The sequence below is a fragment of the Sus scrofa genome, chromosome 6, assembly GCF_000003025.6.
Source record: "Sus scrofa isolate TJ Tabasco breed Duroc chromosome 6, Sscrofa11.1, whole genome shotgun sequence".
NCBI classification, from domain to species: domain Eukaryota; kingdom Metazoa; phylum Chordata; class Mammalia; order Artiodactyla; family Suidae; genus Sus; species Sus scrofa.
The window spans coordinates 105,493,079-105,612,073 of NC_010448.4; the positions used below are offsets into that span (position 1 = coordinate 105,493,079).

General features: G+C 39.9%; 1 protein-coding gene across 3 annotated transcripts; it reads left to right on the forward strand.

Annotated features, from left to right (window-relative positions):
• Positions 12,866-107,616, forward strand: YES1 (YES proto-oncogene 1, Src family tyrosine kinase). Of its 3 annotated transcripts, none has more exons than XM_021096153.1 (12): positions 12,866-12,950; positions 74,981-75,253; positions 79,382-79,481; positions 82,549-82,647; positions 84,832-84,935; positions 85,020-85,169; positions 86,989-87,144; positions 87,312-87,491; positions 94,403-94,479; positions 95,359-95,512; positions 103,162-103,293; positions 104,301-106,707. In XM_021096153.1, the coding sequence occupies exons 2-12, from the start codon at positions 74,989-74,991 to the stop codon at positions 104,507-104,509; spliced, it is 1,626 nt and encodes a 541-aa protein (XP_020951812.1). In that variant the 5' UTR covers positions 12,866-12,950; positions 74,981-74,988; the 3' UTR covers positions 104,510-106,707. The 3 variants fall into 3 exon arrangements, with proteins under 3 accessions (XP_020951812.1, XP_020951811.1, XP_020951813.1); XM_021096152.1 differs by lacking the exon at positions 12,866-12,950 and adding an exon at positions 13,006-13,238 and having other exon boundaries at positions 104,301-107,616; XM_021096154.1 differs by lacking the exon at positions 12,866-12,950 and adding an exon at positions 13,565-13,585 and having other exon boundaries at positions 104,301-106,897.

A 118,995-nucleotide genomic window follows, 5' to 3' on the forward strand; every position in this document is an offset into this window, starting at 1 on the left:
TTTTGGCACTGGCCGCATTCTATCTTAACACACCTTTTGGGCTCTGAAACTCTGCTTAAGCCCTCATCTGTCCTTTGAGGAATGACTTTATAGAATTGTTTTTCCTAATTATGCACCGCTACCTTTTCAAAGCTTTTTTTTGTTTGTTTGTTTGTTTGTTTTTTGGTCTTTTGTCCTTTTAGGGCCGTACCCGAGGCATATGGAGGTTCCCAGGCTAGGGGTCTAATCAGAACTGTTGCTGCTGGCCTACACCACAGCTCACAGCAATACCCGATCCTTAACCCACTGATCGAGGCCAGGGATCAAACCTGCAGCCTCATGCTTCCTATGCAGATTCGTTTCTGCTGTGCCTGACGGGAACTTCTCAAAGCCCTTTTTAACAGCCTTGCCCAACTCAGATTTTCTTTTTTTTCTTTTTTTTGTCTTTTTTTTTTTTTTTGTCTTTTTTGCTGTTTCTTCTGCTGTTTCCACAGCATATGGAGGTTCCCAGGCTAGGGGTCTAATCTGAGCTGTAGGAGCCTAGCCGCATCTGCATACAACCTACACCACAGCTCACGGCAACACCAGATCCTTAACCCACTGAGCAAGGCCAGGGATTGAACCTGCAACCTCATGGTTCCTAGTTGGATTCGTTAACCACCGAGCTCCCCAATTCAGATTTTCTAACTTTAAATTCCCAAAGGTTTTCTTCTCTATGAGGGGTGTGTGTGTGTGTGTTTAGGGCCACACCCGTGGCATATGTATTGAAGTTCCCAGGCTAGGGGTAGAATCAGAGCTGCAGTTGCCAGCCTATGCCACAGCCACAGCAACTCGGATCTGAGCCACGTCTGGGACCTACACCACATCTCAGCTCATGGCAAAGCCAGATCCTTAACCCAATGAGCAGAGCCAGGGATTGAACACATGTCTTTAAGGATATTGGTTGGGTTTGTTACTGCTGAGCCTCAACGGGAACTCCCCTTTTCTGTGTTCTTCAATAGCATGTATCAAATATGAGCTGTTATTCATCTTTGTATATGTTATTCTAATTGTTAATCTTCTAAAACCAGAATATAATTTTATATTTCTTTGTTTCATTTAGTACAATAAGCATTTCTTGAGTAACAATAATGAATTTCTACTGTTGACTCAGTAAAAGAAACTGGGAAATTATTTCAATGTCCTTATTTTTCATAAGCTACACAGTGAGGGATAGGGGTTTACTTGATAGGGGTTTTGAAGTTTATAATGTGATTTTTCTAAAATATGTTTTATAACCTATCAAAGGGCTAAAGTTCATGTCTTATTTTAGGCTTTATACAAATGCTTTTTTTTTTACATCACTTCTTTGTGGGGAGCATTATCTCAAGCATGGTTCCAAGAATAGGATTATAGTTGGGTTGTTGTTTTTTGGTTTTAACTCAACCTGGGGTCTCCTTTCTCTTGAAGTTTCAGGATGAATTTACAAAATTCTGTCTAAATAGCTACTTTGTTCCTGGCCCATTAGGCATTAGCTTCAGGATTTAAATTTAACAATTTGTAGCAAAGGCTTAAAAAAGAAATGTGAAAATCTGCAAATAAGGAAATGGTGAAGATGAGCTGAACCATACAAGGTAAAAGAATAAATGTTGCTGTGTTAAATCTTCTAAATAGTCTATATTAGTAAAGCAGATTCTATAGCAGATGGAAGCTAAAAAATAGAAATGTCTGGTAAATAATTTATTTCAAATAATCATAACAACAGAAACCATACTAAATACACATATATACTAAATGCTGTGAGGGAGATGCACTGGGGGAGGGGCAACACTTCAGAGCCAAACAATAGGAAAAACTACCAGGCTTGGCTCAGAGAATCTGGGGCTTAGCTTAAGCTAGTTCATTTTTTGTTAGTTTCTTTGTTTATATATTGATTTTTTTTTTCATTATAGCTAGTTTACACTGTTCTGTCAATTTTCTACTATACAGCATGGTGACCCAGTTACACATACATGTATACATTCTTTTTTCTCACATTATCATGCTCCATCATAAGTGACCAGACATAGTTCCCAGTGCTACACAGCAGGATCAAGCTAGATCATTTAATACTGAATTATTTTAACTGAGTTGCAGATTTTAAAAAGGAGAGTGGGAGTTCCTGTTCCGGTGTAGCAGATAAAAGATCCGGCATTGTCTCTACTGCAGCTCAGGTCACTGCTGAGATGCAGGTTCGACCCCACCCTGGTGCCATGGGTGAATGATCCAGTATTGGTACAGCTGTGGCATAGGTCACATCTGTGCCTTGGATCTGTTATTATTATAATCGTAATTATTATTATTATTTTTTTTTTTAGGGCTGCACCCATGGCATATGGAGGTTCCCAAGCTAGGGGTCCAATTAGAGTCACAGCTGCTGGCCTACACCATAGCCACAGCAATGCCAGAGTCCACTGAGAAAAGCCAGGGATAGAACCTGCAACCTCATGGTTCCTAGTCAGATTTGTTTCCCCTGTGCCACCATAGGAACTCCTATCATTATAATAATTATTTTGCTTTTTTTTTTAGGGCCGCACCTGTAGCATATGGAAGTTCCTGGGTTATGGTGGAATCTAAGCTGCAGCCCTGGCTTAGGCCACAGCCACAGCCATGCCAGATTCAGCTGCATCTGCAACCTATGCAGCAACTCACAGCATGCAGGATCTTTAACCCAGTGAGCAATGCCAGGAATTGAATCCGAATCCTCAAGGATACTAGTCAATTTCTTAACCCAAGCGGCAATGGGAACTCGCTGGTGCTCAGATTTGATTCCTGGCCCAGCAGCTTCCATATGACACGGGTGCAGCCAAAAAAACTTAAAAATATAAATAAACAGCAGTTATCGTCATGGTGCCCCAGAAACAAATCCAACTAGGAAACATGAGGTTGCGGGTTTGATCCCTGGCCTCACTCAGTGGGTTAAGGATCCAGTGTTGCCCTGAGCTGTGGTGTAGGTCGCAGACATGGCATGGATCTGGCACTGCTGTGGCTGTGGCATAGGCCAGCAGCTATAGCTCCAACTAGACCCTAGCCTGGCAACCTCCAAATGTTGTGAGTCTGGCCCTAAAAAGCAAAAAAGAAAAGAAAAAAAAAGTATATTTATACATACACAAATAAATAAATAATTTTAAAAGGGAGTAATCTCACAGATTGCGATGGAAAACAATTAAATAGTTACCATATAAATCAGGGCAAGTGCCCAGTAAAAACACTTAACAAATGATAGTTTCCAGTTTTTCTTGCCAAGAGATTGGAATCTCCTTGAGAAGCATGTCAAAAATATTTTGTGTTTGTTGAATTAGCAGAAGAGGGAGTATGTGTGTGTGTCACAGAATACAGTTATCATCAAAAAGAAAAAAGATAGGAAGACAGTGAATTCAGCCTTTTGTTGCTCTTGTTTTAAGTTATTGCATTGACTTCAGTGCTTAGTCTAAATTCTGCTTCTTATTTCTCAGGCTTCTTATTGTTTGCTTTCCTTAGAAGCTGATTGGAACGATTCTGATCTAAGGAAAAACACTAGACATTTGTGGCCAAATTCAACTGAACTAAAATTGAAGAAATCTTTAATAGAATGAAACAAAGTACAGACAAAAGTGCCCACTTACAATTCTTATTCAACATAGTATGGCAGTCCTAGACAGATCAGGCAAGAAAAAGAAATTAATGTAATTCTCAATGGAAAGAATAGAATACTAGGACAACTGATTACCCATTTGGAAAACAAGAAAAATAAGATCAATGCTTCATGTCCTACAACATCAAACATACACAAATGGACTAAATTTTTTAATGTAAAAGAAAATTAGAAAAATACTAGGAAAAAATGCAAATAATTTTAGGATTGGAAAGGACATTTTTAAGATTGGTGATTTAAAAGGGGAGTTCCCCTGTGGCTCAGCACTTAACAAACCTGACTAGCATCCATGAGGACCTGGGTTGGATCCCTGGCTTCACTCATTGGGTTAAGGATCCAGTGTTGCCATGAGCTGTAGTGTAGGTTGCAGATGTGGCTCGGATCTGGCATTGCTGTGGCTGTGGAGTAGGCTGTTGGCTACAGCTCCGATTTGACTCCTAGCCTGGAAACTTCCATGTGCTGTGGGTGCGGCCCTAAAAAGACCAAAAAAGAAAGGAAGGAAACAAAAAGGATGAAATTGATAAATTGACTAAAATGCTTCTCAATTTTCTCTGTATTAAAAGAAAATCTACAAATAAAGTTAAATGGCGTGTCAAAACTGGGGGGAAATGTTGCTATGGTTTATAAAAAATAAAGAATTCAAAATAGAACTCTTAGAAATTCATAAAAAAAAAAGACAGGGAATTCCCATTGTGGCTCAGTGGTAATGAACCCAATTAGTATCCATGAGGATGTGGGTTCAATCCCTGCCCTTGCTCTGGGGGTTAAGGATCTGGCGTTGCTGTGAGCTGTGGTGTAGGTCACATACTCAGCTCAGATCTGGCAAACTGTTTTGGCTATGGTGTAGGCCAGGAGCTGCAACTCTGATTCAACATATACCCTGGGAACTTCTGCACATATACCATGGGTGTGGCCCTAAAAAAGAAAAAATAAAGAAAAGACAATCACACCTAAATGCATAGTTGGTAAAGGACAATTCACAAAATGAAAAATGTGAATGGCCAGGAGTTCCCTTTGTGGCTGAGCAGTTAACAAACTCGACTAGAATCCATGAGGATGTGGATTCAATCCCCAGCCTCACTCAGTGGGTTAAGGGTCTGGCATTGCTGTGAGCTGTGGCTGTAGGTCGAAGATGAGTCTCAGATCTGGGTCTGTGATGTAGGCCGGCAGCTGCAGCTCCGATTCGACCCCTAGCCTAGGAACCTCCATATGCCGCGAGTACAGCCCTAACAACCAAAAAAATAAATAAAAATATGAATGGCCAATAAATTTGCACCAAATCTTCAAAAGAAATTTTTCTTTCTCCAAATGGATAGTCATCCCAGTATCCTTCTCTTTCCATTGGAAAGTACATTACAGTACTTGTTTCCTTACATATATGTACTTTAATCTTAACCTTTTCATCTACTCTGTGTAGCATAAATGGTGTTGGATGTGCTAACTAACCTTATTGTGGTAATCATTTCACTATATATATGTGTGTGTGTGTGTGTGTATCAAATTATCATGTTGTGTACCTTAAACCTACACAATGTTATCTGTCAGTTCTATCCCAATAAAGCTTCGGAGTAGGGGAGGCTGGAGATTACATACTTAGAGAGGGGTATACAATTCTGGGACCAGAATTTCTTCCAATCAAGATATAATTTACATGACATAAAATTCAGTCTTTAAAGTATAACAGTGCAGTGATTTTTTAGTATATTCACAAAATTATACATCCATTACTACTCTCCAGTTACAGGATATTTTCATCACCTCTAAATAAACCCCATACCCACTATCAGTTGCAGCAGAATTAATATTTACTCCCAGTCCAAACATCTTTCCACTGTTGTAGCTTTATAGGGATTTTCAAACTGATTGTATAAGGTAAGTAAAGTTTAAAAAGTGCTTATATGCCCAATGACCAAATTTATCAAATATTTGCTAGGACTTTGCATAATTCTGTGCTGTTAACAATCTCAAGATTTTATATACATTTCTGTATTCTTTCTGTTTTGGGGTGTTTTGTTTTGTTTTTAATATTTACCAGATTCTTGAGGGTACATGACAAACACTTAGAAACTGATCCTATGTACTCTAAACAGACTCAGGAAATGTTTTGTTCTTTGAATGTATAGCTCATCATCTCAAAGGAAATGAGACTGGTGATTTTTAAAGAGAATATGTGAGGCTTGGAGACTTTAACAAAAGGAGGATTTTTTTTTTTTCTCTTTCAAGGTTTTCAAATAAAATCCTCAACTAGACAATAGGTTCTTAAAGACGTCTTAGGAGAATCTAAATATTTTCCCGAACACAAGTTCAAATAAATTTTAAAAGGGCCTCACTATAATATAACCAACATTGCCATTCTGGTCTTCAAAACATCCGTTCCTTGGTTTCCAACTCTGCTTCTACTCTATCTCGTTGGAATTAATTTTATGTAAAACAAGCATGAGGGCCTATTTTCTACTTTATGCCAAAATTACCAGGTGTCCAAAAAGAAAGTCTCTACTTTAAAGTTAGTCATATTTGGATTATTTAAATAATATCCTCTAAAGTGCGAATCACTGTATACTCTTTTATTCTTCAGTGCATGGCTGTTGATTCTTTAGAAAACACAGTTTCGAGTATTCAAAAGGACACAGGCCCACAGGAATTAGTGACAAGAACTCAGGGCTCAAAATTTTTTTTTTTTTATTTTTCTACTTTCCCAACACATTATTTTTTTCCCTACTGTACAGCACGGTGAACCTAGTTATACATACAAGTATACATTCTTTTTTCTCACATTATCTTGCTCCATCATAAGTAACTAGACATAGTTCCCAGTGCTACACAGCAGGATCTCATTGCTAATCCATTCCAAAGGCAATAGTTTGCATCTATTAACCCCAATCAAAATTTTGAAATGGTTGTAGATTTAGTCCTCTATAAAGAAATGAAAATGACAATAAAGCTAAAAAGTAATTTTTAAAATAGTAGTTAGTTCTTTAAAGCAAAACAAATATTATTACAAATTAAATTAGGTATAAAAAAGTAAAAACTGATTTTACTAGTGTCTAATGAAAAAGTCCAAAAGAAAACTATGTATTTTTACATTAAATCTGATAGGCTATTAATTCCTTTGTCTACGTTGAAAAAAAAAAAAATTCACATAGGAGTTCCCCTGTGGCACAGTGGGTTAATGATCCAGGGTGATTCTGATGATTTAGTAAATGATGCAGGTAAAGCACCTAGCATACGGTGAGGCCTCAGTAAGAAACAGTCAGTTGTTGTTATCAGTCCTAGGCTCTGTACTGCCAATCACATTAATTCATTGACATGACCTAAGACATTTCATCAAAGCATGGATGTTATATTAGATATTTGTTGTGTACTTTATTCCCTTAAAAAGAAGAGCAATTAAGTAACTATTTCAAGTATTCAAAAGCCCTCTTCATAGACAAGTAAAAGAAGCATAAATACACTTTTCTAAAGGATTAAGTGAATTATGGTTCACATCCCATAATAAGATCTTATCAGATTTTAATTGCTGCAACACAAATGCAAAAAATAATCTTTACCACTGAAAATACAAAAAGAAGGCCTAACCTTAAAAAATATATTAAACGGGTTTTCAAAAACAAAGATTTATTCTTTTTTTGTGTGTGTTTTTAGGGCCACACTGGAGGCATATGGAAGTTCCCAGGCTAGGGGTCAAATCAGAGCTGTAGCTGCCAGCCTAGACCACAATGCCACTGCAATGCCAGTTCCTTAACCCACTGTGAGACTAGGGGTCGAACCCACATCCTCATGGATGCTAGTCGGGTTCATTGCTGCTGAGCCATGACGGGAACTCCCCTGATTCTAATTCTTTGTTTCTTGATCTGATATCAGTTAAGAGATAAGAGCATGACTGATTTACAATTTCTTTTCTAAACCTAGAAAGTATGTAAACATTCTAACTTTAACTTCTTGCCTTCAAGCAAAGTTATGTTCTACTTTTTATAACCCATTTGTAAAAAGTTCCAGGAAGTAGCAATCTGGTAGCAATTTCAGTCTTGTTCAAACTCAGTGTCAGAGACCTTGACTTATTATGACCACATATCAGCTTAATGTATCAGGCTAAACACTTGGTAATGGCTACAGGAATTGCAAATATAGATCTTGGGAGGAAATTACAAGTCTATAAGGCAGAGAGATCAAATTGGTTTCAACTATCAATTTCAGGTGTTTGCTGCCTGAATTGTTGAGAAAGATTTTGAGGATAGAGTTAGTGCTCTGGGAGAAAGGGTGTGTGCTGTGCTGGGGTCGAAAAGCAGCAGGTGGAGGGGCTGGTTTGCTAGCTCTACTTTTGGGGTCTTATATATGGCTTACAGGCGGCTCAAGGCTACTAGTTTCCATTGGGGTCCTACAGTCTCTCATCTCCAATTCTCATGATGCTTCTGCTTCATCCTCTGTCTGAAAACCAGCACCCCCACCCCTCGCCCACCCCCGCTATGTGCAGGGGGCAGGAAGTACTGCCCTCACAGCATGAGTAAGTAGCAGAAACTAATAGTGGCTCTGATTTGCAAAGAACAGCTCTCTCTTTTTTTTTGGTTTTGCCCACAGCATGCAGAAGTTCCCAGGTCAGGGATCAAACCCATACCACGGCAATAACCACAGCCACAGCAGTGGCAATGCTGGACCCTTAAACTGCTAAGCCACCAGGGAACTCCAAGGTTTCTTAATTTAAGCAGAAAGAAAATTAAAAAAAAATTTTTTTTTTTTTTTTTTTTTGGCCACACTCGTGGCATGGAGAAGTTCCCCAGCCAGGGATCAAATTGATGGTTGAAACCAATTTGATATCTCTGCCTTATAGGCTTGTAATTTCCTCCCAACAGCTGTGGCAATGCCAGATCCTTAACCCACCACACCACGTGGGAACTTCCAAGAGAATTTAAGTTTGGAAGTTCAAAGAATGGACAGGAAGATTGGTGGAGCAGCCTCAGACAGGAACCAAGGAAGGTGGAGTCAAGTTCAGATCCTGGCATAGGGATGGTCCCCTTGGGATGTAGGGACCAGCAGCACTGGACATTTGTTGCCTACTGCTACTGGACTCCCCTACCCCTGAACACTCACCTTCTGCCACTGGACCTCTCAGTCACCTTTGTGTCACTCCCTTAAAATTAAAAAATTCCAAGCTGGAGTCTGAGAGTAGTGGCGCTCAGACCAAAGCGCTACACTCTGGCTATTGGGGAGGACTGGTTTTCAAAAAAGAGGAACTTGGGTTAAACAGACACCCTCAAAAGGTATCCACTGCATTCGATATTCTGCCAGGCAGGGGGTGTGCATGTGAGAAAATGCCAACTGCCATCTAGCTTAGAAACTACTTTCACAGAACAGAGCGAGGAACTGAGTTGAGAGCATGAAAGTTTGCAGTTAATGGCTAAGGCTAAGAGCAGGCAGAGTGGTTCCAGGAGGAGCTAGAGTTGCTGACACTAACTAGTAGGGACTTTGCTAGATATAACACACCTGGGACCAAACTGCAGGAGAATTAGGAAGTCAGAGAAATAAACTGAAATGACCCTGAAATATATTCCAACAGCAAAGACTAGATTTCCAAAAAAATAGTCCTCAAGCTGAGGAGGCACACCAGGTACAGGCTGGAATTCTAAGACTGTAGATCAGGTAGCCAAGGAGTTGGATACTGGAGAGAGCAATGAAACAGCAAAAAGATGGGCTGGATTTGCTGAAGCTCATACAAGATCGCCATTTTATTTGTTCACTGTAGAAAGTGTCCTTACACATCCAATAAATTCATTCTCTGGTTTTTGTTTGTTTTGGCCACACCTATGGCACGTGGAGGTTCCCAGGTCAGGGTCTGAACCTGCCCCACAGCTGCCACAATGCCGGATCCTTAACCTGATTCACCAAAAGGGAACTTCCTGAATTGGTTCTCTTAGACTTGCCTAGTTGAACACCAGTCCTTGAGGCGATGCAGGCATCAGGGACATCACAAGTTGATGGGTTATTGCTCTTCTCCACAAGGGTTGGCAAAATGAGCCTACCATTTGAGGGTGAATACTTTCCACTTACCTGATTTTTCAAATCTTTGCTTAGAGGGCTCTTCATATTTGCCCTAATTGGGCTTAGGAATAGTTTTGGCCTGGTGTAGATAATCTGAAGCACTGACTGGACTTGAGGAGATCCAAGTTTGGGTGGTTGGGTGGTTAGTTCAAGTCTGGTGGAAGGTATTTGCGGGGAGGGGTTGGCAGCAGAGATTGTTATTAAAGAGCAGAGACCAAGGCGGCTCCTCTAGTTACCAGGAAGAGAAATCATCATCACAGCCTCGGTGACGGAAGCTGCAGCAGATGATTGACAGCAGAGAGGTTTCTTCCAAACAAACACTTCCTGGCAAAATCGTAAGTTCCAGGGTGAGAGGGAGTGGACCTAGCTAAACTCCAAATCCTTTAAACTTTCCATCAGCCAAATAATTGTAGGCATTAATAAACTTAAATGATGAATTTCACTTTTGTAGGGACTTATATTTCATTAATTTATTTCAAGCTGTCCCCTAGCTTTCTCATGTAGCAGACTGGCCCAGAGATTCCATGATTTAGGTTCCTCATCACTCAACACATATATACCAGATATCTATGCCGTGGGGGAGGGACACTGGGTGTGGGGGGTGAGGGGGCTTCATCATTTGTCCTTTTCACAAATAAAGAGATTGTCACTTGAAAGCAATTTTTATTATACCAAACTCAGTGAGACTTTGGAGATTTTTTGTCTCTTTTGTTTTTATTTTTTGCTTTTTAGGGCCATACCCATGGCATGTGGAGGTTCCCAGGCTAGGCGTCTAATCGGAGTTGTAGCTCCCAGCCTACATCAGAGGCACAGCAACGTGGGATCCGAGCTGCATCTGTTACCTACACCACAACTCAGAGAAACGCCAGATCTTTAACCCAGTGAGCGAGGCCAGGGACTGAACCTGCGCCCTCAAGGATTCTAGTCGAGTTAACCACCGAGTCAGGACGGGGAACTCCTGTCTCGTTTGTTTTTAATATCCGTGGGAGTCAGTGAACTACTGAGTTTAAGACTGAAGCTTAACATTTGTACCTAGATGAATATTCCAAAAGGGAAAACAGGGTACCTTTTATGAGGTAACAAAAATAATCAAAATGAAGGTTAAGAGAAGAAAATTCAGTGATAAATATAATACTTTATAGATTTTGACACACACCTCCTCTTCCCCTTAAACCTTTGTACCGAATATCTTTAAAGTCACTTCACCCCTTAAACTGAGGTAAACAAGTATTATAGCATTGATTTTTTTTGAGGCTGTGAGTTTAGGACAAGAAAAATATCTCAGGAATCCCCACCATGGGACAGTGGGTTAAGAATCTGACTGCAAAAAAAAAAAAAAGAAGAAGAAGAAGAAGAAGAATCTTGACTGCAGTAGTTTGACTTCCGTCACCACAGAGGTCCAGGTGTGATCCATTTGGGGTGCAGTGGTTAAATGATCTGGCATTGCTGCAGCTGTGGTGTAGGTTGCAGCTGTGGCTGATACAGTCCCTGGCCTGGGAAATTCCATATGCTGGCCATACAATTGAAAAAATATATCTCAGAATTCCCTGTGGCTTCTGTGTTAAGTATCCAATGCTGTTACTGCTGTGGCTTGGGTCACTGTTGTGGCTTGGATTTGATTCCCCCACGGGTGAACTTCCAAATACCACCAGCATGGCCAAAAACAAATCTGTATGCATTTTTTTTTACATGAAAATTTTATTGCCCAAGAAAATTAAGGGCAAATGATGTTTCAGAAGCTAAATCAAATAATAAAGCACCATGTTACATGTACCTTTTAATGTGAATGCCTATGCTTATCTTTGGTACATTTAATGAGCTGAAATTTTTTTTTCAAACCCTTATATGCATTTACTAAGTTCCTAGAATATCAGAATACTGACACGTGATGGTACTACTTCATATTTGTCGAAGATGTTTCTGAATTTCGCTAAAAACCACAAAGGAAACCAACAGCCCCAACATTGTTGTGATAATCCCACCAAAGAGGAAATACGAAGAGGAAGTTAATCTGAGTCTGAGAGGGCAGAAGTGATTTTAGCAGAGGATTCAGCCCTTTCAGACACTGAGTGACCCTCAGTTTTTTTTGTTTTTTTTTTTTTTTTGGCTTTTTGCTATTTCTTTGGGCCGCTCCCGCGGCATATGGAGGTTCCCAGGCTAGGGGTCTGATCAGAGCTGCAGCCACCGGCCTACGCCAGAGCCACAGCAATGCGGGATCCGAGCCGCATCTGCAACCTACACCACAGCTCACGGCAACGCCGGATCGTTAAGCCACTGAGCAAGGGCAGGGACCGAACCCGCAACCTCATGGTTCCTAGTCGGATTCGTTAACCACTGCACCACAACGGGAACTCCCTGACCCTCACTTTTAATCTCAGCTTCTTCGGGACCCTCTCCTTTTCTTCTCCATCGGCGACTCACTACAAGGCCAGTAGGAAAAGGTGCTTGGATGCAGGTGAGCAGGATTCCAGTTGGGGCTGCTCCGCGTTCGTCGGGGTGGCAGTCTCAGTTTCCACAACTGTCGAACAGGACAATACCTGTCCAGTTCCTTCGTTGGGATCTTGCCACGATCGCCTAAGAATACGGTCTCCTAAAACAAGCCAAAGCCACCATTACTGGGAGAGTCGCCAACAGAACTCGGCTTGGGTTCCCTCTCTCCGCAAGGCTGGTTCGACCAATAGTCAACAGGAAGCTCCTGGGGCTGGGACAGGATCCCTGGATCGGAAGGAGGCCAGACGCGAACGTTTTTTGGACGGCAGTCAGGACCGTGATGAGGGTGTTAGTAACGCCCCTCTGGCTCACGCGGCTGGCTGAGATTTTACTACCAACGACAAAGGGTGCGGAAGCATAGCGCTGAGGGGCAAGCACCCAACTCACCATTTCCCCCCTCCCCCGTGCCTACCCCGCAAAGACAAAGCCCCCGGCAACTACAGAGAGCCTGGCGAAGATAAGGGGAAACTACGACGGGGTGGAAGCGAACTCCCGCTCCATCTCCCGCCGCAGCCGAGCGGGCGGCCACAAGGTCCGCGGGTGGGGAGGGGGCGCTGTGGTACTGCGCTCCTCGTGGAGAAGCGCCTCCTCCTCACGCCCCCTTAGCCTGCGCCGCCTCGGGAATCCGCCCCGGACCCCGCCGCCATGTTGGGTCGGGAGAAGTAACTCGGACTCGCCGCTGACCCCGACCGCCGGAGGGCGGCCAACAGCCCAGGAGGGGCGCGTGCGGAGGCCGGAAGGCGGGGTCGCTGGAGCTCCGCGCCGCGCGAGTTCCGGTGACCGGTCGGCAGCGCAGGTAGTCCTCGCCCCCGCCCCCGCGCAGGGGGCGGAGCCTGGAGTGAGGGCGGGCCCCGCACGGGGAGGAGGCGGAGCGTGAGGCCGAGGGGTGGGAGAGCCCGGGAATTCCCTCCTCCTGAAGTAGCGAGTCCTCCGCTGGCTGTGCAATCGTTCCTGCCGCCGGGCGCCTGGGACGAGGAGGTGGAGGAGGGAGAGGGCCCCGCGGGCCTCGCCTCCGCCCGCCGCCCCCTCCCCGCCAGCCCTCCCCGCCGTCGCGGCGACTCATGCGAGCGCAGCTGGAGGGCAGGTAAGGACCTTTCGGGGCCCCGCGGGGGGAGGTGGCCGACCCCGGCCCACAGCAGTAGGCCCCGGCGCCCGGAGGCGCCGCTGCTCCCCGCCCCCGCCCGCTCCGAGTCGGGAAGTTGGGGAGAAACTTCTCCCCTCCCCCGGCCCCGCTAGCCCGGCGGGTGTGTCTCCTTCCCGGCGCTACCTGCTTGCCCCCAGCCTGGGTCTCCGCCCCGTCCAGCCCTTCTCCATCCCGCCCTAGTCCGCCCTAAGGTCCTCGCTGCGCTGGGACATCCGCACAAGCGTCTATAAGGTCGTGCGGGCCGTCGGCCAAGGGGGCAGCGAGGTTTATTTTGGCCGAAGTTAGGGGTGAGGGCTGTGGCCTCTTTCCGACCCAGGGGTCGGGGGTCTGCGCGTTGGCGGACGCCGGGTGGCAACTGTGCCGGGAGAGCGGGCGTGGTTGGGGGGAGCGAGTGGGTGAGCCTCTCGCTGCACTTGGTTTGATTGAAAACCGCAACATGTTAAAGTTTTCCTTTGTTTTGGGTTGGGGGTTGGGAAATATGCCGTTCTGCGGGCACTTTTACATTGTTTTGCAGTTCTGCCTCCCATTTGGTTCGGTTCTCTGTCCGCATGTGTTAAAGAAAATTTTGTTTTTAATATGTTTTTCTTTTTGGTAATTGCTTTCCGCTTTTGCTTCATTGGACATGGGGCAGCGTTGTTTTAAGAAGCTCTTCGAAAATCAAGTCCGATGTAGAGACCGCTTTAATTTTTGCTGTGTGGTGGTTGAATTATTTTCTGCTTAATTAAAACAGGCATGGAATGACAATTCATAAATTATTAAAGAAATGAAAAGTTGAGTCTCCATTCGAATAAAACTTTATGTTCATGCCATTATCATGGGAACATACATAGTTTCCACTGGTATGTGTGTTCACATAGATGATTTCACATATACCTATATGTGATTGTAGTATATTCGTGTATTGCAGCTGCAGGATTGCAGTACCAAAGTTATCTTGATAATTCTAGTGTGTTTAAACCATCCTGTTAAATGTTTATAGTTAAATTACATGAGGAGGAAAATATTACTATATATGTACATGTAAGTGTGCATTTAAAGCAAAGAAAGTATGTGGCAAATCTAATATCTTAGCTAGCACAATGGTTGGCACACAGTGGACAGGAAACAACATTTTGAATGGACAGGTAATGGAGTGTCTTGTATTAGAAGCCAAGGATCTTGTATGTGTCACATGATTTTCATATATTGGTCTATATTGTATGTCAGTAAACCATATTTCTGTTTTGTTAATACTCTAGACCCCTGCCATAGCTGACCCTTTAATAAAAGGAAGTTTAATTGTACTTTAATTTTTGGACATTAGCTAAACCTCAGTGGAGATTTTGAATGCTGGTTGAAAATTCATTGGTTCCTAAACTTGGGGAGAAAAAAAAAGACTGCGATCTGATTCCAAGTACAAGACAGTACAGTTCATATCTATGTTTCCAGGATAAAATATGAAAGCGCTCTTAAAATATGTATTCTGCTGTAACCACCATAATGTTATAATAGCTTTAATTTTGCAGTATGCTTTTGCTGACTTCATAAACCACAAAATTGACTCCTTTCTGTTCAACCAAAAGTGAAATTACAGCTTTGACCTATCTTCTGGGATAGGTGGAATTTGTCTTACAGCTGATGTATAATATTAATGTATGGTTCAAGTTTTTTTTTTTTTTAATCAGTAAATCCTCAAATTGAAAAATAATCGTCTATGCAAATCAATCTCCTTCATGTTATGTAACATTAAAAGAATAAATATCCTAAAGGAATAGTAATGACCCATTGTAATGAAATATTACCAACACATGGTGTAAGACTTGTTTATGTAGAGTTGCAATTTGCATCTTTTTAGGCAGTAAATAGTTTATTAATGTGAGTAATTTTTCTTAATATATTTAGCTCTTAACCTAGTGATTCTGTTTAGCATAGATATCATTAGTTCCTATTAGCATTATATTTAAAAAGAGCCTAATATAAAAAAATTTTGGTACTATTTCTTTTTATAAAAAACTTTTAAAGAGAGCGGTATTAAGGTTTGAGGTCCAGGAATGCAAACTTGGGTGATAAAGCTATGTATTTTTTAAGAATCTGCAAGGAAGTGATTTCTGTAAAAAGTACTGATAAGAGAGGAAGGAGGAAGTTGTGATTGGGACCTGGCTCCTGAAGTGGTGGCAAAGTTCTACCTGATGGTGGTTGCAAGGGTGTTGGCTTTCGTGTGTAATTCATTAAGCCGTATGTTTATTCTGAGTGCCTTTCTGTGTCTGTAGTTTAGTTTATATGAAACTGCCCCCCCCCCCTTCAAGACGCCTATGTGTAATGTACTTTGTAAGGTTCTTCCACTAAAGGACTTAATATTTGGTGACTGACTTAAGAACACTGCCTGAGCTGCCCTTTGCAAACAGGATTAGACCTGTTAAATCACAACTAGCATATGCCAGTAGTTAGTGTATGTAACTACTTTCACATGTGAATAGCATGTTAATTATGTTAATATTTTGAGGGAAGACTCCAGGTTTTACTAACTTTAATTTCAATTTTTGTATGTTGTGACAAATGGTAATCAAAAAATGTTTATTAAACTAGTGGACACTGTTCTGTCATCAAGTATAAAATATCCCCTATTTTTCTGAAGATTGTGTATGGTAACATGACAGTTAAAACCTACAACTTAACTGTGGCATCAGAGTAGTAATTCTTTCATTTGTTTTCAGTTTCCTGACACAGTAATTGTTCAGGTCAATAATTGCAGCCTGTGTTTTGATATTCTTAAGGGTATCTTAAAGTTCTCAGCATAAAATAAGTTTTTGTGTACCTAAAGGAATAGTATGTTTTGTTTCAAGTGACAAAAATGCTGTGAATCATTGCCTTATGCTACTTTACTTGCTTTATGTAATGGCTTGCTGTTTTAGTTGTTGATGTTGCTTTGCATTGTTGTAGAGTTGAAGAAGAGATCATTATGTGCCAAATTCTTACACTGCAGGAACTTTCAGTCATGTTATAAAGGTGATGTTTGTGGCCCTGGCTTTGTTGTGTGAATATTTACAGGAAGTTTTAGTTAAGATCTTCCATTGTTCAGAAACCTACATGGCTTAGGTCACCTTCAGTTCACATTTAAACAGGTCTGTAATACAAATGCAAGTTCTTCTAGCGAGGTGAAACTGCTTTTCTTTAAAGGAAATCATCTGTTTCTGTTAAAGTATCTTGGTATCTCATTGGTAGTGTGTGTGGCAGTTTGTGTGGCCGTGGCGGGGTACGTATTAGCTCTTTTCTTCCTCTCAGCTGCTCCAGCGCCACAATTAGGCTGCCTATTGCTCAGCTGCAGCTGCTGGGTGATTATGATCCATCCAGCTCCTGTCTAAACTCAGAGGCAGATTTAGCAAAAGGAGCTATAGTAACAGCAGAGGGTGAAAGAGAAGAGCCGGTGCCTCTGCCAGTATCATTTTAACAAGTCTGTGTGCCAAGGAATCGTTGGCTGCAGCAGCACTACTGTTGTCTTGGAACTGGCAGACTTGATAGCAACACATCCTGGTCTGGGTTGGGTTTACCTGGTGTTGTTCTTTAAGATCTTAATGCTCATTCTGGGAAAGAGAGGGAATCTTGTAATTTCAGAGTACAGGATAATGTACTTGAGATTACTGATGAGCCAGGCTATGCCTCTGCTCCCCCTTTCCCCCATCAGTGCCCTTCACTTTTCCTTGTTTGAGTATATATGTGATTTCAGGTTCTCTGAACCATATATATTCTGCGATGCTTTAAGCTGTGTCTCCTAGAAGTGCTGCTCTGTTACTGTTATCTGGTGGGTGACAGAGCTGATGTACAGATTCTTTGGACTCCCTACTTTTCTTCCAGGAAGTGGAAGACCTTTAGGAGGGAGTATTCTAGAACTAGCTGCACATGACATATCCCGTGGCTGCTTGAGTTTTGTAAGTAGGAACTCTAGATTACTTTTCCTATTGTTCTTTCTTCATTCCTGGGGTATGAGAAGATGGATATCAACGAACACAGATACAGCATCAGCAGCAAGCCCCAGACTAGAAGGTGCTATAGGCAAATTTTGTTTCTTCTGAAATGTTGTTCAGTTTATAGTCATGGCAAGTGAAGAGCAGCAGCATCTTGTTGTCTTTTTACCACTAGAAAATCTGGACAGTTCTCCTGCTAATTCTGGCTTTGGAATTTAGTGGTTCAGGATTTAGTTAATTTGGGAATAAGAGAGTATTGGGAGAAGTAGCTCTCAGACTTGTGTAACCGGAAGGAAGAAAGAAGCCCAGAAGACTACACTTAAACATTGCAAGTATACAGAGTCATCGTGGCACATGCCTAACAAGACAGTGGTGTATTGACCCCCTTCCTTTTTTTTTTTTCGCTTTTTAGGGCTGCACCCATGGCATATGGAAATTCCCAGGCTAGGGGTTGAATCAGAGCTGTAGCTGCCAGCCTGCGCCACAGTCACTGAAACATGGGATCCGAGCCTCGTCTGTGACCTACATCATAGTTCTTGGCAATGCCAGATCCTTAACCCCCCGAGCGAGGTGGCTGGGGATCCAACCTGCATTCTCAAGAATGCTAGTCAGATTCATTTCCACTGTGCCACAGCAAGAACTCCTGATCCCTTTCTTTGTGGTCCCACAAAACCCTGGTATCTAAGCACATTTCTCTCTCTCTGTATTCCAATTATTTCTTCCCGTGACTGTGATATACTTGACACTGTGTCAAGGAAATGTTTTATATGAATTTTTGAGAATAGTTCCTAGTATAATAAACCCTTAATAAATTTTGAATTCTATACAGAGATGTGGTTCTGTATATATTTATGAGTTTATATATACAGACTTTCTCCACACACAACATGTTTTTAAGGAATACCTGTACTAAAATTTGACAAAAGTAGCTAAATGCTACTTTAAATGTGAACTTAAAAGTCATTTTGATACCTCTGACACAAACCAGAAACTCTTTGTAGTTGAAATGAAGCTAGTCTCTAGTAAAAATTTATTTTAAATAAATTTTTTTTAAATTAGTGCATATAGAAAGCCCAAGAGCCTAGATTTTAAAAAATACATTTAGTATCCTGTCATGTTATTAGTGACAGTCATTATCATAATTATGACATAATTTTCACATATTCCAAAGACAGAAAGAAGTAGTCTTGATTTTCTTGATACAACGTGTGAAAAAAAATGCATAGTTCACAGGGTATGTCTGCCGAATTGTTGGGGGTGGAGACAAAGTACTGGGAGGAAAGACTGACCACTGAAACTTAAAGATTGGTTTCAGCCTCTGTTTCTAGCAGTGTGTAGACCTCAGGTTTGTTTTCTTTCTTTCTTCCTTTCTTCCTTCCCACACCACAGTAGTGACACGAGCCACTGCAGTGACAGTGATCCTTAACCTGCTGAGCCACATGGGAACTCCAGGTTTTCTTAAACTGATTACAGAGGCTAGTCACTTCTCTAATTTTTTAATAGAACTTTTAGTTTCTTAGCATTAAGTAGAAATTGGGGTGGAGTGGAGAAAATTGGTGGCTTTTGCTGCATAAGTTAATATAACTCTTCCATGGCAAGTTTGTTGATTTCTTGGTTCTAATGCAATTAATATTTTCCACATTAAGGATACTGTTAAAATAGTGGGAAGTTCCTGTGGTGGTGCAGCAGAAATGAGTCCGAATAGTATCCATGAGGATGTGGGTTGGATCCCTGGCCTCGCTCAGTTGGTTAATGATCTGGCGTTGCTGTGAGCTGTGGTATAGAATATAGACGTGGCTCGGATCCCACGTTGCTGTGGTTGTGATATAGGCCGGCAGCTACAGCTCCGATGGTAGACCCCTAGCCTGGGAACTTCCATATATCCCCGATGTGGCCCTAAAAAAGGAAAAGAAAAGAAAAGGCAGTCAGGCATTTGAAAAGCAGCAAAGAGGGTAACATGGAGCAATAAAGACAGGACTAAAAGGTAGAAGACCATCTGGATTTTAATTCCACTTCTGACAGTGAAGAGCTATGTAGCCTTGGTCAATTCATTGAACTCCTTAGGCCTCAGTCTCACCATTTAAGACAGGAGGTTGGGCCAGATGTTTTTTTAATATCCTTTCAGCCTTATATAAATGTGTGTTTTTACTACAGCTGAAGTCTTTATATTGATAAAATTTTAAGGAAATGTTTTAGAGTCTAGAATTTGAAATAGAATTAGATATCAATAGGAGTTCCCGTCATGGCTCAGTGGTTAACGAATCTGACTAGGAACTATGAGGTTGCGGTTCGGTCCCTGGCCTTGCTCAGTCGGTTGAGATTGCTGTGAGCTGTGGTGTAGGTCACAGATGTGACTAGGATCCTGCGTTGTTGTGGCTGCGATTAGATCCCAGCCTGGGAATCTCCATATGCTGTGGGTGCGGCCCTAGAAAAGACCAAAAAATAAATAAATAAATAAAGACATAGAACTAGATATCAATAAGTAAAAGAGTAAAAAACTGACTGCATAAACTTGACACCGGACTTTTAGTGTTATTCCATTCATTAAGTGGACATTTTTTTTCTTTTTTTTTAGGGCTCTACCTGCGGCATATGGAAGTTCCCAGGCTAGGGGTCTAATCGGAGCTACAGCTGCTGGCCTACACCATAGCTCATGGCAATGCTGGATCCTTAACCCACTGAGTGAGGCCAGGGATCGAACCTGCAACCTCATGGTTCCTAGTTGGATTTGTTTCTGCTGCGCCATGATGGGAACTCCCTAAGTGGACATTTTTTTAATTCTAAATTTTATTATATTTATAGTTGTACAGTGATCAAGTGAACTTTTTAAAATTTTTTATAATTTTTATTTTTTCCATTATGGTTTATAGTGTTCTGTCAATTTCTACTGTACAGCAAAGTGACCCAGTCACATATATATATATATACATTCTTTTTCTCATATATATATATACATTCTTTTTCTCACATTATTCTCCTTCACGTTCCATCTTAAGTGACTAAATGTAGTTCTGTGTGTTATGCAGCAGGATCTCACTGCTTATGCACTCCAAATGCAATAGTTTGCATCCATTAACCCCAGATTCCCAGTCCATTCCCCCCTCCACTTGGCAACCATAGGTCTGTTCTCCAAGTCCATGAGTTTCTTTTCTCTGGAAAGGTTCATTTGTTCTATATATTAGATTCTAGATATAAGTGATATCAGATGGTATTTTTGTTTCTCTTTCTGACTGACTTCACTTAGTATGAGAATCTCTAGTTCCATCATGTTGCTACAAATGGCATTATTTTGTTCTTGTTTATGGCTGAGTAGTATTCCATTGTGTATATATATATACCACATCTTCTTAATCCGTTCATCTGTTGATGGACATTTAGGTTATTTCTATGTCTTGGCTATTGTGAATAGTGCTGCAGTGAACATATGGGTGCATGTGGCTTTTTCAAGGAAAGTTTTGTCCAGATATATGCCCAAGAGTGGGATTGCTGGGTCATATGATAGTTCTATATTTAGTTTTCTGAGGTACCTCCATACTGATTTCCATAGTGGTTGTACAGTTTAAATTCCCATCGACAGTGTAGGAGGGTACCCTTTTCTTCAAGTGGACATTTATTAAACTGGTGGCCTAGTACTATGGCAATTTTGATATTATAAAAATGATTGTAGCATGACTGCTGCCTTCTAGGAATCCATTGTTGGGTGGAACTGTCTATAATTAGGAGTCTGTTGTAAATTTTTAGATTGATCTTTTCAGTGTGATAATCCATTAGAATACTTCTCTGGTTTTTGGTAATATTAGTGTGCGATACATCCAAAACTTTAATAAACCTTTTTGCACTGGATAGCTTTAGCTTCAAGTAAACCAATTCCGTTCTCCAGGCAGGAAGACTTAATTTGGTGTTTTTTCAGATACTCATTTCAGATATTTGTGATTCACAAACACAGGCTCCACACATCTGTATAGAAGTTTTACCATAAGAAGACACGTTTGAAAGCAAGGGATTAAGTTTTTTTTTTTTTCAGATTTATTTTGCAATAAAATTAGAAAAGTAAGGAGTTAATTATTCATTAAAGCACATGATTGTGATGTCACCTAAAAAGTAATCATGCCTGGATGACAGCTTTACCACATTGTATCAAGAAAATAGCCATTAACATTAAATAAAACAGGAGTTTCTTCCCTGGCCCAATCGGGCTAGGAACCGTGAGGTTGCAGGTTCGATCCCTGGCTTCCCTAAGTGGATTAAGGATCTGGCGTTGCCATGAGCTGTGGTGTAGATTGCAGATGCAGCTCGGATCTGGCGTTGCTGTGGCTGTGGTGTGGACCAGCTGCTACAGCTCTGATTAGACCCCTAAACCTGGGAACCTCCATATACTGTGGGTGCGGCCCTAAAAAGTTAAAAAAAAAAAAAAAAGTAAAACATGTACTTTTTAAATTGACAAAAGCTCAGACTAATTGTTTTGGCATTGAAAAATGGTTAGCTTTTTAAGGTTTGAAAACTAGATTTTGTGGAAGGAAGAAAAAGAAATTAAAATTATAAGTTTGAAAATAAAAATCTTTTTCCCTTGGAGTTCCCGTCGTGGCACAATGGTTAACGAATCCAACTAGGAACCATGAGGTTGCGGGTTCAATCCCTGCCCTTGCTCAGTGGTTTAATGATCCGGCCGTTGCCGAGAGCTGTGGTGTAGGTTGCAGGCGCGGCTCGGATCCAGCGTTGCTGTGGCTCTGGTGTAGACTGGTGGCTACAGCTCCGATTCCACCCCTGGCCTGGGAACCTCCATATGCCGCGGGAGCGGCCCAAGAAATAGCAAAAAGACAAAAAAAAAATCTTTTTGGGAGAAAGATTTTTTTTTTTTTTGCTTTTTAGCATATGGAAATTCTCAGGCTAGGGGTTGAATCAGAGCTTCAGCTGCCAGCTTACATCACAGCAAGGTTGGATCTGAGCTGCATCTGTGACCTACACCATAGCTCACGGCAATGCCAGATCTTTAATCCACTAAGCGAGGCTGGGGATCAAACCTGTATCCCCATGGATACTGGTCAGATTTGTTGCTGCTGAGCCACATCGGACCTCCATGATTAACCTTTTTTGGTTAGATTTCTAGACAGCCATTGAAGTTTACCTGTAAAAACCCAACATACAGATATTACAGTGTTTCAGTGGTAAATATCTTCTGATTATTTCAGGTTTGGGAGTTTGTTTTTTAACTCTTCTGAGTTCTTTGAACAAATGAAATACTTGGCCTACTAAATGCTGTGATTATTCAGTGGATGATCCTGTAACCTTGCCAGTTACCATCCTTCCCCACCTTCCCAGCTCCTCCCTAGTTAAAAATCACTGTTGTAATTAGAATGCTTGGACTCTCTCTTGCTGCTAAGCTTAATTTAAGGACAGAAGCTTCCCACCTGCTTGCTCGGCACTGTGAAACTTGCCTCCTACTCTGACCCTGTAGGACACTGTGAGGAATAGAAGCATTTCAAAAGATGGAGATTGAGAAACCAAAAAAAAAAAAAAAAGTAAAGTAGAAGGGGGAAAATGAGGAGTGGATGTAATATGGAATTTATGATTTTCTTTTTTTGCAACCTTTTTTCCTATTTCCCACTCGTTCAACTCCTTCTCTTAGGCATTGGGTAAGGAAAGTTTATGACAGATGCTTTGCTGTATGTATATATGCATCATCACATTTAGTTTAAATCTTTGAAGTGTCTTTCTAAAATACACAGAAAAATCATGTGTAAGATAGGTTTTTTGTTTTACACACAAAATGAGGATCAGGGAGTATATGTAATTAGCTAAGGTCACATGACTGGTTGATATGGTAGAACTGAATGACAGCAAGACTGTTCTTTAAGACGGCTTCCTTAGGGATGGCGGCAGTGATGGAAAGGAGGATTTCCTTAAACTACATTTGTGTTGGGGCTGAGAATTTTCAACCCTTAATACTTTTCCTTTTAATGGAAGTAACTATGTGGTGCCTATTTCAAAATAGGTGTCATGGAGTTCCCGTCGTGGCGCAGTGGTTAACGAATCCTACTAGGAACCATGAGGTTGCGGGTTCGGTCCCTGCCCTTGCTCAGTGGGTTAACGATCCGGCGATGCCGTGAGCTGTGGTGTAGGTCGCAGACGCGGCTCGGATCCCGCGTTGCTGTGGCTCTGGCGTAGGCCGGTGGCTACAGCTCCGATTCGACCCCTAGCCTGGGAACCTCCATATGCCACGGGAGTGGCCCAAGAAATAGCAACAACAGACAAAAAGACAAAAGACAAAAAAAACAAAAAACAAAATAGGTGTCAGGGTCAGATGTGGTATGATGGATTATTACAGTAACTAAATGTAGCAAATGCTTTCCTTTTGTTAGTTTGGCTTTGTAATGGAAAATTAATACACAATTTTCAAAGCATTCTTTATCTTTTTGTAAAATGAGATGTATGGCCCAGATTAACAAGGAGACAGTGTTCACATGTTTTTCCAATCAAGTTTTTTTCTATCTAAATTTATCAGAAGAACAAAGAAGCATGGAAACATACTAACTAAACTGTAGTAATGCTATTCTAAGTTTGAGTTTGTGAAGTGTATATATAATCTCTGTATATAGTCAACCTCTCCCTCTCTCTCTTTCCCCCCCTTCCTCTCCCTCTCTCACAGTCTATTTATCTGTCTATCTGCAGTTTGTGCTCAAATCAAAAGCTGGGTCAAACTGTACAATATTGTCTTCTAATGTGTATATAATTTATTCCTAGGTGAGTCAGTAGAAATAGCTGGAAAGTTTACATTGTGTGAATTGTCCTCCATCACATTTCAGGCACATGGTGCAGAATGAGAGCATACTTTCCAGTTTGCCCCGTCAGTAGGATGGAGGTTTCCTGCACCTTGGTATAGACTTACCAACAGTCAGAGCTGCACTTCCTTCTAGAGGAAATCCAGTAGGATTCTTCCATACTGACTTGTTCCTTTAAATCTTATTGTTCCATGAATTCCTCACTCTGGATGGAGAGTCTCATCTAAAGCTCCAAATGGAAACTTTGCTCCTTTTTTGCCACTATGTTGAGTTCCATTGACAATGATTTCCTTCACCACCTTAGAAGCCTTTTCTTTTTTAGCTGCCTTTTATTTCTTCCATTGTATCTAAGAATGTATTCTTTGTCCTCTCTAATAAGCTGGAGCATTGTTTTCTGGTGGGAATACAGCTTGATTTTGTAGCATTATTATCCCACATAGAACATTTACAGTACAACTCCATCACGTATCACTCCCAACAGTTCCGTCACACTGCTTGTGTTTATTGAGTCTACATAATGGTTGGCAGATAGGTTTTAAACTATAGTGCCACCTCTAAATGGTCGGAATGACTGCCACTATAATGTAAGTTCCGTGAGGGTAGACATCTTTATTTACTGAAGTTATCCCAAGCATCTAGAATAATAACACATAGTAGGCACATATTATGTTTTTTAATTAAATTTCTTAAATTTAATTAAAAAAATTTTAAACGTGGGAAAGTACAACAGTCCACTGGCAGTTTTGCCTACCGTGGCTATGGGAGGAAGAAATGTCAGCAACTAGTGAGCTCCTCACTGAAAACTCATGCAGTAACCACTGATGTTTTTCACTGAGGTGCTAAACTATGGCATTAGTGCTCAGGATGGAGCAAATAAACATTCTTTACTAGAATCTAATGAAGAAACTGAGGTTTGATTTAGCAGTGACTTTGTTTTTTTAATTTTTAAATTTATTTTGCTTTTTAGGGCCATACCCATGGCATATGGAAGGTCCCAAGCTAGGGGTCTAATTGGAGCTGCAGCTGCCAGCCTACACCACAGCCATAGCAACTCAGGATCTGCCTGCATCTTCATGGATACTCATTTTCACTGAGCCACAATAGGAACTTCTATTTTTTATTTTTTTAAATTAAAGTGTAGTTGACTTACAATGTTTCTTCAGTTTCTGTTGTATAGCAAAGTGACCAAGTCACACACAGTTCCCTATGCTATACAGAAGGGCCCCATTGCTCATCCATTCCAAATGTAATAGTTTTCATCCAAAAACCCCAAACTGCCTTTCCATCCCACTCCCTCCGCCCCCTACCCCAACCACAAGTCTGCTCTCCTTGGCGGTGATGTATTTCTGTTTTGAATTTAGGATCATCTGTTGATTTAGTGGTGACTTTAATTGTTAAAGAGAAGTAAGAAAAGTTCTTTTAGTAAGTAGATTTCTTTATATCTTAACTCTAAATAGATCTCTAACAACCATGCTTCTTAAAAACTCTGACACATATCAGTTCCCCCTTACACTGACTGAATCATATGCATGTATCTAATTGTAAATAGAGTTGGGAAGAATAGTCCTTGGTTGGCAGGGAAGCCTTGTTCCAGTGACAACTCCATATCATTGAAGGGGAAAATGAATTTTTGGTAGAGAAGTAGCTGTCTCTGCCGTGGAAAGGAATGGGAAATAACCTAGTAGCTGAATGGGTTAGACATATGGAGATAAAACACTATTTAGTTTATAAACATGGTTAGAATATTCATTTGAAAGGTATCTTAGATAGTATCTGCTTAACTCAGGCAATAATATTAGTATAGAAGTGAAGTAATGATGATAGTTTTAAGATTCTGATGGGCAGTATACCACATAATGGAATGAAAAATCTAAAAATGCTCCAGACTTTTTGGTATGGAAAGTTTGGGAAGCCAACTGATAGGGTGCAGGGGTCAGAGCAGAATGGAGCTTTTATCTGCGTTTATGTAGCACTTTGAGTTAACTGAGAAAAGATAATAATTGGCCATGTCAAAGAATTTGGTGGATGTAGTGGCAGCTAGGAGATTATGTCCAAGCTATATCCTCCTTTCCTCAATCTCACCTTATACCTCCTCTTTTCCCTATCTCCTTAAGCCACTACTGCTGGGGCTTACTTTTTGATTAATTTTTTTTTTTTAATGAAAAGGAGTTAGAAGGAAGACCTTGTAATAAAGGTCAAGTAGAAGAGAGGGTCAGGAACCCCTTAGGTTATTGTCAGAGGATGAATGGGATTTTTAGAGTGATTGAGGGTTAGCAGAAGGAAAAACTAATGACAGCAGAGATGATTCGTAGAGATAAATTCACACTAGAAATAAGAAAGAAGCCACAGATCCACAGCTTCAGAAAGTTGAAATAATAACGAGGAACATCTAGCATGAATTCTTTTTAATCTCCTAACTTTTATAACAAGAGGATGTTCTTTAATAGAAAAACTGCAAGAAAGAGTAAAATAGTAGATAGAGGGCATCTAGCTTTAACTGATTCCAAGTTTCTAGGTCCAGAAAAATTCCATTTGAAGGTTCTGAAAGACATTTCTGATATTCCCAAAGGCCCACCAGCAATAGAAAGAAATGGAGACAGGTAGACCTTTCAAAAACAAAAACACACACACAAAAAAAAAAAAGAAAAGAAAAATGATTAAATGATTCCTTAAAAGGTGAATTTTAATAAATGCAGACACTGAAAGTTGCCTTTGAATCTAGACAAAATTCTGTATCAGTTTATTAAACATTTACCATTAAGAACAGTTGAAAAGTACAGTGCTTTATTGAATTGTTGAATGACCTTTTTGGAGTTTGAGTAAAGGCTGGGTCTACATCATCTGTCAGCAGTACTTTCCTGTGTTGGTGAATACTTGGACCTGATAAAGCCTACTTTCCTTAATAGTAAGGGTTAGTGATTCCGTTTCCGCTTTTTTTTTAATCTCTTTTATTTTCCTCTTTCTGTAAATAAGTCTTCTAATGGCACTGTAGACACTTTGTTTCATCTATTTGATGATATTCAGTCAGGAATATTAACAGATTTAGAGCTCTTTTTATGTATTTCCAGATTTTTTTTTAAAAGGAAAATTAAACTGGAGTGTATAAGCATGTGTGCTTACCCCATATCTGTGAACGTTGTTTTTGTTATATATGTGAACAAAGTTACCCCAGAATTATCTTAATTTGCTTTTTCAGTTGAAGAATACTGTGCATTTTTCTTTGTGGTAAACTGCTTGCTCATCACCTTTGCCAATTTTGCTGTTGGGTTGTTGTCTTTTTCTTTCTTTCTTTTTTTTTTTTTTTTTTTTTGGTCTTTTGTCTTTTTTGTTGTTGTTGTTGTTGTTATTTTTGCTATTTCTTGGGCCGCTCCCGCGGCATATGGAGGTTCCCAGGCTAGGGGTCGAATCGGAGCTGTAGCCACCGGCCTACGCCAGAGCCACAGCAACGCGGGATCCGAGCCACGTCTGCAACCTACACCACAGCTCACAGTAACGCCGGATCGTTAACCCACTGAGCAAGGCCAGGGATCGAACCCGTAACCTCATGGTTCCTAGTCGGATTCGTTAACCACTGCGCCACAACGGGAACTCCTGTTGTCTTTTTCTTAATAGGTTTTTTTTTTGTTTTTTTTTGGTCTTTTTGCCATTTCTTGGGCCGCTCCCACGGCATATGGAGGTTCCCAGGCTAGGGGTTGAATCAGAGCTGTAGCTACCGGTCTACACTACAGCCACAGCCACACCAGATTCAAGCCACGTCTGTGACCTACACAACTCACAGCAACACCGGATCCTTAATGCACTGAGCGAGGCCAGGGATCGAACCTGCATCCTTGTGGATACTAGTTGGATTCGTTAACCAGGATTCATTAACCACTGAGTCACAATGGGAACTCCAAACCATTTTGTTTAATGAAAGGATTTTCTTCCTTTTTTTTCTTCATATGCTTCACAAGGTGCTGCCCGTGTGTGCTGCTAAAGCAAGCAACTGAGTTAGTTATTCTCAATATCTTTATTTTTACAGATGAAGAAATAGGCTTTGAGAAGTTATAATTTGTTCAGGTTACAAGCTAGGCCTGTCATTAAATCTCTGACTCTAGAGCCTCTTAGCCCTGAGGTTGCGATTACTAGTGGGACAAATTTCCTCGTTTTTCTTTTTTTCAAAATTTCTCAGCTATTCTTACTCATTTACTTTTCCGTATGAACATTGTGATTTTGATCTAGATAATGACTTACTCAGGTAAGAATGGACAGCTTTAAAATAATCTTACTAACTAAAAATAAGTGGTATTTTTCCATTTATTGAGATCCTTTATATCCCACAGTTTTATTTTAATATAGATTGAACATTTTTTGTTAAGCTTATTCATAGGTATTATTTCATGTGTGGTTTTAGAAAAACTTGTTATTTGAAAATAATTGCGGTTACAAGATCTGCTAAAATAGCACAAAGAATTCCTAGAGCTTCCTTACCCAGATTTACTAGTTGCTAACATTTTGCCACATTTGCTTTTGTCATTCCCTCCTGATATCCTTTTTTTTTTTTTTTTTTTTTTTTTTTTTTTTTTTTTTAAATGGCCATACCCAGGGCAGATGGAAGTTCCTGGACCATGGATTGACTCCAAGCCCCAGCTGCAACCTGTGCCTCAACTGTAGCAACGCTAGGTTCTTACCCTACTGCACTACTGCGGAAACTCCCATTGACCGCTTATATCTATGTGTGTGTGTGTACATCCCCCCACCTCGAAAGTCAGTTGCAAACATTAGTCTCATCACCATTAAATACTTTTGGTGTATATTTCCTAAAAACAGGGATATTTTCCTTTCCTCTCACAGTACAATCAGTTGAATTCAAGAAATTTAACATTATAATATAGTTGCTGTGGCTGTGACATAGGCCGGCAGCTGCAGCTTCGATTCAGTCCCTAGCCTGGCAACCTCCATATGCAGCACGTGCAGCTTTAAAAGGCAAAAAAAAAAAAAAGTGTTATTTCAAATAGAGGAAAATAAATTATTAACAAAGAGTAGCCCTAGGAAACTAATGCAGCAGTCTATAATGAAAATTTTTCTCCTTTTCTTCCTTCCTTCCTTCCTTTCTTTCTTTTTTTCTTTTTTTCATCTTTTTAGAGCCGCACCCACGGCATATGAAGGTTCCCAGGCTAGGGGTCACATCTGAGCTATGGCTGCCAGCCTACACCACAGCAATGCAGGTCTGACCTGTGACTTACACCAAAACTTACTGAAACACCAGATCCTTAATCCACTGAGCGAGGCCAGGGATCAAACCTGCATCCCAAACCTGCATCCTCATGGATGCTAGTCAGTTTTGTTTCTGCTGAGCCATGATGGGAACTTCTCAAAATTTTTCTAGTTGTCCCCACAATGTCCTTTATTAGGAGAATCCAGAATCCAACCCATTGCATTTAGTTATGTCTCTTTAGTCTCCTTTAAATAGTTTTTCAGCCTTTATCTTTCATAATGTTGATATTTTTGAAAAGTCAGAGTATTTGTTTTGTATAGTGTACCTCATTGAGGATTTGTCTGTGCTTTCCTTGTGATTGGTTTAGATTCACATTTGAATTAGGGCAGGAATACTCTGTGGGGTATTGTGTCCTTCCTAGTACAGCCCATCAGGAGGCACACTTTGTTCATCTTTCTCGTTATTGGCACTATTAACTCTGCTTAGGTAAGGATATCTGTCAGGTTTCTCCACTGTAAAGTCAGCATTTTTCTCTTTTTCATTAATAAGTGATATACTGGAAAGTAGTTTTAGACTCTGTGAACGAGTCTTGCCTGATTGATTATTAAAGTGATAATCGCAAAATAGTACTTCTCTTTCCTTCAGCACTTATATTAGTTGAGATTCTGTAGGAAAGTCTTCCTTCCTCCCTCCCTCATTTAATCAGAGTGATTTTTCGATTTTCTTTTCAGTCAACAGATTATAATCTTTTAGTGTCAGTCTTCATTTTGATGCTCAAATTCATCCTATATTTGGCCAGCAAAAGCATCTTCAAGATGGTTCCTGTATACTTTTGGTATATCTGCATCTGCATCATTTTTTGAATACTACTTACTTTTTTTGGTGTAAGATGTCCCAGACTCTGAAACTGAGCAGAGGGCTCATGTGCCTGCAGTGCAGAAAGCCGAACTCTGATGGCAAGAGTTTACTGCAGAGTAAGGATTTGTTGCAGGGCACCAAGCAAGGGAGTGGAAGACAGGTCTCAGATCTGCTCCAACTTGGTCTTTGAGTTTGGGGTAGTTTTAAAGGGGGAGAACAAAGAGGCTAGAATTAATCATGGTCTTATGACATTTCTTAATCATAGTTTTGGAAGTCAGGATGTTTCTGGTTTATGATTCTCTGGCCAGGTGGTCCATGGCTCTGGGATCTGTTAGCTTATCTTGCCCTGGAGAAACAACCTGAGTTTGTATGTTACTGGTGATATCTACAACAGAAATTTAAGGTATCTGACTCTAGGTGATTAGTGTTCAGTTAGCACAGGATCGAGGTCAGAGGGGACAAGAAGGGGAATAAAGTTTTGGATAGAAAGAGATTAATCAAACTTGGTAGAATTCCCTGGTGGCCTAGCAAGGATTCATCGGTGTTGTCACTGCACTGTCTTGGGTTCAGTCCTTGGCCTGGGAACTTCTGTCTTCTGCCTGCCCTAGGAGCAGCCAAAACAAACAGACCATCATAAACTTAGTAATAGAACTTGGTTTTTAGGGGGACTTGGCTTCATTTCCTACTCCTGTTTTAACTTTGCTCAAATCTTTGAGGGAATGGTGCAACAGCTTCTCTGGCTACTTCCTGCTGAAACAGGGTGGAGTTCTGCCTCAGCTTGGGGAATAGAAATATTGTATATCAGGTTTCAAAACACTTGGTCAAATAGGATTATAGGTCACTGTGAAACAATACTATTCACTTAAGCAAAGTCATAGTAAACGATTTCAAATGCAAATGCAGAAAATAAAAGGTAAAGAAATTTAGCAGTTTAATATCCCCCCCCCAGAAAAAACCCCGTTTGTTCTCTTAACAAAGAAAACAAATCCAGGTTTTGCACCATTTTACCTTTAATATTAAAATTCATTGACTCAGTCAAATTCATTCTAATCTTACTCTTGACCACACAAAGAATTCCTTTCTAAAGATTCTTTATTGGAGTTCCCGTCGTGGTGCAGTGGTTAATGAATCCAACTAGGAACCATGAGGTTGTGGGTTCGATCCCTGGCCTTGCTCAGTGAGTTAAGGATCCGGTGTTGCAGTGAGCTGTGGTGTAGGTTGCAGACACGGCTTGAATCCCGTGTTGCTGTGGTGTAGTTTGCAGACACGGCTTGAATCCCGTGTTGCTGTGGAGTAGGCCAGTGGCTATGGCTCTGATTTGACCCCTAGCCTGAGAACCTCCATATGCCACGGGAGCGGCCCAAGAAAGGCAAAAAGACAAAAAAAAAAAAAAGATTCTTCATTTTCTCTTAAAAATTTTCTATATCTATATTGTCTCCTGTTTTCTTTCCCATTTAGAAATAACCAGCTTTAGGAATTCTCGTCGTGGCGCAGTGGTTAGCGAATCCGACTAGGAACCATGAGGTTGTGGGGTCGGTCCCTGCCCTTGCTCAGTGGGTTAACGATCCGGCGTTGCCGTGAGCTGTGGTGTAGGTTGCAGATGCGGCTCGGATCCCGCGTTGCTGTGCTCTGGCGTAGGCCAGTGGCTACAGCTCCAATTCGACCCCTAGCCTGGGAACCTCCATATGCCGCGAGAGCGGCCCAAGAAATAGCAAAAAAAAAAAAAAACGACAAAAAAAAAGAAAAGAAAAGAAATAACCAGCTTTAGGACCAAGTTACTGTCTTTGCCTTAACAAAATGCATTTCCATCTCTTGTATCTTCTTTTCCCTTGTGTACAAAGATGTTTTCCTTATTAATTTTTAGTTTTAATTACTTGTATTATAATTCCCAACTCTTTAAAACGTTAATTTCTGGTGAAAACTAAGAAGCAGTTGTGGACTGTTTGTCATACCAGCATTTCCTGATTGGCAAACTTATTAACATGTTTTATAACCTCTAGAAACATAGTTTTTCTCATAGCATGATTCCTCCTTTGGTTCTTTCCCTTCCTCCTTTTTTTTTTAGGGCTGCACCTCCGGCATATGGAAGTTCCTGGGCCAGGGATTGAATCCTAGCTGCTGTGGCAATGCCGAATAACCTACTGAGTTGGGCCAGGGATTGAACCCCTGCCTCTGCAGAACCTGAGCCACTGCAGTTGGAGTCTTAACCCACTGTTGCCACAGCAGGAACTCCAAGAAACTATTTTTTTTTTTTTTTGTCTTTTTGCTATTTCTTGGGCCGCTCCCACGGCATATGGAGGTTCCCAGGCCAGGGGTGGAATCGGAGCTGTAGCCACAGGCCTCCACCAGAGCCACAGCAACGCGGGATCCGAGCCGCGTCTGCAACCTACACCACAGCTCACGGCAACGCCGGATCGTTAACCCACTGAGCAAGGGCAGGGATCGAACCCGCAACCTCATGGTTTCTAGTCGGATTCGTTAACCACTGCGCCACGTCGGGAACTCCCAAGAAACTATTTTTAAGTAGACATACCTAAAACATAATTATCCCTGGAGAGTTCACCCTACAAGCTCTTCTATCTCTAATTCATTATGAAAAAAAAAATGTCATCCTACCAAGGTTGCAAATAGTGAGACTTCACATTAACTACAACTTCTGTCCAATTGCTCTGAGTTGGGATGTCCCATGACACCTCTTTGGGTGTGATAATTTGTTATAATGGCTAACAACTCACGAAAAGAGTTTATTTGCTGGTTGCTGGTTTATTATAAAAGGATACAACTGGAGAACAATCACTGGAAGCGATGCTTAGTGCAGGGTATGTGGAAAGGGGTGAGCTTCCAGGTGAGCCGAGCTTCCAGGTGAGCCACCCTTCCAGAACCTCCAGGTCCCTTCAGCATCTGGGAGGTCTCTGAACACCTCCAATTAGGATTTTAACGGAGACTTCCTTACATGGGCTTGGCTGATTAAAATCATTGACCATTGGTAATTAGTTCAATGTCCAGCTTCTCTTCCCTCCCCTGAGGTGGAAGTGTGTGGTGGGGCTAAAAGTTCCAGCCACTTCTAATCCTCTGGCAACCAGCCCTCCACCCTTACTCAGGGGTGGTTGAAGGGTTCTAAATAACAAAAGGTATTCCTTCCCCTTTATTGCTCTTATCACTCAGGAAATTCCAAGGGTTTTATGAGTTCTGGGCTAGGAATAGGGAGGAAAACCAAATACTTATTTCTTCTTATTAATCTCATGTCAGTAGGTAGCTAGCTTCTGGCCACATGGTGTTGAGCAGTTGAAATGTGGCAAGTTCAAATTGAGATGTGCTGTAAGTGTAAAATACATCCAGATTTTGAAGACTTAATATGATAAAAAGAATGTAAAATTGTTCAACCTTTTCTTTGATTACAGGTTGAGATGATAATATTTTGGATATATTAAGATTTATTTTATGATTTTTATTTTTTCCATTATAGTTGATTTACAGTATCCTATTAATTTCTACTGTACAGCAAAATGACCCAGTCATACATATATATGTATATTCTTTTTCTCACATTAAGATATTATTAAAATTGATCTTGCCTGGTTATTTTTTGACTTTTTTTTAAATTTATTTTTTATTGGAGTTCCCATCGTGGTGCAGTGGTTAAGGAATCCGACTGGGAACCATAAGGTTACAGGTTTGACCCCTGGCCTTGCTCAGTGGGTTAACGATCCGGCGTTGCAGTGAGCTGTGGTGTAGGTTGTAGACGCGGCTCGGATCCCGAGTTGCTGTGGCTCTGGTGTAGGCCGGTGGCTATGGCTCTGATTAGACCCCTAGCCTGGGAATCTCCATATGCCGTGGGAGTGGCCCTAAAGAAAGGCAAAAAGACAAAAAAAATTGATCTTTTATTGATTTCTTTTTTCCTTTTTTTAGGGCCACAGGTGTGGCATATGGAAGTTCCCCCGCTAGGGATCAAATCAGAGCTGCAGCTGCTGGCCTACACCACAGCAATATGGGATCCGAGACTCATCTGTTACCTACATCACAACTCAGGGCAATGCCAGAACCTTTAACACACTGAAGGAGCCCAGGGATCCAACCCACATCCTCGTGGATACTAGTTGGGTTCATTACTGCTGAGCCATGATGGGAACTCCATTTTTTGCCTTTTTTAGTGTGGTTACTAGGAAATTTAAAGTTCTGTATGTGACTCCCTTTATATTTTTATTGGATAGTACTGCTCTAGAGTCAAGCTGTCTTGGAGTTATCTGTGATTTTCGGCAAATTACATAATCTCTATGCCTCAATTTTCTCATCTTTAAAGGCAGTGTAAAAGTAGCCTTTAACTCATAGAGAAGCGTGTGCAAGAGTACCTAGAACAGTGGGTGTCTGTAACTATTCCCAGTAAGAGTGCTAACTGCTTCAGGGCTGGGACTTTGTTTACTGCTTTATCTCCACCTTTTAGGCTCTCAGTAAATATATTTTGAATGAATGAGTGAATATGTAGAATTTTAGAGTAACCTAGGTAATGATTGGGAAGGAAGTCCCTTCATAACACAGAATGTCTGTTGAAAAATACACAGCCAACAGAATTGCATCCTTAAAAGATAGATGGCCTTAGAGTTCCCACCGTGGTACAGTGGATTATGAATCCGACTGCAGTGGCCCAGGTAGCTGTGGAAGTGCCGGTTTGATCCCTGGCCTGGGTTAAAGGATCTGGGCTTGCCACAGCTGAAGCCTCAGGGTCATCCCTGGCCCAGAAACTTCTATAAGCTGCAGGTGTGGGCCATTAAAAAAATAAGACAGTGGCCTGGACTTCTTTCTTAGGAAGAATCTCTGTATTAGAAGGTTAGAAAAAAGAAATCAGATGTTTTGATATTAAAAAGGAAATATACATTATTATTTGCACTACATTTTCAGAACTGGCCTAGACGCAATAAAAGTTCTCTAAATCTGCCAAAAAAAAAAAAAAAAAAACTCAAAAAATCCCGAAACAAACACCCTCCCCCCAACGGTACTGTAGTCAGTGATCACGCATCTTGCAGTGGGTGAGGACAGAATACTGCTGCTGGTCCTTGGTGGCTATGGTAAATTAAGGGCTTTTCAGCACAGTTATTTCCCCAGAAAAACCTCTAATTTGCTAAAGCGGATGTTCACTAGCGTCCAAGAGAGGTTGAGTGTGGGAAGGTTTATCTGACTCAGACCTCTTCACTAGATCTTTCCTATTTCACCAGCTTCTTGACTCCATGGAGACCCCAAACCAACTCTCTCAGGATTTGGCTGTTAGCAAAAAATATCTGAATGCCTTGGAAAAGGTTAAAGTGTATAGAACTAATTCATTCTTTTTTTTTTTTTTTTTTTTTTGGTCGTTTTGCCATTTCTTGGGCCGCTCCCTTGGCATATGGAGGTTCCCAGGCTAGGGGTCTAATCGGAGCCGTAGCCACCAGTCTATGCCAGAGCCACAGCAACGCAGGATCCGAGCCGCGTCTGCGACCTACACCACAGCTCACGGCAACGCCAGATCCCTAACCCACTGAGCAAGGGCAGGGATCGAAACCACAACCTCATGGTTCCTAGTCGGATTTGTTAACCACTGTGCCACGACGGGAACTCCAGAACTAATTTATTCTTGACAGGTGTCAGATAATTTACCCGTAAAACATTTAACACTTAAGCTTTTTTTTTTTTTTTTCATGAAATTTTTGACAGAGTTTAAACTCTTCATGTTTATTGACTTATTTAGGTCTCCCATCTTTTTACTGAGTCAATTTTATTAATTTCCATTTATCTAGATAGTCATCCTTTTCATCTGGGTGTTAAAACTTTGTTAGAAGAGGGAATTCCTGTCCTGGCTCAGTGCATCTGACAAGTATCCACGAGGTCGCAGGTTTGATCCTTGGCCTCCCCTCAGTGGGTTAAGGATCTGATGTTGCCAAGACCTGTGGTGTAGGTTGCAGACACAGCTTGGATCTGGCATTACTGTGACTGTGGTTAGGCCGGCAGCTGCAGCTCCAATTCAACCCCTAGGCTGGGAACTTTCATATCCCCTGAGTGTGGCCCTAAAAAGACAAAAAAACAAAACAAAACAAAAAACCCCTTTATTAGAAGAGAGTTGTTCAGAGTTCCTGTTTATAGTTTTTTCAAATTCTCTGTTGCTCCATCATTCTTCTCACACCTAATACTATGTGCTTTCCCATTTCATTTCTTTTTTTTTTGGCTGCACCTGTGGCATGTGTGAGTTCCCTGGCCGGCAGTCGAACCTGTGTCATGGCAGCAACCTGAGCTGCTGCAGTGACAATTCTGGATCTTTAACCCACTGCACCACAAGGGATCACCTCCCTTTTCATTTCTTAAGACTAAATCTAGTAATTTATCTGTTTCATGGATTTTTATTTATAAATCATACTGAAAGTTTTTCAAGTATAATAAATGAAAATTTAAAAATTAGAAATAATAGGAAAATAAATCTCTGTATGATTTACAAATAAAATACTTCTTTGGGGGTTTATTTTTTTTTCTCCCAAATTGTAAATACTTTGGTTGTTTTTTTCCTTAGTAGGTGTGTAGGCTATGAATTTTGCTCTGAATACAGCCTTTGCTGTAGCTCATTGATGTGGTAGAAAGTTATTTTTATTTTATAATTTCAGTTTGTATTTCTTCCTTGTTACAAGAGTATTGAGGATCATGAAAAACCTTATGTATTCATCTTATTTAGGAAAACTTGAAAGAACACTCTTGTGTACCATTTCTTTAGGATTTATAGCACATTGTATTTGTTGTCAGTACTCAAAAATGATGAGAGAAAATTATTTCCAGTCAGAAGTAATTTATCCTTATATAGGTAACTTGGTTCATGGAATTTTAAATACCTACTCTCCAAATAATACTGTAAAATATGGACTGTAATAATACAACTCAGCTTTTTTATATAATTGCTGTAAAAAAGCAGTTAATGTTAATACTACTGTAGTATTCTGGTAAGAGCACAAAATAGTATCAGGATTGCAGAAAATCTTATCCTATTATAGGGTTTTTGTGGCTCTAGGTGGAAATTTCCCTCCTTTATATGATAAACCTTAAAAATCAAGTGCATTCTTTTATCTTTTAAATGAGATGTTTTAAATGTAGGCATATATACATAGTTATTACATACATGTTTTTAAAAATGACTTTAAGGAAGTTCCTGTTGTGGTTCAGTGGGTTAAGAACCCAGCTAGTATCCATGAGGATGCAGGTTCTATCCTTGGCCTTGCTCAGTGGGTTAAGGATATATATAGCATTGCTGCAAGCTGCAGCATAGGTCACAGACGTAGCTTGGATCTGGCATGGCTGTGGCTGTGGCATAGGCCAGCAGCTGCAGCTCCGATTTGACCCCTAGCCTGGGAAATTCCATATGGCACAGGTATGGCCATAAAAAAAAAAAAAAAAGAGAGAAATCTAGCAGTCAACTTTCAAAAAGCATAACTTTTGTCTCATTAATGGAAATCTTTTCTATCAGAATATTCATATGCAGTCAATTTTCATTATTTTCAGTAGTTATGTTCTAGCAGGTCACCTTGAACACTGATTTAGTGAATGCTGAACCATTGTTCCTAGAGGAAACACGGTTAGGTTCCTGCAAGCCTCTAGTTAGAACATTTTGTCAACTGATTAACTTGTAATCTGTTTTATGTGTGACTTATGTGTAAAGACCAATGTATATTGTTGATGCCGTAACATGGAACTCACAAATAGCACTGTATCTCATGTTTGAATGAAGATTATCCAACACACATTTTCTCCATCAGGCGCAACACATTTGTGCTTAGAAATGCTAGACTTTAGCACTCAAGCAGTAACACCTGAGATGCCATTTGAAACAGTGATATCACCAGCAAAAAGCATAAAAATACGAAAGAAAAAAAAATGGGAAAAAAAGGTGGCATTAGATAGACTATGGAGAGAACGCTTGTTTACAGTATTAGAGTCTTGTTCACCCTAAGCCGGGCATGTTGGATCTGGCAACTTACTTTTCACAGTTCTGCTCATGCCTGCAAATGTCTACCAAAAGCACCATAAGTGTATTTTGGGAGTTAGAAATAAATCTTAATGAGCAGGCTAATTTGCAAATGTGGAACCCATGATAATAAGGAATTATTAATAACTTTTTTATGGCCCTACCTGGGGTGTATGGAAGTTGCCCAGCCCAGGGATTGAATCTAAGCTACAGCTGTGATCTAAGCTCTAGCTGTGGCAATACCCATTCCTTTAACCCACTGTGCTGGGCTAGGGATTGAACCTGCAGCTGCACAGCAACTCAGGCCACTGCAGTTGGATTCTTAGCCTACTGTGCTACAGTTGAAACTCCCAATAACATTTTTTCAAAAAATTTTATTACAGTTGTTTTACAGTGTTCTGTCAATTTCTGCTTACAGCAAAGTGACCCAGTCATACGTATGTGTACATTCTTTTTCTCATGTTATCCTCCATCATGTTCCATCACAAATGACTAGATATGCAGTTCCTATAACTGGATATAGTTCCCAGCAGGACCCCATTACTTATCCTCTCCAAATGCAATAGTTTGCATCTACTAACCTCAAACTTCCAGTCCATCCCACTCCCTCTCCCTCACCTGTGGCAACCACAAGTCTGCTCTCCATGTCCATGAGTTTGTTTCTTTTCTATAGATAGGTTCATTTGTGCCGTATTTTATTTTTTGTAAGATTTTAATTTTTTCTGTTATAGTTACAGCATTCTGTCAATTTCTGCCGTATAGGAAAATGACCCAGACACACACACACACACACACACATATACATTCTTTTTCTCACATTATATTGCATCATGTTCCATCACAAGTGACTAGTTATAGTTCCTGTGTTATACAGCAGGATCTCATTGCTTAGCCACTTGTTTGTGCCATGATTCCACATATAAGTGATATCATGTGGTATTTGTCTTTTGCAGACCTACTTCACTTAGTTTGAGAATCTCTAGTTCCATCCATGTTGCTGCAAATGGCGTTACTTTGTTCTTTTTATGACTGAGTAGTATTCCATGGTGTATCAACTTCTTAATCATTTTCTTTTGATGGACATTTAGGTTATTTCCATGTCTTGACTATTGTAAGTAGTGCTGCAATAAACATAGGGGTGCATGTATCTTTTTGAAATGTGGTTTTTTTCTGGATAGATGCCCAGGAGTGGGGTTGCTGGGTCATATGGTAGTTCTATGTTTAGTTTTCTGAGGTACCTCCATACTGTTTTCCATAGTGGTTGTACCAGTTTACATGCCCACCAACAGTGTAGGAGGATTCCTTTTTCTCCACACCCTTTCTAGCATTTGTTATTTGTAGACTTAGTGATAGCCATTCTGACTAGTGTGAGGTGATACCTCATTGTAGTTTTGATTTGCATTTCTCTAATAATTAGTGATGTTGAGCATTTTTTCATGTGCCTGTCGACCATCCATATGTCTTCTTTGGAGAAATGTCTTTTCAGGTCCTCTGCTCATTTTTCAGTTGGATTGTTTGTTTTTTTGCTGTTGAGTTATATAAATTGTATACTTCATATATTTTGGAGATTAAGCCCTTGTTGGTTGCATTATTTGAAACTATTTTCTCCCATTCTGTGGGTTGTCTTTTTTTTTTTTTTTTTTAATGGTTTCCTTTGCTGCACAAAAGCTAGTAAGTTTGATTAGGTCCCATTGGTTTATTTTTTGTTTTTATTTCTGTTGCTTTGGGAGACTGAGCTAAGAAAACATTTGTGCAGTTGATGTCAGAATGTTGTGCCTGTGTTCTCTTCTAGGAGTTTGATGGTGTCTTGTTTAAGTATTTAAGCCATTTCGAGGTTATTTTTGTGCATGGTGTGAGGACGTGTTCTAGTTTCATTGATTTACATGCAGCTGTCCAGTTTTGCCAGCACCAGTTGCTGAAGAGACTGTCTTTTTCCCATTTTACATTTTTGCCTCCTTTGTGGAAGATTAATTGATCATAGGTGTTTGGGCTTATTTCTGGGTTCTCTGTTCTGTTCCATTGGTCTGTATGTCCAATAACTTTTTTTTTTTTTTTTTTTTTTTTGGTCTTTTTGCCATTTCTTGGGCTACTCCCTTGGCATATGGAGGTTCCCAGGCTAGGGGTCTAATCGGAGCCGTAGCCACCAGCCTGTGCCAGAGCCACAGCAACGCGGGATCCGAGCCGCGTCTGCGACCTACACCACAGCTCACGGCAACGCCAGATTCCTAACCCACTGAGCAAGGGCAGGGACTGAACCCACAACCTCATGGTTCCTAGTCGGATTCGTTAACCACTGCGCCACGATGGGAACTCCCAATAACATTTTTATAGTGGTGAATGTTTGCAGAATATCTTCTGGGCTAACTACAACAAGGGATAAAGATCCTGTTTCAGATTCCTTGCATGTGGCATTCATTCTGTATTCCCATGCTAAGCAACGCCCCCTCGTCCCTCTTGCATGTGGCATTCATTCTGTATTCCCATGCTAAGCAACGCCCCCTCGTCCCTCTCCATAGAGGGGGATAAAGGAAAATGCATCCATATTTGTTCTATCAAGGAAGTTAGACACTCATTTAGTCTCCCATCGTTAGGTCCTGATGATTTTGGTAATTGCTGTGCTGAGATCATCCCTGCCGCATTCCCACTCAGGGGGATATTGGAAGAACAGTTGGGTCCAGAATGTCATCCAAAGAGACTGGCCATAATGCCAACCACAGCCTAGTTACCACCAGGTCTCAGACTTTTTACAGTGCTGCTCTCTTCTTCCAGCCACTTAGTGCCAGGCCAGCCTTACTTGTTCTTATTTCTTCTTCATGGCTAGTACTTCTCTTTTGCTATGTCTTACTGGCTTATTTCCTTTCAAGAGCTAGTTAGATGAATGAACTGTTAATTCAGTTGACTCAACTGCTTTGTTTTATTAGTTAAATAAATTAAAGCATTCTCCTAATTTAGCAAAGTTACAATTGCTTAGTACAGAATTAACTTTAAATCATGACAAAACTCTAAACCCTAGCAGATCAGTATAATTTTAATAGTGTATTGATTACATGTGTGGGCTCTGTGGAAGGCAGAATTAGGGCTTCACAGAGTTATCCCATCCTCATTCCTAGAACCTGTGAATACCTTAGGTTACATGGCCAGGGGAAATCACAGATGCAGATGGAATTAAGGTTGCTAATAAACGGGATTTTAACATAGATTAGGGAGTTCCCCTATGGCTCAACAGGTTAAGAACCCAACTAGTATCCATGAAGATGTGGTTTTGATCCGTGGCCTGGCTCAGTGGGTTAAGGATCCGATATTGCCACCAGCTGCAGTGTAGGTCACAGCTATGGCTCAGATCCAGCGTTGCTGTGATGTAGGCCAGCAGCGGCAGCTCCAATTCAGCTCCTAGCCTGGGAATGTCCATATGCCACAGGTGTGGCCCTAGAAAGAAAAATGAAAAAGGAAAGAAAAAGATTAGGGATTCCCTTGTAGTACAGCAGGTTAAGGATTTGGCACTGTCACTGCTGTGGTTCAGGTTCAATCCCAGGCATGGTGCAGTTTCCATCTGCATGCTAGAAGTGCAGCCAGAAATAAATAAATAAATAGATTAGCCTGGATTGTTCAGATGGGTCCAAAGTAACAACAACAGCTTTTAAGAGTGGAAGAGGAAAGCAGAAGAGTCAAAGGAAGAAATGTAATGGCAGAAGCAAAGTCAGAGGGAGGCATTGTTGCTGGTTTTGAAGATGAAGATGGCAGTCTATGAGCTACAGAATGCAGACAGCCCTTTGAAGCTGGAAAGGGCAAAAAAACCCAATTCTCTTAGATTTTCCAGAGGAGAATGCGGCAGCCCTGCTGACATTTTGATTTTAGCCCGGTGAGATGCATGTCAGACTTCTGAACTGTAAACTAATAATTTTCATCACTTAAAGCCACTGTGTGGAATTCCCATTGTGGCTTAGTGGAAACAAATCTGACTAGTACCTATGAGGATATGGGTTCAATCCCTAGCCTTGCTCAATGGGTTAAGGATTCGGTGTTGCCTTGAGCTGTGGTGTAGGTCACAGAACCGGCTCAGATCTCACACTGCTGTGGCGTAGGCTGGCAGCTGCAGCTCCAGTTTGACCCCTAGTCTGGGAACAGCACATGTGGCCCAAAAAATTAAAAATGTAAAAAAAATAAAGTCACTAAGTTTGTAATTTGTTAGGGCAGCTGTAGAAATAGAAAACACTGAGACAAGATCTACTGAGTTCATTCTCAACTTTTGGCTTTGTCACTTAATTAGTTTTATCACAAGGAGCCAAGTTAGCCTCAAAGGCCTCAGTTTCCTCTTTGTAAAGCAGGGATAATAATAGGACATATCTTCAGTGGCTATTATCTGGATTAAATAGTGCACCCAACTTTTTACTTTATATTTATCATTTAAATTGTATTATGAGCATGTAGAAAATTTACAATTAAAAAGAAAAAATAAAAACTTTAATACAAGAAGAGATTAGAAGTTATATTTAGTAAATGTCCAATTACAAAAAAAGTTATGGGTATAATATGGCAAAGTATATCTCAAAATGGGCATTTTTTTTGCCAATATGAAAGTCGATTAAAAGACCTAGTAATTTATCATGCTTATTTTATTATCCTTAAAGGAAAAAGCTCAAAAACTAAGTATATTACAAATATTAATATCAGGTGAAAAATTAACCACCTTGAGATAACAAGCTGTGAAAAAAAATCTCTGTTTCGGGGCAGGAAAGCAGATATTAACTCACTTCTTACTGTTTTTTCCTGGTTTTTCCAATCAACTAAGTTGAGCTTTCGAATTCAGTTTTGTTAAAACTTTGCATCCATATTTATTGCTAGAGAGCTGTAAAAGGTTATGTGATGATTTTTCCTGCATGGTTTTTCCACTTAAGTTTTCTGTTTAATTTGTGATGAGGTATGGGGAAGGCATTTAGAGTGTACTAGTTTCTTTAAACTTTATGTTTTTGAGGTCTTTTGACTTTCTCTTTGGATCTCTAGCTAATGTATGCCATGTAATTTGAAAACTTTCTTAGAATAGTCTTAAATCCTTTTCTTTATTAAAAAATGTTTACTTTTATAGTCTGTTTTACATCAATTAGCTCTTGAGATCAGAAGTTTAGGAAGTTGGAAGTTCCCCTGTGGCTGCAGTGGGTTAAGGATATGGTGTTGCTGCAGCTATGGCACAGGTTGCAACTATGGCCAGGAAGTTCCTGGCCCGGGAACTTCCATGTGCCATGGGTGTGGCCAAAAAAAAAAAAAAAAGTTAAGTAGGTTAAAAATAAATGGACAATAATCCTTTTTATATATGCTGATACCATGTTTTCCATTCATATAAAATTTAAAGTCAAAGCGTAACTTAAAACTCGACCAATTACTAATATACTCTTATTGTGGCTGATTCACTCAAATAATTCCCTTGAAACATTAATAGCTATCACTTGATGGGAGTAATAAGCATCAAGTGTTTTGATTGCTTGGACGCTCTCATTCTCTAGGACCTTCTTCTTCACCACCTCATGGTTAGAGTAGGATCTGCCATTTCTGTTGGTGGTCCCACCTCTTGGCTAGAGAGCACTGACCCAGAGAGACAGGCAGCTGACCCAGTCTGGGCCAGGATCCTTTAGAATTTGGAATTGATACTTACAATCCCTCTGGCTTTTAAAAGAAGATCATAACCCTGGAGCCATTTTTTGTTTTTTGTTTGTTTTTTTAATATTTTTTGCTTTTTAGGGCCGCCCCCGTGGCATATGGAGGTTCCCAGGCTAGGGGTCAAATCAGAGCTGTAGCCACCAGCCTACACCACAGCCACCTCAGATCCAAGCGGTATCTGCGACCTACACTACAGGTCATGTCAATGCCAGATCCTTAACCTGCTGAGTGAGGCCAGGGATGCAGCCCACAACCTCATGGTTACTAGTCAAACTTGTTTCCACTGCTCCAAGATGGAAACTCCAACCCTGGAACTGTTGACAGCCATGTTCTGCCATGTGAAGTACAGAGCCAGAAGGCCATTCTGCTGCAGTGGAGAAGAATGAGAGAGATGAACAGAGTAGCAGAGGTGAAAGATGGAGAGGAACTGAGACAAACAAGGAAGGGAATGGAGACAGAGGGGAGTAGATAGGCGGGGAGGAGAAGAGGAGATGAGGAAAGAAGAGGGGCTTGGGAGGGCCTGGGTAGAGAGAAGAACCCAGGAGAAGGAGAGAAAATGAACTAACTTTTTATAGCTTGGATTCCTGATTCTAGTTTTTTCTTATGAACTTGGATTGGATTCCATGAGAGACTGCTGTAACCTTTATTAAAAATCCCCTTTTTGCTTCATTTACCTCTAGTCAGTTCTGTCCTTGTAACTGGAAAAGTTTTTTGTTTTTTTGTTGTTTGTTTTTAGGGCAGCAGGTGTGGCATGTGGAAGTTCCCAGGCTAGGGGTAGAATTTGAGCTGTAGCTGCTGGCCTATGCTGCAGCCACATCTGAACTGTGTCTGCAGTCTGTACTGAAGCTCACGGCAGTTCGGGATCCTTAACCCACTGATTGAGGCTAGGAATCAAACCCTCATCCTCATGGATACTAGTTAGGTTTGTAACTCGCTGAGCCACAGCAGGAACTCCCGGAAAAGACTTAAGTAAAGCACTTTGTTTTGTTAGGGTATGTGCTAGCTGTTCTGCACTCAATATCAGTTAATTTTTACAATTTTTGCAAGATAGGTATCATTCTTCCGGGAGAAAAAAAAAAAAAAAAAAAAAGGAACCAGGGTTTAAGAGAGATTAAATAGTTTGAGCAAGGACCTCAGTAGCTCAGTAGTTCGGTAAGTGACAGAACCAGGATTCAAATGTAGGTCTAATTCCAAAGTTAGTTCTTAATCGTTTCTTTCTAAAAATATTTATTTATTGGCGATCATCCATGGGTGAGACACTAGGCCAGGCTACAATAGAGACAAGAAGAATTTTCTGTTACACAGTTTACATTTCGAGGAGGGTGGAGACAAACAGTTACTTCAGTGACAATTTAGTAAATGCTGTGGGGAACGAATAATGTGCCATAAGAACACGTGAGAGGTCGGGGAAGATGATTTGGACATTAAAGCTGGGGGCTGAAGGTTGAGTGGTTTTAAGCCAAGCGTAAGGAAAGCAATAGTTTGTGACAAGCATTTATGAAAAGAACATGATGCATTTGAGAATCTAAAGGAAATTCTGTATGCAGGGAGCATGGTATGCAAGGAGATGGATGGAAAAAAATGAGCCAGGAGAGGTAAATAAAGCAGATCTTGCCAGGTCTTCTATTTCATATTAAGGAATTTAGACTTTATATTGGGAGTAGCATATGGACAGGACCGTTGAAGGCTCCTAATCAGATTTTCTCTTTAAAAGGTATAAACATCCTTCACACTAGCCAAAAAAGACTGGAGAAATAAATTCTAGCACTAGAGGCATGAAGGTCAGTGAAGGAAGCTTTTGCAATAGTACAGTAAGTGATTAGTAGCCTATGGAAGTGGTAATTAGTTGAGGGAAAAGTGGAAGAATGTTGGAGATTACAGAGCAGTGTGGTCATATCCTGGTGACTGGATGTACAGGGCATGGGAAGGGTGTGAGTTAAGAATGACTCTCAAGTTTCTGACGGAGGCAGCAAGATAGACTGGAGCAGTGTACCCTCCTTTCATTGACACTCAGGTGACAGAGAAGGAGGAGTGGATTTTGATGGGAAAGATGGCAAATCCATTCGGGACATGATGCCTTTGAGATTCCTGGAATATGTTCTGGTGGATGCCCTGGACGATGGCTGTCCCAGCTAAGATGGCCTTCTGTGGAGAAGGGGCTATTTTGACAAAACAGAACTAGTCTTTCGTCTTCACCCTTTATGTTTCTGGAGGGGAACGCCTGTAGATATCTAATACGTTTTTATATTTTAGAGGATCTGAAAGGCTTTTTCCATTAATTTAAAAAGTAAATTCCTCTTCTTATGAATTGCTAGAAAGTCATTGCTTGTCTTTGCCATTCGACTGTATAATTACCATTATTCTATAGACTTTATTTTTAGAAAAAAAAAAAGACCTATTTAAAGAGAAAATTGGTACTTCCACATATCCTTTTACCTAGTAGATACCCAGAAAATTATACTAACTTCATTGAAAATCAGTGCCAAGAAAGGTGAAAAATAAGCACTTATTAAATGCAAATTGTGTGCCAAAACCATAGTTTAAAAAAATTTATTGCTGACAAGATAGAATCTTCCTCATGGAACTTAACTTTTTTGTTTGTTTGTTTGTTTGTTTTCTAGGGCCTCACCTGTGGCATATTGGAGGTTCCCAGGCTAGAGGTCCAATCGGAGCTACAGCTGCCGACCTACGCCACAGCAACACCAGATCCGAGCTGTGTCTGTGACCTACACCGCAGCTCACGGCAATGCTGGATCCTTAACCCACTGAGCAAGGCCAGGCGTCAAACCTGCAATCTCATGAATGCTAGTCGTATTTATTAACCACTGAACCACAATGGGAACTCCCTCATGGAACTTAAATTAAAATTAAGATGTCTTTTAACATATTTGGTAATTCAGATTTTGAAGCAAAACTTGAAAACACTACACTAGACTCTAACAAAACTACAATAACTATTTACTTCATGTCGTCATATAACATCTTGTTTGAGAAGGGATATTAGGCAGCAAAATAAGCTAAAAAGGAACAGTTTTAAAAGTGGTTGTAATTCTTCCATACATCTGAGATTATTTTAAAAAATAGGGTGTTTTTTGTTGTTTTAGTTAAACGGTGGTTTTAAACATATATAATATGCACAAGTTACAGTTAAATTCTTGGGTACCAGTCAAAAATTGTATTTTTAAAAACTTCTTTCTTACTACTAGAAATACTAGCCTGAGTTTGAGAGGTGAGGATTCAGCTTCTGCTTATTCCTGCTAAAAGGCTAGTGATTTAACAAAATACAAGAGCTGCACTAAATGGCATCAAAAGTTGGAAAGATTTCTAGAGTGGCAGCCGATTGAACTGATTCACTTCTCATCTTGCTTTCATTGTCATGTGATTTATTTTGATTTTGAAACACATCCAACTATTCCTGCTCTCACTTCTATTGCCAAAAGCTCCCTCTTTTCAGATCTGCATTAATTTCATGTTTATGATTATATATTTGTTTTGTTTTGGGTTTTTTTTTGGCCAGTTAAGCTTTTAAGGTTTTTTTTTTTTTGGCTTTTGTCTTTTTTTTTTAGGGCCACACCCACAGCGTATGGAGATTCCCAGGCTAGGAGTGGAATTGGAGCTGTAGCCGCTGGCCCCAGCCACAGCCACTGCAACACAGGATCCAAGCTGTGTCTGCGACCTACACCATAGCTCACAGCAACATCGGATCCTTAACCCACTGAGTGAGGCCAGGAATCGAACCCGCATCCTCACAGATACAGTTGGGTTCATTAGCCACCAAGCCATGATGGGAACTCCAAGCTTTTAAGTTTTAAATCTGTTGACTAATATATTTGAAACTCAAGATTTTGTTACAGTAAAAGCATAGTGAAAATAAATATCACAGGGATTTAGGGAAAACTAAAGAGCTTTGGGTCAGTTTTATAAACTGATGTTTCTAAAAATGTGTGTATAGTTATTTAGTTTTAAAAAGTTAAACAGGGAATTCCCACGTGGCTCAGTTGTTAACGAATCTTACTAGGAACCATAAGGTTGCGGGTTCCATCCCTGGCCTTGCTCAGTGGGTTAAGGATCTGGCATTGCAGTGAGCTGTGATGTAGGTCACAGCGCAGCTCGGATCTCGTGTTGCTGTGGCTGTGGTGTAGGCCGGTGGCTACAGCTCTGATTAGACCCCTAGCCTGGGAACCTCCATAGGCCACGGGTGCGGCCCTAAAAAGACAAAAGGAAAAAAAAAAAAAAAAATCCATACAGTGTCTGAGGAACATTTAACTTCCATAAGGACTTAAGAGTAGTATCTTATTGTTTACTGTAATTTCTAGGTCAAAAATCTTGACAAAGGGCAGTAGGTAAGGTGTGAAAATCTGCAAGGATAAAAAAACCTTAAGATAAGTATAAAATCAGCTTATTTTTTCAAGAGTTCATTGCATTTGTACACAGACTGATGCCTAGTAAATATTTTACAAGTACCTTTCTACTAACAGGCTCTTTTATCCCCCCCTCCCCCCAAAAGTGGGATGTGGAAGTTCCTGGGCCAGGGATTGAGTCCAAGCCACAGTAGTGACCTGAGCTGCTGCAGTGACAATGCCGATCCTTAACCCACTGTACTACAAGGGAATTTCCACTAACAGAATTTTAATAATTACTTGAAGTGGCCAAAGATATATAATTTTTCTGGGATCTTCATAATTAAACTCTCTTCTATGTTGAATTTAATAATTTCTTTTAAAACTTGGGGCTTTGCATTAATTTTTAATTTGTTACTATATTTTCTAACACAGTAAGTTTTAAGTGTGCTTTACAATTCTTTACATTAGGTCCTTATGGCTAATCCTTTGCCAGACTTCATTAAAGAAACCGTGAGTAAACCACCTGGAATTTAGAATGAATTGGCTTTTTAAGGTCACTTGTTTGTGTTTGTAAAGTACAAAAAGAGAAAAAATGATGGTAGAAAATTTTTATCGGTGAGACTGCAAACTCAGTTTTCCATTGCTCACACTTTCTGTTCTCATTTGCCTCTTGGAAAATTAAGTTCTTTGTTTGCTTTTACAAGACAGAGTACACACCCGTCAGTGTGATGTTTCCTCCCCTCCGTCTGTTTTCTATTCCATCTTGGTCCTGCCTATCTTTTGTGCTTTAGGCCAAAGAGAGGGGATTTAAAAATGAAAGGAGTTTCCATTGTGGCTCAGTGGTGATGAACCTGACTAGTATCCTGAGGATGCGAGTTCAATCCTTGGCCTCTCTCAGTGGATTGAGGATCTAGTGTTGCTGTGAGCTGTGGGGTAAGCTGGCAGCTGAGCTCCGATTCAACCCCTAGCCTGGGAACTTATATGCTTTAGGTGCAGCCTTAAAAAATAAAAATAAAAATTAAAATGAAAGAGAAAAAAAATCATAGACTATGTTTATGGTCTGTAGAGCACTGTGACTTATGGAGATTGATCATTTCATATTTTATGAAATTAAGTCTATAAATTTATTTCCCTGGGATTTCTTAAAGATTTAAAACTCTTAGTTGTAAATTGGAACTCTCTGGGCAAAGAGCCAAAGTAGGGCTTTTTTTTAAACCCCCTTCCTGGAAATAGCCTATAATGTCACAGTTGGTTAGCTTGGTAGAGTTAATTTATAGAAATAATGTACATTTAATTTTTTTAAGAGTTCAAAAATATGTTACGTCATCTGAGAATTTTTAATCGCTACTAATAATAAAACAACATGGTTGTGGTGGAGAGGGGCTGGATGCTGTTTTCACAGTCAGATTTGTGCTATGGGTGGAGCAGTGAGGATGGCTGCCAATAATGTTATCATGTTTTTAATATTTTTTAAAGGGCTGATGTTTAGTAACTTACCAAAGAACAGAAAATGTTCAACAAAAGCTTCCCTAGGGGCTCTCGGGGTGGTGAGAAGTGTGCAGAGTATAGTGCAGACCCAGGTCCCTAGTGGTGCTCACTTCCAGCTTTGTCTCCTTGAGCCAGTGACTTAACCTGCTCAGACTCCAGGTTCTTCAAATATAAGATATTGAGATTGTGCTTACTCCCCCCCATAACATTAGGATTATTACGGGATCAAATTAAATAATAAAAAAGTACTTTGGAAACACAAAACACTGTCAAATTGTAAAATACTATTAAAATACTTTAACATAGTGTATCCTATAAAGTGTTACCTGCTAATGATTGAGCCTCATGCATTTAAAAAATTATTTCAAATTTTACTCCAGCTCTACCAAACATAGTGTTACATAGCAAGTTCTGATACAGTATAGAGGTCATTTTGATATATGACTGCCTGATGTAAAGTTGAGAAACTTTTGTCTGATTTATGGATAAGTTAAGGAAATAATTGAAAAATCTACAAGTATGTCTAGAATACTTGCTGTGCTTGACCCTTTGGGGAGAAACAAATGTTAGGCAGGTTGTTGAAAAGAACTAGTCAGAATTGGGTTACAATTCATTGATTTATTCTTTCAACAAAAATTATATGAACATCCATACGTCTAAAGCAGTTTGTAATAAGTGGAAGAAAATATAAGATCCTTATAGTATAGCTCTGTTCCCTGTTGCTGCTGTCATCTTTCCCCTTCTTACTCTTCCACATTGTACGTCAGCACCAAACTACTTAAGGTTTCAAGAGCCCACTTTGAGAGTTCTCATTGTGGCTTAGCAGATTAAGATCTGACAGGTATCCACAAGGATGCCGGTTTGATCCCTGGCTCTGCTCAGTGGGTTAAGGATCCCTGGTGTTGCCACAAGCAACAGCATAGGTCGCAGATGCAGCTTGGATCTGACATGCCTATGGCTCAGACCTGCTGCTGCTGCTCTTATTCGATCCCTTGCCTGGGAACTTCCATATGCCGCAGGTGCAGCCCTAAAAAGAAAACAAAAAAAAGAGCCCACTTTGTTTTCTCTGGTCTGTGGGCTTTTGCACATACTGCTAGTTCTGCCTAAGAGACAGTCTCTGCCCCCTGATTTGTATAGTTAGCGTTTTTTGTTTTTTTATTTTCCCCAGCCCCAGGTCTGTGTTTTGGGAGATTAGCGGGTGGTAGGTAAGGCAGGCTGGGAAAGTAAATTGGGGATGTTAACCTGGAATATCAGGTTAAGGAGTTGGGATCTTGTTCTGTAAGTAGTAGGAGACCATTGAAAGATTTATCCTGAAGAGTGTTCTAAACAGAGATTTCCTTTATAAAGATTAAGTGGTTCACTTCTTAGAACCTCCTTGGATTGGATTAGAGGTTGAGAATCACCATAGATTATCCAGTGAAACAGAGTTGTGGAAACAGATGATTAGGATCTGAAGGAAAACAGAGCAAGCCTTCACTCTATTTTTTTAGGGCTATACCTGCAGCATATGGAAGTACGTAGGCTCGGATCAAATCAGAGCTGCAGCTGCTGGCCTACACCCCAGCCACAGCAACTCAGAATTTGAGCCACATCTGCTACCTATACTGAAACTCTCAGCAACGCCAGATCATTAATCCACTGAGTGAGGCCAGGGATGGAACCTGTATCCCCATGGATACTAGTAGGGTTCTTAACCTTCTGAGCCACAACAGGAATCCCTAAAAAGTATTTATTGATGCTTATTATGTTCAAGGCTCTGTTCTAGGTTCTGGGAATACTAGAGAGAATGTCTTATAGATTAGCAAGAAAAACAGACAATCCTATGAAAAAAAATGAATAAGTGTTTTTTGTTGTTGGTTTTTTTTTTTGGTCTTTGTCTTATAACTGCTCCCCATGGCATATGGAGGTTCCCAGGCTAGGGGTTGAATTGGAGCTGTAGCTGTCGGCCTACGCCACAGCCATAGCAACTCAGGATTCGAGCTGCGTCTGCGGCCTACACCACAGCTCACGGCAACTTCAGATCCTAACCCATTGAGCGAGGCCAGGGATCGAACCTGTGTCCTGATGGATGCTAGTAAGATTTGTTTCTGCTGAGCCGCAATAGGAACTCCTGACTAGGTGTTTTGAATAGACATTTTACGGAAGAAAATGACCAATAAACATCTTTGAAGGTGCTTATTACTTCGGTAATAATTATGAACATAAAATTGGAAACACGGTGAGACCACCACACACCCTCCAGAACAGATTCATTTTAAAAGGTTGAAAATGCCAGGTATTGGTAAAGATGTAAAGCAGTGGCAACTCTTACAGTCTGCTGATGGGATTGTAAACTGGTGCAGCCATCCTGGAAAACTGTTTAGCAGTACATACTCTGATCCAGTAATCTACGGCAAGGGGGTTGCAGGCAGTTAAGTATACTTCTTGATCTGAGTGGTGAGTGTATTGGTGTTTGGTTTGTGCTAATTCATTGAGTTGACCATTCTATTTATTTTTCCGTATATGTTTCTGCATATGTTTTCTGCATATTTTCAATAAAATTTAAAAAAATTTGCTCATTCTTATATTCAGTATTGTTGAGTTAGAGATGGTGTGACTTAGACCAGGTTAGTAGTGGAGGTGGAGAGTTTTCAAGATTCTGGATATATTTTAAAAATAGAGCCGAGGAAGTTATTGAGAAGTTGGATGTAAGATGTGAAATAAACAGGATAATAGGGATACTTCAAAGTTTTTGTCCTGAACAGCTGGAAGAATGGCCTTAACATTTACTGAGATGGGGAGGATTGCAGGGGCTGATTTGGGGAGAAAGATAAGGAAATGTTAAATTTGAGGTGCTTTTAGACATCCATGTGGGATTATTGAGTAGATATTTTAAAAACTATTCTTGCATGGCCAAAAAGAAAAAACAAAACAAAACAACTGATCTGAAGTTCAAGAGAGAAAATTCAAAGTCTGTAAAGTTATAAATTAGGTAACCATTGATGTATAAATGGTATTTAAAGATGTAAGACTGGATGATTCCAGCAAAGGAGTGAGTATTGATGGAGAAGACCTTCCTGCAGCACTCTGTGCTTAGATGCGGGAGGTGAGGAGGGACCAGCAAAGACGACTGAGACGACGACGACGATGGGAAGACAGGTAGGAGTGGTGTGTCCTAGAAACCAGGTGGAAAGGGAAGGATCGCTGAAAGGTCAGGTGTGGTGAGAACTGAAAATTGATTTAGCTACATGAAGTGAATTTGGGACCTTCCTGGGCAGTGTTGATGTAGTAGAAGCAGCAGGCATGGTCGGAAGTCAAAATTCAGATTGTAAGTGAGTATGAGAAACACAGCAATGTTAGAATATATTTGGCTAAAATAAGTGGGATGTGTGGAAAGAAAAGAAGAGGGAAAGTTGAAAGGGACAGGATTATGAAAAGCCAGAGGAAAAGAATGCATGACCATCTTAAATAACTGATAGCATTTCTTATTGTTGTCACTACCTTATCAATTCTCTATTTTTATAGGATTTTGAAACAAAAGGATTTGAAGTGCTATAATTTGTTCTTCTGGGAGATAAGAAGACAGCCATATAAGAAATAGGAAAGGGGCCATTTTACTTCTCTGCTTCTCAGAATTTTCCCTATCCGCAAAGCTCTGTTGATATTTTCAATTCCACTCACCTTCTCTTGCCCATTATCCAGGGTGTGATGAGAGATCAGAGTAAAACTTTGTATTCGTTAGCTTGACTCTACCGTCTGGTAATGGCTGGTGACTTGGTAGAGCTAGATCAGCCTTATGCATTTATCTTACAGATCTCTGAATTCATCTCTGTTTTTTTTTTTTTTTTAAATCTAAGGCTGAAATTTTTTTTTGTTTGTTTTTTTGTTTTTTTGCTTTTTAGGGCCACACCCACAGCATATGGAGGTTCCCAGGTATCGAATTGGAGCTACAGCTGCCGGCCTACGCCACAGCCACAGAAACTCAGGATCCGAACCGCATCTGTAACCTACACCACAGCTCACGGCAATGCCGGATCTTTAACCCACTGATCAAGGCCAGGGATGGAACCTGCAATCTCATGGTTCCTAGTTGGATTCATTTCCACTGTGCCATGATGGGAACTCCGAAATTTGCTTCATTTTGAAAAAGTTTTTACTTTTAGTACGTTTTGCTAACCTGTATATATCTACACTAGGTACTAAAGTTAGAGCTTATGCTATCCTGGTAACTTCTAGGCCCGAAGTCTCTTGGGTAAGCACCTCATGGCCAAACTATAACTAATCAGCAGGTTAAGGCAAAGAGATAGCAACTTAAATAGAATAGAAATATTTGGAGTCCCTGTTGTGGTGCAGTGGAAAGGAATCTGACTAGTATCCATGAAGATGCAGGTTGAATCCCCGGCCTCACTCAGTGGGTGCTCTGAGCTGTGGTATAGGTCGCAAACACAGCTCAGATCTATTTACCAAGAAATAGAATATTTCTTTCTTTTCTTTTCTTTTTCTTTTTTCTTGGCTGTGCCTGCGGCCAGGGCCAGGGATCAGACCTGCCCCACAGCACTGACAATGCTGGATCCTTAATCCGTTGAGCCACCAGGGAACTCCTGCAACTTACATTCTTTCACTTTGACTTTTGTTCATGCCAGTGCAAACTCAGAAATAGGTGAATCAGGCAGTGGTTGGGGGCAATTAAGGGAACCTGGAATAGACCACAATGAATCAGAATTATGAGTAAGTAGGATTAGAGGTGGAGAACAGCCATCCCAGTAGAGAGAAGTAGTTGGCTAAAGCATCAGGGGTACAGAAATAGAGATGCTGAGGGCTCATATGCTAAGGAAGCAGTAAGCTGGTAACAGTAAAGCAGTGATTACTAATATCAAGACCTACCTTTAAAGTGGAACACTGCCAGCCTTTTGGGATTAATCTGTATGATTATTCTGTAGTTTCTGATTTTTCTGAGACTCTTGCCTCTTCCATCTTACCATTTTTATCTCTAGAATGAAAGCCTTTATTGAGGCCAGAAGAGCCTAACATAAGCTGAGTATAAATTTTAGGCTTACCAAGTAGGTACATAAATGATACTTTAAAAATTGTATTTCTTTCTTGAAATTAAAAGAGAAAACCACCACAGAGCACTTTAATCAGTTACTGTAAAACACTTAAAATGTTAATTTGTTTGAAAGTTGTTATTATATAAACCTACACACAAATGATTTAGAAATAATACCCTCTGCATTTTAATAATATTAAGGCCAAGGAATGAAATGTTCTTGTAGGGATTAACTTTTAACAACATTTTAAGTGGCCATAATGGATTTACCATCCTCACCCCCCCCCCAAAAAAAACCCTGGATATCTGAACAAAAATATGTGGAACAACTGTTTTTAGACATTGTACAACAGCAATACAGGACTGTAATCCCTGAAAGACAGGAAATAAGGTAAACTGCACCTTCACCCCACCCAGTCACCCCAGCTGTCTGCCTGGAGGCATAGTCTGAATTGCAGAGCAGGAATAGGGATCTTGGGCAAAGGGGAGTGGTCTTAATAAGTTGAGGAGACAGATCAGAATTCATGGAGGCTGAGGCAGCTCGAAGCTGTAGGGCAGAATTCCATAAGAAGGACACTATTTAGAAAAATAATAACACAAGTCTGCATAGGAATCTGACTTTTTGCTGAATTCTGGAGTGTACATGCAAAGAATGAGACTAAGACAAAGAGCAAGCAGGTTGATGGGAGTTGATGGCCCTTTGAAATCAGGGAAGGTTGAAGCATTCGAGTTTTTGCTAATGGAGTTTTTGCTAACCGTAGAGGAAATGTCCTTGTTGATTACCTTGGACTTTAAATAGAAACCATAAAAGGGTGGTCATGCTACCTAGATTAATAAAGGAATATTATGAATAGCTTTATGCTAATATGAGTTTAATAACTTGGATGGTTTGGACAAATCCTGAAAGATAAAAGTTACCAAAGTAACACAAAAGAAATCAAGAATATGAGTAGCTTTATATGTTAAAAATATTCAATTTATAACCCAAAACTCCAGGCCCAGAGAGCTTCACTGGTGAATTCTTTTGAATGTTAAGGCGGAAATAATATTAATCATAAACTCTTTACAATGATAGAGCAGGAAGGGACCAAGTCCCAACTTCATGAGATCAACATTACCCTGATGCCAAAAACAGACAAATGATAAAAAAAAGAGCAATATAATATCCCTCTTGACCATAGACATAAAAATATTGAAGAAAATATTAGCCTTCAGGAATATATGAAGAGGGTAATACTGTGACTTACTTTTATTCCAAGAAAGCAAAGGTGCCAAGGTGGGGGTTAACACTCAAAAATCAATTAATGTAATACATTTACCTTATCAGTTGAATAAGGGAGAAAACTCAATTGGCCATATAAGTAGATAAAAATATTTGACAAAATAGAACACTCATTTGTGACAAAAACTTAGCAATCACAGAATTTGAAGGCAGAGTTCCTCAGTCTGATGAAGGTCAGCTACAAAAGATCTTACAGCTTGGAGTTCTCTTGTGGTGTAGTGGGTTAAGGATCTGGTGTTGTCACTGCAGCAGCTTGGGTTCCTGCTTGGCACAGGTTTAATCCCTGGCCTGGGAACTTCTACCTTCTGTGGGCACAGGACCCCCCCCCCCAGATAAAAATCTTACAGCTAATACACTTGATGATGATAAACAAAATGCTTTCTCCCTTCAGATCAGGAAGAGGCAAAGATGTTTTTTCCCCTCACTCTGTTCAGCACTGTGCTAGAGTTAAGATAGGGGGGGGAAGTATATACCTTAGAAAGGAGAATGAAAGTGTTTATTTCATATTACCTTGAGTGTAGAAAATCCTATGAAATCTACAAAAAGCTACTGGAACTAACATGAGCTTGACAGGGTCACAAGATATGAGGTCAGTACATAAGTATCAAGTATTATCAGTATATTTATATAGGTAATGAACAATTAGAAATAAAGTAATGCCATTTATAGTAATATCAAAAAAACATTAAATGTGAGGAAAATGTTTAACAAAAATTGGATAAGACCTATACACTAAAAACTATCTACAAAACATTGCTGAGAGAATTTTTTAAAGTTCTAAATAAATGGGAGTTTAGTTGTGGCTCAGTGTGTTATGAACCCGACTTTATACATGAGGATGCAGGTTCAATCCTTGGCCTCACTCAGTGGGTTAAGGATCCAGCGTTGCCATGAGCTACGGCATAGGTCACAGACACGACTCAGATCCAACATTGCTGTGGCTGTGGTGTAGGCTGGCAACTGCAGCTCAGATTCAAACCCCCAGCCCAGGAACTTGGATATGCCATGTGTGCAGCCCTTAAAAAAAAAAAATTCTAAGTAAATGGAGCACTACGTTCTTGTATCAGGAGATCAGTGTTTTTAAGATATCATTTTCTGGAGTTCCCGTCGTGGCGCAATGGTTAACGAATCCGACTAGGAACCATGAGGCTGCTGGTTCGGTCCCTGCCCTTGCTCAGTGGGTTAACGATCCAGCGTTGCCGTGAGCTGTGGTGTAGGTTGCAGATGTGGCTCGGATCTTGTGTTGCTGTGGCTCTGGCGTAGGCTGGTGGCTACAGCTCCGATTCGACCCCTAGCCTGGGAACCTCCATATGCCGCAGGAGCGGCCCGAGAAATAGCAAAAAAGTCAAAAAAAGAAAAAAAAGAAAAAAAGATGTCATTTTCCTCCAGGTTGATCTGCAGATTCAATATCATGCTAGTTAAAATCCCAGTAGGCATTTTTGCAGAGATCAATGAGCTGATTCTATAATACGTATGGAGGTGAATGACCCTCGTGCACCAGCAGACTAACATCCAGGCCAAATCTGGCTGCCTGCCTGTTTTTGGAAATAATTTTGTTACAACTCTGCCACACTTAGCATTTGTGTGTTGTCTGTGACCACTTCTGCATTAAAATGGCATGGTCAAGTAGTTGTGACAAGGACCATTTGGTCTGCAAAGTTTAAAATATTTACTCTCTGGCCCTTTCCAGAAAAAAATTTGTTGACCCCCCCCTCTCTAAAGTATCTAGAACAATTAAGAAAAGATTTCTTTCTTTCTTTTTTTTGGTCTTTTTATGGCCACACCAGCAGCACATGGAGGTTCCCAGGCTAGGGATTGAATCAGAGCTGGAGTCGCCCGGTCTATACCATAGCCACAGCAACTTGGGATTGGAGCCATGTCTGTGACCTACATCACAGCTCATGGCAATGCCAGATCCTCAACCCACTGAGCAAAAAGCCAGGGATGGAACCTGCATCCTCATGGATAAGTCTGATTTGTTTCTGCTGAGCCACGACAGTAACTCCAAAAAAAGATTTTAAAAACCTGGAGGATTTATTTTATCTAGTTTCAAGACTTATAAAGCTGTAGTAATGAAGACAATGTGATAATTTTTTTAAATTTTTAATTTCATACTTTTTATTTTTTTTTATTTTTTGTCTTTTTGCCATTTCTTGGGCTGCTTCTGCGGCAAATGGAGGTTCCCAGGCTAGGGGTCTAATCGGAGCTGTAGCTGCCAGCCTATGCCAGAGCCACAGCAACGCAGGATCCGAGCCGCGTCTGCAACCTACACCACAGCTCACGGCAACGCCAGATCGTTAACCCACTGAGCAAGGGCAGGGATCGAACCCGCAACCTTATGGTTCCTAGTCGGATTCGTTAATCACTGCACCACGACGGGAACTCCATACTTTTTATTTTATGTGGGAAAATTTTTATTGGAACTTTGTATCTTACAGTTTTTTTAATTTTTTAAAGTAATTCGATTACATGTGTAGTTGTACAGCTATCATCACAATCCAGTTTTCTTTTTTTGCTTTTTTAGGGCCGCACCTGCGGCACATGGAGAGTCCCAGTCTAGGGGTTGAATTGGAGCTTCAGCTACTGGCCTGTGCCACAGCCACAGCAACGCCAGATCCGAGCCGTGTCTGTGACCTACACTGCAACTCATGGCAACACCAGATCCTTAACCCACTAGGTGAGGCCAGGGATCTAACCCGCAGCCTTAATGGTTCCTAGTTGGATTCCTTTCCACTGGGCCAGGACAGGAACTCCTGTACCACATCTTCTTTATCTACCCTTATGTCAGTGCACATTTACATTGTTTCCATGTCTTGGCTATTGTATATAGTGCTGCAGTGAACATTGGAGTACATGTGTCTTTTCAAGTCATGGTTTTCTCTGGATAGATACCCAGAAGTGGGATTGCTGGATCAAATGGTAGTTCTACTTTTAGTTTTCTGAGGAATCTCCATACTGTTTTCCACCGTGGTTGCACCAATTTACACTCCCACCAACGGTATAATAGGGTTCCCTTTTCTCCATACCCTCTACAACACTTACTGTTTGTAGACTTTTTGACAATGGCCATTCTGGCTGGTGTACGGTGGTACCTCATGGTGGTTTTGATTTGCGTTTCTCTAATAATTAGTGATGTTGAACATTTTTTTTTTTTTGTCCTTTTGCCATTTCTTGGGCCGCTCCTGCGGCATATGGAGGTTCCCAGGCTAGGGGTCTAATCGGAGCTGTAGCCACTAGCCTACGCCAGAGCCACAGCAACACAAGATCCGAGCCACATCTGCAACCTACACAACAGCTCACAGCAACGCCGGATCGTTAACCCACTGAGCAAGGGCAGGGACCGACCCCACAACCTCATGGTTCCTAGTCGGATTCGCTAACCACTGCGCCATGACGAGAACTCCTGTTGTCTTTTGATGTGTTTTTTGGCCATCTGTAGTATGTCTTTGGAGAATTGTCTGTTTAGCTCTTCTGCCCATTTTGTGATGGGGTTGTTTGTTTTTTTGGTATTGAGCTGCAGAAGGTGTTTATAAATTTTAGAGATTAATCCCTTGTCAGTTGATTCATTTGCAAAGATTTTCTCCCATTCTGTGGGTTGCCTTTTCATTTTATGTAGGGTTTCCTTTGCTATGCAGAAACTTTTAATTAAGTCCCATTTGTTTGTTTTTATTGTCATTTCTCTAGGAGGTGGATCTGAGATGTTTCTGTGGTTTATGTTGGAGAGTGTTTGGCCTGTATTTTCCTCTAAGAGTTTTATAGTATCTGGTCTTATATTTAGATCTTTAATCCATTTGGAGTTTTTTTTTGTGTATGGTGTTAGGGAGTGTTCTAATTCCATTCTTTTCCATGTGGCTGTCCAATTTTCCTAGCACCACTTATTGAACAAGCTATCTTTTCTTCACAAATCTTGCCTCCTTTGTCATAGATTAGTTGGCTATAGGTGTGTGGGTTTAGTTCTGGGCTTTCCATCCTGTTACACTGATCTATATTTCTGTCTTTATGCCAGTGCCATGTGGTTTTGATGATTGTTGCTTTGTAGTATAGTCTGAAGTCCAGGAGCGTGATTCCTCCAGCTCCATTTTTCTTTTTCAGGATGTCTTTGGCTATTCTAGGTCTTTTGTGCTTCCAAACAAACTTTAAAATATTTTGTTCAAGTTCTATGAAAAATGTCCTTGGTATTTGATAGGAATTGCATTGACTCTGTAGATTGCCTTGGATAGTATAGTCATTTTTGATAATATTTACTCTTCCAATCCAAGAGCATGGTATATCTTTCCATCTATTTGTGTCATCTTTGATTTCTTTCATTAGTGTCTTATAGTTTTCAGGGTATAGGTCTTTTGTCTCTTTAGGTAGGTTTATTCCTAAGTATTTATTCTTTTTGATGTGATGGTAAATAGGATCATTTTCCTAATTTCTCTTTCTGATCTTGCATTGTTAGTGTATAGAAATGCTGTTGATTTCTGTGTATTAATTTTGTATGCTGTGACTTTCCAAATTCATTGATGAGCTCTGACAGTTTTCTGGTAGAGTCTTTAGGATTCTCTAGGTATAGTATCATGTCATCTGCAAATAGGGATAGTTTTACTTCTTTCTTCCCAATTTGGACTCCTTTTATTTCTTTTACTTCTCTGATTGCTGTGGCTAGAACTTCTAAAACTATGTTGAATAGTAGTGGCCAGAGTGGACATCCTTGTCTTGTTCCTGATATCAGCAGGAATTCTTTCAGCTTTTCGCCATTGAGAATGATGTTAGTTGCGGGTTTGTCATATATGGCCTTTATTATGTTGAGGTAGGTTCCCTCTGTACCAACTTCCTGAAGGTTTTTTATCAGAAATGGGTGTTGGATTTTGTCAAAGGCTTTTTCTGGATCTATTGAGATGATCATATGGTTTTTATACTTCAATTTGTTGATGTGGTGTATCACACTGATCGATTTGCAGATATTGAAGAATCCTTGCATCCCTGGGATAAATCCTTGCATCCCATATACTTGATCATGATGTACAATCCTTTTAATGTGTGGTTGGATTCAGTTTGCTAGTATTTTGTTGAGGATTTTTGCATCTATGTTCACCAGTGATATTGGCCTGTAGTTTTCTTTTTTTGTGTGTAGTATCTTTGTCTGGTTTTGGTATCAGGGTGATGGTGGCCTCATAGAATGAGTTTAGGAGTGTTCCTTCCTCTGCAATTTTTTGGAATAGTTTCAGAAGGATAGCTGTTAGCTCTTCTCTGAATGCTCAGTAGAATTTGCCTGTGAATCCATCTGGTCCTGGACTTTTGTTTGTTGGAAGTTTTTTGATCACAGTTACAATTTCAGTACTTGTGATCAGTCTTTTCATCTTTTCTATTTCATCTTGGTTTAGTCTTGGAAGATTGTACTTTACTAAACATTTGTCCATTTCTTCTAGGTTGTCTATTTTACTGGCGTATATAGTTGCATGTAGTAGTCTCTTATGAGCCTTTGTATTTCTGTGATGTCCCTTGTAACTTTTTTCCTTTTTCATTTCTAATTTTATTGATTTGAGTCCTCTCTCTTTTTTTCTTGCTGAGTCTGGCTAAGCGTTTATCAATTTTTTTGATCTTTTCAAAGAACCAGCTTTTAGTTTCATTGATCTTTTCTATGGTTTTCTTTGTTTCTATTTCATTGATTTCTGCTCTGATTTTTATGATTTCTTTCCTTCTGCTAACTTTAGGTCTTATCTGTTCTCTCTCTAGCTGCTTTAGATGTAAAGTTAGCTTGTTTATTTGAGCTTTTTCTTGTTTCCTGAAATAGGCTTATATTGCTATAAACTTCTCTTTTAGAACTGCTTTTGCTGCATCCCATAGGTCTTGGAGTGTTGTATCTCTATTGTCATTTGTTTCTAGGTATTTTTTGATTTCCTCTTTGATTTCTTCAGTGATCCATTGGTTGTTTAGTAGCATGTTGTTTAGTCTCCACATGTTTGTGTTTTTTGCAGTTTTTTCTTGTTGTTGATGTCCAGTCGTATAGCATTGTGGTTGGAAAAGATGCTTGATATGATTTCAGTGTTCTTGAAGTACCAAGGCTTGATTTGTGGCCCAGAATGTGATCAATCCTAGAGAATGTTCCGTGTGCACTTGAGAAGAATGTGGAATGTCCTATAAATACCTCAAGTCCATCTGGTCTAATGCTTCATTTAAGGCCTGTGTTTCCTTGTTGATTTTCTCTCTGAATGATCTGTCCATTGCTGTAAGTGGGGTATTAAAGTCCCTTGCTGTTATTGTGTTATTGTCAATTACTCCTTTTAAAATTGGTAGTAGTTCTCTTATATATTGAAGTGATCCTATGTTGGGTGCATACGTATTTACAATATCTTCTTCTTGGATTGATCCTTTGATCATTATGTAATGTCCTTCCTTGTCTCTTATAATCTTTATTTTAAGGTCTATTTTATATGATAGGAGTATTGCTGCTCCAGCTTGCTTTTGATTTCTGCTTCAAGTCTGAAGGAGAGCCTTGAAAGTAATCTTGGTTGGAGGTTTTTCCCTTTTATCAGGTTAAGTATATCATGCCACTTCCTTCTGGCCTGCAGAGTTTCTGCTGAAAAATCTGCTCATAACCTTATCGGGGTTCCTTTGTGTGTTATTTGTTTCTTTTCCCTAGCTGCTTTCAGTATTTTTTCTTTGTCTTTAATTTTGGTCACATTGATTAGTATGTGTCTCGGGGTGTTCCTCCTTGGGTTCATTTTATATGGTACTCATTGCACTTCCTGGATTTGAGTATGTGGTTCCTTTCCTGTGTTAGGGAAGTTTTTGGCTATTATCTCTTTGAATATTTTTTCTGTCCCTTTCTCTCTCCTCCTTTTGGCACCTCTATAATATGGATGTGGTGTGTTTAACGTTGTCCCAGTGTTCTCTTAGGCTCTCTTCATTTGTTTTCAATCGTTTTGCTCTTTTCTGTTTCACAGTAGTCTGTCCTCCACCTCACTTACTCATTCTTGTGCCTCCTGTATTCTGCTGTTGGTTACTTCTAATGAATTTTTTATTTCAGTTATTGTATTTGGCATCTCTGCTTGCTTAAGTTTTAAATTTTGTATTTCTTTGCTCAGTATTTGCTGTAAATTATCAATCTTTGCCTCTACTTTATTTTCAGTGTCTTGCATCTGAAGTCATTTTCCTGGAGGCTGATAATCTCCAGATCACCTAGCTGTTTTTCTGGGTTTTTTCTTGCTGCCTTATCTGAGTATAGTTCTGTGCCTTTTCATTTTTATAGGTTTTTGGTGTGGTCTCTTTTTTGCAGATGATAAAGTTGTAGCCTCTATTTCTTCTGAAGTCTCTTCCCCTTGTGGCTGAAGTTGGGAGGGACTGGTGCCTGCCAACTGGTAGGTGGGGATGATTCTTATCCCTCTGCTGCGGGGGTGGGGGGTGTCTGTGGGTGAGATTAGAGGCTGCTGTGTGCCTGGGGGATCTTTAGGCAGCCTGTTTACTGATGGGCAGGGCTGTGATCCCACCTGGATTATTGTTTGGCCTGGGGCTTCTCAGCACTGATGGGTGGGGCCATATTTTCCCAAAACGGCCACCTCTAGAGGAACACATGCTGATGAATATTCCCGATACTTTTGCGTCCAGTGTCCTTCCTCCACAATGAGCAAGAGTCACCCCCTGTTTCCCAGAAGATCCTCAAGAACTGCAGTCAGGTCCGACTAAGATTCCTTTGGAGTCTCTGCTTTGCCCTGGGACCCAGTGCACATGAAAGCATCTGTGTGCCTTTCAAGAATAGGGTCTCTGTTTCCTCTAGTCCCATGGAGCCTGCACACAAGCCCCACTGGCCTTCAATACCAGATGCTCCTGGGGCTCTTTTCCCAATGCCAGATCCCCAGGTGTGGGGACCTGAAGTGGGACCCAGAACTCTCACTCTGTAGGTGAGTGTGTGTGTTACAGTTACTTTCCAGTCTGTGGGCTGCCCACCTGGCAGGTATGGGGTTGCTTATATTGTAGTCACCCCTCCTACCGTGTTGATGTGGCCTCCTCTTTGTCTTCTGGAGTAGGATATCTTTTTGAAAGTTTCCAGTCCATTTAGTTGAAGGTTGTTCAGCATTTGGTTGTAATTTTGTTGTTTTTATGAGAGAAGGTGAGTTCCAGTCCTTCTATTGACAGTATGATAATTGACATAAGCATAGATATAATAATGCAGTGGAACTAAATTGATCCATATATTCATAATTAATTGAGCATGCAGAAAAAAAAAGCTGAAGCTTCTAGATGAAAAGAGGAGAAACTATTCTGATGAAGCATTCTCAAATAGGACACATAGATCACAGACCATAGAGTTAAAAAAAATTTTTTTTTTGGCTGCCCCACAATATGCGGAAGTTTTTGGACCAGGGATCGAGCCTGTGCCACAGCAGCGACCTGAGTTGCCACAGTGACAGTGCTGGATCCTAAACCTGCTGTGCCACTAGGGAATTCTTAACAATTCTAAATTGGACATCAGAATTAAAAGTCATGGAAGTTCCCTGGTGGCCTAGTGGTTAAGGGTCTGTCATTGTTGCTGCTGCGGATTGAATCACTCCTGTGGCTTAAGTTCTATCCCTGGCCCAGGAACTTTTGTATGCTGTGGATATGGCCAAAAAAAATTTTTTAAATCATGTCCAAGAATATAATTATTCAAATTTAAGGCAACCTATAGGCTGAGAGAAAATATTATATTGGGCAAACCACTTGATTCTAGAATAAGCAAAAAATGTGATAGTATTATAATAGTAAATATTTCCAGAATATAACAGAAGACCACCTAATTAAAAAATTGATTCGAACAGATACTTCACCATGGTAGATAATGAGTAGCAAATAAGCACATGAAATGATGTTTAATATCAGGTGCTTAGTCATTAGTGAAGTGCAAGTTAAAAGGACAACAATAGCACTATACACCAAAAAAAGAACAACCTTACAAAAACAAGTATTGATGAGGATGTGAAGCAACTGGAACTCTCATTTTGATGGTAAGAATGCAAAATGTTAAAAGTGCTTTGAAAAAGTGTTTGCAGACTTCCCAGACAACCCAGCCATTTCACTCCTGAGTATTTGTTCAAGTCAAGTGAAAACTTATGTTAACAGGAAGGTCTGTATGTATGTGTTCATAGTGGCTTTATTTGTGATTTTCAGAAACTGGAAACAACTAAAATAAATGTCCCTCAACTGGGGAATGAATGAACAAACAATGGCATATGCATACTATTCAGCAATAGAAGGGAATGAACCGATTCCTCCAAAAACATGGGTGGATTTCAGATGTATTATGCTAAGTGAAAAAAGCCAGAATCAGAAAGCTACGTGCTATGTGGTATCTGGAAACAGTGAACCTATAAGAAAAGAAAACAGATTAGTGGTTACCTGTGGTTGAAGGGAGAGGATAACTACAAAAAGTGCATGGAAGCATCATGGGGTGGGAGTAGGGGTGAGGATGGAACTCTTCTTTATCTTCATGGAGGTGGCAGTTGCATGACTGTATACTTGCAGACCTTTACACTAATGAGGATGAGTTTTACACATTTATGCCTTGTTTTTTTTAATAATAGGATTTTAAAAGAGTGAGAAATTGGCCTGTTGGTGCATTAAGATATGAAAGAATCATCATGGTATCATAGTGGTAACCATGCACTTTTAAATTGCCATTGATCAAATAAAAGTGTAGAAGTAATATTGAACTTTAGAGGGCAGACTCGAGGTTGAAATGCCCTTGAGAGCACTGGCAGATTATTTTTATTTTTAATTTTTTGGGGGGCCACACCTGCAGCATATGGAAGTTCCCAGCCTAGGGATCAAATTAGAGCTAATGCCGCAGTCCTACACCACAGCCACAGCAATGTAGGATCCAGGCTGCATCTGTGACCTGTACCACAGCACATGGCTATGCAGGATCCTTAACCCACCGAGCAAGGCCAGGGATCGAACCTGTATCCTAATGGATGTTACCACTGAACCAAGACTGGAACTTCCAGCACAGGCAAATTAATGGTTGAAAAATGTTTGGCAGTGACCTAGGTCCTGACTATTGTTTATATCACTGAACTAGAATCAGTGGTAAATCAGCAGTTCTGATTTTGATAATGTCATGTTGTAAACGTGTGTAGCATAAACTCAGCCATATGCATTTTTATTGTCAGCTCCTTTTTTTTCTTCGCCACATCTGAAGCTTGAAGAAGTTCTCAGTCCAGGAATTGAATTTGAGCCACAGTGACAATGCCAGATTCTTTAGCCACTAGGCCATTGGAGAACTCCCACCAGTTACTTTTTTTTTTTTTTTTTTGTCTTTTCAAGAGCTGCACCGGCAGCACATGGAGGTTCCCAAGCTAGGGGTCAAATTGGAGCTGTAGCCGCCGGCCTGTGCCAGAGCCACAGCAGCATGGGATCCAACACCACAGCTCACGACAATGCTGGATCCCCAACCCACTGAGCAAGACCAGGGATCGAACACACGCAACCTCATGGTTACTAGTTGGGTTCGCTAACACTAAGCCACAAGGGCAACTCCCATCAGCTACTTTTTGATATCAAAAGATTTCAATTGTCAAAGTTTTTTTAGATAGAATAAAATGTCGAAGAGCTGTACAGACCATTTGGATCATATCCAAACCCAAGTGAGTTTCTGAGAAGGAAAAGAAAGACATAAAAGTGTTGTCAAGAATATGAAGAATGGAGTTCCTGTCCTGGCTCAGCAGTAACAAACCCATTGTCCCTGGGTGTCTCTGAGGATGTGGGCTTAATCCCTGGCCTTGCTCAGTGGGTTAAGCATCCTGTGTTGCTGTGGCATAGGCTGGCAGCTGTATCTCCGATTCGACTTCTAGCCTAGGAACTTCCATATGCCGTGAGTGCAGTACTAAAGAGACATTAAAAAAAAGGGGAAGAATGAGTTCACACTTATTACTGGTGGGGACGCAAAATGGTACAGTCACTATGGAAAACAGTTTAGTAGCTTTTTATAGTAAGGGTATAGCGAGCACAGCGATTGAACCTGTGTCCTCATGGATTCTAGTTGGGTTCATTACTGCTGCACCACAACAAGAATTCCTGTCTTTTTCTTTCTGATTTACCTCATTTATGATAATCCCTAGGCCCATCCATGTTACTTACTGCACCTGGCATTATTTCAATCTTTTTTATGGCTACCTGGCATTATTTCAATCTTTTTTATGGCTGAGTAACATCCCATTGCATGTATATGCCATTTCTGTATCCATTCCTCTGTTGATGGGCATTTGGGTTGCTTCCATGTCTTGGCTGTTGTAATAGTGCTGTTGTGATCATTGGGGTGCATGTGTCTTTTTGAATTAGAATTTTCTCCAGATATATGCCCAGGAATGGGGATGCTGGATTATATGGCATCTCTGTTTTCATTTTTTAAGGAACCTCCATTCTGGTTTCCATATTGGCTGCACCAGTTTATATTCCCACCAACAGTGTATGAGGGTTGAAAAAGGGGTTTAATATATTAACCACTGTCATGTGATTTGAGTAGTTTATTATTTAAGATCCTTTCAGCTACAAGTAACAGAGAACTAAACAAAAGCTGGCTTTTACAGTAGGTATATATCTCACATAATAAGATTCCTGGAGCTAAATTGTGTATTAGAGTTATTAGAGGTTTGTTTTTTTTTGTAGTTAATTTCCTAAGCAGCAGCATCAAGGACCCGAGTTCTTTTCATCTTTCTGTCCTACCATTCTCAGTATGTTGATGTCCTCCTTTCAGATGGATTCTTTATAGTCTGAAATTTAGTTATCAACAATGATAACATCTAGGGAATGAAAATAGAATATATCTGTCTTGTATTCCTTTTTACATATGAGGAAAACTCCCTAGAGTTTTTCTCTAGGGAGGAAACTCCCATGTGCTCTTGGCTTAAACACAGTTAATTGGCAAAGGGATAAGACCATATGAGTGGTTTAAATACGTCATTATTTACTACCTGTGGCTGGGCAGATACAGGACTTGCCAAGTGGGAGGAAGGTGAACAATATCAGAATTCTTTTATCAAGGCAGGAGGAAAATGGCTGTTGAGTAACCAAACATCTGCTGAATTATATTACACTAAGACTGCAAAGGAAGGATCCTTGAACTAGACAAAAATCATAGAAAATGTTTTGTTGAAAAGCATTTGTTTCCAACTTTCAAAGATGTTGAATTCCAGAATTCTCCATATTTTCATGGTCTAGTTATTCATTTATTACTCAGCTTTTATCTTTGTAACACTAAGAAATGTTCTTGTGAAAAAGTCATCGGTGAATTCTGAATTATCAATCAGCTGACCTCTTAAAATCAGTTTAGGAGTTCCCCTTGGGGCTTAGCAGGTTAAGAACCCAGCGTAGTATCTGAGAGGATGCAGGTTCAATCCCTGGCCTCAAAGTCTCCTTGTTGCCATTGTATTTTTCTGTATCTTATTAAAACATGTATTAAATACTTCAAAAAAGAAGCATTTGTATTGCCCACATTTAACATGTTAACATTTTTCTCTTGTTTGCTTCGTGTTTCTTTTAAGAAAAAAGATATAGTTGAAACCCTTCCCCAACCCATTCCACAATCTGGAGTTAATGATTATCTTTTCCAATTATGTTTTTATATTTATGAAAGTGCTCCCAACTCTTTATTTTTTATATTTTTATTATTTTTTTTCTTTTTAGGGCTGCACCCATGGCATTTGAAAGTTCCCAGGCTAGGGGTCCAGTCGGAGAGAGCTACAGCTGCTGGCCTACACCACAGCCACAGCAAGGCCAGATCCAAGCTGTGTCTGTGACCTACACTACAGCTCATGGCAATGTTGGATCCTTTACCCACAGAACGAGGTCAGGGATCAAACCTGCATCCTCCTGGATATAGTCGGGTTCATTACCATTGAGCCACAACGGGAATGCCTAAATTTTTTTTTCTTTTTTTTCTGCCCCACAGCATATGGAGTTCCTGGGCCAGGGATTAGATCCTAGCTGCAGCAATGCTGGATCCTTAACCCACTGTGCTGCACTGGGCTCAAACATGCATCGTAGTGCTCCCAAGAAGTGCTCCCAACTCCTAATTGCTGCTTCCTAATTTCCTTACCTGTCTGTCCATCATCTGTAGGTGTCCTGCTTCACTGTATTAATTTTTTGCACCCTTCTAAATTTGTACCTTGGGTGAGTTCTGTTATTTTGAAAAAGTGTGGTCTTGCTGTAAAAATATTTTTAACTTTTCTCTGGTTTCTGCCAATGAGTTCTAGACTTATCAACTCCCCCTGCCCCCACGGCACTAGACTTTACAACATTATGCCTCACAGGCACCTAAAACTAACATCTGAATTGAAACTCATTGGTCCAGAAAAACCTGTTTTTCTTTTCTCTCCCTTAGTTATGGCATTGCTTTCCATTTAGTTCATACTAGAAACTTTAAAGTCATCCAGCCCTTTAGCCCTTAGCACACACATAGTAACTACGTGCAAAGTGTTCAGTTAGTTGTGCAGAGCAAATATCTGTACAATTTTCTTCACATCTCCTCCACCCATACCCAGCTGATCATTAAACTTGATTATTCCACTTGGTGTACGCTGCTCATTTTTCCCTCATCTTCAGTCACATGATGTTCCTACTTTTTCCTTTCTCACATGGGTCATTGCGGTAATCTTATAACTTGACTAACTGCCACCATTCTTTCTTTCTTTCCTTCTTTCCAGTCTTTAATTTATACTCTTACTATAGTTATTCTAAAACACATTTTCTGCCATTCATCTTTTTAAGAATCTTAACTTTCCAGTGCTCCCTGGATACATCTAAAAGTTACTGCTTGGTAAATAATCCTCTGTGTGTGTAAATTCTCCCCTACTTGTAGCCATGTGTCCCACCATTCTCAAACACAGCCCCTTGTACTCCTGCCACAGAGTTTTCTGTTCCCCAAATATGCCATACTTTTCCAAACATCTGAGCCATATCATTTTTCCTGGAATATCGTATTACTTCTTTCCTAAATCTCTAAGTGTTCAAGACCTAGCTCAGATATTGTGGTCAACACAACTTCCTTGCCCAAGCACTCAAGCAGAGACAATAGCTTCTGGTGTATTCCCATAGTGTTCCATATATACCTCCGCTCTGGCATTTTTCACAATACTGTATTTTTGTCTGCACTGTTTTGTAACCTTTTTTTTTTTTTTTTTTTTTTAAGGAAAGGAACCATTTCTTGCTTAGCTTCAAGTAACTACTGTGTTATTAATAAATATATCAGTAAGTTAGTAGCTTGTAACTTGAAAGAGGCTTTGCCATGTAAATATTTTTAATATTGTTACATTTTTAAGACATCCCATAAAAATCTGTTTAACTCATTGCACCTGAAATTTACTTGAAAATTAAGTCACATTCTACATTTACAATAATGTTTCTAAAGCAGATAGGCAGGAGTTCCCATCGTGGCTCAGTGGTAACGAACCTGACTAGTATCCCTGAGGACGCCAGTTTGATCCCTGGTCATTCTCAGTGGGTTAAGAATCTGGCGTTGCTGTGAGCTGTAGTGTTGATGGCAGACTCGGCTTGGATTTGACATTGCTGTGGCTGTGGTGTAGGCTGACAGCTGCAGCTCCAATTCGACTTCCATAAGCTGCAGGTATGGCCCTAAAAAGGCCAAAAAAAAAAAAAAAAAAAAAAAAAAAAGAAAGAAAAGAAAGGAGGAGGGCAGCAGGATGACTCTTGTGTATTGATACTGAGGTGCTGTTGGAACGGGACAGAAAAGCATGGCCTTTCCTGGAGTTTAACGGAAAGGACAGGTGAGTGGATGTGATGAGGTGGACCAAAGATTGTGAATTAAGAAAGGAGGTTGGAGGGCAGGTTAACCGTAGTAATGGAAAACTGAAGGTGGAGTTCCCGTTGTGGCTCAGTGGTTAACGAATCTGACTAGGAACCATGAGGTTTTTGGGTTCCATCCTTGGCCTCGCTCAGTAGATTAAGGATACAGCGTTGCCCTGAGCTGTGATGTAGGTCGCAGATGTGGCTCGGATCCTGTGTTGCTATGACTCTGGCGCAGGCTGCTGGCTACAGCTCTGATTTGATCCCTAGCCTGGGAACCTCCATATGCCGTGGGTGCGGCCCTAAAATGGGCAAAAAGACAAAAAGACAAAAAAAAAAAACCAAAAAACAACCAACAACAACACTGAGGGTGAAGGGGGAAAAGGTGTGACTTTTGAAGGAAGAGGAATTAAGTTAGTGACGTCTTGTGGAGAGAAAAGATGTGAGCCAGGATCCTGACTGTGGAAGAAGGTAAAAATGAGGGATTAAAGAAGCTGGAAATGGAAGTAAGTGTGGACAAATAGTTACAGTAACCTTGGCTATGAATTGATGTTTTCAATTGATCTGTTACCAAACTTAAAATAGCATAGGAGTTCCTGCTGTGGCACAGTAGGTTAAGAATGTGACTGCAGCAGTTACCCTTGTGGCTCAGTGGAAGCAAATCTGACTAGCATCCATGAGGACACAGGTTCGATCCCTGGCCTTGCTCAGTGGGTCAAGGATCTGGTGTTGCTGTGAGCTGTGGTGTAGGTCTCAGGTGTGGCTCGGATCCTGAGTTGCTGTGGCAGTGGTGTAGGCCAGCAGCTACAGCTCTGTTTTTACCCCTAGCCTGGAAACCTCCATATGCCTAAAAAGACAAAAGACAAAAAGAGGAGGAAAAAAAAAAAAAAAAAACATGACTGCATGCAGCAACTTGGATCACTGTGGCGGTATGGGTTCAATCTCTGGTCTGGTGCAGTAGGTTAAAGTATCTGGCATTGCTGTAGCTGTAGCTCAGATTTGATCCCTCGACCAGGAAGTTACATATGCATGGGTACGGCCATAAAAAAATAGTTACTGGCTTTAGTAATTTTTTTCTCCATCATACAAATGCTGTTCTTTCAAAGTATATATAATTGTTAATATATTTTCTTAATATTTAGACTTTGAATATAGGTAATATTGAAAATCTTTTGTATAGATTTGGTTTTTTTTCCTTCTTAAGTTGCATCCTTAGCATATGAAGTTCCTGGGCCAGAGATCAAATCCAACCTGCAGCCATGATCTGTGCAACAGCTCCAGCAATGCTGGATCCTTAACTACAGCACTGGGCTGGGGATCGAACCAACATCACCACAGAGACAATGCTAGATCCTTGACCTGCTGTATCACAGTGGGAACTCCCTAGATTTTTAAAATATTTTTGCAATTAGCATATTTTGTGGATATATATTGATTGTTGACTAAAAATTCACTTTTCAATCTTGGATATTAAGTGAAAATAAATTTGCCAATCTGATAAGCAAAAATGTTATCTTTTAAATTTTGCATTTATTAGAAGACTGGGATGGTTAGACGTAATCCTCATATGCTAATTGGTCTTTCATATTTCATTTGTGAGTTGTCTTTTTTTTTTTTGCTCTTTAGGGCCGCACTTGAGACCTTTGGAAGTTCCAGGCTAGGGGTCGAATTGGAGCTGCAGCTACTGGCCTACACTGCAGCACCGTGGGATCTGAGTTGTGTCTGAGACCTACACTACAGTTCACAGTAACACTGGATCCTTAACACACTGTCAGACCAGGGATCAAACCTGAGTTCTCGTGGATACTAGTCAGGTTCATTACCACTGAGCCACGACAGGAAATCCTGTGAGTTGCCTCTTGATAAGCTTTCCGGTCTTTCTAAGGGGCTGTTTTTTTTTGTTTTTTTTTTGTTTTTCCCATGTGTAAGAGTTGTCTATCAGTTTTCATATGTGTACATTTATGTGTGTTGAGAGAGCAGGTAAGAACATGAGCAACCAAGATATTTTTCCTATTTCTTATGTCTTTAGCGTCACTCAAGAGTTTCTGTTCCCACACCCACCACCTCTTCTTGCCCCCGAAATTAAAAACAATCATATGTTTTCGTCTTTTCCTTTAAGGTTTCTACTTTTATGTTATGCCTTAAGACTTTTCCAGCTACTAGATGGTGAAACGACTTTAGGTTCTTCTAACACTTTTAGAAGCAATTGTCTTTTATGTATTTAGCTTTTATTCTTTCATAGTGTTTTGAGTACATATTTGTAATTCCAGTAGCAGTCATGTTTCAATTTGGTGCTTTACTGTCTTCAGGATATACTCGTTTAAGATAGAATCTCAGAGGTGGAGGGTTTTCAGATCACTGAGACTGTTTCTCTCTTAGTATTCACAGCTACATTTTTTAAATTAAAAAAAAATTTTTTTTTATTTTTGCCTTTTTAGGGCCATACCCCTGGCACATGGAAGTTCCCAAGCTACAGGTTTGAATTGGAGCCATAGCCACTGGCCTACGCCACAGCAGCATCAGATCTGAGCCTCGGATTCGACCCTACACCACAGCTCACGGCAACACTGGATCCTTAACCCACTGAGTGAGGCCAGGGATTGAACCCGAAACCTCATGGTTCCTAGTCGGATTCGTTTCTGCTGCACCACGGCAGGAACTCCCCAGATACATTTTAAATTAATATTATGTAGTCAGGTTTATAAAAATGTCCAGTCTTGTCAGAATTGATGAGGTAGTCATCTTATCACTCACCTATTTCCTTTTGAATGCCATAAAAAGAAGGGGAAAACTGTAAAATAAGAATGACCTTTAAAAGTACATTAATGATGGAGTTCCCGTCGTGGTGCAGTGGTTAATGAATCCGACTAGGAACCATGAGGTTGCGGGTTTGATCCCTGGCCTTGCTCAGTGGGTTAAGGATCAGGCGTTGCTGTGAGCTGTGGTGTAGGTTGCAGGCTCAGCTCGGATCCCGAGTTGCTGTGGCTCTGGCATAGGCCAGCAGCTACAACTCCGATTAGACCCCTAGCTGGGAACCTCCATATGCTGCAGGTGCGGCCCTGGAAAAAAATTGCAAAAGGACAAAAAAATAAAAAAATAAAATAAAAATCTCCCCAGAAGTGCATTAGACGTTTTAAGGAAAAAGATACTTTACTGGTTATAATGAAAGCCTGAATGGTTATTAAAGTCACATTTGTAATGATCATCACTGAATGGATAAATTTTAGCAAGTAGAGATGTGAGGAGAGTATTATGGACAGAAGAGGTTTTAGGAGAGAAGAAACTCACAAAAATGGGAAGCAGGAATTTTTTTTTCTTGTGTGCATAAGGTAAGTGAAGAAATAGGAGATAAAGTTGGAAAGATAGATTGGAGTCAAATTTGGTAAGCATGGGGCAGGGGGTGTATCTCTCAACAGGGAAGAGAAAAGCTACAGCATTGTCTTGTGTAGTAGCCACTAGCTACAGTGAGCACCTGAAATGTGCTTGGTCCAAATTGAAATGTACTGTAAGTTTAAAATAAACACTAGAGCAAGTTCTCTTGTGGTGCAGTGTTAAGGATCCGGTGTTTCCAGCGTTGTCACTGCTGTGGCACAGGTTCAGTCCCTGGCCCTGGAATTTCCGCATGCCACGAGTGTGGCCAAAAATAGATAGATAAATAAACACTGGATTTCTAAGATTTATATTTTTTTATTTTTTATTTTTTACTAAAACAATCTCATTAAAAATTTTCATATTGATGACATGTAATAATTATATTTTAGATACATTGAGTTAAAATATTGTTTGCCTGTTTGCTTTTATTTTTTTTAAATGTGTTTTTACTAGAAAATTTAGGATTGTGGATGGCTCAGATTTTATTTCTATTACACAGTGCTAGCATAGATAGAAGGAAAACAACCAGAATTTGCTGGTACCTACTCTGTGCAAGAGATTGTCTAGAAATTGTAATATAAGCTTAATCTTCATAGAAAACCTGTGAAGTAGGTGATAATATTGTTCTCCTTTTTCGAGTAACTGAGGTGCAAAGAAGTTAAACAACATACCTGAAATCACTCCACTAGGAAGAAGGAAGCCAAGATTCAGACTTTGGCCGCTCTGGCTTCATAGCCCATGGTTTCCTCAGTACACTAGTGGCGTGTTGTCATTGAACCATTAAAGGGGAATGAGCTGGAGAATGACATGACTGGAATAATACGTTACCAGACATATTAAAGATAAATGAGGGAAAGAGACTTCATTTTCAGCTCTCCAGTTTTTATTTTGTTGTTGTTACTTTTTTTGCAGGAGAACAATGCCTTGTATAAGGACAACTTTTGAATTGGATCTTTTTGAAGGATCCTTTATATCAACTGCTTCTCCAAAATTTGCCATATCTCTTTTGCAGATTTGATAATGGGCTGCATTAAAAGTAAAGAGAACAAAAGTCCAGCCATTAAATATAGACCAGAAAACACTCTAGAACCAGCCAGTACAAGTGTCAGCCATCATGGAGCAGAGCACACTTCAGCAGCACTGTCCTCGTCCACCAAGAGCACGTCTGTTAATTTCAGCAACCTTTCCATGACGCCATTTGGAGGATCCTCAGGGGTGACACCTTTTGGAGGAGCATCTTCCTCATTTTCAGTGGTGCCAAGTTCATATCCTGCTGGTTTAACAGGTGAGATTTAAATGGGCATTCCTGTTGTTGGTTTGAGAATGTGACCTTGGACAGAACACACGCAGTGTTTACCTGCTATAAGGAAAATAACTCACTAGAGGACTTGATGTGAAAATTAAAGTCTGCAACATAAAAATTAAAGTCTTATTGTATACATGGGTATTATTCTGGGAAATTTGGTGGTAATCTGATAGGGAATGTGTACTGAGGTTTACCATTATTTTATTAATTCAATTTTCTAGTAATTATTGAGTGCCGACTGTGTGGCGGGCACGGGGAATATATAAATTAAAAACATATCCCTCCCTCAAGAGTGTTACAACTTATCAGATTGTAAAGTGCTTGCTACTGTTAAGGTATTAGAGTGTGGTTACTTGATAAATGTTAAGTAAATGTCAGTTTAGTGACAATAATACAGTTTTTTTTCTATTAGATACTACTGATTTTTGAAAAAAGAAAAATCCCGAGGCTCAGAGTTCAATTGATTTTTTTCCCCCCAGAGTCCAGGTAACGAGCAGGAGAGCACAGATTCTAATGTCCTATTCTAGAACTTTATTTATTACACTATGATATCCTTTCAGAGAACAGTGAGAAGTGATGGCCGACAACCTTTTTTTTTTTCCTCTCTCTTTTTTTCTTTTTGAATTATAGTTTTGTCTGGATTGGGCATATTTTATTTTTATTTTTTTATTACTCAGTGAATTTATTACATTTATAATTGTACAATGATCGTCACAATCCAGTTTTAGAGGATTTCCATCCCACACCCCCAGCGCATCCCCCCACCCCCAAGACCATAAGTTTTCCAAAGTCTGGGAGTCAGTATCTGTTCTGCAAAGAAGTTCATTGTGTCCAGGTTCCACATGTAAGTGATAGCATTTGATATTGGTGTCTAATTGTCTGACTGACTTCACTTAGCATGATAATTTCTAGGTGCATCCATGTTGCTAAAAATGCCATTATTTCGTTCCTTTTAATCGCTGAGTAATATTCCATTGTGTATACGTACCACATCTTCTTGATCCACTCCTCTGTTGATGGACATTTAGGTTGTTTCCATGTGTTGGCTATTGCAGATAGTGCTGCAACGAACGTTGGAGTACATCCGACAACCTTTCATGGAGCCAGAAATGCTCTAAAAAGTAGTCAGATTGTTCTTTTGTGAAGGGTCCCCTATCAGGATGCTTTTCCTTTGAGTACCAAAACCCAATTGGCTTTAAAAGGTAGGGTGAATTCCAGGGTTCTTTGATTCAGCAGTTCCTCAGTGTCATTAAGGACTCAAGTTTCTTTGGTATCTCACTGTTGCAGCCCTTGGAGTGTCCACTCTGTCCTTTGGCTTGGCAAAACAGCTGCCAGCATCAAATTGAGCATCACATGGACAAAAGAGGAATCTATTCTGTAATTCTATAAGCATGGATTATAATTTTGTTCCTTCACTCTCCTCACCTCTGGACCAAAAGTAGTGACCAGAGAATGCCATGCATTAATTCTGTTAGACTATTCATTTGAAGAACTATGGACATCAAAGAGTCAGTTACATTCTTTTTTTTTTTTTTTTAAGGGCTGCATTGCAGCATATGGAGGTTCTCAGGCTAGGGGTCTAATCAGAGCTAGAGCTGCTGGCCTACACCCATAACCACAGCAACACCAGATCCAAGTCGAGTCTGCGACCTATACCACAGCTCATGGCAACTCCAGATCCTTAATCCACTTAGTGAGGCCAGGGATCAAACCTGCATCCTCACGGATGCTAGTCAGATTCGTTTCCACTGAGCCACGACAGAAACTCAGAGTCATTTACATTCTTAATTCCAGCCCCTTAACTCTAAATAGAGTTAAGTCAGTAATAGATGGCTGTGATGATATTTTCTCAGTCATCAGTAAAAGTTTAAATTATTTCAAGGATTATATGTTCAGGAAAGATAGTAATCCAAAATAATTAAATATTGAAAAGATAGACTTTAGTTACCTAAAGCTGTATATTTATGGGAAATAGTCCATTCATGGGTATTCATTTAGAAACAGATATGGAGAGTGTCTTTGTGCCCAGGTATTGAGAGTTGTAAGCAGGAGAAACAAGGTTTCTGCTCTAATGGAGTTTACATTGTAATGAGAGGTGGACAATAATTATGGAAACAACTAAATAGGATGATTAATGGTGCTGCACCTGTGGCCCTAAAAAGCAAAAAAAAAAAAAAAAAGGATGACTAATGGCTCACAAATACTATGAAGGAACTATAAATGGAATGGTTGGTGAAGACCCTTTAGAGGATCAAGTAAAGCCATCTTGAGATGAAATCATTTGAGCTGAGGTTTGATTGATGAGAATGACCCAAATATTTGTTGAACCTGAGGCAAGAGCCTTCTGGGGAAAGAGAATAACAAATGCAGTTTGGAAACTGTAAGTGGGAGTTCCCTTCATGGCTCAGCAGTTAATGAACCTGACTAGGATCTGTGAGGAAGTGGGTTCAATTCCTGGCCTTGCTCAGGGGGTTAAGGCTCTGGCATTGCCATGAACTGTGGTGTAGGTCACAGACATGGCTTGGATCCTATGTGGCTGTGGCTGTGGCATAGGCCAGCAGCTCTAGCTCTGATTTGACCCCTAGCCTGGAAACTTCCATATGCCTCACTGCAGCCCTAAAGAAAAAAAAAAAGAAAGAAAGAAAATAATAGAAAAAAAAAAAACTACGTATAGACTTGACAGATTTAAGGACTAGTATGGGCAGAGGGTAGAATTATGTAACAAAGAATTGAAGAGTCAGGATTTCTCAGAACCTCATAGACTAGTAGTCAGATTGAGTTTTATTCAAAGCCAGAAGTAAGCCACTAAAGAGATTTCATTAAGGAATTTCAGGAGTTCCTATTGTGGAGCACCGGAAACGAATCTGACTAGTATCCATGAGGATACAGTTTCGTTCCCTGGCCTCACTCGGTGGATTAGGGATCCGGTATTGCCATGAGCTGTGGTGTAGGTCGCAGATGTGCCTCGGATCCCTTGTTGCTGTGGCTGTGGTGTAGGCTGGCAGCTGTAGCTTCAATTCAACCCCTAGCCTGGGAACTTCCATGTGCTGTGGGTGTGGCCCTAAAAAGCAAAAAAAAAAAAAAAAAAAAAAATTGAATTATCTTAAAAAAAATAAACAGAAAACTCTCTCTGGCAGCCCTTTACAGAAATGGATGTGGGGAAGCCGATACTGAAGTAAATTAGACTACTGCTCTTAGTCCCAGAGGTTGCAGTGAGGGAACAGGGACTTGGATTGGGTGGAAGCACTGGAAATGGCAAAGGAAGTAGATAAGATATTTCAGAGCTAGAACTGATGGTGCTGGTAATGGACTTGGCTTGAGTACCTGATTGGCTGGTGGTGTCCTTTGCTGAGAAAGAAAGATCTCAGTAATACTGGTTAGAGGAGAAAAGTCAACACCTTTATTTTGTTTCTAAGAAATTTTAAATGTTTGTTAGACATTCAAGATGTCATATAGGTAGTTAACATATGACTGGGCCTTGGGAGAAGCCAAATAAATGAGATTCTGTCCTTTTGCTTGAAGATAATGGTTTGGCTGTTTAAGTTGCTGTTCTCTTAAGCATCAACGTACAGTGCTTAAATGATGCAATTGTTTTGGGAATTTATAATTCATATTCAAACCATTTAATTTCTAAGAAAAATAGGTCATTTTAAATGGTAATGTAATAAATAATCTTAATAAAACCCTGATTATTACCATTAGTGATTACTCTTAAGGATGGATATATTCACCTCTTATTTATAAAAAATTGAAACTATCAACACCAGTAGTTTATAGTATTTGTTAATGCTTTTTCTGCCGAAAAATTAATTTGAACTTTGTCTTTTCAAGCTAGAGATGTTGCAGCTATGAATCAAGATTTAAATTTGTTTCTCTGGGTCTGTAGAATTTTAGAATTTGTAGAGTACAGTAGTCTCATAGAAGGCCTGAAGATAGCATATTAATAACTTGAAAACTTCTGCTGCCCAAATTGCCAACTTGTAAAAACAGATTCTGGAGACTAGGAAAAGAACTGTGCTTAATTAAGCCTTTTTTTGTTGGCATTGTTTTAAAATTTCTCTTTTGTTAATTTGTATGATTTACCTTGGTCTTTTTTTCCTCCAATAGGTGGTGTTACTATATTTGTGGCCTTATATGATTATGAAGCTAGAACTACAGAAGACCTTTCATTTAAGAAGGGTGAAAGATTTCAAATAATTAACAATACGTAAGTGTTATGAACATCTTATGAGGGAGAAATACTGACTGTAGCCTAATTCACACCACTGCCATCGCACTAGTTGATGATTCAAAGATGAGAGTCGTAGGACGTGGGTCTCTGCTCTCTGGGTTGGACGATGCATTTGCTTTCTTTAGATACATGGTACAATACTGCTGCTGTAGCCAAAAGTTATTAATTCCACAAATTGGGTTGCTGTGGTTCTACCATAAACAGAGATTTAAGAATGAGGATTTTTTTTTTTTTTTTTTTTGCCTTTTAGGGCTATACCCGTGGCATATACAGGTTACCAGGCTAGGGGTCAAATCAGAGCTGTAGCTGCCTGCCTACGCCACAGCCACACCAACAAGCATTGCTGGATCCTTAACCCACTGAGTGAGGCCGGGGGGAAAACCTGAAATCTCATGGTTACAAGTCGGATTTGTTTTTGCTGTGCCACAACAGGAATTCCTAAGAATTAGGATTGAAGGAGTATATACTAGTAAGTACATTATTTAAAAAAAATTTTTTATTAAAACCTAAAATGTAGCCAAATAATAAAATCAGGAAATATTAAAAAAAAAATTTTTTTAAAAGAAAAAGAAAACCTTTATAAAGAGCATTCTGTGTTCATGTTTATCTAAGTACCAGATGGTTTAAAGATCTTAGTCTCGGAGTTCCCATTGTGGCACAGCAAAAACGAATCTGACTAGTATCCATGAGGATGCAGGCCTTGCTCAGTGGGTCTGTGATCTGGTGTTGCCACGAGCCATGGTGTAGGTCACAGATGCAGCTCAGATCCCGAGTTGCTGTGGTTGTGGTGTAGGCTGGCAGCTGTGTCTCCGATTCAACCCGTAACCTGGAAACTTCCATCAACTGCAGGTGCGGCCCTAAAAAGCGAAAAAACCCACGAAAAAACAAAACAAAACTTAATCTCCTTCTCTTAAAAAAACAAAGGAAAAATGCTTAGGAACCCTTGTAGTCCCAAACTGGCCATGTTAAGTTGCTCTTTCCTTATATGACTCTCAGACGTTTTGTCATTTAGTGGCCCACCATAGAAAATTCAGTGCTTGTTATGGAAAATAGATTCCATAATTTCATTAGCAGTCATAGCAACCACTTTGTAACTTCTCAAAATAGATATTTATGGTCTCTTTGTGTCCAGTCATGTTTCCTTCCATCCTTGTTCTCATTTGCTACCAGTTATTGTTCAAGGACATGAAATATGATTATGTGATTATGTCTCTCTGCTTTAAAGCCCTTTAATAGCTACCAGCTGCTGTCAAGATAGACAGCAGTAAGAGTAGGCATCATTCATTGAGCTTCTTCCCTTTCTCACTTCACTGCCCAGCCATGCTGAATTACTTGAGATTCTGAATACGTTCCTCATTCATGCCTTCACACACATGATTTCTTTTTTCTAGAATGTGACTTCTTTCCATTTTTCTTCCTTTATCTGGCCGACCGTAGTCATCCCATGTCCTTTCTCAACGAAGCGTTTTTGATATTCTACCTTCCCTGCCTGGCCCAGTTCCCTCCCACCTCCTGCTGGATTGGGTGTTTCTTACCTGTTCACATAGCAACCTCTGCAGACCTCAATTATAGCCACCATCATAGTTTTGAATTATAATTTATCACATGTCTATCATTCTTTTGGACCCGGGGCAAAATCACCCAGAGAATATTTGGCAATGTCTGGAGACATTTTTGCTTGTTACAGTCAGTGTGCTACAATTTTCATCTGGTGGATAGAGGCCAGGGATATTGCTCAACATTCTATAGTGCACAGGGTGGCCCTAAACAAGAAAGAATTATCCAGCCCAAAGTGTCAGTAGTTGAGAAATCCTGCTCTAGGCTAACTTACTAGAGGGTAAGGACTTTTTACCTGTTTCCATCATACCCTGTTGTAAATTCTGTCACTCAACAGGTATTCACTAAATGTTTAAATGGATCAGTGAAAAGTTAGCAGGATCAGAGTTTTGCATATCTGAAAGTACTTAATGTATACTAGGCAGCTGCAAGTCAAATGTAAGAGTTTGTAAGCACTTGAATTACCAAAGGATTTTCCATTTCATTTTTTATTTATATTCTTTTTCCATTTCATTTTTTAGAAAGCAAATTCAACTCGGGCATTTATAAAATTTCAGTGTAGACAATTTATATTTTATTTTTATTTTTTATTTTTTTGCTTTCTAGGGCTGCACCCACAGCGTATGGAAGTTCCCCAGCTAGGGATCCAATCAGAGCTACAGCTACCGGCCTACACCACAGCCACAGCAAAACTGAATCCAATTCGAATCTTCAAATACACAACAGCTTCATGGCAATGCCGAATCCTTAACCCACTGAGCAAGGTCAGGGATCAAACTGCATCCTCATGGATACTAGTTGAGATCTTAACCCTCTGAGCCACAATAGGAACTCCCAGAATTAATCAATGAATTTGAAAGTTCTACTTCCCCAAGTTGTTTTATTCAGTATAGTTTATTCAGTATAATAATCAGGTTGAAGGGTTAGATTAAAAAAGGGATCTTATAGGAGTTCCCGCCATGGCATAGTGGGTTAAGAATGTGACCGCAGTGGCTCAGGTTGCTGCAGGAGCATGGGTTTGATCCCTGGCCCAGCATAGTGGGTTAAAGAATCTGGCATTGTGTGTAGGTCACAGCTGAGGCTTGGATTCAGTCCCTCTCCTGGGAACTTCCATATGCCATGAGTGTGGCCATAGAAAAAAAAAGAGAGAGAGAGATTTATAACTAAAATTAACGTGGAGTTGTTTTTGTTTTTGAAAGGGTTTTTTTCTTTGGTTTTTTTGTTTTTCGTTTGGAACAGAAATGTGCACTTGTGATTTTGCTTAACCTTATTCCCTTAATCCATATAACATTTTTTAATTTTTAAAAATATTTTAAATATTAAGTATTTTTAACATTATTCTTTGAGTTTATTTCTTGATCAGATCAATGCATAAGTTAAAAATGGAAGTAATACTCTTTTCTGTTTCAGATAAAGACAACACTGCCATAGATCATGTCTTGAGCAGCAGTCTGCCTTGTGGTAATTGTTGTTTTATGTGTTGCAGGGAAGGAGACTGGTGGGAAGCAAGATCAATCGCTACAGGAAAGAGTGGCTATATCCCTAGCAATTATGTAGCCCCTGCAGATTCCATTCAGGCAGAAGAGTATGGCATTACTTCATATTTTATTCATTATTTTGACTTTTAAAATACTTTAATGCACATTCTCCTTAGCCACAACTTTACACACACACAGTTACATACCAGTCTTAATACAGCTAATGTATCATATTAATAGAAGATGTTACTTAAAAGTTAATAATTAATACCATAGTGTTTGCTTACAGTAGGATCATAAGCAAATCTGTATTCATAGTACTGCATTGTGCCTCGTCCCTCTTTTTTATTTTTTCACTTTCAAAAATTTTCATTAACCTTTTTTATATTCTCTCACTTCAAAAATTTATCCTCAAAGTTCCGTGGTGGCCTAGCGGTTAAGGACTCTTGAGTTTTCGCTGCTGTGGCTTTATTACTGCTGTGGCTCGGGTTCAGTCCCTGGCCCAGGAACTTCCCTCTGCCACAGGTGTGGCCAAAAAAAAAAATTTCAGTTGATATATTGATGTTAATTTCTTGACTTAGGTGCTTGTTCCATGCTTATATAGCAGAGTATTCTTGTCCTTTAAGAGGTACACACTGAAGTATTTAGGGGTGGTGATTTCAACATGTTTGCAACTATCATTCAGTTCAGAAGAAGATCACACCCACACAAACACATATACAGCAGGGAAGAGAGAATATGACAAAGCAAAATGTTAACAGGAAACCTGGCTGGAGGGTATACGTGAGTTTTATGTACCATTCTTGTAACTTTTAAAAAGTTAAAGTTTACCTTCAGTGACACATTACAGGCATACCTCAAAGACATTGTGGATTTGGTTCTAGACAATCACAATAAAGCAAATATTGCAGTAAAGTGAGTTTTCCCAGTGCGTGTAAAAGTTATGTTGATAGTATACTGTAGTCTGTTAAGTGTGCAATAGCATATGTCTAACATAACAATGAATATACCTTAGTTAAAAATACTTTATTGCTGAAAAAGGCTAACCCTCATCTAAACAGCCTTCAGCAAGCCATAATCCTTTTGCTTGGTGAAGGGTCTTGCCTTCATGTTGATAGCTGCTAACTCATCAAGGTGGTGGTTGCTGAAGATTGGGGTGGCTGTGGTAATTTCTTAAAACAACGAAAAGGTTTGCTGCATTGATCAACTTCCCTTGAACACTCTGAGATCATTGCAGGGTTATTTATTGGCCTAATTTCAGTTTTGGGTGTCTTAGGGAATCGAGAGGCACAAGGAACCAGGAGAGAGATGGGGAAAACTAGTCACACGCAACATTTACTAAGTTTGCTGTCTTATACAGGCACAGTTTATGATGCCCAGAACAATTATAGTGGTAACAGCCAAGATCATAGATCACCACAACAAATATAATAATAACAAAAAAGTTAGAAATAATGCAGACTTATTAGCAAAATGTGACACAGAGACACAAAGTTATTATCAAAGACTATTGGAAAAATGACTGACTTATTCCACGCAGAGTTGTCACAAACCTTTAATTTTAAAAAAGATAGCATCTTCATAGCACAATAAAGTAAAACACAATAAATTGAGTATGCCTGTACTTTTATATCAAGGCAGGTTTATTTGGCAGCCATAAATTACCACTTTACTTTCATGTCACAAAGCCTTGAATATAGTAGATGCTCTGTCAGTATTTGTTTGCTTTTATTAGTGATGTGTAATTTGTTTGTGTAAGTCTGTTCTGTCTTGGCACTTGTTACTTTCATTTTGGCCTTTTGTCTTTCTTCTCCACTGTTCTGTGGCTCCTCTACAGCAAAAATCATCATTTTTATTCACAAAACTATTAAATCAAACCCCACCAATTTAGAGTCCCTAAAAATTTGGATAGGTTTATTTGCATCTCACTGAATACAGATGATCACACTGTTGCCAAAGAACCACTTTGATTCTTCCTACTATAGTCTTAGTATTTCTGTCACTGTTGCCTTTCCTTCTGCACTTAACTGTTCCTGTCACTGCTGGGTGGCATTTAAAAGAAACATTGAGTAGTAAAAACATGAAAGTGTTCTGACAGTATATTCTGACAGTAATACTTGTAATAGGCTTAAGAGCTAAAGGTCTTTCATTCTGTCTTACTGTATGTTAAAGTCATGTTTATAGCTGTTTGTCATCCTCCCTGTCCCACTCTATTCTTAATAATATCTAGGTTTAATTTTTATGATGCGTATACCTTTCTAAATCAGAACACTGCTCATTTTTTCCCCCAGATGGTATTTTGGCAAAATGGGGAGAAAAGATGCTGAGAGATTACTTCTGAATCCTGGGAATCAAAGAGGTATTTTCTTAGTAAGAGAGAGTGAAACTACTAAAGGTATGAATATTGTTATTAATATAACATTTTTCTTGGGCAGTGTTCTGAGAAGGATAGAGTAAAAGTGTTCATTTTCCCCTCCAGGTGCTTATTCCCTCTCTATTCGTGATTGGGATGAGGTGAGGGGTGACAATGTGAAACACTACAAAATCAGAAAACTTGACAACGGTGGATACTATATCACAACCAGAGCGCAGTTTGATACGCTGCAGAAGTTGGTAAAACACTATACAGGTGTGTGGGTTTTTCAGAGATGAAAATTGTTCCCTCATGTTCAGTTTGATGAGTACAGAATCCATGTCTCCAATGTGGCTAAAAGTTTAACATGCTACACAGAGTCTGTTCCCAAGGTACTCTCGATTAAAATGAGGAACAATAATACTTATTGTTACCTGAGTTTAGTTCCTGGATGGTATGCTAAGTCAGACTACCATCATTTGTGTCCTTACATCTCATAGGCATAGTGTTTACATTGGCGTTCCATTTCATAACAACCTAATACCAAATAGATGTGACAGTAAATAAAAAAGGAAAAATTTTATTTAGGGACTCTTATTAAGTAGGTGAAACTGAACACTTAAAAAGCTGTTTCAAGTGCCCATATGGCTCAGCAGGTTAAGGGTCTGGCATTGTCACTTCAGTAACTCAACTCAATTCTGTGGCATGGGTTCGATCCCTAGCCCAGGAACTTTCCTGTGCCACAGGTACAGCCAAAAACAAAACAAAAGCTGTTTCACCTATCCTGTTGGGTTACTTCCATATCATGGGCTGGACCATAAAAGACTTCGTAAAATATAAATCCAATGAAATTTGATCTGAAGATGCATTTTTTTCTTTTCATGGAAAGTTAATGTATAGCAACTATAGACATTCATCAATCTTTCAAGGACCTTTGAAAGGTATTCAGTAGAGTCTTCTGTCTCAAAAATTTTAATCACCAATTTGACACACGAATGCCTCTGAAAGTCTTTAAATGATTAATACTAGGGGCAGGGAAATTTCCATGACAATTTCTCCTTCAATGACAGCTAGCAGCAAATGAGTCTATCAAGTCAACCACCAGTTTTGACATTGATAAAACATGTTACCAAGCAGTGGCATCAGTGGTAGTTACACTTGTTAGAATGTTGATGTGTGTGTGGTTACTTGTTGAGAATGGAAGAGAACAATCATATTTACAAAAGAAAGATTGTATAAGCAGGATCCAAAGTTAAGCCATTATGAATTGGGGGTTTCCTATCTCCTTTATTTAAAAATCAGTGCTGGGGTTCCGTTCATGGCTCATCGGTTAACAAATCCAGCTAGGATTCATGAGGATGTGAGTTTGATCCCTGGCCTCGGTCAGTGGGTTAAGGATCCAGCATTGCTATGAGGTTGGGGTATTGGTCGCAGACGTAGCTCTGATCCTGTGTTGCTGTGGCTCTGGTGTAGGCTGGCAGCTAAAGCTCTGATTCAACCCCTAGCCTGGGAACTTCCATATGCCAAAGGTGGGGCCCTAAAAAGCAATAATAATAAAATAGAATAAAATAAAATTAAATTAAAATAAATCAGTCCTCTAAATAAAGAAGTTTCTCCTTGATTTTCAGTGTCCTGCTTAGACTAGTGGTTATTAAGAATAACAATTAATGGTAGTATTCTCTGGTGACAAATAAAGTACAGTAGTCAAAAGCAAAACTTTGGAACAGCCAAATCTAGGATTTGAAACTCATCTCCCATCAAGTTACTGGGTGATCTTGAGAAAGTTGCTTAAGTTTTCTAAAACTCCTTTATTTACATGAGATCTTTGTAAAGTGCTAAATTAGCTCAATGGCTGGGATGTATTAAGTATTCAGTAAATAATAACTTTAAAAATGTATTTAACAAAATGTCGCACTTCTAGTTTTGCTTCTTCTATGCAACTCCTTTTTTGTGTTTGTGCTTTTGTAATAAAATTGAAAAAACATTGTTTTTATTCCCTATAATTTAAGCTAAAAATTTTAAGAAACACTGGTACAACTATATGTACATTAATTTTTTTAAGTCATTTTACAGTGTGGTTTATTCATTTATCTAGAACATGCTGATGGTTTATGCCATAAGTTAACAACTGTGTGTCCAACTGTGAAACCCCAGACTCAAGGTCTAGCAAAAGACGCTTGGGAAATCCCTCGAGAATCTTTGCGACTAGAGGTTAAACTAGGACAAGGATGTTTTGGTGAAGTATGGATGGGTAAGGAGCCTCAACTTTTGTTTTTCGACCTTGTTTAGCCATAGATTAAAATGCCACAATTCATGGTAAGATTGTTGAAATATTTAGAGTGACTGCTCTTCATTCAAGTGTGTTGTAAATCTCTTAAAATATAGATTAAAATAGTGAAATGTGTATTGTTTCTCTAGGAACATGGAATGGAACCACAAAAGTAGCAATCAAAACACTAAAACCAGGTACAATGATGCCAGAAGCTTTTCTTCAAGAGGCTCAGATAATGAAAAAGTTAAGACATGATAAACTTGTTCCACTATATGCTGTTGTTTCTGAAGAGCCAATTTACATTGTCACTGAGTTTATGTCAAAAGGTACGTGTGTATTAGTATTTCTTGGGGTGTTCATGTTAATACATTTTAAGTCTTCGTCTCTTTTTATACATACATATTTTTATGTGTAGTAGTTTCTATTTTAAGATTTTTATGTAGACATCTGAAGAGAGAAAATCTGACATTTTGTTTAAGGGAATAGTTAATGATTAGCTCTAGTTATTCTAAAGGATAGTACAGAGTTGGAAAGGAGAATAAAGCACTGAATTTATTTTGTAAATAAATAGTCCTTCATTCCATTTGACTAAAGACAGTAGAATAGCTGGGAAGGTAGAGTGAACCACTGTAGTGCAATGGGCTAAGGACCTGGTATTGCTGCAGCTGTGGTGTAGGTCACAGCTGTGGCTCAGATTCGATCCCTGGCCCAGGAACTTTCATATTCCACAGGAGCAGCCAAAAAACAAAAAACTATTTGCACTAATTGAATTAAAATAATGCAATTTGAAAGATACTTGTATCTTCAGTACTAAAGCAAAGAAAACAAGCGAAGTTAAGGAAATTAATTTTATGTCAATTTAATGCATTTTAATAATAATCCCACTCAGGACTTCTAGGAACTTCTTTTTTCTACTACCGTCAACCGGGATTTCTCTGTTCTTCTAGATCCCAAGGTGTGGCATCTTCAGGGAGAGTTGGTTAGGGCAAGAAAAGGAGAGGGAAGGTTGTTGCTCTTCCATCTTTTTCCCTTTTCTAATGATGCATTAGAAGAGGAATGAGTAAGTCACCAAGTATGCTTGCTGACCAGACTACTTTTTACCCTCTTGAGTTTCATCTACTCTTTTTTTTCTGGGCCGCACCATGGAGGTTCCCAGGCTGGGGGTCCCTGGGCATCCAATCAGAGCTACAACTGCCGGCCTATACCACAGCCACAGCAATGCCAGATCCGACATGCATCTGTGACCTACACCACAGCTCACGGCAACGCTGGATCCTTAACCCACTGATAGAGACCAGGGATAGAACTTGCATCCTCATGGATACTAGTCAGATTGGTTTCCACTGCGCCACAAGGGGAACTCCTCATCTACTCTTTTTACTCTTAACGAGTCATCCTTAGGTAAGCCACTGCGGGTGTCACCCCTCTCCAGGAGTCCATCTTGGCCAGTGATGTAGTTCCATCTAGTGGTGGCAGGACCAACTACAAGCTACACATTTACTATGAGAAAATATTTCCCCCCAAAAGAAACAGAAAAATCAAAAATTAAGAATTGACATAGCCCTACTAATTGATAGCCAAAACATTACCTAGAACCCCCAAAGCAAATGGCACTTTTGGCAAGAAATCTCTACTTCAAACAGCTGCCAAATATCCATCTCAGACTGTATTAGATGAACTAGAAGGGGGAAAGGGACAAGGAAGAAGTGTAAATCAAAGTCTTGATGACATAAGAATATAATGGAGATAAAGCTCTTGGTCCCTAAAGGTCCCTAAAGGGACCATGAGCTAAAGCTTTGTATGTTGAGTTCAGGAAGTATTTAATTGGGGAACATGGTGGAAGTCTGTGTTTTCAGATTGCTGGGTTAGGATTATTTCTACATAGGAATTTGGGGTTTTGTTGTTGTTTTCTTCCACCACACCTGCAGCTTATGGAAGTTCCTGAGCCAGGGATCGAATCTGAGCTGCAGCTGTGACCTGTGCCACAGCTGTAGCAGCGCTGGATCCTCAACCTTTTGTGCCACACCAGGAACTCCTTAGAATACAAGATCACACGTGTCCCTTCTAGTTTTGAGCTCTGTAATTCCCCATCTTGCTCTTCACGTACTTAGCCCTTGGCCCTCCATAATCCATCCAAACTCATTGAATTTGGAGAGAGAAGACCTAACCTAATGACTATAAACAGCTATAAAAGTAAATAACAGCTGACTGTAAACAAATTGTCAATATTTGCATGCTTACATGTGTTTTCTAGAAGGAGTATCCATAGTTTTCATCAGTTTTTTAAAATAACTCAGGACCAAAAAAAAAAAAAAAAGTTAAGCACCACTGATATCCATACTGCTCTGATGCATGGATATAAGAAATATTTAAGGGAAGGGGATTTTTTTGTAATTGGTCGAAGATCAGGGAGAAAGAATTGTCAAAATGACACACATTCCAGAGTTCCTTGGTGGCCTAGCGGTTAAGAACTTAGTATTGTCACTGTTGTGGCTCGGGTTTGATACCTGGCCTGAGAACTTCCACATAGTAGAGACACAGCTGCTTTAAAAAAAAAAAAAAAGACACATTCCAATTCTGGATTTCTGTGCTCTGCAGCTTTTACACTATTTTAGCAATTACCATTACACTGAATGATGTTCTACTTAGTGGACTGATCATGGCACCTTATCTAGATTGTAAATCCCAAAACGAATTATATCCCTTGCTTCTTGCTGTATATTCCACATGTCATGCAGAGTATTTATATGACATTGTCTGTCTTACAGGCTAAGAAAAAGGAGCAGCTCTTTCTCTGTTTGAGGACAGTTCTTTCACTGCATTCTGGATCCTCCCTTTCATTTAAAAAGAAAACCCTCCTTTAAGTCCCAACATCTGCTTCTGCTTCCTTCCTAAAGAACAGGCAGTATTCCTTGTCTTTACTTCCTAACCAGTCATTTTAATATTTTATTATTTTAAATTACGGACTATTTCAAACATACTAAGAATACCATGACACCCATGTCCCTACCATCCAAATTTAATTAATGTTTACATTTTGCCATATTTGCTTCAGATCTTTCTACCGAGGAAACAGCACGTTAAAGACCTAATTGAATCCCTGGAGTTCCCGTCTTGGCACAGTGGTTAATAAATCCGACTGGGTACCATGAGGTTGCGGGTTTGATCCCTGACCTGGCTCAGTTGGTTAGGGATCCGGTGTTGCTGTGAGCTGTGGTGTAGGTCACAGATATGGCTCGGATCCCGCGTTGCTGTGACTCTGGCGTAGGCCAGTGGCTATAGCTCTGATTAAACCCCTAGCCTGGGAACCTCCATATGCCATGGGTTCGGCCCTAGAAAAGGCAAAAAGACTTAATTGGATGGTTGTTCTTACCCCTCCTTTAGCCCATTCCATTCAGAGGTAATCTCAGTTTTGAAGTTGATGCTTATTAACTTTCCCATCTCCGTTTTTCATGTTGATGTACTCTTATTCACGTGTGTTTACCTATCTGCAGCATATGGAGTTTCCCAGGCTAGGGGTTGAATTGGAGCTGTAGCTGCTCACCTACACCACAGCCACAGCAATGCCACATCTGAGCCATGTCTGCAGCCTACACCACAGCTCACGGCAATGCTGGATCCTTGTCCCACAGAGGGATTGAACCCACATCCTCATGGATACTAGTCAGATTCATTTCTGTTGAGCCACAACAGAAACTTATGTATATTTTTAATTTAGGGAAATAACTAGCTGTATTTTCATTCAACATTATGTGCTAGAGGGGTTCCAGCTGTGGTGCGACAGTCAACAGTGCCTCTGGAGTGCTGGGATGCAGTTTTGATCCCTAGCCTGGCATAGTGGGTTAAGGATCTGGCATTGCTGTAGCTTTGGTGTAGGTCACAGCTGCAGCTCGTATCTGATCCTTGCACCAGGAACTCTGTATGCGACAAGGAAGCCAAAAAGAAGAAAAAAGTGTTATGTGCTTGAGATGTATTCATGTGGATAAGGGAAGATCTCATTTGGGTACTTGTAACTGTTGAATGAAATTCGGTATGAGTATTCCATTATTTTACTCATTCCTTTCCAAATGAATATTTTGGTTGCTTTTAGTTTGTCACTGTCGCAGGCAGTGTTGCAGTGAATATCCTTGTCCTTTGTGACGTGTGCAAGAGTCTCTGGCAGCAGCCTTAGCATCACCTGGAAACTTGTTAGAAATGAACTCTGGCCATGAGACCCAGCAGGTTCCACCTCCCCACCTGCTTGTGTAATAATAGTCCACTGATGGCTATTTATCCCATATTAAATATCTAGAAGTGTTCCTCTTCTCATTGTTCCCCTGCTGCTGTTGCTAGATTTAACAAAATAGTCTCTCTTCCCTAGACTATTACAGGAAAACTTAAATTGGTAAGCCCAATTTCATTCTTCAAATTGAAATGGTTGCTCTTTCATCATAAATGACCAAAGCAAAACAAACGAACAGAAACCTTGTATGAAAAAGATAAAGTCCATGTATGCATTGCTTTCTGTGTTTTGGCTCCTTCTGTAGCCTCATTCTTACCAGTTCCCATCCTTGTTGTGCCTGTGTTCTTGCACAGGAGGGACAGTGCCTTGAACATACTGTCCTGGTTCCTGAATACTTGTTTCTATGCTTGTTACTCTCTCTTCCTGGAGATCCTTTTCTGCCCCCATTCTTCCTCAAGATGCATCTCCTCTGTGACGTCTTTTCTAACTTCTCTGTAGAATTAACCAGATCCATTGTGTCTCCACTGTAGTTTTTATAGTAACTTTTATTTTGGTCTTTTTTTAGGGGCTGGGGACACAACTGTGGCATATGGAAGTTCCCAGCCTAGGGGTCGAATCAGAGCTACAGCTGCCAGCCTACACCACAGCCACAGCAATGCCAGATCTGAGCCTTGTCTGTAACCTACACCACAGCTCACAGCAAAACAGGCTCCTTAACCGACTAAGCAGGGCCAGGTATTGAACCTGAGTCTTCATGGATGTCAGGTTCGTTACCAATGAGCCAGGACAGGAAATCCCTTTTACAGTAACTTTTATAACAACTACTGTATAATATTTGTTTGCATATAGTTTCTAGATCTATACATTATACTTTTGTACTAGATCAAGATCCTCTTTGTCCTTGCATCTTCTGTGCCTCTTATAGTCTCTTAGTAAATATTTGTTCTTTTTTTTTTTTTTTTTTAGGGCCACAGGTGCAGCATATGGCAGTTCCCAAGCTAGGGGTCAAATTGGAGCTGCAGCTGACAGCCTATACCACAACCTCAGCAAGTGCAAAATCTGAGCTGCATCTGCAACCTGCACCACAGCTCACAGCAACACTGGATCCTTAACCCACTGAGCGAGGACAGGGATCAAACCCACGTCCTTGTGGATACTAGTTGGGTTCGTTGTTGCTGAGCCACAATGGGAATGCCTCTTAGTGAATATTAGAAAGGGCAGATAAATGGACAAACACAATAATGTCCTCCCTGCCAGAGACAGAAGAGAAAAAGATGTTCTCTATCTGTAAGTGAAGAGACTAAGTCATGCCTCCTCATTGTTTTCTTTGCCTTTTGTTTTGTTTGTTAGAGGGTTTTTTTTTTTTTTTTTTTTTTTTTGTCTTTTTGCCATTTCTAGGGCTGCTCCCGCGGCATATGGAGGTTCCCAGGCTAGGGGTCGAATCAGAGCTGTAGCCTCCGGCCTATGCCAGAGCCACAGCAACGCGGGCTCCGAGCCGCATCTGCAACCTACACCACAGCTCACGGCAACGCCGGATCCTTAACCCACTGAGCAAGGGCAGGGACGGAACCTGCAACCTCATGGTTCCTAGTTGGGTTCGTTAACCACTGCGCCACGACGGGAACTCCATGTTAGAGGGTTTTTTGTTTGTTTTTTGCTTTTTAGGGCTGTACTGAGCCACAGTGGGAACTCCTTGTTTTTCTTTGAAATACTTTCAAGCTTATAGAAAGGTTTAAAAATAATACAAAGAATTCCTATATATGTTTCAGCTGATTTGCTTATTATATATAAATATAATGAGGGTTATTTTCCTGAACCATTGAGAGTACATTGCAGATATTATGCTCACTTTACCTCTGAATACTTCAGTTTATCTCTTAAAGACAAGAACATTGTCTCACAAACCACAGTACAATAAATGCAGGAAGTATAACATAGATACAGTTATGTTGCCTAAAGCACAGTTCCTACTCAGATTTCACCAGCCATCCCAGTGATAATTGTAGCAGTTTTCTCCCAATCTAGTGTCAAGTCTGGTCAGGCACTGCTTTTAGTTGTCCATTCTCTTTAGTCTCCTTTAATCTGGAGCAGTCCCTCAGCCTTTCTTGTATTTCATAAAACTGTTATTTTTTGAGATAAATTAAAGTTGTTTATTATAAACTGTGCCTTAATTTGGGATTGTCTCATATTTTCTCTTGATTAAAATCAGGTATGTTTGCAACCAGTAACAGAGTAGCCTCTTGTCTTTTCCAGCATTTATCTCTGCTGCACTGCAGAGTACTTTGCTGCTTTGCTGCTCCATGCAGCATCTGCTAAAATGGAGAGAAGTTGGTTGGACTAACACATCCATGTCAACTTGTTTAGCACTTATATTTAGTTTTAGGTACCCCAAGATAGTCCCAAGTTGTCTGAACTCTAGTCTCAGACTGGCTTAAAAATAGAAGTATCTATTTCTGACTAAAAATTGGGACTGGTGTTGATCAAAGCAAACAAGGAAAGAATGCCTATAATCTCGTGAGAGAATGGCATCTTCTCTTTTTCATGTTTTCAGGAGTTAAAAAATTTCATTTTAGGAGTTCCCATCGCGGCTCAGCGGTTAATGAATCTGACTAGCATCCATGAGGATGCAGGTTTGATTCCTGACCTTGCTCAGTGGGTTAAGGATCTGGCATTGCCGTGAGCTGTGGTGTAGGTCACAGACGGGGCTCAGATCCTGTGTTGCTGTGGCTCTGGCGTAGGCTGGCAGCTACAGCTGAGATTGGACCCCTAGCCTGGAAACCTCCATATGCCATGGCTGTGGCCCTAAAAAGCAAATAAATAAAACAAAAAAATCATTTTAGGAGCTTTTTCTAGAATCTTAAAAATATTCAGAAATTCCAAAGCTGCAAAAAACATTGAAAAATAAAAAGCCAAAAGTTTTGTATTATGATGTGATTTGTTTGGAAGTAGGGGAACATTTGTTGCAATTCTGATTTAAGATTTGCTTATATTTGAATGTCTTGCTATCTTTTATAGGGAGCTTGTTAGATTTCCTGAAGGAGGGAGATGGAAAGTATTTGAAGCTCCCACAACTGGTTGACATGGCTGCTCAGGTACTTATGTGTTTATGCTCGTGTCCGTTTGAATTGCAAGTGTACATTTAAAATGTTAATTAATCTTAGTAGAATACAGTTGTTTATGTAGTGAAATTATACAATTTTAGAGTTGGGAGGAACATTACAGAAAATCCAATCTGATCTCTTTATGTTATGACAAAGTAGTGTCTGAGGACCCAGGTATCTAATTTCAGTAGATAAATGTTAAGACAGTGAATGATTGCTATTCCAGAGAAGATATTAGACATCTAAAGTGTGAGTTGAATTTTTTATTTAATATAGTCCAAAATAATTAAAATGGCAGTGTGTGTACAGGTAAAGATGAGATAGTTTTACTCTTCTAAATTTTTCTTTTTAAATATAAATGAAGGAGTTCTGGTCATGGTACAGAGGAAACAAATCCAACTAGGAACCATGAGGTTGCAGGTTCTATCCCTGGCCTCGCTCAGTGGGTTAAGGATCCTGCATTGCTGTGGCTGTGGTGTAGGCCAGCAGCTACAGCTCCGGTTAGACCACTAGCCTGGGAACCTCCATATGCTGAGGGTGTGGCCCTCAAAAAAAAAGACAAAAGACAAAATAAATAAATAAAAATTAAATATAAATGAAAACTATTACAAGTTTCTATTCCGATGTGTGCGTCTCCTTTCTCCTACCGCTTTATCCCCTTTCCTTCCTACTCTTTCTCTCTCCCCCTCTTTATCCTCTATTTCCTTCTCCTCCACTAAAGGTTTTCCATTTTTCCTATTTTATGCTGGACTAGGCCCCTTTACTATCATCTCATCAAGATACATGATTATTCAGTGTTCTAACTTAATATTGACCAAAACTGTCCTCCCTCTCCTTCCTTTTATATCATATCTTTTTTTTCTTTTCAAGATTGCTGATGGAATGGCATATATTGAAAGAATGAACTATATTCATCGAGATCTACGGGCTGCTAATATTCTTGTAGGAGAAAATCTTGTGTGCAAAATAGCAGATTTTGGCTTAGCAAGGTTAATTGAAGACAATGAATATACAGCAAGACAAGGTAAATGACTGTTTAATAAATGTTTGTAGCCTCATATTTTTAGTGGATTTCTTTACTCTTCTTTTGAGTATACAGGGTTTTGCAAAATAAGAACAGCTCTTGTTCTACTGAGAAGAGTCAGAACTAGGAGTTCCCATCATGGCTCAGTGAGTGGTTAACGAATGCAACTAGGAACCATGAGGTTGCAGGTTCGATCCATAACCTCGCTCTGCAGATTAAGGATCCGGTGTTGCCGTGAGCTGTGGTGTAGGTCACAGACACAGCTCGTATCTGGTGTTGCTGTGGCTCTGGTGTAGGCCGGCGGCTATAGCTCTGATTAGACCCCTAGCCTGGGAACCTCCATATGTCTCGGGTGCAGCCCCAGAAAAGTCAAAAAGACAAAAAAAAAAAAAAAAAAGGAGTCAGAAACATTAATTTTTATTCATTAAATTATACACAATGTATATAATACCATGGATTTCTGATATTATTTCCCCCAAGGACGAACCTGCCTGTGGGTGTTCTTCGCTTATAATTATAGCAAGTGGTATTCTCTTCACACTTCCTTTGTCATGTTAACAAATAAGAAACATTTTAAAATTGCTTTTGTTGGAGTTCCCGTGGTGGTGCAGTGGTTAACGAATTTGACTAGGAACCTTGAGGTTGCGGGTTCGATCCCTGCCCTTGGTCAGTGGGTTAAGGATCTGGCGTTGCCGTGAGCTGTGATGTAGGTCGCAGACTTGGCTCGGATCCCACGTTGCTGTGGCTCTGGCGCAGGCTGGCGGCTACAGCTCTGATTAGACAATAGCCTGGGAACCTCCATAAGCTGCGGAGGCGGCTCTAGAAAAGGCAAAAAGACAAAAAAAAAAAAAAAGATTGACACTCTGAAGAGCGAGGGAAGGAAGCTTGTAGAAATTCACATAGGTCGATTCCTTTAGCGTCTATCTCTAAATTCTCATTCAGTACACATTTAATGACATATATAATCTGTGCATATGGAAAGAGTATGGGGTTTTGAGTCCCAGCTCCATCTCTTATTAGCCTAGAGATTTCAGTCAATTTATGTAACCATTTTGACTGGTGCTCACTCAGTCTATTTTTAAAATTTTTTTAAAAAAATTGAAGTATAGGAGTTCCCATTGTGGCGCAGGGGAAACAAATCCGACTAGGAACCATGAGGTTGTGGATTCGATCCCTGGCCTTGCTCAGTGGGTTAAGGATCCAGCTTTGCCATGAGTTGTGTAGGTTGCAGACGCGGCTCCGATCTGGTGTTGCTGTGGCTGTGGTGTAGGCTGGCAGCTACAGCTCTGATTAGACCCCTAGCCTGGGAACCTCCATATGCTGTGGGTGTGGCCCTAAACAGCAAACAAACAAAAAAAATGAAGTATAGTTGATTTACAGTGTTTTGTTGGCTTCTGATGTACAGCAGAGTTGATTCAGTTACACATACGTACAAATGTGTATGTATAATTTTTCATATTCTTTTCCATTATAGGTTATAACGACATATTGAATATGTAGTTCCTTATGCTATGTAGTAGGACCTTGTTGTTTATCTGTTTTAATATAATCATTTATATCTGCTAATTCCAGACTCCTAGTTTATCCTCCCTCTGCCTCCTGCCTCTCCCCTTTGGTAGCCATAAGTTTATTTTCTATGTCTGTGAGTCTGTTCCTTTATTGCAAACAAGTTTATTTGTTTTTTAAATTTATTTTTTGGTCTTGTCTTTAGATTTCTTCCATGTCTTGGCTATTGAAAATAGTGCTTCCATGAATATAGGGTACATCTATCTTTTCAAATTTGAGTTTTCTTCAGATATATGCCCAGGAGTAGGATTGTAACCCTATTTTTAGATTTTTAAGGAACCTTCATACTTTTTTCCATAGTGGCTTTACCAATTTAAATTCCCACCAACACTGCAGAAAGGTTCCCTTTTCTCTATAACGTCTTCAGCATTTGTTGTTTGTTGACTTTTTTTTTTTTTTTTTTTTTTTTTTTTTTGATTTTTAAGGCCGCACCCGAAGCATATGCAGGTTCCCAGGCTAGGGGTCCAATCAGAGCTACAGCTGCCGGCCTATACCAGAGCCACAGCAACGTCAGATCCGAGCCGCATCTGCAACCTACACCACACCTCATGGCAACTTCGGATCCTTAACTCGCTGAGTGAGGCCAGGGGTTGAATCCGCAACCTCACGGTCCTTAGATTCCACTGTGCCACAACGGAACTCCCTGTTTGTAGACTTTTTAATGATGGTCATTCTTACTAATGTGAAATGGTACCTCACTGTAATTTTGATTTGCATTTCTCTAATGATTAGTGATGTTGAGCATCTTTTCTGTTGGCCATTGTATACGTTCTTTGGAGAAATGTCTATTTAGGTCTTTTGCCCAGCTTTTGATTGGGTTGGTTCTTTTGTTATTGAGTTGTGTGAGCTGTTTGTATGTTTTGGAAGTCAAGCCCTTGGAGTCTCATCACTTGCATATTTTTTTTCCCCAATGTGTAGGTTATCTTTTCATTTTGTTTATGGTTACCTTTGCTGTGCAAAAGCTTATAATCTTGATTAGGACCCATTTGTTTATTTTTGCTTTTATTTCCATTTCCTTGGGAGTCAGTCTCCTCACTTACAAAGGTTAAATGGTAACACTTTTCAGGATTGTTGTAAAATTTTAATGAAGTAAACAGATGTATAGTGCTTGACATTACCTCACATAGTGGATGCTCAGTAAATATTAGAGCTTACATTTTAAGGGACAAGGTAGAACTATATACAAATAACTGTAAAGCAAGTTATTGTATACTTAAAGTCCAAAGAATATCTAGAAAATACTGTGGGAAAATGGAGAGGAAAGAAAAGCTATCACAGAGATGATGGCTCATGAACAGGGCTTTGAAAGAGTTCCCACTGTGGCACAATGGGATTGGTGGTGTCTCTGGAGCCCCAGGACACAGGTTTGATCCCTGGCATGGAGTTAAGAATACAACATTGCTGCAGCTGTGGCTCAGTTCACAACTTTGGCTCTAATCTGATCCCTAGCCTGAGAACTCCAAAAAATAAAACATGGAACCATTAGTCCTCTGTCCTTAGCATATTTATTGCAATTGTTTTGAATTTTATTTCCCTTTTTTTTTTTTTTTTTTGGTCTTTTGTCTTTTTAGGGCCGCACTAACGGCATAGGAAGATTCCCAGGCTAGGGGTCTAATCAGAGCGGTAGCTGCCAACCTACATCACAGCCACAGCAATGTAGGATCCGAGCCGTGTCTGCAACCTACACCACAGCTCATGACAATGCCTAATCCTTAACCCACTGAGTGAAGCCAGCGATTGAACTTGCAACCTCATGGTTCCTAGTCAGATTCGTTTCCACTGTGCCACGAGGGGAACTCCTGTTTTGAATTCTTGATCTGAGACATGCAGCATATCTGAGTGAGGTTCTGATACTTGCTGTCTCCTCAGGTTGTGGGTTTTGTGTGTGTGTGTGTGTCTCCTGGTATGCTTTGAGAACTGATCAAGATGTACTGCATAAAAAGCTTGAAGTAAATAAGCCCTTGGTGTGAGGTTTTACATTTATTAAGGTAGGAGTTAGCCTGTATTTATTGTTTGCTGTAGCTGGAGGTGTCAAAGACTGAATTTTCCTCTGGTGTCATTGTTCTTATCTCCCCCATTGTCTTTTAATTTCCCTGTAGGTTTCTTCTTAAATAAGATTGGGCATGCAGTTCTTTGCACCGTAGTCCCCTTTTGTTATACAGGAGTTCTATTGACATGGTAGTAAGGTATACAGGCATACCTTATTTTATTGCACTTAGCTTTATTGTGCTTCATAGATGCTGCATTTTTTTTTTTTTTTTTTTTTAATACATTGAAAGTTTGTGTCAACCCTGTATGGAGTAAGTCTGTGAGCATCGTTTTTCCAATAGCATTTTCTCACTTTGTGTCTTTGTGTCATATTTTGGTAACGATCATAATATTGCAGACTTTTCATTATTTTATATATGTTATGGTGATCTCTAATCAGTGGTCTTTGATGTGACTGTTGAAATTATTTGGGAGAGCCACAAACTGCACCCTTGTAAGGAAGTGAACTTAGTAAGTGTTATTTGTTCTGACAACTCTGTCTCTCTCTCTCTGGAGAAACAACAGTATTGAAATTAGACTAATTGATAACCTTACAATGGCTTCCAGGTGTTCAAGTGAAAGGAAGAGCCACATGCCTCTCACTTTAAACCAAAAGCTAGAAATGTTTAAAAGCTTAGTGAGGAAGGCATGTTGAAAGCCAGACAAGCTGAAAACTAGATCGGTTGGGTCAACAGTGAGCCAAGTTGAAAATACAAAGGAAAAGTACTTGAAGGAAATCAGAGGTGCTACTGCTGTGAACACGTGAATGATCAGAAAGAAGAGCAGCTTTATCGCTGATAGGGAGAAAGTTTTGGTAGTCTGGGTGGATGAAACCAGCCACACCATTCCCTTAAATTAAGTGCAGACCTAATCCGTAACAAAGCCCTAACTCTCTTTAATTCTTTAAAGACTGAGAGAGGTGAAGAAGCTGCAGAAGAGGTTTGAAATTAGCAGAGGTTGGTTCATGAGGTTTAAGGGAAGAAGCCGTTCTGTAACATAGAAGTGAAAGGTGAAACAGCAAGTGCTGATGGAGAAGCTGCAGCAAGATATCTGGAAGATCTAGCCTAGATAATTAGTGATGGTGGCTACACTGAACAGCAGATTTTCAGGGTAGATGAAACAATGTTATATTGGAAGATGCCCCCTAGAACTTTCATAGCCAGAGAGGAAAAGTCAAGGCCTTCAAAGCTTCAAAAGACAGGCTGACTCTCTTGTTTAGGGCTAACACAGCTGGTGACTTTACGTTGAAACCAGTGCTCATTTACCATTCTGAAAATCCTAGGGCCCTTAAGAATTATGCTAAATTTACTCTCTGCTCTGTTAACAGCACATCTGTTTATTTTTTATTTTTTTTATTTTTTTATTTTTTGTCTTTTTGCCATTTCTAGAGCCGCCTCCGCAGCTTATGGAGGTTCCCAGGCTAGGGGTCTAATTAGAGCCGTAGCCACCGGCCTATGCCAGAGCCACAGCAATGCAGGATCCGAGCCACGTCTGCGACCTACACCACAGCTCACGGCAACGCCGGATCGTTAACCCACTGAGCAAGGGCAGGGACCGAGCCCGCAACCTCATAGTTCCTAGTCAGATTCATTAACCACTGCGCCACGACGGGAATTCCCAATAGCACATCTGTTTAAAACATGGTTTACTGAGTATTTTAAGCCCACTGTTAGGACATACTCAGAAAAAAGATTCCTTTCAGTTACTGTACTTTGACAGTGCACCTGGTCAACCAAGAGCTCTGATGGAGAAATGTACAGTGAGATTAATGTTGTTTTCATGCCTGTTAACACAGCATCCATTTTGCAACCCATAGTCAAGGGAAAATTTAACTTTCAAGTTTTATTATTTCAAAAACAAATTTCATAAGGCTGTAGCTGCTACCCACTGATAGTGATTCCTCTGATGGATCTGGGCAAAGTCAATTGAAAACCTGCTGGAAAAGATTTACTGCTTTAGATGCCATTAAGAACATTCACGAGGAGTTCCGTCGTGGCACAGTGGTTAATGAATCTTAGCAACCGTGAGGTGGCGGGTTCGATCCCTGGCCTTCCTCAGTGGGTTAAAGATCCAGCATTGCCGTGAGCTGTGGTGCAGACGAGGCTTGGATCCCACGTTGCTATGGCTCTGGCGTAGGCCAGCGGCTACAGCTCCGATTAGACCCTCTAGCCTGGAAACCTCCATATGCCGCAGGAGCAGCCCTAGAAAAAGGCAAAAAAAATAAAAGAAGATTCATGATTCACTGGAAGAGGTCCAAATAGCAACATTAACAGGGGTTTGGAAGTGGTTCCACCCCTCATGGATGACCATCAGTGGAGGAAATAACTGCAGATGTGGAAATAGCAAAGGAACTAGAATTAGAAGTGGAGCTTGAGGCGTTCCTGTTGTGGCTCAGCAGGTTAAGAACCGGATTAGTATCCATGAGGATGCAGGTTCAATCCCTGCCCTTGCTTGGAGGGTTAAGGAACCAGCATTGCACAGACTACAGTGTAGGTCATAGACATGGCTCACATCCCGAGTTGTGGCTGTAGACGGTGCTGCTGCAACTCCATTTCAACCCCTAGCCTGGGAACTTCCATACGCTGCAGGTGTGACCAGAAAAAGTGGAGCTGCAATCTCATGATTAAACTTTAATAGATGAGTTGCTTCTTATGAACGTGCTTGGTAAAGATGCTGTGAAAAATTGTTGAAATGACAACAGAGGCTTAGAATATTACATAAACTTAGTTAATAAAACAGCGGCAAAGTCTGAAAGTATTGCCTCCATTTTTTTTTTTTTTTTTTTTTTTTGTATTTTTAGGGCTGCACCCATGGCATATGGAGGTTCCCAGGCTAGGGGTCAAACTGGAGCTGTAGCTGCCGGCCTACATCAGAGACACAGCAACGTGGAATCTGAGCCATGTCTGTGGCTTACACCACAGCTCACGGCAACACCAGATCCTTAACCCACTGAGAGCAAAGTCGGGGATAGAACCTGAGTCCTCATGGATACAAGTCAGATTCATTTCCGCTGAGCCATAATGGGAATTCCTGTTGCCACTTTTTAAATGAAACTTTTTGTTGATTGTGTAAATGCAATTTGATCTTCTCTTTGTCCAAACACCTAGAAAACTATTTTAAACATTATATGTATAACGTATACAAATAACCAAATAACTTCAAGTATTTAAGACACCTGTAATCTTATTTTCACTGTAAGTGTATAAACGTCCCAGATGCTGTGCTTTTATATCTTGGGTGGCATAGTGCCTATGCGTAAAAAGCATACGCTAAGTATTTGAGTAAGTTAATATACTCTTTAAAAATTATAATAAAATTTTCCAGAGAGATGTCATAAAATAGACTATGACCAAAAACCAGTAGACATTAGAACCAACAAAAATGTGCCCTTATCAACCGATGGCTGTAGCCGCTAGGAGCTAGACTTACTTAAAAATTATAGATTTTGGAGTTTCCATGATGGTGCAGCAGAAACGAATCCAACTAAGAACCGTGAGGTTGCAGGTTCGATCCCAGGCCTCACTCAGTGAGTTAAGGATCTGGTGTTGCTGAGCTGTGGTGTGGGCTGCAGATGTGGCTCGGATTTTGTGTGGCTGTGATATAGGCTGACAGCTGTAGCTTCAATTGGACCCCTAGCCTGGGAACCTCCATATGCCGCTGGTGCAGCCCTAAATAGCAAAAAAAGTGTGTGTGTGTGTGTGTGTGTATAGATATAGATATATATAGATCCTTTGATACATGTGTTTGGTCACTTATTAGAGTTTCTACCTCTATTTTCTTGACCAATTTTCTGTTCCCACCAGCCCTGTCTTTATGTCATTGAATATCTTAGGAAGAAATGTGATTTATTTTAACACACACTTTAAATACTATTAAAGAAATTTTCCCTACGTATCTTGTACTTTTGAATAATTGAGCACTGATAGCATGTACAGTAAGGGTATTGGTAAAAAAAAAAAAAAAAAATAGCCCCACTTATGTCATATTTATACAAATAGAAAAAAAAAAAAAAAAAAAACCAGCTTACAGAAGCAAGATTGTCAATACTGTTTTAGGTGCAAAATTTCCAATCAAATGGACAGCTCCTGAGGCTGCACTATATGGTCGATTTACAATAAAGTCTGATGTCTGGTCATTTGGAATTCTCCAGACAGAATTGGTAACAAAGGGCAGAGTGCCATATCCAGGTAAGCTTGCATTTCATATAACAAGTTTATTAGGTGCAAGAGGGGGAGGGGAGGGCCTTTATTTTTCTCTTTTCTTCCCTCCCTCTCTCACCCCTCCCTTTTTTGGGCATTGAATGGGGAGAAATCTAAGAGAGTCAAAATCCTGGAGCTAGGGCAAGGTGTGTGCAGCTTCTTCCCTTTTGGGCATTTTCTAAAAGAGCCTTTTAGCTCTGTTATTCACCCAGGTGATAAGCATATCTAGATATCTCAGGCCATCTCCTTCCCTTCCTCCCCCAAGTAATTGAGAGTATACTTATAGCCTGGGATAACACAGGTGAGCTGCTGATGAGGTGGGTGGCGTAACACTAGGATACAAGAAAGAACTGTGTAATAACTTGAAGAAAGTCAATCAGGTGACATTAGACAACAAAACTGTTTCAGAGAAGTGACTCCAATATAAAGTAACATAATTAGTGTATTTGGCAAAACCAGGACTTGAACTCTTCTGAATTTCTATGTAGAAGTTCTTTCAGACACTTATCTTGCCACTGTTCCTTATTAGCCCAGGTTTGATTATTGTTAACTGTTAATACCAGAAAGTATCAGTACCTCAAAGTAGCTCTCTTATTTCTCATTAATCAAATGGAGTTGGCTTTTGAAAGCATTTGTGTTAAAAGCAAAATTTTAGGGAGTTCCTTGGTGGCTCAGAGGGTTAAGGACCTGGTGTTGTCACTTGGGTTCAATCCCTGGCCCAGGAACTTCCATGTGTCTTGGATACACATGTGTCTTGGGGTGAAAAATACTAGATATGTTGAAACATGAACATTTTCTAAGTTCTTGTTGATGTACTTTGGCATTTAAAGTTTATTTCTTTGTTGAAATAATTGTTTCAGTAAATAAACCTACTCAAATATACCTCAGAATAGTTAGTGGTTAGGAGATTTGTTCTGTTTTGCTGCTGGTGTTTGGCATCTCTCTCTCTCTCTTTTTTTTTTTTTTTTTTTTGATGTGTGAATCTTGTATGTTAGGTATGGTAAACCGCGAAGTGCTGGAGCAGGTGGAACGAGGGTATCGGATGCCTTGCCCTCAGGGCTGCCCAGAATCCCTGCATGAATTGATGAATCTTTGTTGGAAGAAGGACCCTGATGAAAGACCAACATTTGAATATATCCAGTCCTTCTTGGAAGACTACTTCACTGCTACAGAGCCACAGTACCAACCGGGAGAAAATTTATAATCCAAGAAGCCTGCCTATTTTATATGCACAAATCTGCCAAAATGTAAAAGAACTTATGCAGACTTCCATACATACAGGAATCAAAAGAAGAAAGTCTTCACTCTGCATGTTTTTGGTGGTAAACTGGAATTCCAGACATGGTTGCACAAAACCACTTTTTTTTTTTTCCAAGTGTTAAACTCTAAAGTACCAATGATGAATTTCCAACTTATATCAGGGTCCAGAGAAAATATAGTTAAGATATTGATGGCAGTGTGAGTGATAGCATGACAATGAAGAGCAACAGGCTACTGTTTATAAATCACTCCCTTTCTTTCATTCCCCAAACTTATAATTAAGAGAAATTTATCAATCATTATAGATAAAACTTGGGAGATTAAAAAGTTGTATACCATAATAAAATCCAAAATGAAGGAACTTCATGGGACCAAACAGTTTCATTCCAGTTTTACAGAATTTCTTGCATTTATTCTCAAGTTTTTCAACTCAAACAGTTAATATACAATCTTAATATATATGCCGCCTTCTGCATGGAAATGGTCCAAGTTTTTAGAAGCAGAAAGGAACCATAAACAGCATCTAAAACTTGATTAAATGTTACACAACAACAGTGGAATTTGTATAATGCACTGTGTTAATAATACTCAGTGTACTCATAGAACTGGAAAGTAAAGAAATTTTTCACTTTAATCATTTTCTGAATAGCTCAGTTTAAAATAATGAAGGTAACTAGAAAGTGAATTAGTATTTTATAAGGTTGCATTGATTTTTTTTAAGGCAATATATAATTGAAATCATACTATCCAATCAAAGGGGAAATCTTTCAATCTTTAGATAGCATGAAAAAAATAAACCCACCATTTCAACAGTCCTTGTTCAAAAACAGACTAGTACTGTGAGATACTGCTAATATATACTTAATGATGATTGATCGGTGCCACAAATATAACATATCACCAGGTCAGGGACTTGAATGCACTTTTGCTCTTACCGAATGTAGAATAACAGGGGAAAATGTATTTAAAAGAAATATGAGAGAAGAAGATGTGGACGTTTTACAGGGAGAGAGACGGAATGTTATGTTTGGTGTTGATGTTATGGAGTGACAAAATGGCTTTGCTGGCACTCAAAGCTCCTCACTTATCTATTTTCTGAGATTTTAAGAGTTATAAGGATGACTATAAAACTAATCTTTCTTAACATAAACACTAGATGAGTGTTAGAGCCTCAAAGTAGCTAAGTTAAGGCTTCCCACTAATTCCAATGATACAGCTTTTACACAAAACATTTTTAGAACTTCAGTTTTCAAATCCATGTTTGAATCTACATTGATTCTTTCAGTATACTTAATGATGATCATTTTTACCCTTTTAGAATTTAGTTGATTTGGGGAGGAAAATTTATTCAGAACAGTATCAGTGGTGAAAAGGAGGGACAGCTTTTGCCTATTTAAAGTGCAGAAGTGGAACATAGAGAATAATACTGATGTTTATGACTAACTCAAAAAGAAAATTCCAAAATATGAATTTGAATAAGCAGCATTACTGGTTTTAAGTGCCTAGCAAAGGAGCTGAATCTGACAAACAAAACTGATATTTATGTTTTTAAATACGCTCTTTAAGTCACACCTTAAATAAAGTAACATATCACATCCCAATATTTGGGGAATATTATTTCTAACTACCATCACTTACCAGATTTTATCATTAAATTTAAAGTTCTGTGCTGTGGTATCTGTGTTGAAATTCAGACCATTTAAAATGTGACAGATGAACTTCATGCAAGTTGGCAACAGCTCTGGTACTAAAAATTGTGGTGGCTTCTTATGTTTACATGACCTGCTTAGTATCGAATCCCTATTCCAAGAGGATCTTCCCAAGAAGACTGCAGTCATCATTTACCTTTAACGTCTTCAACCTGTGACTTCAGATTTTTAAAGGGCTTTGTGTGAACTATGATATTACAGTTTTTCTAAGCATTTTAAGAAGGATAAAATTATACATTTATGTACTAATTTTCTTCAGAAAAATAAGCCAGAAAAAGTTGGTGGTATTCATTAGGTTTTAACTGGATGGAGCAGTTCCTCATAATATCAATTGTATAGTTAGGAAATAAAACACTAACTTAATGTGTATTCAGTTTAAATGGTTATGTATTTTTTAATTGCTGAGAAAAATAAACAACTTTGTATATTTGAAGTTTTCTTCCAACAGCTTTTCTTCTTCAACATCTTAATGTGTTTTCCTTACCAGGAAAGGAAGTTGGCAAAAAAACAACCTTCTAGCACAAACACGTTTTTTTAATGAATAATAGTAGCCTAAAACTTAATATTTTTATAGAGTATTATTGTTTTGTGGATAATTGAAATAAAAATTCTCATTGAATGCACCCTTTTATCTTTTTAGCCACTATTTATACTTTCTCATCAGTTGTTTTAAAAATTTGTATTTAAAGCAAATTAAATGTTTCTTCCATTAGAAAAAGTGTCAGTTATGACTCTTGAGCAGAGTTAAATCAATCCTTTATTAAATTCTGAACATTATTGAACTCATTCTTTGTCAGGTGAGTGACATAAAATTATATCAGCAATTACAGTTTTAATGTACAGAGAAACTGAAGTGATTTAAAAATGTGTAGCTATTCACAGAAAATTTGTGTGAAGGATATAAAATAACCTTTTTCGATCATAAGGGATTTAATTTTCTAAAAATGAAAGTCTTATTTCTGTGTGTTTTATACTTCTGTTATAGGTATAGTGAAAATAAGTTTATCTAAATTATAATAGTCAATCAAAAGCATTTGTTATTTTCAATAAGGTAATAGTATTAATTGCCTTTTACTATTATGTAAAATCACTAGCTTTGTTTTTCCCTAATTTCAGAAGGGTAACATTTAATCAACAAACACATCGTTTAGTAACACTTATTAAATATTTTTATACGGAATAGTAAGTTTCCCAACTTAATGTTTTCCTAGTTTCCTGTTTGCTTTTTAATTTTGCATGTAATTTTTTGACATTTAAGTTGTGCATTTGTATGTCGAATCTTTTTTATGCTTAAAAAATCCTTTGTAGGCTGGATTAAATATTCATCTCATCTGTTATTTTATGCTTTTGTGTTTTACATCGTTCTTTAATTCATTTGGAAGTTATTTTGGTATAAAATGTAACTTAAGGGTCTAGCATGATTTTTTTCCCATACATATAATTTTCGCAGCACCAATTATTGATTAAACCATTCCCACCCCACTGGTTTAGAAACTTCCCTTTATTACACTCATGTCTACACATAATCTGTTTTACCCAGTTAACTTCCCATTCTTTTGTCAGTTTAACACTATCAACACAACCAATCACTTGATAATGCATTTTAATACTTTAATAATTGAGCTATAGCCTTTGCAATTCCTTTTTTTTTTCTTTCCTATTTGGGCAAATTGTTGATGAAGTTTCATACTTCATCCAAAAAATTTAAGAGTTTGGTTAGGATTATACTATGATTAGAAATTACTTTGGTAAGAAATAGCATTTTTCCATAGTCTTCTCATCCCATTTATGCAAATCCTTTTTTTTTTTTTTTTTTTTTTTTTTTTTTTTTTTTTAGTTTTGGTCTTTTTAAGGCTGCCCCCAAGCATATGGAAGTTTCCAGCTAGGGGTCGAGTCAGATTTGTAGCTGCTGGCCTACACCACAGCAACGCCAGATCCTTAACCCACTGAGTGAGCCAGGCCAGGGATCGAACCTTCATCCTCATGGATACTAGTCAGGTTTGTTAGTGCTGAGCCACAGTAGGAACTCCATGATGAGCTCATTTCTTGTCTGATTATACTGTTCTAAAGATACCACCCCAGCACTGCTGGAGACCAGGTCCCCACTTAGATACTAAATAAACCAACATGCAGAGATGAGGAAGAAAGTGTGTTCCTCAACAGCATTTATTTTCCTAAAATCAGCTCCTCTCCAGCCTTTCAGTTTCTTTCTTTCGTTTTTGTTTTTGTTTTGTTTTTTGTCTTTTTGCCTTTTCTAAGGCCGCTTCCGAGGCATATGGAGGTTCCCAGGCTAGGGGTCTAATTGGAGCTGTAGCTACCGGCCTACAACCAGAGCCACAGCAACTCGGGATCCGAGCCGTGTCTGTGACCTACACCACAGCTCATGGCAACGCTAGATCCTTAACCCACTGAGCAAGGCCAGGGACCGAGCCCGCAACCTGATGGTTCCTAGTCGGATTCGTTAACCAGTGCACCACGACGGGAACTCCTTTCGTTTTCTTTTTTTGGCTGCCCTGTAGCATATGGAGTTCTGGACCAGGGATCAGATCCAAGCCACAGTTTCGACCTATGCCACAGCTGGGGCAGTGCAGATCCTTAACCCGCTGTGCTGGCCCGGAGATTGAGCTTGTGTCCTGGTGCTGCAGAGATACTGCTGATCTCATTGTGCTACAGCAGGAGCTCCTCTTTCTTTTTTAAAGACGTCAAGTTGAGTTTCTGGCATAGCAACCAGAGTCCTAATTAATTAATATTCAGGTTGTCAGTACAGAAAATACTTCCAGAGTTCCCATTGTGGCTCAGTGGGTTAAGAACCCAACTAGTGTCCAAGAGGATGTGGGTTCAATCTCTGGCTTCACTCAGTGAGTTAAGGATCCAGTGTTGCCACAAGCTTCCATGTAGGTCACACATGTGACTCTGGATCCATTGTTGCAATGGCTGTGGTGTAACCTGGCAGTTGCAGCTCCAATTAAACCCGTAGCCTGGCAACTTCCATATGCCATGGGTGTGGCCCTAAAAAGAATTAAAAGAATACTTGTGATTAAAGCGAGCAACTAGTTCCTGGTATCATCTGTGTGTACTTCCACAGCCGGCCTCTGCTGGAAGGCTGACCTATATTCAGCAGGGTCTTCCCTTGCTCTGGATCCTTCTTGGGCTAAGCCATCGAGGAGCTCTAACAGAAGACCAGAAGAAACCTGGAAGAGGTCAAGGTATTTATTCCCCTGGTTCCCTCCCTCTATGTCTTCCATTCAAAGCTTCCTTTCTGCATGACCTCCTCTCCAATTAGGATTGTTAACAACTCTCATTCTCTGTGCTAACTTTGGTTACTATCTTAATTTTTGTGGTCCCCTTACCCTGCCCTCCTCTTCGATTTATCTTAGTTTGTGTCATCTGTTTCCATTTGGAACCCTGACTGATACTCATCATGCTACCACTAGCTGTGTCAATAGAAAATAGGAAACTTGTAAATTATTGTGCCAAAGTGAGAGTTTATAGAAAACAGTAGCACTTTTGGTACAGTAGCAACATACAATGTTCTGCGAAAGATAAAACTAACGTTAAGACCTTATTAGCTGGAGAGAACATGCTAAATGTTGAGCACATTCAGAGCTCCAGTTCCTTTTTCTTTTTTTTTTTTTTTTTTTTTTTTTTTTGTCCTTTTACGGTCACACCCACAGCATATGAAAGTTCCCAGGCTAGGGGTCGAATTGAAGTTGCAGCTGCTGGCCTACACCACAGCCATAGCAACATGAAATCTGAGCCTCTCTGTGACCTACACCACAGCTCACAGCAACACCGGATCCTCAACCCACTGAGCAAGGCCAGGGATGGAACATGGGTACTAGTCGAGTTTGTTACTGCTGAGCCACAAGGGGAACTCCCAAAACTGGCGTTTCTAAACTGGAATCTTAAGAATTTTTTACTTAAATTCCTATTGTGCAAAAGTTGGTAAACTACAGTAAAATTCCATTAAACAGAATGGTTACATGTAACACTCCAAGAGTGAATGAGTTATTCTGTTCATGAATGGAGTGAAAGATGAATAGGAATACGGGGTTGGGAGTGCTGAGCTAAGAGAAAAAGAAGTGGAAGAAAAAGAAGGTACCCAGGAAATTAGTAAAACAACGAGAGCCAAGTTTAGCATAATGTGGGAATCCCCCAGTAGCAGGAATGGCCTTTCAAGAAACAAGATGTCTAGGATTCAGTTATTATCAGCTCTCCTCTGTTACCATAAATTGTCCTTCACATCTGCTACACACTCTGTGTCGGTGGCATTGAGTTAAGGGAGTAGAGGAATGTCCAGAAAGGTTGCCAAGTATGAAAAAGTGGAGGGTGGACCTCCCACGTGAGAAGAGTTTAAATATAGTGAGTAAATAAGGAATTCAAAAGCAGAAACTGAATGGAGTGGGTGGGAGGAAAGTCTGCCAAGCGCTTTGGAGACATGGGAAGGGACACTGGGGTAACCACGTGTGTGAGGTAGCAGACCAGCTTCACTCACATCTCCAAAGGTCAAATCACCATGAATAAGCTGGAGGACTTTGGGAATCCAAAGTAAAAAAAATTGCCTCCAGCCTAAATGGTAATAGGGATGAGAGAAAAAACTTTGTGGTTGGCTGAAAGGAATGACAGTGATCCTAAGAGAAAAACTGAATTATTTAAAGTGGTTTGTCCCTTAAAGAATATCAAAGTCCTTTTACTCACTTATAATCGCACTGTTTTCAAGGACAGCCTTGTCTCCTAAAACACTGAGAGAATATACTGTGGGATTAGACAGGAAACTACATGCGTGATTTTATGTCTTCCCAAACCCTTTGAAAGGATCAAAGCTCTGAGCTGTTGGTTTGTTTCTTTTTTTATAGTTCTTACCACAGCTAGAAAATTAGAGTGACATCAACCCAGAAATTTTGAGAAACTCCTGGAACCAGAAGAAACTCAAGTCGAAAACCAATATAAAAGAAAATTCTTGCAGAAGTTTTTAATGAAATTCCTGAGAATCCAAGCTCAAAATCAACAATTACAAAGAGGAAGAGGGAACCCCCAAACAACCTTTTTTGTTTGTTTTTTTTGAGGTATAAAATACATAAAGTAAAATTCACCATTTTAAGAGTAAAATTAGGAGTTCCCATTGTGGCGCAGCGGAAACAAACTAGGAGCCATGAGGTTGCGGGTTCGATCCCTGGCCTCCCTTAGTGGGTTAAGGATCTGGCATTGCCATGAGCTGTGGTGTAGGTCGCAGACATGTCTCGGATACTGTGTTGCTGTGGCATAGGCCAGCAGCTACAGCTCTGATTCGACCTCTAGCCTGGGAACCTCCATATGCCGAGGGAGCGGCCCAAGAAATGGCAAAAAAACAAACAAAAAAAAACCAAACCAAGTAGTTTAAATTGTTTGGCTTTTTTTGTTTTTGTTTTCTTGTTTCTTTGGCTTTTTTTTTTCTTATCCTTTTTAAAAATTTTTAACTCAATGAATTTTATTACGTTTATAGTTGTACAACAATCATCACAACCCAATTTTATAGTATTTCCATCCCAAGTCGCCAGCCCATCCCCCCACCCATTTTTTTCAGTTTGTTTTTGTTTTTTGTTTTTTTTTTTTTTAATTTTTTAGGTCCGAACCTGCGGTACATGGAAGTTCCCAGGCTAGGGGTTGAATCAGAGCTGCAGCTGCTGGCATACACCATAGCCACAGCCAGATCCAAGCCACATCTGGGTCCTACATCACAGCTCATGGCAATGCTGGATCCTTAACCCATTCAGTGAGGCCAGGGATCAAACCTGCGTCCTCATGGATACTAGTTGGGTTCTTAACCCACTGAGCTACAATGAGAACTCCTGACTGTTGTTTTTCAAGGTTATTTTGGGTATTCTAGTTCTTTAAATTTCCATATGGGTTTTATTTTATTTTTTGACTGCATCTGCAGCATTTGGAAGTTTCCAGGCGAGGGACTGAATCTAAGCCTCAGTTGTGACCAGTGCCACAGCTGTGGCATCAGATCCTTAACCCATAGAATAGGACCAGAGATCAAACCCAATTCCTCATTGAGCCACAATGGGAACTCCTTTTTTAAAAAAATTGAGGAGTTCCCGTCGTGGCGCAGTGGTTAACGAACCCAACTAGGAACCATGAGGTTGCGGGTTCGGTCCCTGCCCTTGCTCAGTGGGTTAAGGATCAGGCGTTGCTGTGAGCTGTGGTGTAGGTTGCAGACGCGGCTCGGATCCCGAGTTGCTGTGGCTCTGGCGTAGGCCGGAGGCTACAGCTCTGATTCCACCCCTAGCCTGGGAACCTCCATATGCCGCGGGAGCAGCCCAAAGAAATAGCAAAAAGACAAAAAAAAAAAAAAAAATTGAAGTATAGTTGATTTACAGTGTGGTGTTAGTTTCTGGTGTACAGCACAGTGATTCAGTTTTATATATATATATTCTTTTTCATCATGGGTTATTATATTAAATATAGTTCCCTGTGCTATACTATAAGACTTCGTTTTTTATTTCATATATAGTAGTTTGTATTTGCTAATCCCAAACTTCTGATTTAATCCTGCTCCCAACCCTTTTCCCCTTGGTAACTATAAGTTTATTTTGTGAGTCAAAGTTGATTTTCTATAAAGACCATTAATCATGTCATCCAAGAATGAAGAATCTTACTTTGTTCTTTCCAATAGACCTTTTATTTCTTTTTCTTGCTATATTAAACTAACTAGGACATTCAGAACTATATTGAATGGAAGTGGTGAAAGCAGATATCCTTGCCTTGTTCCTAATCTTAATCTCTGGGGGGAATGCATTAATTTTTTACAATAAAGTCAAATGGTAGCTATAGTTTTTTGCAAATGCCCTTAATCAGGTTGAAGAAATTTCTTCTATTGCTACTTTGCTAAAAGGTTTTTTGTTTCTGTCTCTGTTTTTAAATTTTTGGCCATGCCAGCAGCATGTAGAAGTTCCCAGACCAGCATTAATATAATAATGAAATTTTAAAAGACTTGTGTATATGATCATGAAGAATATTGTTCTGCAGTTTTTATTTTCTTCTAATATCTGTTTTTGTATCAGAGTAATGCTAACTTTTTTTTTTTTTTGTCTTTTTGCCTTTTCTAGGGCCGCACCCATGGCAAATGGAGGTTCCCAGGCTAGGGGTCTAATTGGAGCTGTTGCTGCTGGCCTAGGCTACAACCACAGCAATGCCAGATCCTAGCCACGTCTTCGACCTACACCACAGCTCATGGCAATGCCGGATCCTTAACCCACTGAGCAAGGCCTGGGATCAAACCCGCAACCTCATGGTTCTTAGATTCATTTCCACTGCGCCACGATGGGAACTCCTAACCTCTTTTTTAAAAGCTGGGAAATGGGAGTTCCCATTGTGGCTCAGCAGTAGCAACCCAACTAGCATCCATAAGGATGTGGGTTTGATCCCTGGCTTTGCTCACTGTGTTAAGGATCCAGTGTTGCTGTGAGTTCCTGTATATTTGCAGATATGGCTCAGATCCTGCTATGGCTGTGGCGTAGGCTGGCAGTTGCAGCTCTGATTCAACCCCTAGCCCAGGAACTTCATATGCCCTAGGTGTAGCCCAAAAAAAAAGCAAGGAAAAAAAAAATCCAAAAAACAAAAAATACCAACCTAGGAAATTTTCCCTCATTTGAGAAGTATCGAACATTATTTCTTAAATGGTAAACAGTGAAGCTGAGATGGCCTGGAATTTCCTTTGAGGGAAGATTTTTCACTTTGAATTAGATCTTTAAGTTTTGTGAAAGTTATAGGATTATTTAAGAGATAATATCTATTTCCCCTTTTTCCCCCTTTTTATGGCCACACCTGCAGCATGTTCCTGGACCAGGGGTCAAATAGGAGCTGCATCTGCGATCTATACCACAGTTTGCAGCAATGCTGGATTCTTAACCCACCGAAAGAGGCCAGGGATCAAACCTACATCCTCACAGAGACAACGTTGGGATCTACAGTGATGCCTCCATTTTTATCTGTGATCTGGGTAATTTGTGTCTTCTTTCCTTTTTTTTCCTCATTAATCTAGCTAGTGGCTTATTAATTTTAGTGCTTTGTCTCAGAGAACTAGCTTTTGGTTTCATCAATTTGCTCTATGTGTTTGTATGGTCATGTGTGTGTGTGCTTGCCCTTGTGCATGTGTGTACTGTTTCACCGATTTCTTTTTTCTTTTTCTTTTTTTGTTTTTTTGCTTTTTAGGGCCCCACCTACAGCATATGGAAGATCCCAGGCTAGGGTTCAAATCAGAGCTACAGCTGCTGGCCTATACCACAGCCACAGCAACAGGGGATCTGAGTCACATCTTCGACCTACCCCACAGCTCATGGCAACACCAGATCGCTGACCCACTGAGCAAGCCCAGAGATCAAAACCACATCCTCATGGATACCAGCTGGATTCATTTCTATTGCACCATGACGGGAACTCCCCTGATTTCTGATCTTTATTAATTTCATCCTTTTGGGATTTATTTGCTCTGTCATTTTGAAGTTTACTCTTCTTTTTCTAGTTTTTTAAGATGGAAGCTTAGATTATTGACTTGAAACTTTCCTTTTTTTTTGTCTTTTTTGCCATATCTAGGGCCACTCCTGCGGCATGTGGAGGTTCCCAGGCTAGGGGTAGAATCGGAGCTTTAGCCTCCAGCCTACGCCAGAGCCACAGCAACCTACGCCAGAGCCACAGCAACCTACACCACAGCTCACGGCAACGCCAGATTCTTAATCCCCTGAGTGAAGCCAGGGATCAAACCCACAACCTCATGGTTCCTAGTCGGATTCGTTAACCACTGCGCCACGATGGGAACTCCTTTCCTTCCTTTTTAATACAAGCATTTAGTGCTATAAATATCCCTTTAAATACTGCTTTAACTGCACCCCACATATTTTGATTCTTTTTATCATAATTCAGTTCAAAATATTTTCTAATTTCTCTTCAGAGTTCTTTTTTGAGCTGTGGGTTATTTATATATTTACTATTTAATTGTTAATTATTTGGGGATTTTCCAGATATCTTTTAATTATTTGTAGTTTATTGCTATTTTGATCAGAGAACATACCTATATGCATGCATCCTGCTTTTGTCAGCTAGAGTGTTCTATAAATGTCAATTTAGTCAAATTAACTGATAGCATTGCTAAATCTCCTATATTCATATTGACTTTCTGTTGGCTTTTCCTATCAATTACTGAGAGAGGAATGTTGAAATCCTCAACTATAATTGCAGATTTTTCTAGTTCTCTCTCTCTCTCTCTCTCTCTCTTTTTTTTTTTTTTTGGCCACATTCCCAGGCCAGGGATTGAATCTAAGCCACAGCTATGGCCTATGTCACAGCTGTAGCAATACCAGATTTTTTAACCCACTGCGCCAAACCAGGGATCAAACCTGTACCTCACCAGTGACCTAAGCCACCACATAGACAATGCCAGATCCTTAACCCACTGTTCCACAGTGGGAACTCCTCTTTTCTGCTTTTAATCCCATAGAGTATATTTTTTTAATCTCAGAAATTCTAGCTTTCAGTTTTTTTTCTTTTTTCTTTTTTTTAGGGCCACACCTGTGGCATATGGAAGTTCCTGGGCTAGGGATTGAATTGGAGCTGCAGCTACCAACCTACGCCACCACAGCCACAGCAATGCATGTTCTGAGTGGTGTCTGCAACCTATACCACAGCTCTCGGCAACACTGGATCCTTAACCCATGGATCAAAGCCAGGGATGATGGATACTAGTTGGGTTCTTAACCCAGTGAGCCATGACAGGAATGCCTCATTTTTTTTCTTTTCTGTAGTATCTTTTATACCTCTCCTACTTATGTGTATATTTCCTCTATAATCATGATTTTAGGACTGTTGGGTCTGTTTCTATTCATTGACTTTTCTCTTGTTCATGGGCTATATGTCCCTTCTTTTATGTGTGCCTAGTAAATTTGATACTGTGCTGAACACTATAAACTGTAGTTTTTGGTTGCTAGAATTTGGAGTGGGGGAGGATTCCTTTAAATAATGTTGAATTTTGATTCATGTACATTTTCTATTTTGGCTGTAGGGACAGGAAATATTCTAAGCCCTATGCAAACTCCAGGGTTTATTTTGTCTATTCTTAACTTGGAATCAGTTGAGTCCTTCCAAGGTTTGCATTCAAACTCTGTTAGATCCAAAACAATCTTTAGTCTTAGGAGAATTTATTTCCACTAATAAGGCAATACCCTGTTGAGGATTATACCTGATGCCCCATGTATTAATGACTAAAGCTTACTCTGGCTGGCAGGAACAGGTAATATGCCTCACCTTGTGCAACTTCCAAAAATTTTCTTGCCTATTCCTCTCTGATGGCTCTTTCCTCAAACTTGAGTAGTTTCCTCTCATTCATGTACATAACTATACTCAGCCAAAGGTAAGAAGAGATCCTTCTCTGGCTCCCAAATTACAGCTACTCACACTAATATGAGTCTTCTCAAGTTAGCAAGACTGCTGGGCTCTGATTAGGATCCCCCCTACCCACACACAGCTTGCACTGTAGCCTGCAATCAGCTTCTAGACAGCAAGCTGGAACAACTGCAGGGTGCTTTGTCTGTTTGCCTTTCCTCCAGAATCACAGTTCTGCTCTCCTTGTGGTCCAGTGTCTGAAGTCTCTTCTTCCACATATTTTAGCTGACTTTCTAGCTGTATCATATGGGAGTATAAATCCTGTCTCTTTTACCTTATTTTTCTTAGGAGTAACAGAGCTATCACAGTGATTTTTTTTTTAGGGTCATTAATTAAAGGGCAGCATTTGGAATAGCTGGGTAGCCAGGCCTATCCCTGTATAATAAACTGATAACAGTACAGACAATTTTCTTTTTTTTTTAGATTTTTTTTTTTTTTTTTGTCTTTTTGCCATTTTTTGGGCCGCTCCCACAGCATATGGAGGTTCCCAGGCTAGGGGACCAATCGGAGCTGTAGCCACGGGCCTACACCAGAGCCACAGCAATGCGGGACCCGAGCCACGTCTGCGACCCACACCACAGCTCACGGCAATGCCGGATCCTTAACCCAATGAGCAAGGCCAGCAATCGAACCCTCAACTTCATGGTTCCTAGTCGGATTCGTTAACCACTGCACCACAACGGGAACTCCAGTACTGACAATTTTCTAAACAAAGTTCACATTTTGCCTTTGAAGATTCCTAGATGGAATCTAGGGGGATGGTGATGAAAGCAGAGTAGATCCTCAAGTAGATACTAATCATCACAAGGAAAAAAAAAAATGGAATAATTTATTCTGACCTTTCCCCTTGGATCAAGCCCTGAACACAACTCTGAAATGAAAGCTCAGAAGAGACAAATCCATCTTTCCTAGAAGAAAAGCCCCACGTTCCACCCCTCCTCCACAATCACCAGAGACAGCTTTTTAGGATCTAACTTCACAAAAAGGCAAAATGTGATTCTAATAGTAAATACCAACAGACTAATGTGAAGAAAACCAGGAAAAGAACTAAAATCAACAATCAAGAACTAACACTTGAGGAACCAAACTTAATAGAAGAAACAATTTTTTTTTTTTTTTTCCGGTGTAAGGAAGTTCCCAGGATTGACTCTGAACTGGAGCTGCGACCTATGCCACAGCTATGGCAACATCCGGACCCCTGCACCACAGCTGGAAATCCAAGGACAGAGTGTTTTGAGAAGATAATATGGCATCTATTTTTTAACAAGAAATGATGATACTATAAAAAGAAACCTTAGAAATTTAAAACACCCAGAAAAAATTAAACATTTGGGGTGAAAGTGTTGAAAATCAAATCTGATCTGGAATCCTAAACCAAAGATATACCCAGAACCAAAATAAGAAGTCACAAAGTTTGGGGTTGTTTTTCTTTTAAATTAAGGCATGGATGATAGATTGAGTTTTAATATCAAACTAATGTAAGTTTCAGATGAAGAAAACAAAAGAATCAAGAGGAAGAACTAATGAAATAAACTAGAGGAAATTTTCCACAGAAATGCATTGCTTCTGGTTTGAAAAAAATCCATCAGTTGTAGAGTAAGGTTAATATTTAAGTTAATCATAAATATATATTAGTAATATTTTAAAACTATAAAGAGAAAATAAACATTTTTCTAGAGAGTAGGGGAAAAAAAAAATCCCTCGGCTTATTCTTTAAAGAATGGGACCTAACATTACTTTTTTTTTTTTTTCCTTTTAGGGCCGCACCCAAGGCATATGGAGATTGCCAGGCTAGGGGTCTAATTGAAGCTACAGCTGCCAGCCTACACTACAGCCTGTACAGCCAAGCCAGATCTGAGCTACGTGTGTGACCTATACCACAGCTCACGGCAATGCCAGATCCTTAACCCACTGAGCAAAGCCAGGGATTGAACCCAAAATTTCATGGTTCCTAGTTGGATTTGTTTCTGCTGCGCCACGACAGGAACTCCGACTTAACATTAAAAAGTATTCATTCTTGAACTAAGAATTCTATACAATAAAACCATTCAAATCTGAAAGAAAAAGACATCTTCAGAACCCAAAATACTCAGAATATATCACCTAGGCCAGAGACCCATTCTGAAAAAAAATGAACTGAGCCTATATTCTGGCCACATGCCTCCCCCCAAAAAATCAAGAAAGCAGGAAATAGTAGTGGTAAACAAATGGGTAACACGAGAATTAATGTTGATCCATGTGTAAAGTTATCTCCATATGGCACATGAGTAGGGCAGGACAAGGGAAAAGAAGGGCTATTTCC

What these genes read in the sequence shown, in the direction of transcription:
- YES1 (XM_021096153.1), top strand. Translation starts at nt 74,989, where the DNA reads ATGGGCTGCATTAAAAGTAAAGAGAACAAAAGTCCAGCCATTAAATAT. An exon ending in TTTTGGTGAAGTATGGATGG is followed by an intron (nt 87,145 to 87,311) that starts GTAAGGAGCCTC and finishes TTGTTTCTCTAG; the next exon opens with GAACATGGAATGGAACCACA. An exon ending in CACTGAGTTTATGTCAAAAG is followed by an intron (nt 87,492 to 94,402) that starts GTACGTGTGTAT and finishes TATCTTTTATAG; the next exon opens with GGAGCTTGTTAGATTTCCTG.